Below are 144,179 nucleotides of genomic sequence, written 5' to 3' on the forward strand. Positions count from 1 at the left end.
AAAGGAGAACGAGAAAGAATAAAAATGTTTCTGGAGTCATATTAAATTTCAGCGACCCGGCTAACTGGGATACTTCTAAGGATCATGTGTGGTCAGTTCTTGAAGAACATGGCCTAGAACAAGTAAAAAATGTCAATTTCCTATTAGACAACAACAGAAGAAAGTGTTCTACACTACACTACAAACGGAATCTAGTTAGGAGTGGAAGTGTATCTCCTCAATTAACAGAATATTCAATTTCAAGAGATTCAGCATCCTACTTTTGGTTCAAATGGCTCTGAGCACTATGGGACTTAACTTCTGAGGTCATCAGACCCCTAGAACTTAGAACTACTTAACCCTAACTAACGTAAGGACATCACACACATCCATGCCCGAGGCAGGTTTCGAATCAGCGACCGGAGCGGTCGCGTGGTTCCAGACTGTAGCGCTTAGAACCGCTCGGCCAGCCCGGCCAGCAACTACTTTTATTGTAAGCTTTCTTAAGATGGTAAATTGTCTTAATGTACCGTAACAAAAGGGTCAACGACTGGAGAAATATATCTAAAATAGTATCAACACATGAGAAAAGCAGTAGTCACTTGGGAGTTTACCAGGAATGGAAAGAGCTACATCTTAGATTGAAAGTAAATAAAACCACCGATGAGGAAAATGTGCCTTTAATAAGAGAAGAGGAAAAATACATTTCTGCGTTCAATAATGACTTAAGAAAAACGTTTGGGGTTGGCAACTTTATCGATAGAACAAGAAATAGCAGAAACAATTGATGTAAAGGAGATCGTCTCCGATTTCGCAAAAGCCAAGGCAAGGAAAACGAAGCTCACAACCATATCACTTTTTGTAAGCTATAAACCAGAACTTCTTAAAACACAGGATGAATAAACGATGAAATAGTAACACTGTTTTATAAAAGGATGTGTTGTGTTAGTTTTAATTTGTAAGTATGTTTATATCGTATGTATGTCATGATCACCACTTGAATAAAAAAGGTGCTCTGTGTATTTTACATTAATGATTTGTATTGTTGCGATTTTTTAATGAGACGCCGATAAAGTAGGTAATTCGCCAAGAGCGCTGAGTTTGTTCGGGCTAGCTCTACTTGAAGGAACATTCCCTGTGAGATGATGGGGAACGCCCCAGTAACTTATAACGGGCAATTGTACAAAATATTTGTTTGTAAAGCGCGATATAATCAAACGTCCACACTCAGTCACGACACAAAACACACTGAAGTCTCTGCTCTGTCCAAAGCTCAACCTTCTTTTGCTCGACAACGGTGTATGTTGCTTTCCATATCATCGCTGAGCCACTCCCATCTTAGTGCAAAGCTGTGAATGAGAGACATGCTGCAACGTCGTTTGAGTGGGTGGGTCTATAAAGAGGTGCCTGATCAGCTGTGTCGTGGCTGGCTGCACTGCAAGGCACATCTGGACCGTTTCTCGGAGTTGTGATGTATGTGATGCTGATGTCGTAGAGCTGTAGGGAAGCAGGTGGAATAAGAGGCACCTAGTGGTCCCGCACCTGAATGCCACTGGTATGTCTGTGGGGGAGGGGGTGGGAGGGGAAGAAGATACAAGAGTCATTTCCTCTTGTCATGAGGTGGTTAAGTGAGAGGACTATCGGGCAGGTAATAGTTAGGATGCCATTTTTAGAAAGTGTGATGACATGGAAGTGTAGTCAACGTCACTAGGGAGAGTGTACATGTTAGTGTGGCGGCGGATGCTTGTAACGTCGCATGGAAGCGTGTCACTGTTACAAGCTGTGAGCAGAGATCATTATGGGCAAGCTAGATTATGTCGTTTGAAATGAAATCACTGAGCTCTAGCTGAATAGAGATGCAGTGTGGTGTATTTAGAGTTACCATCTGTGTGTGAGGCAGTAATTAATAGTTGCCATCATCACTCTTGTTTCCACAGTCGATATTCACATTGAGAACATAGCCTGGATTCAAGCAGTTAATCTAGACAGTTATTGGTTTCTCATTAAATGGAATTTTAAACAAGTGCATGTCTCTTTTAAGGACTTTGGAGGGCCCTGTTCTTGGTAGGTGTAGTGCCAGTGGGATTGTGTTCACAATTTTTATGTATGAAATCTCTAGGTGTGAAGTGGGGCAAGAGTGGTGATCTGTGAATATATCAGATGTGGTCCTTCACAAAAGCAGGCATATTTGCCCTGTGTAGGGAGAACAAAAGTCGGTGGAGAGGACAATCGATTTCCCAATAGTATCTTGACAACCTGAAGTTCCTCTTTGAAGGTCGTTGTGACACTGATTAGTACCCAAGGTAGCGCTTCTGCCTACGATATACACTCCTGGAAATGGAAAAAAGAACACATTGACACCGGTGTGTCAGACCCACCATTCTTGCTCCAGACACTGCGAGAGGGCTGTACAAGCAGTGATCACACGCACGGCACAGCGGACACACCAGGAACCGCGGTGTTGGCCGTCGAATGGCGCTAGCTGCGCAGCATTTGTGCACCGCCGCCGTCAGTGTCAGCCAGTTTGCTGTGGCATACGGAGCTCCATCGCAGTCTTTAACACTGGTAGCATGCCGCGACAGCGTGGACGTGAACCGTATGTGCAGTTGACGGACTTTGAGCAAGGGCGTATAGTGGGCATGCGGGAGGCCGGGAGGACATACCGCCGAATTGCTCAACACGTGGGACGTGAGGTCTCGACAGTACATCGATGTTGTCGCCAGTGGTCGGCGGAAGGTGCACGTGCCCGTCGACCTGGGACCGGACCGCAGCGACGCACGGATGCACGCCAAGACCGTAGGATCCTACGCAATGCCGTAGGGGACCGCACCGCCACTTCCCAGCAAATTAGGGACACTGTTGCTCCTGGGGTATCGGCGAGGACCATTCGCAACCGTCTCCATGAAGCTGGGCTACGGTCCCGCACACCGTTAGGCCGTCTTCCGCTCACGCCCCAACATCGTGCAGCCCGCCTCCAGTGGTGTCGCGACAGGCGTGAATGGAGGGACGAATGGAGACGTGTCGTCTTCAGCGATGACAGTCGCTTCTGCCTTGGTGCCAATGATGGTCGTATGCGTGTTTGGCGCCGTGCAGGTGAGCGCCACAATCAGGACTGCATACGACCGAGGCACACAGGGCCAACACCCGGCATCATGGTGTGGGGAGCGATCTCCTACACTGGCCGTACACCTCTGGTGATCGTCGAGGGGACACTGAATAGTGCACGGTACATCCAAACCGTCATCGAACCCATCGTTCTACCATTCCTAGACCGGCAAGGGAACTTGCTGTTCCAACAGGACAATGCACGTCCGCATGTATCCCGTGCCACCCAACGTGCTCTAGAAGGTGTAAGTCAACTACTCTGGGCAGCAAGATCTCCGGATCTGTCCCCCATTGAGCATGTTTGGGACTGGATGAAGCGTCGTCTCACGCGGTCTGCACGTCCAGAACGAACGCTGGTCCAACTGAGGCGCCAGGTGGAAATGGCATGGCAAGCCGTTCCACAGGACTACATCCAGCATCTCTACGATCGTCTCCATGGGAGAATAGCAGCCTGCATTGCTGTGAAAGGTGGATATACACTGTACTAGTGCCGACATTGTGATTGCTCTGTTGCCTGTGTCTATGTGCCTGTGGTTCTGTCAGTGTGGTCATGTGATGTATCTCATCCCAGGAATGTGTCAATAAAGTTTCCCCTTCCTGGGACAATGAATTCACGGTGTTCTTATTTCAATTTCCAGAAGTGTATAAGGGCTGCTTTGAGGGTCTGGTGCCACCATTCGACTAACGGCTTTGAGGTTGATATGTTGTGGTGTGATTACACTTGATACTGCAAAGTTTGCACAGGGAGGTGACGAATGCTGATTCAAACATGTGGCCTTGGACCATGGTAATCGTATCTGGCGTGCCTTATTGTGTAATCCAAATCTCTACAAAGTTGTGTGCAGTGGATTCTGCCATGATGTCTTTGAGTGTAACTGCTTCTACCCACTGACTCTGGGAGAGGACCGACAAGATTGATGTAAACGTGGCAGAAACAAGCTTTAGGGATTTAAAACTGGCGTAACTGAGGTTTTTGCATGTCTGCCGACCTCACTGTATTGGCTAAGGCGCATGCCTGTGATCAGGTGCTGCAGTCCCACTTGATGTTGGGCCACAGGAAGCATTTCATTATAAGATGGACTACGGGTCTGACACCAGGCTGGTCAAGACTACACAGTCCACATGGAGATGATAAAAAATTTCTCATTGCATTGTTATGACATCAATTCTGTTGAGAGAGACATTGCAGGGGATAGGTATATCAGTCCCCAGTATAGTGTGTCATTCAGTATGTAAGCCAGAAGTGTCGTTATGCATCAGTTCTGCACTGCTCGCACCTTTGCTAGTCACAGTAGAGGGAGACAGAATTGACCCATGATAAGTAGACTACAATGACATTGTCTGTTCCACATAGGTGACATACATCCATTGTGTAGTGGGTGATACGGTCCAGGTGTCAGTAGGACAATGATTGACATATTTTGATGAGTGTCATAAGACGTTGACAAGCACTTTGTGGTCTGTAAATACTGTAATGTGGTAGTCTTTAATACCTTCATAGAAGTATTTCACATCTTCATAAACTGCAAGCTGTTCACAGTCAAAAGCTGTTCATTTAGACTGAGAGGGTGTAAGTATTTTGTGCCTCTCCAGCGAGTATTTGTTCCAGCACACTTGCGTCTGTAGCGACAGTTGATCGTATGGAATAGGGTGGTCTAGTATGTGAGCATGCGCAAGGCAACCTTTTGCTACTTCAAATGCGTCCTTGATTTCAGTAGCCCACTCAATCTTACTCCATCCAAGTTTGTTACAACCTGCTTGTGAGTCAGTTCATGGGTGGTTCTAATGCTGGTGCCTGCAGCAGGTGTCCCCAGTAAAATTCAAAATTACAAGAAAGCGATAGGTTTCGCAGTGATCTTGAGAGAATGAGATCTGTCTTACAGTACTGGCTCTATCTGGAATCACTTTGATGATAGCCATGCTAACTATATGACTGAGGAATGTAGTCTCTGCTTTCTGTAATTGGAATTTGACCTCATTAATCAGAATGACACCATTGCTAAGGGCAGTGTTAGTCTGGCATGGTACCAGCAATGTTGTGATGTTGAGGCAGCTGCAGCATGCAGTGTAGCACTGGGTGCTGCAGAAGTGGTGCTGTGTGCAGCCTGCTGTCCGGTAACATATTTGGCATGGTGCAATGACTACTGGCAGTCCTCAGCTCTACCTGGGGTAGTTCAGAATAGGAAGATTCAGCCGAGTAGTAGCACATAGCAGTGGTGCTGTGCCTTTTTAATTTATATGATGCCTATGATGTAGTAACATAAACAAAACATCCTGTTCACTAGAGCCAAACATCACTCTAAAGAATCAGTTTCATGTGATGTTATCGTCAGTTGTGGTTGTGATGGGAGTTTAACAATCCGATGAGATCATAAGACTCATCAGGCATAGGGGTGCGTCGTGAAAGCTGTGATGTCATTTCGTCTCTAACTGTTCATTGTAAATAGCCTGTTTTAGTTGCTGCTCGGGTATCCTGGAGAGCCAATGTAGCAGCACCATTTTGGCAGCATTGTATTTATTGCGAGAAGGTGGTGCCAAATGTCACAACTGATTAAATCTGCTAGATGACAAATGAGGGTTATAAAGCAGGTGTCATCGTCTAAGTGTGGGTTTCATGGAAGACGTTTAAGGCATTTCAATAAGTGAACTAAGTTCTGCTTTTTGATTTTATGTGCACTATGTGTTTCCACTGTAGAATCTTGTTCAAAGTCCAGCAATAAGTCATCTGTTGGCTCCAAAGCCATAGTGTAAAATGCCTTGTGTTAACCAGTAGCAGTTTACACACAGCTGAAGAACATTCATATTTTATCACAGGGCATTGTTCAATACAATGGTCGCACTGGCGGTACACTTCATCTGCATTAATTCCAGGTATGTTATTCCTTGGAGCAATGGCCACAGTCTTACTTCACAGTAAATTATTCTTTCAACAACTCTCATTACATGTATCATAGTTGACACATGGTCAGTGTGAAGGAAGGAATGCCCTAGTAACATAGTCAGAATAGTCATTTGTACAAAAGATTTGTTTGTGAAGCATTATACAGTGATACATCTATATTCAATCATGACATAGACTGGAATGAAGTCTCTGCTCTGTCCATATTAATTAAAAGATGTGGCTAATTACAATCAGAATAACATCTAGTGGAAAAGCATTTTGAGCTAATCGACAGAATCTGAAGTTTTGCTACCATTCATATATTCATAGTGCACAGGTATATGGCCATTGCACTATTGTTTCACTTTCGATAATCCTCATTAATAGTTTGCAGGCAAACTACCTCATACTGCTACAATAGTTTACTATTGAACATCGAGGAGCAACAAAAACCTAACCACAAAGTTCACAGTTTGTGAAGAATAATCAGGTATGTATGTTTTTACACACGGCCTAATTTTTAACACTTATTCCATGGTCCAGTTGAAGCATTGTTGTAGTTCTAAACAACACAGTTTTCTTCTCTGAAACTCGGCAATGGACTTACAGCCTCCTGACCTAAAATCGGACCCTTGTATATCCTCAGAATAGTAGGTACTGAAACTACACATTGTTTGGAGTTAAATTTACAGAAATTACAATTAAAACTTAACTCATTAAATTAACTGAATACATCGAAAATTTCTGCGTTTGTAACAGTTTCTTCTGCTACAAGAGTAAGGCCAAATTATTTATTTAAATTGTGAAATTAACGAATAGGGTTATGTAAACAATACTTTTGACAAAACTGTTAATTACTTTGGAATTATTCAGGGCTGGTTTTGCTAACACGTTTTCGAATAGAGCCAAATAGATACTTTGTTACTAGTATTTCATCTTCCAAATCTTTATAATTAGTTCAAAATTTATATTTGTTTATATGCGAACAATAGAATTTAAATTACGAAACAATCACTCATCTCACCCTATAATGAAAGATACTAACTAGCAATAGTTGAAAAACGTTATAAAATCAATTACATATATAAAACTAAGAACAAAATTAGATCTGGTGTTATATTATTTAAAACTGAGAGCCAACCTTTGTCTTTTATGAAAATGCAGATTATATTCACGTATGTTAATGGTGAATAGTTAAAAATAACAAAACGAATTTAAGGAGGCAGATGCCAAAACAAGAGGGGAATTAAAATTATCTCAGCTTGCTTTGTGACACCAGGTTTGGTAAAAATAGAAGAAAACATTCAACAGAGTCACCATTCTCTGTCACATATCTTAATATGAAAGATAATTGATCAGTATGTCAAATGTCTGCAGCAGAGTCTACTATTATAAAGAAATATTTGGCCTGTTTTATTTCACTTACGATAATTCTCTTTATTCGTTCAGAAATCAGCTCTATTATTTGATCACAGATTGTTGAAGAAAGATAACTTGTATGCCCCTGCCCTGGATTTCCATATCATTCAACGTGCTCTGCGAGAAAAGGATAAAACTCGGCTGTAAGTTTAAGAGACATCATAAATTGACCATTATGTAATGAATGGAATCTTTCAATATGTCCACACAGGGGAAGTCCATGGTTTGTTAGCGTCTTTACTATTGCAAATATCCTTTTCAACACACTGCTCCAGTACATTTTTTCTGTCTCAACATATGACTTGGTTATCTATTCTTCCAAGTTACTTTTTTCTTGTTAAGAGTGATAACTCAGAATTGTTGTGTTCAAGTGAATTCTCATGATGAGATAAAATATTAGAAATAATTTTCCAGTCTGCAATACCACTAGTAGCATTGGCGGCCTTACCTCTGAACAATTTACGGACTGCACAAAAAACAACACCAGTGCTACAGGAGTATCCTAGAAATCACGCAAAGATGATTCACCATTTAAAAGTTTATGGTAAAATACATTTTTGTTAAATATCTGGTTTTATCGCCTATTGATCATATTGAATTTAAAAAAATCACTGTTACAGTTTTGATTAATGACACTTTGCAATAGAATGTCGATTGTTGGTTCATTCTGCAGGATTATCACTAATGAGGTTATTTCTTTTTGTAATGTCTGACTCGACACTTAGTTTTTCGTGAAACTCGAAATCAGGAACAATTTGATTTTCTTCATTTTTAACTTTTGTTTCGTCTGTATTTACTTCTTTTGCAACAGCTGCGGTGCCAGGAATATCATCCGTACTACTTGAAACTCGGAAGTCGAACCAGCAACATTTTTTTCGCAAAATTTATCTTTTCTGTCAAGCGTTGTTATAACCTTTCCTTCTCATTCTCGCCTTTCCTTCAGTAACTTCCGAAATGCTGCTCCACTTAATTTTGCACGTTTGCTTTTTTTCACTGTTATTCATGTTAAGGCACTTGCAAAATTGTCAACCCACAGTCAAAACAAAAGAAAAAAATTGTAAAAGGAAAGAAAGAAAGACTGTATGCAGTTCCAGTCATACTACACCACACATGAGCACAAAGCTTTTTACTTTAAACTTGACACTTGAGCACAAAGATTTTCCCTTTTAACACGGAACGATGAACTGACCAACTCGGATTACTCGACGTAACTGTGCTATGAAAGAATGACAATGTAGAATAATTTAATTTCATTGTCGCTTGTTTCTCTGTTGTCAGTGAACAAAAGAAGCACACCTGCCGGCTGGAATTCGCCTCGTGAAGGAAATGGGACAGTCCCTTTTTTGGTTTCTGTTTACCGCAACACCGGAATTTTAGCTAGGATGCAAATATGTTCTGACACTGTCTTTCTAAATTTAAAAAGCAAATAATTTTTGCAGTTTCTTGCAGTGAGGTGTGCTGGATCGAATCTTATCCCACTTATTCTTATAACATTTTAGCGGTTTCTGAGGACAGAGAAGACACTACAAAGTTAAAGTGGTCTTGTTGGCAGATGATATGGTATGCTGTCATTTGTGTGAACACTGCTGTTATGTGCAAATGCACCTTTTGTTCCATCACAAAAATAACCTTTCCTCGAGTAAAAAAATCTTAGTTAAAAAGTTTAATATAAAATTTGCAGTGCCACATACTATTCGATTACACAGAGTGGCTACAGCGCAATGAGAGTTAAGATGGCGCCGATAGGAAAGTATAGTGGCATTATGCTCTCGTCCAAAAGGCAAAAAATAAGCAGTTCGTCGTGTAAAGAATGTGAAAAACGAGTGATGAAAGGTATTTGGTGCGTCAAGTGCAACTATTGGTTACACGAAAATAAACTTAAAATACATCAGTGAGGATTTTCCGTGGACGTGTCACGCTTGTTTACGTAACGAAACGGCCGATCTAGTAAGTATAGTGGACTCCAAACCTGAAATTATAAAATTACTACAAAATGACATTTAGGCATTAAACACTGAAATACTATGTGTAAATGAAGAAAATGCTAGATTAATACGTGAAAAACAGTCCGGTGTGGGTGAAATACATCAAACAAAACAGCAACATTAATTGAAAACCACATGTGAAAGTGCAACTTCAAGTAGTGTCACCAAAACTACAAAAAAAATAGTCCTAAGATTAAACAAGCCCAATTTCAGTGTAAAACGAATGTTAAATTTTACGGAGATAGTCATGCACGCAATATTTCAGATTATATGTCTAACTCGACCACAGAGAAAGTGCGAATTTCATCTGTTATTAAAGCTGGGGCGAAGTTTGTTGATGTAACAAGCTCTGTAAACAATGACTGCACCGATTTTACAGGAAGTGATGTCGTTGTTATTATAGCAGGTTCAAACGACGTTTATTGCAACGAGGCCAGTTCATTTATTAAAAGGTTGATTGTTATGTTAATGATGATGTCCCATACAAATGTGAACGTGTCAAATATTCCGGCGAGATTTGATTTGCCTGACAGGTCGTGTGTGAACCGAGAAATCCGATCTACAAATAAAAAATTACAGTTCTGCTCCAAGTTAAAAAATGTGAGTCTGTTGGACCTTAACAGTTATCAAAGACTACATCTTAATCGTCTGGGTAAGAATACTCTGGCAACTGACATCAACAGAGCTATTGAGGAAACAAAAAGCAATAATTCAAATCTGCTACCTTATACCTCAGATGTCATACACATGAAAGACGGAAGTGATAATTATATATGCCTGCAGAGCAAGCAAACGGAAATAATTCCTCACTGCAGTGTCAAGACTGTTGATTTTTTAGGATTACAAAGTCCCTCAATGTTCCTAATTTAGAAACTATCAATTTGTGTGATAATATTAACCTTGACAACGATATATCCTCTCATGGTCATACTAATGTATCATTTTTACATTATAATGTCGAGGGCTTGGGGAACAAAATCGATGTATATGAGGCCTTAGTTACAGATCTAGCTCCACATGTAATCGTGGTTACAGAGCATCAAAATGCTAACCATAATATTCAATATTATATGTTACAGGAGTATAATCTTATATCGTTTTCCTGCAGAACAGAACATAAAGGAGAGGGGGGGGGGGGGGGGGTGTTGCTACTTATGTAAGGAAATGTAACCTAATAAGTTATGTAGAAAAAGTATCATGGGTTAATGATTATTGTGTTGAGAAAGATTTTGAAGTGGTGATAATTAAGTTAATGATTGTATCCATCCCACTTATTGTGGTAGGTATATATCGAGCCCCTTCTGGTAATCTCGAGGTTTTCCTGGAAGTTCTGGATAGTGTATTGGGGAAGCTAAGCAAGGATAGCAGTACAGTAAATATTATAATGTTAGGAGACATTAATATAAACACACTAAGCGACAGCCAGGAATGCAAAGGTTTACAGGATGGCATACGATCCTAAGATATTAAATAGCTACTTGGTCATGTGCCCACTAGAATAACTGAGTCAAGCAGCAGTTCCATAGATCAAGTAATGACCAATTATGAAAATGTTGTGTCAGCACAGACTGTAAACGGGCACATATCTGATCATCTAGGACAATTATTAGTGCTTGGTTGTCTTAATAAACTTAAACAAAACAAAAAATATGAGAATAGAAGATTATTTTCTGAATACAACATCACCTTGCTAAAGAAAACTTTGGGTCAAGAATCTTAGGATTCCGTTTATAGAGAAAGGGGAGTTGACAGCAAATGGGAAGTATTTGTAAAAATTTTAACTACTCATATAGATATTACTATTCCGGCAAAGAAGATCAATGTAAATACAAATAAACCTCCAGTAGTCAAAAGTGTAAAACTGGATGAAAAAACGAAAAGACTCAAAGAAGGAATGGAGTATATGTATACGCTACACAGGGAAACCAGTCTTGATTCATATAAAGAGGATTACAAAAAATATAAATATGATTATCGCAAGGAAGTAAGGAGAAGGAAAGTAGAACATATTAGTAAACAGATCAGAAATTCTGACTGTGTCTCAAAGTCGTGCTGGACAGTAGTTAATGATATGAGGAACACTGATTCAAAAACTAAAATTAATAATATAGAGTTAAGTATACATAATGATAATTTTTCTGATCTTTATATAGTTAACAATATATTTAATGATTACTTTATAGATGCTATTGAAAATGATACTTGCATGAAACAGGAGAGGCAGTTTAAATATGATAAGGAAAAGGAATGGGACTCTTGTAGGCTACCTACAGTAACCATCAAGGACGTAACGCAGCTAATTGACAGCCTAAAAAATAAAAGATCAGCTGGATGGGATGAATTTTCTCCTTTTCTACTGAAAAAAATACAAGGGTGAGTTAGCTAGACCATTAGTCTATCTAATAAATTGTGTACTTGAAGAAGTTGTGTTTCCGAAGAAACTGAAACTTGCTATAGTTAAACCTTTATATAAAAAAGGGGAACGAAAACAACCACAGAGCTACAGACCAGTTGCCTTAACCTCAGCATGTGGTAAATTAATTGAAAAAATAATGCTAGAAATCTTAATCCAGCACTATAATATGAGTAACTTAATAGATTTCTAACACAGCTTTAGAAGTGGTCGGAGCAACATATCTGCAGCAGTACAGTTTGTACACTGTCTGATGGAGAAAATAAATGAGGGTTATGAAACGGCAGGAGTGTTTTTAGATCTTTCCAAAGCATTTGACAGAGTCCTTCACGGCGCTCTTTTAAGTAAACTTGCTTGTAATGGTGTCAGTGGGAAACTTTTGCTTTTAATAGAATTTTACCTTAAAGATAGACAACAATAGACAGAGGTTGTGTATAATAATGCAGAGGTACTCGAAAAAAGAACATCAAAGATAAGAAATATAAATTTTGGTGTGCCACAAGGCTCTATTTTGGGCCCTTCTTGTTTATTTGCTATGTGAATGATTTCCCAAAAGTATTAGACACCAGTCATCATATTACTATGTATGCTGATGACACCTCTGGGGTCTGCTGGGCACGTAGTAATGATGACCTAAATTCAGTGGTACAGATTTCTGTTGAAAAAGCCCAAACACATTTTTAAAAACAAAACCTGAGGGTCAGTATTAACAAAACTAAATTAATTTATTTTAAGACAAGTAGCTCCAATAAAAATGCTGTAGTAAATGAGGACATTCAGGAAAATACCTGTTCAGAAAGTAAATTTTGGGGGATATATATAGATGACAGACTTTCGTGGAATCAGCAAATAGCTCATGTCTGTGGTAAAATAACATCTAGTCTGTATTTACTAAGGAGATTAGTTCAATATTTAGATATCGAAGCAATAAAAATAGCGTATTTTGGGTTGGTGTATCCCCATCTATCTTATGGAATTGTATTGTGGGGTGGGTGTAGCCAATACAATATAAGAAGGGTATTTGTATTGGAGAGAAGAGTAATAAGAACTATGGCAAAAGTAAGACCCAGAACGTAATGCAAAAACCTGTTTATTGAGTTTAATATTATGACTATCTACGCAGTATATATGTTTCAATCAATATTATTAGTGAAAAAAGACAAAAAAGTGACAAACAGGAATATGGATATCCATGATTATACAAGACACAAATCAGACTTTCATATGGTGAGCTGACGATTGAATCTAACAACAAATACCCCATTCATTAATGGAACAATATTTTATAATTTTCTGCCAAACAAACTGAAACAGCTTTCAGGAAGAATTTTTAAAAATGAGTTTAAAAAATGGCTTATATTGAAGTGCACATACAGTATGGTGCTGACATGACTTGATATCAGGAATGCTATGTTAAATATACTTAAACGTTCTTTTACTTAATAGCATGTAATCTATATATATATATATATATATATATATATATATATATATATATATATATATATATATATATATATATATATATATATTATCAATAATCTAAATGTAATTATTATAACATTGCCCATGCATGTTAAATACATGTTTCGAGCTGTAAGATAAATAAATAAATAAATGAGACAAACGAAAATTGGTTTCTTCTTCTTTTTCGCCCAAAAAACTAATTACATAAATAAATAAAAAAATTTAAACTGTTGTGAAGTGTAGTTCGTACATTATTAGATATTCTGCTTATGTTTTGTTCGTATAAACATGTGTTTAAAAATGTAAAACGTTCCTGGTATCAACATGTTTTATTAAACAAGTGTTATTAAATCAAAACCCAAATACTGAAGACCACAGAGGTTTCATATTAATTACAGTAATGGAGGGTTGACTTGATACTTCCCTGTAATTTCTACAAGAAATTTAAGTAGAGTCGGGTTTTACATACTGAATATTTATTATATAAACTGCTCATTAGTTATCACAGCTTTTCAGGGGTCCCGGTATTTTCACAGGGAAAATATGGTAGGGTTAAGTAGAAGCCAACAACATTCTAAGAAATAATAATGTTTCATACATTGTATTGTTGATTGCCATCCTGACAGCTTCCTTCAAAATATTTTGAACAATTATGAAGAAGATACAGACAGAAACCAAATGTTAACCATTTAGTCAACAAGTAAACTATATGTATTTCCTAGCTTGTATTGTCTAATTTCGTTCTTAAGGCTAGCAAAATCGGTTATATTAAAATGTGAACAGTTAAAATGAATATAAAGCATAAAATGCTGCCGCCCTTAAGGTGCCGCCCTAGGCCTGTGCCCAGTGTGCCATATGTAAATCCGCCACTGGCTGAACGCCTTAGACACACTGTCCAGTGAGTGCAGCAAGATGGAGGTTCCCTGCTGTTTTGCGGTGGCATTATGTGGGGCCGACGTATGCTGCTGGTGGTCATGGAAGGCGCCATAATGGCTGTACAATATGTGAATGCCAGCCTCCGACCGATAGTACAACCATATCAGCAACATATTGGCAGGAATTCATCTTCATTGATGGCAATTCCCGCTCCCTTTGTGCACGTCTTGTGAATGACTTCCTTCAGGATAACGACATGACTTGATTAGAGTGGCCAGCATGTTCTCCAGACATTAACCTTATTGAAAATGCATGGAATAAACTGAAAAGGGGTGTTTATGGACGATGCGACCCACCCACCACTCTGAGAGGTCTACGCCGAATTGCCGTTGAGGAATGGGACAATCAGGACCACCAGTGCCTTGATGGACTTGTGGTTAGCATTCCATTAGGAATACAGGGTTGCATCAATGCAAGAGGGCGTGCTACTGGGCATAAGAGTTACCAGCGTGTACGGCAATTTGGACCACCACCTCTGAAGGTCTCGCTGTATCATGGTACAGCCGCAATGTGTTGTTTTCATGAGTGATAAAAAGAGCAGAAATCATGTTTATGTTGATCCCTATTCCAATTTCCTGTACTGCTTCCGGACTGTCGGAACCGAGGTTATACAAAACTTATTTTGCTGTGTGTATGTAGTTTACAATTATACTTTTAATTATTTAAGCACAAAGTTAATATATTTAAATTTTGAAAATTAATAATTCAATAATACTACAAGAAAATTTAAACTATAGAATTAGGACTGTCAATTAAGAAAGATATGTTTCACCATAGTTCATCATCTAGTGAATGAAGCCAGCTTATAGCACAGTGAGCAGCATTAACAAAGTCCATGAATGTACCTGGGTGCTTTCTCAGAGGACAGCCTCAGACAACATGCTGAATGGTTAGTTCTTGGATCCCACAATCAAAGACTGGAGAGTTTGAGTCCCTACTTGTGAATCACAGAACTTCCCTTGGCGTGCAAGGGTTTTATCCTATTTGGTCTTGTCCACTCACTTTTCTTCATATTAAATCCTTGTAGGCTGGCAGACGGATCTCTCAACACCTGGATGTTTTATTGTTGCAGCATTCCATCTCTTGCACCAATCTTTTTTAATGTCAGACTTCTTGTTGTTTCTTCCATTATTCCACAGTGGAATGCCTGATATCAAGCATTCTGGAGGAACATCATTTAAGACTCTATGAACTTGAGGGAGAAGTTCGTGTCAGTAACACCAAACAATACTCCCATTTTGCAATAGTTCATTTATTCACCTCTTTACACAAGCAAGGCTTACAAAGAACTAACATGGCGGTTTTGTTCAAAGATAATCTTAGTTTAGTTCAAAGACAATACTCAGACCGATGCTGGTGTCGCCCTCATCGGTGCCACAAACTCCCCCCCCCCCCCCCCCGTAGTACAGAGTACTGGTGAGTGGCCGCAGGGGGGGGGGGGGGGGACGGTGTCACTGGCATCAGCAGGGGTGGTCCGCGGGAGCCAGACCATGGTCAGCTCGACAGCGTCGTCCGGGAGCTGTGTCAGTAGATGACATGAAGGAAGGTTTGGCCACCAAACCTAGAAGTCGTTAAAGTGCGCCAGGCGTCGTACTGGGCGCGCTGGTTGTGCAGCAACAGGGAGGCTAGCGGATTGGGGGTGGTACGGAGCGACGACGACGATGTCTCCGGAGGGCGTGGCGAACACACGAAGCATGTCCACCTCAATGTCGGGCGAGAGGGGAACACATTTCACCAGGTGGCAGGAAATGTCAGAGGTTGTGTCATGAGCACCAGATGAAGGGTAACACACGACAAACAGTGTGTCATCGTGTAGTATTAAGGTTGTCTACGTGGACAAGAAAAAAAATTTCCCGGATTTCCAGGTTAAAAACACAATTTCTTTTGGGTGAAATTACATATAAAGCGGGTGAAAATACATCCGTGTTAAGTAACAGTATGCTGTAAACCTATCAGTCCTTTGAATCGTAAAGGTCTTATACCGGTGGAGGACGTCCCAGCACTTTCGGAAACGAAATCCAGGAAAAACAATGCTTTTGGAAAGTTGTTTGATGCGAGACAATATACACAAAGTTTATTTTCGTATTGCGAAAGTATATACACAAATTACAGCACGGTAGCTTCCGAAACTCTAAAATAGAGATTGCGTTGAGTGATGCATTTTTGTCAGCAAGTCATAGCTCATGTCACGTGATCTCGCTAGCGAATGACGGCAGTTATTCAGAGCACGAGGCCTACAAGAAAGACAGGCCACGGCGCGTACGTTACGAAGTTAGGCCGAGCTCGCTCAAATCAGCAAAGTGCGTTTCTACACTAGTTAACTCGTATGTAGATGTGTATGTACAAACGAGAATTGCATCGTCTATTGGCATCCACTGTTATTAGTCCTACAATGATAGGAATTCCGTAGGCCTACTAACAAGCTCTAATTTGCCAATTAAAATCGTGCCAAAATGATTATCAGTTGCGTAGAAAAGTTGAGGTGTTCTGGCATGAAGAGACTTGTGACATTGCTCAGTAACACATTATGCACATTTTTTTGAAGGTCAATTACACTTTTTGCCGTCGATTGCATAATTGTTTATCTATGAAAGAACAACATTAAATATGAAAACTAACTTGAAGCTCGGTCATTTTTTAGTGTGTGTTACACATTAAGTCATATCAAATACAAATGTGCCGGTACAATTTTAAATAGTGGCTTAACTGACTTATCTTCTGGGCCCGACATTTTTCAAATGGCTGATCCTCAAAGTGTTAAGTTTTGAATGAGAGTTATAGCGCCCTGTGATTTAAGAAATTCACTGCACATACTCACACGTAACATAAATCATCTTGCGTGAAAATTTACTTTGTAACTAACGCATCTCAAGCCACTATTCGTAATATTTTCTGGTGATCTGTTAGAAATGTAAACAATTGTGACACGACGCACGTCGAATGCACATTAGTTGTTATGGACGTACTGCATCATCTTCGACCTAAAGGCTTTGACACTTTTCGATGTCGGCAAACTGGTCTGTGCATTGTGTAAATTACCCATTTCTATACAACTAAACTTTTATTTTGGTGTTATTCTCTGATTTATGTTTCATTGCTGTACTGGACTAAAGTTCTTTGTCAGCATATCAGATCTTACAAGTCAAACCTAGAAAACTTTAACTGAAATCTAAAACAATGAAAAATCCTGGAATTCTAACAAATTCCCAGGTTTTTCCCGGATTTGTCCAGGATGAAAAAATTTCTGGGTTATTCGCGGATGTCCCGGGCAGTACACATCCTGTATTATAGAGATTTTGTGGATTATGTCTGGGGGGGACAGGCACAAACATCTTGGGCGGGGGCATGTTCCAGATTGGGGGGGGGGGGGGGGTGAGAAACCTCAACAGGGCGAGGCAGGCAATGGGGGGGAGGTCGAAGAGACCAGAGAAGGGCCCTGCGGTGAGGGTGTGACCGTAGGCAAGCTCAATGTCGGGAGCATGGGGTCACTCGATGGAGTGCGTAAGTCTGACATGGAGGGAGTGGTTGGAGTGTCGTGAGCCACGACAGTGAGTGGCATGGTCGTGACCTGTAGAGGGTAGAAGAAGGCTCGACATGAGCAGGCTTAAGTCTGTTGATAGAGACTGTGACAGCTTAATCTTTTATCTGTATGTCATAGGTGTTGGCTGAGCACCGGAGAACTCAGTATGGGTTAGTATATGGAGGTTGGAGGGGAGCACGGACAGTGTCATCTCAGAACATGACATATTTGCAACTGTCCAGAGATTTTGGGACGTGAACCTTAGGGCGGGAGTGGCTGGCAGGGGAGGGAAATGGAGGTTGATGAAGTGGCGTCTGATGCGGTCCATGAAGGAAGGTAAGTCAGACTGAGGGAGAGAAGCGGAAGGGCTCCCAAGTTCTACAGGGAGAGCAATGTTCTGGCCGTATATGAACTCGGCTATTGTGGCCTTGTGGTCTTCCTTATAGATCACATGAATGCCGAATAGCACAAGGGGAAAGGCCTCAGTCCATAGAGAATCGTGGCATCAAAGAGCCGCCTTGAAAGTGCGGTGCCAGCTCTCAACTAGCCCATTGCTTTGTGGGCGATATGCTATGGTATGGATGTGCTGGATGCTGCAGATGTTACAAATCTTGTTGAACAGGGCTGACTCAAATTGTCTGCCCTGATCAGTCGTGTTGATAGCTTGCCATCCGAAACGCGATACCCATGACTCGACGAAAGCTCTAGCAACAGTTTCTGGCAGTGGGACAGCCTCGATCCAGCAAGTTGTTCGGTCAATAGACAAGAGGACATAACGAAAGCCGTTAGAGGGGGGAAGAGGGCTGACACTGTCAATATGAATATGCTGGAAATGCCCAGGAGGGATCGAAAAGGCACTGAGGGGGGGTGAAGTGTGCCTGTGTACTTTGCAGCATTTGCACGCGACACAGGAGCCATTGCTGGCAGTCCTTGTTGTAATTTCTCCACACGAAGCACTCCGCAACGTGGTGCGTGGACATGCGAGCACTGGGGTGGGCTAAATTATGCAGTGCGTTAAAAACAGCTTGACGGAGCATGGTTGGGATGAAGGGGTGTAACGTGCCCTTACTGTCGTTGCACCAGATCTCACCAGAAATGCTAGGGAAAGTGGTGCGGATGAAGTGTACTGAAGAGGTAGAGTCTGAAATCAGGTTTTGCGTGTCCTTGTCGGCAAGTTGGAGGTTAGTTAGTTCAGAGAGGTCTAACAGTGAATGAACAGCATCGACTCATGAAAGGAAATCGGCGACTATATTGTCAGCACCCTTTGTGTGTCTGACATCGATGGTGAACTGAGATATTATGTCCATTTATCTGAAGCAGTGAGGAGGCGGGTCAGCTGGCGGGTTTGTAATGGCCGCAGCCAGGGGTTTGTGGTCTGTTAAAACATAGAAAGGACGTCCCTCAACGTCAGACTTAAAATGCTTAATCGCTTCGTAGACCGCAAGCAACTCCCTGTCAAACGTGGAATATTTCCGTTGTGCATTGGTGAGCTTGCACGAGAAGAACTGCAGAGGCGAAGTTTGGCCATTGACTGTCTGGCTAAGGACAGTGCTGATGGCAGTATTGCTTGCATCTGTGGTGATGAAAAGCTGCGCATTGGGATGAGGATGCACAATGGTGCAGGCCTCGGCAAGAAGATTTTTGAGGGCAGTGAAAGAGGCAGTCATAGCAGAGGTCCATGGAACGGGCCGAGATCCAGAAGTCTTGGTGCCTGCCAAGGCGTCTGTCAGTGGAGACAATCTACACAGCCCAAGGTAATAATTAACCATCCTCAGAAAGTGCCAGAGCTCTTTCAATGACGAAGGTATTGTTTGTACTTTCTCAGGGGGTGGTGAAATGCCGTCGGCAGAGACCCGAAAACCAAGAAAAGTGACAGCGGCTTGATGTAGCTGCAATTTGTCCTGGTTGGTCTGAATGCCTGCTGCCATGTGTGAATGTTCACTGTTCATAGTCACTCCATTCAAAATGGTGTGCAAATAAGGTGAATGTCATGGCACAAAGCACTGAGGCGTAGCAGTGGGACAGAGATGGAGGTCAGGCACAGATAACAAGTTATTGTTCCTGTTGCAGGCCAAGGTATCGCAGCAGGAAGGCATTTGCTGATGCTTAACCGAGGCAGGCACGAGCGTGGTCGGATGCTGAGGAGGTTGACCCGTGAACAAAGCAGTTCCGGCCACGTGGCAGGAATCTGCGAAGTACAGCACAGACTGCGGCGTGGCAAATTGTTGTCCTGGCGGTGGTAAGTTGTCCAACGAAGCATTTGCAGAAATCGGCATTGGTCCCACACTGTGCAGAGATCCATAAGAGGTAACTGCACAATTGACGAGGGAGGGCACATGGTGGGAACAAAGGTGTCAGATAGCCGGAGTGATGCACACTCCCAACCTCACTTCTTGTTGCAGGCTCGAAAACGTCGGCGAAATCGGCATAATCGTCAAGTGAGAGGCACCGTGTTGCAGTCCTGGTGGGTGTACATTGCTCGCAACACGATGCATGTTGATCACAAAATCCAGCGTTAGGCATTGGGCCAAAGTCATTGTTTGAATGCTGTGTCGAAGTAATACATGAAAACATAACCGACGTGGAGGCCGCAGACACAGTAAAACGGCGAAAACGAAAGATGTTACAACTCGGGGTCACCAGTGAGGGAGAAGTTCGGGTCGGTTACATCAAACAATACTCCTATTTTGCAATAGTTCATTTATTCACCTCTTTACACAATCAAGGCTTACAAAGAACTAAAATGGCAGTTTTGTTCAAAGAGAATCTTAGTTTAGTTCGAGGACGATATTCAGATCGATGCTGGTGTCGACCTCATCTGCACTACAAACTGGAAGGTTTTTTGAGTGCAGTCAGAGTGATGTAGCTTCCTCCATTCTTGATTGGCTGCTTCATGCTGTCGCAATGCAGGTGATGGAATGTTACTGATGACATGCAACCAAGGGCTTGGTGTGGATTTTAGTGTACCCATAATAATTCTTATTGATTTGTCAGATGGATGCCTAGCTTCCTTGTGCGAGCACTGTGTTGCCGTACTAGGGCACATTATTCAGCTACTGAGTATACTAGTATCAAAGCTGCAGTCCGTAGAGTGGATGCGTTAGCATTCTGCCAGCCAGTTTCTTTATGATGTAGTTTGGGTCTATAGCTTTTGGCTATTGTTTTCCATGTGTCTTTTGTGTGTCAAAGACTGACAGAGTGTGACACCTAGGCACTTAGTCTGGAAATAGTGTCTAATTATCTGTTGGCAGAAGTTCACACTGAGCTGTTGTTTTGCAATTCTGTTGTTCAGATGGAATGTGCAGACTTCTCCTTGGCTGCATTTGGTTGGAGTCACTATGATTTGTACTACATGTTGACACTTTCTAAGTCTGTGGACAATTTATTTTCTCCTTCCTTGGTTGTGCTGGATTGTATGGCTATGGCAAAAAGTTTTGCTAGTAGTGTCTGGCTTGTAGAGGTACTTTCCTGTCTCAAGTATGTCGTTACACAACCCCTTCAGCCAAGTTCTTCCACATTCCCCGATATGTTTTATACATTAAAGGAATATGCCATCCAGTCCTGCTGCTTTCCTCATTTTTTGTGTTTTGATAGCCTCATTTACATCACTTTCATTAAAGGGATGCGATAAAGTGGTGTTATGATGAAAGTAGCTATTGATTTCATTCATTTCATCCTTTATCTTTTCTCTGGTGTTTGAGTCTACAGTGACCTTCTCAGCTCTTGATTTTATATGTAATGTAAGTTCTGATGGTATTATCTTCAGTTGCTGTTTGCAAACACTAGTTGCAATGTTGCAGTGCCAAGTTGCCGTAATAACATCCATATCTTTCTGCTTGAATGATTGAAATTTAAACTGGAAGTCCTGTTCAACCATTTCCACTTTCTCACTGTGTTTAGCTGTTCTAGTATACTTTTACCAGTATCAGGGTTTTCAGTCTTTCGGAATTCAGTGTACATGTTTTCTGTTGCATCACCCCCACAATGGGTGTGATGTTTCCTGAGCCCTTGGGCCATATTATGTTTGGCTGCACTGATGACTCCCACAAATCTCGAAGTTTTCTACTTTTGGAGCTATCCAACAAATGTTGCGGTCAACCTCCTGAGTACACTCATCCCAGATAGCTTCCCTAAAATTCCAACTTGGCTTGTAATGGAATTTATCATACTTGTTCTACGGCAGTGCTGGGTTCATGGGAAGCTTTCCAGGACTTTTCTATTATAACTCACTGGAAGTGTGTTTCCATCAGTTTTTCTTCTCCAGCCCATTCTACCAGTTCCTCCCCATTTTCGTCACTGTTTTTATAACCCCAGACTGTGTGTTTGTTGAAATCGCCGAAATATATACATGGCAGAGGTACAAATGGTAAGCCTGTAGTTGGTCCCGGGATGTTTAGTGGTTTGTAAACTGAAACAACAGTTAAATCATGAAGCTCCAGAGTGATCATGTCAGTGCCACTGATTATTTGGCAACGCTGTCCCTCGATAGCAGGGAGGCATATATGCCAGAGCCATCAGATGGGTGTCAGGATAACTAACTACTGCACTGTATACAAAAGCAGTGCTACACTGCTTACTAATTGCACAGCATTTTCATTGGAATGATGAAACTTTAACCAGTAATGATATTGCTGTACACAAACATCTGGTTATACCCAGTCCTTGTCTAGTGGTGAAATGACAGCATGCAGAGGGCAAACTAGTGACTTTGAGAAGTACTCTAACCCCTTGCTGTGCAGAATGTTTTAGTCATCCACGTTCTTACCTACACATCACTCAATCTCATGTGGGAGACGAGAAACTGTACTGAAATGAGTGTAAATCTGAACGCTTGCAGGAGAGAAACAAAGGAAATGTAAAACCACAAAGTAAGAAAAAATATTTTTATTGCACAGCATTAAATAAAAGATTTGAGAGAGTCTTTGTCGAGCAATTCCTCACAGTTTGTAAAACAAGAAAATTCATTTGCCAGATTGTTTTTATGTTTTGGTTGAAAGTAGCTTTTCCTTACATCCAATAGTCTTGAAGCTAGATTTTCCATAACTGCACCTAAAAAATTTTTTCAAAGATTTCAGGTTTATGAACTTACTATGACAATGTTACTGATACATAGTGTTATTTTTTTACTACTACTGCTAATACTACTACTACTACTAATACTACTACTACTACTACTACTACTACAACTACTATGAGGAGCAATCAAAAAGTTTCTGTTTGAGTGCCTTGCTGCGGCCTATATGCAATGTAGCGCAACACCTTTGTGGGTATATAAGCACTGATAAGTAGGCAAGGGATTAGGGTGGTGGTATTTGTGTCTTTCTGACATGTGTACAGTAAATGCTGAAATGTGAACTAAGGCACTGTTATTACCAAATGCATCCACACAGGACAGTCTGCGGTTATTCTTTTCTGGGCTGCCGATCGACAAACACTGGTAGATGTCCACTGAAGAAAGGAGAATGTGTGTGGGGCAGCACGTCTGCCGAAAACAATCATTGTTGAATGGTGTGCCAAGTTCCATGTCGATCCCACGTTGATCGATCGAGGAAGCCAATGTTATAACACAGAAGTTGTGCAGACTCAAGTGGGAGGCACTTGCCCTATAGTCGTGATCTCTTCCCATACGATTATCACACATTTGGTCTTGAATGGTCAATGATTCCTGTCAGATGAGAATGCACAGCCAGCAGTTACGAACTTCTTCATGCAGCAGGATACGATGTTTTACCAACCATGTATCTTCAACCTGTTGTGCTGGTGGATGATTACTTCAATGCTTAATGTGATTTTGCATGGTTGGAATACAGAATCTGGATTGTATAGCCAACAAACTGAAAGTTTTTCAGCTCTTCTTTATGTTAAAATACAACTTGCATAGAGAATCTGAATCATGAAGATTGTAAAACATATTCATACAGGACAGCAGTCATCATGAACAATATGAAGTTCCTAACAGTCAATGGTCAAATAACACTTTAAGTCTCAAATTAATACAGGCACATTGTAGTACAGAACAATCTGTCTGAAACAAGTTTAGCTTGTGGTATGTTTGGCAAATGGACTGTTTTAGGAAGCAGTAGCAAATGCAGTGTTAAGAAGGTGTGGCATACTGGTTAATTTGTAATAAGGCTTTGTAACTCTGGAAATCATATCCAGAATCATTTTGAAATATGGCATGTGAAGAAAGCTGAAAAATATCTAATTTTGGCTTTCCTGGATTTGTGGTTGTTGTGGAAATTATTCAGTTTGTAATAGCAATAAAGTTTATCCACTGGCACCCATTCCACAGAGACTATTTTTCATATATTTTCCTCAAAACACATGTTCCCACGCACCATGAAGGCGTCTAATATGCAGGCACATCGCAACATGTCCATGTTTCAAGCCTACAAGATCTGTTTTGTAGCAAAAACTGTTGCCAGCCCATCCAATTACAAATTATCTGATTGTCCCTACCAAGATGCTTTGCCAGAGACTTTAAATCACAGGCCCTGAATTTGGCTTAAAACACTGGTTACCTGCTAACCATCTCCCACAGACTTCTGTAACAATTCTAATACCTCCCTCCCTGACTACATAGTACCAAAGAATAAGACCACCTTCATCTTCCTCAACATCTCTCTTATGGCCTTAGGCACCTTCTGTCCTGAATTGTATGATTGCTTCTGTATTTCTTGGGTTGTGTGAATGATTATGTTTACAGTCTTCAAAGCACTTAAGCTATAAAAAGTGTCTAGATAGAAACTATCAGACTTGCAGCATATCCCATATCTATTCAGTGCTTTAGAAGAGTTGGCTATAAGCTAGTTCAGCCTTAATGTTACCACTGTGAACTATTACTTTCATCTCATCTGAGCTAGGATCTTCTATTCCTCCCTGTCTTGGAATACTATCTTCTGTAAGACTTTTATTGTGAAACTGCCCCTGCTGTTTCTTGTTCTGTTATGTAGTTTTTTGTAACTCTTCAGCTTTTAGATCTCTTCTGCCATACGTATTTGAGGATCAATTCAGTAATCTGTTGTTATCCATATTGTACAAATGAGCAAAGGATATCAGCTCTCCTCTTGCTTATTGTTTCTGTTATATTTATTAAATTCTGATTTATTTTGACATTGCTTCTTAATTTTCAGTAAACCCAGTATTTTCCTTACAATTGTTGCCGCAATGTTTCTAGTTCATCCAATTTGCAATTCAGTGTTACACCTTCAGTGGCACACAGGCACTGTGGTCAGTGTTTTATTTTTACATTCTCAGATAACCATTTTTTGTTATAAATGTTCTTTGTAATATCATAAGCTTGTTCCATCTTGTGGATTCGTCCCTCTACAACAGATTTTTCTAAACTAATTTCTGGATTGAAACTTCCTGGCAGGTTTTCTGGATTATTTCTCCCACGAATTTGAACTTCTTTACTTTTTCTATTTGACAAATTTAAAGACTTTTATTTATGTAATACATTTTTTCTATAAGGATTATTAATGCTGTTTTGTTGGCTCCCTCCCCCAAGTGATTGAAAGTGCTTGATTTGCATAATTTTTATGTATTATTTATTTTTGTACCTCCCTCCAATATCTACAACAAGGCATTGCTTTTTCTTCTTTATTGTTCTTACTTTCTCCAAAGAAAAAAATTTCAGAAGCTAGATTTATTTGGCATTTTCTTATTTGTGTGTTTGTTGCTCCTATTACCAGTCCTGTTATTCCTATTCAAAAAGTGGTTTTAATATTTTATTCCTTTCTGTTCCAGACATGGTCAATTGCAGACTAGAATATTTATTTCTGTGGTAATGGAAAGTTCTGGTTGAATTTAAAAAACAGAAAGTAGTAAGGAGAATTTAGCATGATATTGAACCTTTGGATCATTAAAGAGTGTAGTACAATAATTATACCCCAATTTGTTAATCTTTGCAACTGCTTGCAATGATGGACAGTAGTGGATGTGCTGAAGATATTACCTGCAACTTCTGTAATAAGATGCCGAGCTACATTTCTGTTTGTAGTCACCAAAAAGGCCCTGGTTCATCCTAAACTCTTTCCTTGGCAACACTCACTTAAAGTAGTGTTAAGTCATATTGCCTATGTTTCAATAAACAAAATCATTTTGTGTAGGGTACACCACGTTCACTGACAGTCAAATAATATCAAAAGCCCATAGGTATTTGAAATAGATAAAAATTGCACACTCTGCGTCATTCAACAATGGAAAATCCAGGATGGAAAGTAACAATATTATGAAAAGGATAGTTGCCACTCACTGTATAGTGCAGATGCTGAGTCGCAGATAGGCACAGAAAAAAGACTGTTGGAAAATGAGCTTTCAGCCAACAAGGCCTTTATCAGAGACAGAACACACACATACACGACTGAAGTCTCTGGCTGCTCAGACATCTGCATCATTGTCATTAGTTAAGACGAAGCTTGAATATCAAACAGTGGAGCTCAACTAGGTGGCACACTGTATTATTGAACAACAACAGCCCATACAAATACCTAAGTGTAACAATTTGTACACATGTGGAATGTAATGGTAACGAAGGTTCAGCCTTGGGTGAAGTAGGTAGCACACTTCAGTTCACAAATAGGATACTGGGAAAATTCCATCAGTCTACAAAACAGACTGTTACGGAACACTTATGGAACCTGTCATAGATCATTTATCAAGTGTGTGGGACCTATAAGAAATAGGACAAAAAGGAGATTTTGAGGATATACAAAAAAAAGGCACCACAAATGGTTACAGGTTTGTTTGACACATAGGAGAGTGTCATGGTAATGCTGAAAAAACTGAACTGGCAGATGTTTGAAGATAGACACAAACTATCTACACCTACATCAATCAACTTTACAGTGTGTGACAGAGGGTGCCCTGTACCACTACTAGTAATTTCCTTTCCTATTCCATGTGCAAACAGAACAAGAGAAAAACAACTGTCTATATGTCTCCATATAAGCCCTAATTTCCTGTATCTTATCTTTGTGGTCCTCACACACAATGTATGTTGGAGGAAACAGAATAATTCTACACTCAGCCTCAAATTCTGGTCCTCTGAATTTTCCCAATAGTCATCTGCCCTCCAGTGATCCCCATTTGAGTTCCCGAAGCATCTCCATAACACTTGCGTGTTGTTTGAACTTACCAGTAACAAATCTAGCAGCCCACCTCTGAATTGCTTCGATGTCTTCCTTCAATCCAATCAGGTATGGGCCCCAAACACTCAAGCAGTGATCAAGAATAGGTTGCACTAGCATCCTATGTGCAGTCTCCTTTACAGATGAACCCCACCCTCCCAGAATTCTCCCAGTAAACTGACATTGACCATTCACCTTCCCTACAACAACCCTCACACGCTCATTCCATTTCATTTCGCTTTGGAACATTACAGACAGTTATTTAAACAATGTGTCTGTGTCAAGCAGGACACTATTAATGCTGTATCCAAACATTACAGATTTGTTTTTCCTACTCGCCTGCATTAACTTACATTTTCTACATTTACAGCTAGCTGCCATTCATCAAACCAAACAGAAATTTTGTCTAGGTGATTTTGTATCCTCCTACAGTCACTCAAATTTGGCACCTTACCATACACCACAGCGTCATCAGCAAACAACCACAGATTGCTGCCCACCCTGCACGCCAAACCATTTATGTATCTAGAGAATAATGGCAGTCCTACCACACTTCTCTGGAGCACTCCTGATGATACCCTTGTCTCTAATGAACACTTGCTGCCAAGGACAACATGTTGGGTTCTATAACTATCCCAAGAAAGTCTACGTCCGAAGTACCCTCTGCCATGCACTTAGCAGTGTTTTGGTAAAGAGACAGGCAAAAAGAAAATAAACAAAACCCTACTAGTGATGGGAAGATCATGCTGTAACATGTATGGCTAAAGACAACGAAAAGTGCTTTATATCAAGGGAGATCTACACTCTCATAATGTTTCCTGCGGACAATGGTAGGTTCAAATAAGAATTCACAGTGTATACTAAAGCTGTAAACCGTTTCAATGAAACTTTCAGCAACTGATTGGAGAAATTGAAAACTGCTGGTCAAAACTCAGGGAAATGAGTTCATTCATGAGACAATGTCTATCAATGATCATCTAGGGCGCATATTCACTAAAGAAACTGAGTCAAGTTCTCAGAAGACCAGCACTATTTGCAATAAGTTTAGATGGTCGGAGTAAAAACATTATAGAGGTGCTCAAACTCCAATGACAGTTCATACAACTAATGAAATGTACAGCATATGATGCAGAATTGTACATTTAGCAGGTCGAGGGGCATTGGTTGTACTCTACCTCTGACAAGATGGCAGCAGTGTGCAATGCCCATAAAATTCCATCCAAACACAGTACTGATAAAATCTATTTAAATAATTTACAGACACAAACAGATAAAAATTCACTTTTATTCCAGTGCTTGTCTTTCTTGCATTGCATATTTAATACATCTGGTTCTCTTACTCTATACACATCCACTTACTTGCACCCTTCCCGCTCTTGGTAAATTCAATATATCATTAACAGTGTTAGGAAAAGATAGATTGCTACTTACTGTAAAGAAGACACATTAAGTTGCATACAGACACAATTAAAAGACACTTACACAAAGCGTTTGGCCATAGCATTCATCAGCAAAAGATAAATGCTCACCAGTCATACACACAAGCAAGCACAACTCATGCACACATGACCACCAACTCCAGCAGCTTGAGCCAGAATGCTGGGCAGCCCAAGCTCCTGGTGTTTGTGGTGATGTGTGCATGAGATGTGCTTGTTTGTGTGTGTGTGAATGATGTGTGTTCCTCTTTTTAATGTTGAAAGTTGCGTCTGAAAGCTTTATGTAGGCTGTGGCTGAAAGCTTTATGTAAGTGTCTTTTAATTATGCCTGTCTATAACTTAACATGCCTTCTTTATCATAAATAACAACCTATCTTTTCCTACACTTACATCTATACTCTGCAAACCACCATGATTTGCATGGTGGAGGGGTACATCCTATTGTACCAGTTATTAGGGTTTCTTCCCGATTCATGTAAAGAGTGCAGGGAGAATGATTGAATACCTCTGTGTGTGCTGTAATTATTCTAACCTTATTCTCACAATCCCTGTGTGAGCAATACATAGGCGGTCATAGCATGTTTCTAGGAGAATCATTTAAAGCTGGTTCTTGAATATCTGTTAATAAACTTTCTCGGGATAGTTTATGTCTATCTTCAAGAGACTTCCATTTCAGTTCCTTCAGTATCTCTGTGACACTCTCCTATGTATTAAACAAAACTGTGACCATACATGGGTGCCCTTCTTTGCATATGTTCTGGCACATGTCCCACACACTCTGGCAATATTCTATAAATGGTCGCACGAGTTATTTGTAAGCAATCTTCTTTGTAGACTGATTGCACTTCCCCTAGTATTCTACAAATACAGGTAAACCTGCTTTATCCATGATTGAACCTATCTGATTGTTCCATTTCATATCCTCACAAGGTATTATACACAGTTATGCTGTGGTATATGATGGAGGTTCCCTCCCATTATGAACTATTTTACTGGGTTCATATCTATCCAGTGCATGGTCAACTATTCTTTTAAATTTGAACCAGAATTTCTCTACATGCCCCTGCCCTGTGTTGGAAGTTTCAAGTTCATTATCCAGTTTACTGAACATATATATTTTTTTCTGCTTGTTCTGGTTGTCCTTTGGTAATCACTGTAGCCACTACCGTGTCTTGATCATTGATACCAGTTTCAATGTGGACATCCTCAAAGAGGTCAGGTATATTTGTTGCCATTAGGTCCAACATATTTCGATCTTGAGTGGGGTTCCTAACTAACTGTTCTAGATAATTTTCCTACATTGGTGATTTTCCTACTTGGAGTTTCCTTTGTTAATATATCGCTAGTAACATATTACTTCGCAAACATGATTTCTGTTAGGTTCCAAACACCACTCTCCAATCATGTTATCTTTTATAGTTTTGTTTTCAAATGGTGCAACACAAAAACACTCATCACTGAATATTTCTCCATTACATAGGTTTTCTCCTTATTCTTCATATAATAACTCTTAAGCATTCTGATTTGCATGCTTGTTTAGCTTTTTTTTTTTTGTCTGCTATATCCTCTAATAGTAACAAAAATCTGGCAACACCTAACAGTGGAGCCCAGTAATACTGAGCTTTTTAAAGTAACTTTCAGACAAAGCTACTTATTTGCAAATTTATTTAAGAAACAGTTTTTTCCCTCATACTTTGTTATCATCGCCCCAGCCGCATTAAGTCTATCAGCTGTTCACATTTACTGGAACAGCAACCTTTCTCCCAACTCATCAGCCATCTGTGTGCTGATTGGATAAGTGTAACATTGAATCCTTATTCAATGTGGTTCTTTCTAATGTGGTTGCATTCACTTTTAATAGCAGTTGTACAGCGTGAAGCAGTTAAAACCTGCATAATAGTTCTGTATGCATAAGAAAATGGATAATAAGTTACATGGTTCTATAACTGAACTTAAACAACAAAAGACAAATCACTGATGATACATACCAGTGCAAAGAATTATTTTATTCCTTGTCAAAAACTTAACTGTCTCACAAGTTTTAGATAAGCATTCATCTGACAAGAAAGGTGGATCAGCAACAATGACATCAAAATAATGCTGAAATGATTCTGGAATTTGTAATGGAGACTTGTAATCATAAAAAATATAGTCATCCCCATATAATGCAAATCGTTGATCATACTCAAACAGTTTCACTGCAAAAAGAAGAACACACACTTGAACTGACAAAGTAGGTTAGTAGGAAGGCATAAATACTTTTAATTATAAGCAAAATAGAAAAAAGTCACCAAACTAAGGCTATTTGGTGCAGCACTGACAAGAATGCTAACAGACAGTATGCAAAAACTAACTGGTTTTTGTACAACCATAACAAAACGAAAGACTAGAGCAAATATTTGAGAAAAATAAGGCAAAAATTTGAAATGGCGTCTGTAGAACTAACAAAGCTAGACATCCATTAGAAGTTAATCTTTTGTGCATGTACCACTCACCTGGTGGCAATGTGGAGAGACTTTCTTCTACACATTAACTGAAGTCCTGGAAAGGCTCTCAACCACCAAAACTAACATATTAATACTGGAAACGTCAATATTAACAAAGCTGTTAGTGTGAAACTAATAATGATTTCCTGAACATTTTGCACTCTTTAGGCTTGTCGTAAATAGTAAATATGCTACTAGGGTAAAAAAAAAAATAAAATAAAAAAAAAAAATTCAGCATCAGTCTTAGACCATCTACTTAAAATTGTAAAGCATTTGTAAAATATTGTGGTTTATCATCACTGTCAGATTATAAAGATAAAGATGGGCTTGGTAAACCAACAAATTTGCATGCCTACAGAACTATCTTCTCATAATGTAAAATACATACTTCTTCTGGGGCATCCGTGAAGTGTGTATGGAAAATAAGGGTGGTAACATATGAGAATTCCACTGTTAGATGTAGGTGAGGGAATGGGTAGAAGGAAAGAGTACACTGAATGCCTCTATGATGGGGCGGACCTGTCTGATTACATGATTGAAGAAGAAAGAGGAGTCAGCAGGAAAGAGATAGGAGATCTAGTATTAGAAGCAGAATTTTTAGAAAGCTTTGGATGACTTAAGATCAGATAAGGCAAAAGGGATGGATAATATTTAATGGGAATTTCTAAAATAATTGGGGAAGTGGCAACAAAAAGACTATTAATGTTGGAATGTATGAGACCGGCAATACTTCATCAAACATTTGGAAAAACATTATTCACACAATTCTGAAGATAGCATGAGCTGTAAAGTGTGGGAATTATTGCCCAATCAGCTTAACTGCTCATGCATCCAAGTATCTGAAAAGAATAATATACAAAGTGTAGAAAAGAAAATTGAGGACCTGTTAGATGATGATCAGATTCACATTAGGAAAGGCAAAGCCACCAGAGATGCAGTTCTGATGTTGCATTTGATAATGGAAACAAGACTGAAGAAAAATTAAGACACGTTCATTGGATTTATTGACCTGGAAAAGGCAGTCAACAATGTCAAATGGTGCAAGATGTTTGAAGTTCTAAGAAAAGAAAAATATGATAAGCTATAGAGGAAGACAGGTAATACACAAAATGTATAAGAACCAATGGAGAACAATAAGGCTGGATGACCAAGAACAAAGTGATCAGAATAAAAGGGTATAAGAGAGGGATATAGTTTTTGTACCTACTGTTCAATCTGTACATCGAAGATGCAATAATGGAAATAAAAGAAATTCAAGATGAAAGGATATCAATGATAATATTTGCTGATGACATTGCTATCTTCAGTGAAAGTGAAGAAGAATTGCAAGATGTGCTGAATGAAATGAGCAGTCTAATGAGTACAGAATATGGACTGAGACTATACTGAAGGAAGATGAAAGTAATGAGAAATAGCAGAAATGAGAACAGTGAGACACTTAACATCAGGATTGGTGAACACAAAGTATATGAATTATATTCATTATATTCTGCTAACTAGGCAGCACAGTAACACATGAGACTGATAAGGTAAGGAAAGAGGGGTTCTCTGCAGAATCGGCAAGAAAATGAATATATGGGAAACACTGACATGAAGAAGGGACAGGATAACAGGACATCTGTTAAGACATCAGGGAATAACTTCCATGGTACTACAGGGAACTATAGAGGGTAAAGACTATAGAGGAAGACTGAGATAGGAGCACATCCAGTAAATAATTGGGGATGTAGGTACAATAGCTACTCTGAGATGAGAAGGTTGGCGCAGGAGAGGAAAACAATGTACTATGCTAAATTCCCCATATAGTTTAAATTAATTCAGAGGAAACATTTTCAAAAGTAACCATTTCAATAGCAGATATGGAAACTAATGGATAACTATGGGGTATTATAAAGTCCTCCTACACATATAATTTCTCAGTTGTTTACAAAAGCACTGCACTAATCCTCAGATCTTGGATGACTATCATAGGTAAAAAAGATTTACAGGAGGGCACTTGATGCAGAAAAAAAATCATCCAATGACAAAAATAACATGTAATGCATATAATAAAAGCAAAGTAGTACGGGATGTCATAATACATGAAACTGGGAAAGGCAGAAACGTATAAGAACAAACGAATCAAAGATGAGGGCTGAGTAGCAGAAAACCCTCTAAAGTTGGAAAATTTTGTATGTATGTTCCTAAAATATATGTAGCACTAACAATGAATTACACTGCAAGCACAATGATGATGTTGCCTACAGAAGAGCATGAAGTCTTAAAGATACTTCATAAAGTAAAAAATAAAGAGACAGTAGGCATGGAGCATGGTCAAGTCTCTGTTCTGGAGACATGTATAGACAGCATACAAACACCGTTATCAAACACAATAAATGAAACCTTTAGTTCAGGTATGAGGTGTGATCAAAAAGTAAGAGGAATTTTGAATATTTAGTTTATTTCTGACAGTCAAAAAGGTTATAGATGTTTTCGAGTGCTAAGTGAATTTTTACATTCGAAAAAGATGGATTAAAGAATCTGAATCAAATTTTGCTTGAAAAACGGAATGAAGTGCATCACTGCAATTGAAATGTTGACTGTGGCTGTTGGTGAATCTACTAAGAGTAAGACAAGAGTTTACAAGTGTTTGAACGTTTCAAAGCGGGTCAAGAAGATGTTGACTACAGCAAATGGACCCCCAGCACATCAATTACTTATGACAATGTGGAAGAAGTAAGGACAATGGTTTTGGAAAATCATCAAATCGCTGTTGGAGAGGTTGCTGATGATGTTGGTATATTCCTTAGCTCATGCCAAGCTATTTTTCAGATGTTTTGGGCATGAAATGTGTAGCAGCAAAGTTAGTTCTGAAATTGTTGAATTTTGACCATTAACAATGTTGTGTACACCTCATTCATCCCAAGGAGCATTTGACAAGTTTCATCACGTCAAAAGGTACTTCTCACTGTTTTCTTCAATTATAATGGGATAATACATCATGAGTTTCTGTCTTATGGTAAAAAAGGAATGCTATCTGGATGTTACGCACTGTTTGGATCAAGCAATTTGGAGAAAACAACCAGAAATGGGGCAAAACCACTCATGGTAATTACATCGCGATAATGCTCCCATTCACATCTCAAGGCTTGTGTGTTACATTGCCTAAAAACAAAATTGTTGTGGTGCCTCAGCCACCACATTCACCGAACATGGCCCCCAGCAACTTCTTTCTATTCCTGAGGCTGAAGAAAACCATGAAAGAACATCGTTTGGCTATCACTGATACAATAAAAACAGAATTGTGAAAGGAGCTGAACATCATAATGAAATGTGAGTTATAGACATGCTTTCAAGAACGGAAAAAGTGACTGCACAAGTGTATTGTACCTGAAGGGGACTAAGTTGTTGATGATGAATACATATTGTTTAAGAAAAAAAAAATTTCGCAATACTTTTTGATCACACCTCATATTTTTCCAGAGTATCTAAAGCACACATGAGTTGTGGTGTTACTAAAGGAAGGTAATGTAGAAAGTACAGAAAACTGCAGAACAGTTTCACTATTGTCAGTGTTCTCAAAAATAGTTAAATCAGTCATAACAGACTAATCTGTTATGTGACGAAAGACAAAATTTTTAGCAAAGCGCGTTTGGTTTCCTAAGTGGGAAACTTAGAATATCAGACTTTACAGAGTTTGTAGAAGTGGTACTAGAATCTCTTGACAAGGATGACTGTGTTACAGATGCACTCTTGGACTTGTCCACAGTTTTTGACACTGCTAAACATAAAATACTACTAATAAGCTAAAAGCACTAGATGTCAGAGGAATAGCTAACAACTTGGAAAACAGGTTGCTAAATGTTCACATGTCTGCTTATGATAAATTTTTAGTAAAACAAAGAAACACATAAACACACATGTTCCTTATAGTAGTGTACAGGATCCAATAATGGCTTTCCAGACAGTACAAGACACAGAGAAAAAATTCTCTTTGCTAATGACACCAGTGACACAGCCACTGATAAAACATGAGAACTCCTGTTACAGAAAGGAAATGAAACCCTCAAGAATTTTTTGCAAGTGGGCAGTAGCCTACATAATAAATTAACAATGCACATAAAAGAAACAAATAGTATGCATTTCATCATAACAAGGGAAAATAATGTCATCAGCATGTTTCACTCTTAGAGCTGAATCACCAGTTTGTAAGACCCAAAGTCTTGTTGTGATATATTACTCTTTTCTTTTCTTAGCTATAGGATTCTTTTCTGGGAATTGAAGGCATAAAACAAGGACAGAATTTTTAAACTGTAGAAAAGGGTCATAATAATAACAATAATAATCAGAATTTGAAGTTGGGCTGCTTGTAAAGAACTGTTTAAAAACTGAGTATCTTTACTGCACCATGTTATGTATAATTCCCCTTTAAAATGTGTGTGTGTGTGTGTGTGTGTGTGTGTGTGTGTGTGTGTGTGTGTGTGTGTGATGCAGTCTTCATTATACTGAATGTGAGATGCTTCAACCTAAACTGAACTTTATTCAAGTAATATACAAAAAACTTTTTGTGTAAAAAATTTCATATATTGTTCAGTAAGATATAAAATCTTTGTCCATTCAATACTTTACAAGATAGAGAACATTATATGAATATCCACCTCAAGTTTTCATATTAGAATGACATTGCAGAGGTCTTCTTCTGTTTTGCGGCTGATGTCAAGCCTTATTGTTACAATGTGTGGACTTATTCTGTTGCACACCACATTGCTCCAACCACCCCACCTTGAAGACAAGCAGCGGTCCCCTGAACACTTGTCACACACAAAAACAGGTAACAAAAACCTCCTAACAGCTGCATATTCTTAATAATTAAGGTACTCCATGTACCACAAGGTCCTGAGTAAGTGTTTTTCTTTCTGCACTACTACGGGAACCTTCCTAAAATTAATCCTTTCTCTTATCTTACCTCTATTTCAACAGCTCTATTAGTGTCAGCTCCAAACTGATCAACTACTAAGTTGTTGTTATTGCTAATTTCAGACTTCACACTATCTGCTTTCACAAATGTCTTACCAACTGATTTATGGGTCTTCTTGATCATGGGAAATAGTGTTGGACAGGAAATCAAAGCAATTTTTCCACTCTCACCAGCTGCCTTCACTGCTGCTTCTGCCAAGATTCTAGTGGTTTCATCATCATACCAGAACTGACTTAATTGCTGAAAGAGGAGAAGAATAACAATCAAGAAAGATCATTCAGTAAGAGTAAACTACAACTTTAATATTCCAACATTTACACTATCTAAAGATTTCGCTAGCAGTTAATGCAAGACATTAGTCGACAATTCATACATTCTCTGAAGCTCAGCAAAAGAACAGTGCTTTGTCAAAAAGTTTGAAAAGGAAAATGTTGACGAAAAGCAGTTACGACTGTTATTTGTCGACCTAGAGAAAATGGTCAACAATGTAAGGTGGAATAAAATGTCATTAATCCTCAAACACAAGGTAAAAATAAAGTGAAGAATAAGTAATCTACAGCAGCTCAGTGAAAGCAATATGTGAGGCTGATCAAGAAATAAAAGTCTATATGAAGAAGGATGTGAGTCAGAATCATAACTTGTCACCATTGTTGTTAACTATCATGCAAAAGAAAAAGGAGGGAGGGGGGAGGGGGAAGGAGGGAGAGAGTAAGAGAAAGAATGGTGTAAGGAGGAGGAAAGAGCAAGGTAAGTTGATACCAATGGTAAGTTACATAGATGTAGTCATTCTGGCCAAAAGTAAGGAAGGAACAGGAGACCTCTTGAACGATCAGATAATTCAAAGTTTGAAGACATGGAGGAAGGCGTTAAACCTGTCAAAGACATGATTTTTCACAAAAAACATATTTCTGAGTACTGAAAAGCTATTACACTTAATGGTACCTATGGGTCATTTGCTAAAATTATTAAACCAAAGTTAATAAACTCATAAACAAAAAATGTAAAAATAAAGTTGTTGTTGCTTTTATATATTTTAAGAAGGTAATTACTTCAAAGATACATCTTGCATGTAATATTACTACTGATTTTCTTTTTTTTTTTTATACCACATCCACCCACCCTGTTCCTCTCTAATAAAACATACATCCTGATTTTAATTATTTTGGTCATCTTGTTTTTGTCATCTCGCTTCTGATAATGCAACTTTTTATTTTTATGTTATTTAATAGTTTTTATTTAAGTTTCTTTTCTTATTTAATTCTCCTTTTAACTCTCCTTATCTGTAATGAGATTGTAAAATTCTGCACTCTCTTGTCCTGTCACAGAGTTGCCCCAGATATTTTCACCTACAACTACCACAAACATACTCTGCAAGCCTCCACACTGTGCATGCCAGAGGGTACCTTCTACCGCAACAAGTCATTCTCTTCCCTATTCCATTCACAAATGGAGCGAGAGAAAAATGATTGTCTATACGTCTCTATATGAACCCTAGTTTTCCTTACCTTGTCTTCATGGTCCCTACGTAAAATGAACGTTGTTGGCAGTAGAATCATAATGCAGTCAGCCACAAATGCTGGTTCTCAGTAGTCTTTCACAAACAGAACATTAACTTCTCAGACCATCTCTGTAATACTTGCATGTTTTATCGAACCTACCAGTCACAAATCCAGCAGCATGCCCCTGACTTGCTTCAATGTTTTCCTTTAATCTGAAATGGTTTGGATCCTAAACACTTAAGCAGTACTCAAGAATGGCTGCACTATTATATTAACAAGGTCTCCTTTTTCGATGAGCTACAATTTCCTAGATTTCCCCCAATAAACCGAAGTCGACTATTCGCCTTCCCTACTACCACTCTTATGTGCTCATTCTATTTCATATCACTCTGCAACGTTATACCTAGATATTTGATTGACATGACTGTGTCAAGGAGCACAACATTAATATTGTATTCAAACTTTACAGGATTATTTTTCTTCTTCATCTGCATTAACTTACATATTTCTAAATTTAGAGCAAGCTGCCTTTCACCACACTAAACAGGAATTCTCCCCAAGTCATTCTGTATCTTCCTTCAGTCACTCAGTGGTGAGACTTTCCTGCACACTAAAGCGTCATCAGCAAACAGTCACAGATTGTTGCTCAACCTATCCATCAGGTCATTTACGTTTGTAAAGAATGAGGAGTCCTATCACACTTCTGTGGGGCACTGCTGATGACATTCTTGTCTCTTACGAACACTCACCATCTGGGACAATGTAACTTTCTTAAGAAATCTCCATGCCACTCACTCACCTGAGGACCCATTCAAAATGCCCCAGCTTTTGTTAACAGTCTGCAGTGGGGCACTGTGTCAACTGCTTTCTGGAAATCTAGGAATATGTTATCTGTCTGTTGTCCATGGTTTGCAGAATATCATGTGAAAACAGTGCAAGCTGACTTTTGTCAAAAGTGATGCTTTCTAAATCTGTGCTAATTTGGGGACAGAAGCTTTTCTATCTCAAGGACACTTATTACATTCAAACTTAAGACTACACTCAGCAAACTGATGTTAATGATATTAGTCTATATACGACGGCTATTCAGAAAGTAGGTAATGTTTTGGCTTTAAAAATTAAAAAACTAAGTTCATGAAATACATTTGTGACTGACGTACTACTGTTTGAGAAAATCAACCTTGCCTATCCCAAAACACTGTCGCCATCAACTTCCTTGCTGACAAGGTTTGCAGACATTTTCTTGGTTTTTGGGGGGATCTTGTGTGCCCCCACTCCATAGGCTGTAATTTTGTCTCGCAATTGACACGTTTCACCCAAGTCTCATCACTGGTTATGATTTGATCCAGTAATGTTTGTGGTAGGCCTCCAGAAATGTCAGCATTGCCCCATTTGATGTTCTTTATGGGGCTCTGTAAGCATTTTGGGCATCCATCAAGCACAAAATTTGTGGTAGCCTAGCTTTTGAGTGACAATTTCAAACAACAAAGTCCATGAAACTTGTGGAAAAGAAAGTTAAAGCACCGTTATTGTGAAGTGACAGTTTTCACGAATCGTTACATCAACTTAAGTGACAAGATTGTCAGTCACAATGCTCGAGCATCCACTCTGCATCCGCTCTTCATCATGAACGTTGGTTCGGCCATTTTTAAACCAAATGCTCCATTTCCGGATGGAACATTCACTCATTATGTTGTTTTCGTACACTTCACACAGTTCATGATAAATTTCTATAGGTTTTAGGTTTTTTTGCCGACAAAAACCATATCACAGACCGCACCTCACAACTGGTGGGATTTTGGATTGCAGCACACACTTCAAATTCAAATATCGGACAGAGACATTCCCACTGTTATGGACGGATGCCGACTGAGCTGCCAAGCACGCACATACCAAAATATATGCGATCGGCGCACGCCTAGCGGTGCCAGGTGGAAACGTTCCCTACTATCTGAATAGTCCTTGTATTTTGTGGCTCTATTCTTCTATCCTTTTGAAACTGGAGTCACTTGCACTTTTGTTCCAGTTACTTGAAACTTTACACTGGGTGTGACAGAAACGATAGATGCAAGCTAAATAAGTTTCCAATGCTGAAGGGTTTCTCTGTGGAAAACTGAAATGGGATCCCAGCTGGACCTGATGACTTACTTTTTTCAACTCTTTCAGTTGCTGCTCAACACCAGGGATGCCTCTATACAGGAGTCTGTGTGACGGTCAAGCAACGATATGTCTTATAATCCTCCTGCATGAATGAGTTTTTTAAGTGTAATTTTGTATACTGTCACATGCTTAAAGCAGCTTACTGTGTTGTTTACAAGCAATGTCAGGCACCTCTCCACATCCGGGTCAGCCAATACTAATGATATACATTAATTAATTAGTGTTATGTAAATCTCATCAAGGAGGAGAACCTCCCTGGGTGTGGAATGAGTCAAGGTATACATAACAAAAGACAAGCAACCCATAGAAACTTAATCTATATACTGCATTAATGGATAACCAGGGTTTTGATACTACCTGTCACCCTTGACCAATGATATCACTCAAAACCCCAAGATGCAACAAAAACATTGTTTGAAGGTGGCAAATCACACAAATTCTTAATAATAAACACTGAAGCTAACAAGACTACTGTGGGAAAGATCCACAAAATGACATTAATAATAAAGTAAAGAAAATGCAACAATGAAAAACAAGACAAGACAGTAGTTTCAAATCAGCAAAAAGTGGGTATAAAAGCACATGAACTGTAATTCAGGGGTGTACTGACTTGCCAGTATTGCAGACTGCAAATCCATTGCTGTGGCTAGTTAAGGGGTGCAAGAAAATGAAAGAAAATACTTTGTAAATAATGACATCACATCATTTGTTCCGCAAATATTCATTTTATTTACAAAAAGAACTACAACACTATAATTTTACAGAAATATTATCTACACAGTTTAATTTGAAACATGACACATCATTAATTTCACAACTGACTTTGACTCAGGAAAAAAAAGTTGCAAGAGTGAGCAATTAGGTACAGGCCACCATCTGATCAATGGTGGAGCCAGCCACATGTGGCCACAGTCTGTGCATCCCTGCTCTATCATCATCATCATTTAAGACTGATTATGACTTTCAGTGTTCAGTCTGGAGTATAGCCTCCACGAGACTCAGAGGGCCTTAGACACGGGTTCACAGGTAGATGCCGTGTTTCTTGACTTCCGCAAGGCGTTTGACACAGTTCCCCACAGTCGTTTAATGAACAAAGTAAGAGCATACGGACTATCACATCAATTGTGTGATTGGATTGAGGAGTTCCTAGATAACAGAAGGCAGCAAGTCATTCTCAATGGAGAGAAGTCTTCCGAAGTAAGAGTGATTTCAGCTGTGCCGCAGGGGAGTGTCATAGGACCATTGCTATTCACAATATACATAAATGACCTGATGGATGACATCGGAAGTTCACTGAGGCTTTTTGCAGATGATGTTGTGGTGTATCGAGAGGTTGCAACAATGGAATATTGTACTGAAATGCAGGAGGATCTGCACCGAATTGACGCATGGTGCACGGAATGCAATTGAATCTCAATGTAGACAAGTGTAATATGATGTGAATACATAGAAAGATAGGTCCCTTATCATTTAGCTACAAAATAGCAGGTCAGCAACTCCAGTGGAAGACTCTGCAGGAGAGACGCCCAGTAGCTCCGTACGGGCTTTTCTTAAAGTTTCGAGAACATACCTTCACCGAAGAGTCAAGTAGTATATTGCTCCCTCCTACGTATATCTCGTGAAGAGACCATGAGGATAAAATCAGAGAGATTAGAGCCCACACAGAAGCATACCGACAATCCTTCTTTCCACGTACAATACGAGACTGGAATAGAAGGGAGAACCGATAGAGGTACTCAGGGTACCCTCTGCCACACACCGTCAGGTGGCTTGCGGAGTATGGATGTAGATGTAGATAAAATTCCTCCATGATCCCCTATTCAGTGCTAACATTGGTGCCTCTTCTGATGTTAAACCTATTACTTCAAAATCATTCTTAACCAAATACAGGTACCTTCTCCTTGGTCTGCCCCGACTACTCCTACCCTCTACTGCTGAACCCATGAGTCTCTTGGGTAACCTTGCTTCTTCCACGCGTGTAACATGACCCCACCATCTAAGCCTGTTCATCCTGATTGCTACATCTATAGAGTTCATTCCCAGTTTTTCTTTGATTTCCTCATTGTGGACACCCTCTTGCCATTATTCCCATCTGCTAGTACCTGCTATCATCCTAGCTACTTTCATATCCGTAACCTCAACCTTGTTGATAAGGTAACCTGAATCACCCAGCTTTCGCTCCCATACAACAAGGTTGGTCGAAGGATTCAACGGTGCACAGAAAACTTAGTCTTGGCACTGACTTCCTTCTTGTAGAAGAGAGTAGATCGTAGCTGAGCACTCACTGCATTAGCTTTGCTACACCTCGCTTCCAGTTCTTCACTATGTTGCCATCCTGTGAGAATATGCATCCTAAGTACTTGAAACCGTCCACCTGTTCTAACTTTGTTCCTCCTATTTGGCACTCAATCCGTTTATATTTCTTTCCCACTGACATTACTTTCGTTTTGGAGATGCTAATCTTCTTACCACAGCCCTTACATTTCTGATCTAGCTCTGAAATATTACTTTGCAAACTTTCAATCGAATCTGCCATCACAACTAAGTCATCCGCATATGCAAGACTGCTTATTTTGTGTTCACATATCTTGATCTCACACAGCCAGTCTATTGTTTTCAACATATGATCCATAAATAATATGAACAACAGTGGAGACAGGTTGCAGCCTTGTCTTACCGCTGAAACTACTCTGAACCATGAACTCAATTTACCGTCAACTCTAACTGCTGCCTGACTATCCATGACTGATGTGGATAGATTTGACAGTGTCTAGCAAGAAAATTAGGATTGTGTCAGTATATCCCTGCTCTAACAGGTATCAAGAACATTGACTGAGCTATGTAGCTCAACTTGTAGACCAACACTACTACAAAAATACTAAAACAGATTGCATTACAAAATGCCAAAAAGCAAATCAAAAATCAAACAATCTAAAGTCGAGGATGAAATAACAATAATATGAAAACAATGGATTGCTACTCACCACGTACAGAAGACGCTGTGCCACAAATAGGCACCATGAAAAAGATGGAGTAAGATTTCAGCTTTCGGACATGAAAAATGTTCTTCCTAAACAGAAAAAACACAAGCACACACTCATACAAGCACAACTCACATACACATGTCCACTGGTTCCAGGCACTGGAGCCTGAATGCAGATTTCAACTGCATCGGAAAAGGGGAAAAGACTAGTAGGAGCACTTGTGGGATAAAAGGCATCTGTAGTGCTGGAGTGGAAACAGCAAAGGCGATAAGATATGTGGAGGACAGGTACGAGTGAAAGCTGTGCCACTGGAAGGCCTTAGAGTTTAGGGGGATGAAGGACATGTTGTAAGCGAAGTTCCCCCTTGTGGAATTCAGCGAAGTTGGTATTGGTAGGAAGGGTCCAGAAGGCAAAGGCTTTGAAGCAGTCACTGGAGTGAAGCCTACCATGTTGGACAGCACATTCAGCAAATGGGTGGTCCAGCTCTCTCTTGGTCACAGTTTGGCACTGGCCATTCATGCCGGACAGACGACTTGTTAGTCGTCATACTCATACACGAAGTGTCACAATGGTTGCAGCTTAATTTGTAGAGCACGTGGCTGCTTTCACAGGTAGCCCTGCTTTTGATGGGGTAGCAGATGCCTGTGACAGGACTGGAGTAGGTAGCAATGGGAGGATGTATTATGCGAGTGTTGCATCTAGGTCTACCACAGGGATATGAGCCATGAGGCAAGGGGTTGGGAGCAGAGGTGCAGTATGAAGGATAAGGATTTTGTGTAGGTTTGAAGGTCGGTTGGAATACCACTGCAGAGAAGGTTTGAGAGTATAGTGGAGAAGATATTCCTCGTTTCAGGGCAGAGAATGTGCTTCAGTTTCTCCAGTCTTGGGTGGTACTGAGTCACAAGAGGAGTGCTCATTTGTGAACTCCCCTCTAAATCAGTCTCAGTCTCAGTCTCTCTCTCTCTCTCTCCCCCCACTCCCACTGCACTCCTACCTCCTACGTACTACCTGAACTCCATAAACCCAATCCGCCAGGTCAACCATAGTGGTTGGTTACTGTGCCCCTCAGAGAGAATCTTTGTTCTTGTGAACCAACACCTTCAGCCTATTACCCATAAGCTACCCTCCTACCTAAAAGACACCAACCATTTTCTCCATCGAGTTTCCACAGTTCCTGTTCGTTTACCATATTATGCCTGGCTCATCACTGTCAATGCCACCTCCCTCTATATTAACAGCCCCAATGCTCATGTAATTGCTGCTACTGAATACTACCTTTTCCAACACCCAACTGACTCCAAGCATACAGCCTCCTTGCTGGTCACCATGACCACCTATACACTAAGGTACAAATGCTACTCCTTTGAAAGCATCACATACAAACAAATCCAAGGTATGACAATGGGCATCTGCATGGCAATCTATTCATGTGGAATCTAGAGGAATCCTTTGTAACCACCCTAAATGCCAAACCCCTAACACGGTTTAGATTCATTGTTGATATCTTCATGATCTTGACCAAGGGTGAGGATGCCATACCAGCAATCTGAAAGAACCTTATCCCCTAATCATTTAACACGGTTCGCATCAACCCAAATAATCACTTTCCTTGATGTTGACCACCACCTTAAGGAAAGCTACATCATTATCTCCATACACATCAAATCTATCTCCACTTCAATAGCTGTTATCCATCCCACACCAATAAGTCCCTACAACACAGCCAAGACACTCAAGGTCATTCCACTTGTATTGATGTGCAGTCCCACTCCACATATGTCACGAGTCTCACTGAGGCCTTCACAGACTGAAATCACCTCCCATCATGTCCAGAAACATGATCACCCATGCCTTGTCTCTCAAGTAACCAACCCTCCTCCCCACCTCATGCCTTCTCCTTACACTCACTCATGCAAATTCCAGTTGCAGTTGGGCCCCCTGCCCAGAGACAGTGGCCATGTGCTGTGTGAGTTACAATTGTGTGTTTGTTTTCTATTTCAGAATGATTATTTTATCCAAAAGCTTAATTTTTTAGCACTCTCTTTTACTATGCCTGTCTGCGACAAAAGTGAGACTGACACACACAGCAAATAATTGCAAAAATTAACAAGGGTGATATAAACTTTGGTCGACCTGTTCACAGTATCATAAAACGAAAACTCAGTCATATAACTAACATCGAAAACTTAACCTCACCAACAGAAGTAAAAAAAACTCCACACTTATTACTCACAATACAACATAATTACAAACAACCAACAACACAATCACAAAATTCCTACAAAACTGCATAACACCAATTTTGACCTACAAGAAACATATAATTGTACACATAAACACAAATACCATATACACTACAATAAAAAATAAAACTATAAAAACATATTTACCAACAAATGTCAGCTGATACACAAATCTATGTGCTGTCAATACAGTCTCTCGAATGGTAAGCCTACACTTTTCAAACCAGGAAACTCTCCGCATAAAACCCCAACGTTGTTACATAGAAATTCCACATACACTGGTGCCAGGTATGAGATACAGCCGCTATGGCCACTCTCATACCTTCTTCACTATCATAGCACTTCAGACACTCTGCAATTAAACTGAACAACTTTAGAAATTTAATCATCCTCAATATGCTGTCTACCACTGTGACATACAGGCACCTACTCGTGAACTTTATAGTCACTTCCATAACAAACAAAACATAAAATTAAATCTCCAAACATAAACAACACATCACACTAATAATTCCAAATCCAAAAATGAATCTATTGTCCATAACTGCCAACACTAAAACAACTGGCTAAAAGTACCACAAATTCTTCCAATATTACTATTACAAACAGCACACACAGAATCCAATATTACTAACAACACTTACAAACATAAACATCCCATGAATATAGCACACCTTCACATACAACCACCCACCCTCTGCAAACACAGTACATTTAAAATACAAATTATTTAGGAATAACGGAGACACTTCACTGAAAGGCAGAAGTGCAGTATCGTTGACACGCACACAAACAAGAGATACAGAGCTTGGCTAACTTTCAAGATGCACTTCCTTTTACAAGCATATAGGAAAAAAATGCACAAAAACACACACACATTTGCTCGTTCGCTCGCTCACTCACTCACTCATATGCACACGCCAGTCTCCCTACATTGTTCTCAGTCGATGGAGCCTATGTTTCTTACACTGTAATGCATCAAATGATCATCCCGGGACACCTTGTATATGAAAGTGATCAAGCAACTGAAAAACAGACATACTGAAAATATGTGTAATATGAATACCAAGACGGAGAAAAATGTAAACACGAAGAAAGGTGTGTATAAAACGAGATTTTCAGGTGAGCCAGGACAGATCTGGGGATTGAACCTACTGTGCCATCAAGGCTAGGCATTACAACTGAGTCTTCACATGGCAAGTGTTGTTGGAAAATTGTCACTTACGAGGCAGGGTTCAAATATATCACAGGTTAACTGTGGCCTACAACATGATAGGACTTTTTAAAAATAAGTGTGGAACTTAAAATAAGTGTGGAACTTGAAATAAATGTTAAGTGTTAAAGAAAACTAACCCAGTTTTCATCGAGTTTCAGTTCTTCTACTTTGTTTGTTCGCAGAACATCTTGTACTTCTGCTTCCTTCACAGCTTGTTCCGTGTAGAATTCTTGCAGTGCAGCTAATGCATGTGCCGATAATTGCGGCTCGTCTTCACTATCTGACATGGTAACTTAGTTATTACGCGAAGAAAGAAACATCCACTCGTGCTTTGTGTATGGTTTTTAATGCGCGCCCCCTGTTACTGACTGACAGTTTCATGAAATGTTTGCACCTATCCACATTTTTTCACGTGTTACAGCGGGCGAAACAAGTACGAAATCAAAACAAAAGTACTCATCTCTGGACGGATATGTTGTGATACTTCGAAAAGCAAACATCTCTGGCAATGTTTACAGGAGGAGGCTAGTTGTCAGCAAGTTTAAGGAGCATTGTCGTATTCGCCAATTAAAACTTGAAGTACCCAGCTTGGACGTTTTTAGTGCCAATACGAAATTGTTACTGTGATATAATATGACATCACGTTTCAGTGGTGCTTTGCAATTAACAAATCTAGACGACTATATCACACCGTCCCAGGTTTTCAGCCACGATGATAAAAAATTAATAAAACTTGAATTTACGTTGGCAGATTGCGTGTGGTTTCTTCATAAATTTATCTTATTCTTTACAGGAATGCATTAAGCCTGTGGAGATTAAAAAGACAAATACTGGTACCGGCGCAAAAATTAAAATCCAAGACGATGGAGCATATACACAGATCCAGCAGGTACGAATTGATAGGTTTTCATTTTATCCCATTTCACACTAGAGAAAGCACAGGATAAGTCAGCCCACTCTAATGTATTAATGTTTAGTAGACAGCAAGTAAAACATACCACATTATGTAACATTTATAATTAAGTCATTTTCTAGTATTTCCTTAAAAAAAATCTCAAGCGCTTCCAAATTTTTTTTCGGACATTTACAAATGTCATTACTGCATCTTTTGTTCCATCTCTGACTGACTTTGTTATTAGTTATAAAAAGACTGAGTAATGTTATCAGCAGCTTGAGATAGTAATAATGACATTTAGCTATAAATAGCTGTTTTTGTCATTTTCACTGTTTGGGAACCATTTTAGTGCAGGAATCAGAATACGATGTCTTCAAGAAGGCAGATATTAAAGATATTGGACTGCAGTTATTTGTGTAATCCTAATATATTGGCTCTACTATCCTGTTTTTAATTTTTCTGAAAATACTCCGCTGAATCCACAATTAACTATATCCAACAATAGTTCAGTTAGCTTTTTTTTGGATGGATTTAGTATAGGCCTATTAGAGATCGTCTGATGTGGCAGAATGATATTTAGCAACAATATTGACGTACAGTATCTGTTTCAGGGTTATCAAAACCAATATAATTTTGAAATCATTGGTGAATTAAGCCTGATGTTTCAGGGTGGAGCAGAACAACGACTGCAAAAAGTGGAAATCACCCTGGCAGACTGCTTAGCATGCAGTGGATGTATTACGTCGGCAGAGAGTGTTCTAATATCTCAACAGAGCCATGAAGAGCTGGAACGCATATTCACTGAGAAGAGGGAGCAAGTGGCAGCGGTATGGTGGTATACACAGAATTTAATAGTAGATATATTATATGTGATACTATTGTGTTTATGCAAAAAAGAATTGCATTGAAAAAAAATAAGTTGTCTTTATAGTGCAAGACATATTCCTCGTGAATAGGCTGGTTATCTCATGACAGTTTAGAAACTTAAAACATCTAATACAAAAAAGACTTGAAGATGTACATTTTGTGGATAATTATGACACTTGTTGCTGATAAAGAGGGGATATTGTATAAGTGTTTTCGTTATTATGGTGTGGTATTATTTATTAGGCAGTTTGACTACTGCCTCACAGTATATTTGTTCGCTCATGAAGTTTGACGAAGAAGGTTCTGCTGCTAGGTAGTTCACACAGTAAAGGTGTGGGCCATAAATTGCAGGAAGTGTTGGGGAAAAGGGCACCAGCATCGAGAAGCTTAGTGGAGGGTTGGCTCAGGTGGCTGACAGCATATGGGAGTTATGTAGGGATTTTACGGAGGAGGGTCAGGTAGTGATAGTGGATGGGGCAGGAAATAGTCTTGATCAGGACGGAGAGAAAGATGTAGGTGGTGACCTGTGTAAAGATAGCTACTCAAACTGATGGCACTAATGTGCATTTCATGCAACTGTTTCAGCATCATGATCGGCATCATCTTAATGCAGCTGTTAGGTGCGTTAACATGTGGCTGGAGAAGGCACTGATGGCAGAAGTCATGGGTCACATTGCAGTGGTGCCAGTTGAGTCTATCAATAGATAGGGTTTCACTAGGCATGGCCTGCAACTCAACAGGTGTGGGAAGGGGAGTGACAGTGTAGTGGGGAGTGGTGGGATCAGTCATGCAAAAATTCCTTTAGTAGTTAGTGTTAGAGCTGCACCTTTTTTAGATTGAAGTCAGCTGATAGGTATAACTGCTTGAAGGAAGTCCCTCTAATTAAAGGCTTCATGTTTCCAAATAGAGAAGGAATTAGCATATTCATCAAAATATAAGAGGTGTTAAAGATAAAGTTAGTGAACTCTGAAATTATTGGTATATCGGAGCACCACTTAAATAATTTGACAATTCTGGGGCTTCTTTTACCAGGATACTAATTAGCTGGCTGCTTTTCAAGGAGTTCCTTGCAGAGTGGCCATGTATGAAAAAGGAAAAAATCCATTTTAGTACATAGACGTGGCACAGCGCGGCAGTGAAAAGATATGTGAATATTTTGCAGGGGCAGGGGAATTTAATAAACTAAACTTGTAATGTTTGTTGTTTATAAGTCTCCTAACTCTGACTTCAGAGCATTTCTACTCAAGCCAGAGAGCGTTATTGATTCACTTTATAGGAAGTACCAGAAATTATTTATATGTGGTAACTTCAATATTAATTTGTATATGATGGCGCAAGCAAAAGGATGTTGGTAGAACTCCTAAATTCATATGATCTGATGCAGACTGTGTTTTTCCTAACTAGGATGCAGAGTAACAGTAGCACAGCCATAGACAATACTTTTATTCATTAACTTCATTACTAGATGGCTCAAACAAATGTCACATATAATTACCAACTATGTAGGAAAGTTAATCCAGTGGCAATGAATTTTTTAAACCTCATCAAGAAAGAAGAGTGGCAGGAAGTTTATAGTGCTGATAACAAAGTTGGCAAATATAATGCATTCCTTAACACATTTCCCATGCTTTTTGGGACTTGCTTTACATTAGAAAATTCTAAATGGGGTAATGGCAATGGTGGCTGACTAGTGGGATAAGGATATAATGTAGAACAAAGCTGGAATTATACCAAAATGTTAGAAAAGTCACAATCAAGCAACAGTTGCCCATTACAAACATTATTGTATGGTGCTTAAAAATTTAATTATAAAGGTGGTGTGCAAATTGAATAGGTAATTCACTGGATAAAATTAAAACCATATGGTCAGTGGTGATTGAAGTGTCTGGTCAGCAGCACAAGGTTGACAATATGAAGTCAGTTCGTAGTAAAAATATTTCTGCTGCTGATAAATCAGATATGTGTACAGTATTTAACAATCATTTTCTGATCATTGCTGGTGAATTAGATAAAAATTTAGTTTCTACAGGGAGTCATACAACTCTCTTGGAAAATGCCTTTCCAAGGCTGATGTCTGAAATACTCCTCTGTGATATTGACAAGGGGGAGATTGAGTCACTAATTAAATCACTGAAGACTAAGGACTCTCATGGGTGTGATGGAGTGCCTAGCCGAATATTAAAGTACTGTGCCACAGATGTTAGCCCTTTATCTAGCCATATTTGTGATTTTTCCTTTAGGAATGGTCAATTTCCTAAACAATTAAAGTACTCAGTAGTAAAGCTGCTTTATAAAAAGAGAGAAAGGAATAATGTAAACAATTTTAGACCTGTTTCTGTGCCATCATTGTTTGCTAAAGTTATTGAAAAGGCTGTGTATGTAAGTATAATTGATTTTTTTATATCACACAATTTGCTATCAAATGTGCAGTTTGGCTTTAGAAGTCATTTAACAAGTGAAAATGCTATATTCTGTTTTCTCTGTGAGGTAGTGGATGGGTTAAACAAAATGTTTCAAACACTAGGCATATTTTTTTATTTAACTAAGGCATTTGATTGTGTTGATCACAAACTATTGCTCCAGAAGTTGGACCATACGGAATATAGGGAGTAGCTCACAATTGGTTCACCTCTTATTTTAGCAACAGACAGCAAATGCTCATTATTCACATTGTTGAGAATGGCTTTGATGTAGGGTCTGAATGGGGTACGGTCAAATGGGGGGTTGCCCCGGGGATCAGTGTTGGGGCCACTCCTGTTCCTTATTTATATAAATGACAAGTCCTCTAGTATTATGGGCAACTCTAAAATATTTCTGTTTGTTGATGACACTAGCTTGGTTGTACAGGATGTTGTGTGTAACATTGGCTCGGTTTCAAACAATGCAGTTCATGACCTATGTTCATGGCTTGTAGAAAATAAACTAATGCTAAATCACAGCAAGGCTCAGAGTTTTTACAGTTTCTAAGACAAAATTCAACAAAACCTGACTTTTTAATTTCACAGAAAGGGCATATGATTAGTGAAACTAAACAGTTCAAATTTCTAGATGTTCAGGTAGATAGTAAACTGTCGTGGAAAGCCCACTTTCAGGATCTGTTCAAAGACTTAAGGCTGCCATTTTTACTATTCGAACGGTATCTGAGGTAAGTGATCAATCGACATGGAAATTAGTCTACTTTGCTTATTTTCATTCATTTATGTCATATGGTATTATATTTTGGAGTAACTCTTCCGATTCTAATAGGATATTTTTGGCTCAGAAACAGGCGGTTCGGGCAATACATGGTGTAAGTTCATGAACCTCTTGTTGACCCGTGTTCACTAGTCTGGGTATTTTGACATTGGCCTCTCAATATATATATTATTTACTGTCGTTTCTTGTTAACAATATCTGCTTATTCCCAAGAATAAACAGCTTTCACTAAGTTAATACTTGGCAGAAATCCAACCTGCATTTGGAGTAGTCTTCCTTAACTCTTGTGCAGTAAGATGTGCAGTATACTACTGCATCCATTTTCAATAAGCTACCACAAGAATTCAAATATCTTAGCAGTAATCCACACACTTTATAATCGAAACTGAAGTTTCCTCGTTGGTCACTGTTATTCTGTTGAGGAGTTCCTTGAAAAATTAGGCTGATTCTTATGTTATATTGCCAACGGCCTTGCTGCAGTGGTAACACTGGTTCCCATCAGATCACCGAAGTTAAGCACTGTCGGGCTGGGCTAGCACTTGGACCATCCAGTCTGCCGAGCGCTGTTGGCAAGCGGGGTGCACTCAGCCCTAGTGAGGCAAACTGAGGAGCTACTTGATTGAGAAGTAATGGCTCCAGTCTTGGAAATGGACTTACGGCCGGGAGACAGTATGCTGACCACATGCCTTTCCATATCCGCATCCAGTGACGCCTGTGGGCTGAGGATGACACAGCGGCCAGTCTGTACCTTTTGGCCTTCGTGGCCTGTGTGGGAGGAGACAGTTATGTTATATTGTTGACAGAGTTTACTGAAACCTATGGCTTGACTTTTTTCGGGTTCATAAACATTTTACTTTTATCTTTCATTACTTTTATGTTGTAATTTCATGTACGGACACATTCCATGATCTTGGAGATTTGCTCCTCAATTTAATTCTATGGAACTTGACTTATAAATAAATTTCAAAAATCCACTTCAATTCAAAAGGAATAATAATGTGCATAATTCCAATACCAGAAGAAAAAAAAATAACAGTCATTACTCTACATTAACGTTGTATTTAGCATAAAAGGGGGGTGGACTATGCTGCAACCAAAAATATTGATCATCAACATCTGTACTCTGCAGCATTGTCAGCATGTAATCATATTTACAAATTAATTTGTTATTTGAATGTGAAAGGCTCTTTCCACATCTTTTAACATTTGTCACACAAATGATCTATGGAACATGATGAGACTAACTAAATGGCTGTGCACCATTTCTGAAACCATGCACATATGGATGTCCAATAAACAGTGTCATTGAGTCAAATAGTGCCCACAGGTAGCCCAATGTGTCTTAAAAAATTTTATGAATGCGTTTGATGCATTAAAGACTTGTGAAGTTACAATGAATTTGTCACATGCCAATATGCAGCAAGTGGTTTTTAATGGGGAAACTAATACTTCTTGTTACTTGCATGTAACACAAACTGGATTGGAATAGATGTACAAAGTATATAAAAAAAGAATTGTTACACATTCATTGCTCACTGTCACTTTCCAACCTAAATTACTAAATTAAGCCTAAGGATACACTACAGAGCAACGTCATTTTACAAAAGTGGCTCTTTTGTTGTCTTCAACAACTCGGAGCCAGAGTATCTCCTTGCGACCTAATATAGATATTGGGCTACACTAAATTCAGTCCGCCATTGCAACCATGGCTGGAGGAACATAAATAGGTGTAATTGACAGCATGGTATGGTACATCATTCCTCTTGCCAGATTGCCATATTCATTAGAGCTATATTGCTATATTAAAGAACATGTGGTATAAACGTATTACAGACAAAAAATATTGCTGACATCTATACATCTGAAACATAAAACAAAAACTTGCCTGACATAATATACCATCACACACCAAAACATATACGGCTTGCATTGTTTTCTAGTCCTACACAGACAATCCCCCTCCCCTTTTTGTCCTAGTCTCCCTCCTCTGCTTGGAGCTGTATCCTCAACTATCACCCCATCAGATTTTTTAGCCAATGTCGTTATCTTGTGAACCCCTACCCACAGTATGTACTTTTATTTTCTGCTTTTGACAGTCATGTACGGTTCAGAAATGTGCTTGCTGGTAACAAACCATCTCATAGAATGGCTGTAAATGCTGCAAAATATTGTGTGTTTTATCTGGCACTGAGAGATACTTAGGGACTTTCAAAGGAATCCTCGTTTTCATAAAATAGAAGTCTGATAATCTTTATGTTAACATTTCAACTTTGCTGTGTATGTTCCTTTAGTCTCTAGAAATCAATGTCCCTAAAATTTCCATGGAAAACTCCGGTGTCCAATCTTGTGATAATTTAGGGAATATTATTATTGAAATTCATAAGTGATACAGTCGTTCAGTATATCATATATCTACTTTCAAATTCATCAAAGCACATCTGACACTCAGGAAAAGTATTGATTTATGCTTTTATTACATAAATATGCCGTTTGCTCATCAGCATGATAATGAAAATCCGAAATAGAATACCAATATTGTAATGAATGAAGAGAACTACCCAATATATTAGTTGAACTCAATATTATTGCACCTGGGAGTGAGGGTGCTTTGGTTGGCTTATCCTGAGTTTTCATTGTGCTGTTTCATGAGGAGATGCTAAACCACTTGATAGTATATGTACAGCTGTCTTTAAATCATTCACAGTGTGATGTGTTTTCTTTAGTAACCACTGTACTTGTTTACCTTAGCATCACTGCATGTTTCCGATAATGGCTGGGGGGGGAGGGGGGGGGGGGGGGGGGGACCGACATGCAATAATACACAACTGCTGTATCAGTGGACAGAGAAAATATATTTTCTTTTTTCCCTCACATCTAGTAAAGAACATCTGCTTAGATTTTAATTATGCATATTGCCTTTTTAATGTATCTGAACTCTTCATATGTGATAACACTTTAAATTTTAACTATGCAATTTGAGTTTTGGATCTGCTTCTTAATAATAGATTTATTTGGGTGCTACGTCTCAAAGAGTTGAAGATTATGTACCACAAACAACTTGACATTTTTAAGTGTCATAGCAAATGAACTTGGGAAGTTGACAGGTCTGAACTCCTGCAGCTTCACAGGGCTTTTGTTTGGTCATGACTTAACACAGGGTGTATAAAAAAATTATCCCACATTCTTACCAGAGAGAACACTTTACAAGACTAGAAAAAGGCATATAAATATATGTTCAGGCAGTCAACTGACTCACAACATTAACAACGCTAATGCATTGCTCGTAAATAGATGACACGACCTATTTTTGTTTGATTAAATGATTGCCAAACAATCACTAAAAAGTCACAATATTTAAATATTTGGGGGTATATACATAGTGCAATTTAAAATGTAACAACTTTGTAAAACTAACCATAGGAAAGGCAAATAACTGAAATTCACTGAAAGGACTTGTTGTCTATCCTGGGATAAGGTAGCTTACAAAATCATCATTCAACTCATTTTCAAGTATTGGTCCTTACCAGGTGCGACTGTAGCTTAAGTGCCTAAACAAGTCTGTATTTGCAGTGAGAATAATGTCAGATGCAGGGGATATAAATATAGCGTACTTTGCTTTCTTTCATTCTGTTTTGTCATATGGGATCATATTCTGGGGGAAATCATCTAACCGAGAAAAAGTTTTTAGCATGCAAAAGCGTGTAATAAGAATCATTTGTGATGTAAATTCAAGAACATTCTGTAGAAACCTGTTCAAAGTTCTTTGTATTCTAACCACTGCTTCTCAGTATATTTATTCCTTAATGAAATTTGTTGCAAGTAATATATCTCTATTTCCAACTAATAGCTCAATACATATTATTAATACTATAAATAAGAACAATCAACATAAAGACCTAAAATCACGTACCCTGGTCCAAAAAGGGGTTCAATATTTAGGAATACACATTTTCAATAAATTGCCAGCAACCATTAAAAACTTGGTTTCTGATAAAGCACAGTTTAAACAGAGTTTTTTAAAGACTTTTTGATAGGCAATTCTTTCTACTCTATAGATGAATATCTTAACAGAGACTTTAGGCCAGCTTAAGTAAAAATGTCTGTTAGATTTCAGTTTTGACTACACTTGGTCCCAACAGTCAAGATTAGGTATTTTGTGTATGATAAATTTATTAATAGTGCATAACAATGTTTCATTCTGACAGTGTGGTAATTCTGTAAATATTAGCTGTTCCAGTTTACTGTATTGTATTCACCTATTTTGACAATCTCCTGAAAAATGGTCAGGGTAGTAAGTATTATATTCAAATGTTTTATGTTATACTTTCTGACATGTTCCGCGCTCACGAGAATCATCTCATTTTTTGGGTTAGTGGAATGAAAACTAAATTAAATCTAAACTAATCTAGAAGAAACAAAAAAAATCATTTATTTAGTTAGCACACAAGTTTCACAGATGTATTCATTCAGCTTGGATGGGCAGATACTACAAGAGAAGCATAGAACATCACGATGCAGTTTACTATTAAAATCACATGATTATACTTTACTGGTAGTGTCAACCAACATATTGCTTCTTCTCACCGTTATTTCACAAAACGACCGTGAGGGTAAAATTAAAGAGCAGCAGTTGTTCATGCTTTGCAGCTTTTACAACTATAACAGAAAAAAGTGGGGGGATTACAGTAAAGTAGAACCTTAATAATCCATCCCCTACAGGACCGAGACGATGGTCACAAAGCAAAGGAGATGCTTTTAATAGTTTCCACAATGAAACGTTGTCTCAAAATATGGTAAAAACCGAAAGAGATTCTGGCCGTATTAAAGTACACAAGTTGGAAAAAACAGTCAATACCATCACAGTGCGATAGCGATGGAAATGTTATTGATGATGGTACCACTAAAGCTGAGTTACTAAATACAGTTTTCCATAATTCCTTCACAAAAGAAGACGAAGTAAATATTTCAGAATTCAAAACCAGAACAGCTGTTAGCATGACTGACATAAAAGTAGATATCTTAGGTGTTGCAAAACAACTCAGATCACTTAAGAAAGGCAAGTCTTCCAGTCAAGATGGTATACCAGCCAGGTTCCTTTCAGAGTATGCAGACACAATAGTGCCATCTTAGCAATCATATACAACTGCTCACGTGACGAAAGGCCTGTTCCTAAAGACTGGAAAGTAGCACAGGTCACACCAATATTCAAGAAAAGAAGAGTAACCCATTGAATTACAGACCCATTTCACTGACCTCAATTTGCAGTTAGATTTTATAGCATTGTTGTGGCCACATGTAGTAAGCGTTGCTTCACGCAGTGGAGAGTGGCAAAACAGAGGCACACCATCAACCGAGGCATTGCGAATTAGGCAGGCACAGATACCCTTGCGAGAGCAGCAGTCTACCAACAGACTGACACAAGGACACACACAAACCCAGTGCCGAGCGAAGCCTGGAGAGTGCCGAGTAAGAGGAAGTGAGGCCAGCATGCTAAGTTACACTGCAATATACTGCAGGAGTAATAACAAAAAGCTACCACCGAGGGTAAAAAATGTCCTCCTGCCAGATATAAATAGTGGAGCGCTGTCAGCAACAGACAAGCCATTAGGAAGCAGTTCGGGTCTGAGGACGGATGTGGTCAGTGTCCGAATGTTCAATCTTCGTAGGTGATGATTCCGGAAGTCTGTTCCATCTCGCAGGAGTCATCCGTTCGCCGCCAGAAGTCAACTTCAGCTCTGGAGGCCAGCCCGAGTTCAGTTGGCACTATGGCTGACTAACTACAGCGAGAACTTCCCGCAGAACTGGCTGCAGCGCAGTCTTGGTCACAGGTGCCGCCAGGGCTGATACTCGGACTTCATGGCAACTCGGCCCCCCCGGCACTTGGTCCGTCCATGACGGGACTTTGCAGACATCATGACTGATGGCGTCCCAGCCCCCGGTGCAGCAGACAGCGGCAGCTGGCCCCACGGCACATAGTCCGTCCAAGACGGGACCTCGCGGACATCGTGACTCACGGCTTCCCAGCCACCAATGCCTGCTGCACCGGCCGGTGCAGCAGGCATCAGCAGCTGACCTCACAGTGTTGCAGCTCCGTGGGCGTGCCCATACTACGGCACTGAGCGGCGACGAGTTCATCTCAACCACAGGGCATCCTGGCTTCAGCGGAGCACTTGTGACCTGAGGCTCCCGAGTGCGATCAGCGGCAGGCGTTCCACGCATTGTCGGAGAATCTACTTAGCAATAGCCTGGCGGAGGGACCCGCAGGGCTGGGCAGCGACGACGAGGGAGAAATTGTAAAGAAAGTTCAATAAATAATTGTAATACTCCATGCCGTCTCAGTCTTTGGCGCAGCCACTGTGTCTGCAGCTAACAAGTGGTGCAGAAGTCATAATAGCATATACTGTACTTGAACATTATGAATCACCTTGAAGAAAATGACTTATTGATACAGAACCAATAGGGATTCAGAAAATATTGTTCTTGTGCAACACAGCTTGCTCTTTATTGCCATGAAGTAATGAGTGCTGTCGATAAGGGATCTCAGATCGCTTCCATATTCCTAGGTTTCCAGAAGGCTTTTGAGACCGTTCCTCACAAGTGACTATTAATCAAATTAGTGATGTAAATAAAATAGAAAGAAACTTCCACATGGGAAAAATATATTAAAAACAAAGATTCCAAGACTTACCAAGCGGGAAAGTGCCGGTAGACAGGCACAATAAAATAACACACAAACACACACACAAAATTTCTAGCTTTCAAAACCAACATTTGCTTCTTCAGGAAAGAGGGAAGGAGAGGGAAAGACGAAAGGATGTGGGTTTTAAGGGAGAAGATAAGGAGTCATTCCAATCCCGGGAGCGGAAAGACTTACCTTAAGGAGGAAAAACGATAGGTATATACTCGCGCGCGCGTGCACACACACACACACACACACACACACACACACACACACACACACACACACACACACACACACACACACACACACTGCTATATATCTGTATGTCTGCTTGTGTGTGTGTGTGTGTGTGTGTGTGTGTGTGTGTGTGTGTGTGTGTGTGTGTGTGTGTGTGGGCGCGCGCGCGCGCTATCGTTTTTTCCCCCTAAGGTAAGTCTTTCCGCTCCCGGGATTGGAATGACTCCTTACCCTCTCCCTTAAAACCGACATCCTTTCGTCTTTCCCTCTCCTTCCCTCTTTCCTGAAGAAGCAATCGTTGGTTGCGAAAGCTAGAAATTTTGTGTGTGTGTTTGTGTGTTATTTTATTGTGCCTGTCTACCGGCGCTTTCCCGCTTGGTAAGTCTTGGAATCTTTGTTTTTAATATATTAATCAAATTGCATGTATATGGAGTATCATCTGAATTGTGTGACTGGATTCATGATGTCCTCTCAGAGAGGTCACAGTTCGTAGTGATAGATGGTAAAACATCGAGTAGAACAGAAGCGATATCTGGTGTTCCGCAAGGTAGTGTCATAGGCCCTCTGCTGTTCCTGATTTATGTAAATGATCTAGGTGATAATCTGAGCAGTCCCCTTAGATTTTTTGCAGGTGATGCTGTAATTTACCGTCTAGTAAAATCATCAGATGATAAATTACAAATACAAAATGATCTAGAGAGAATTTCTGTATGGTGCGAAAAGTGGAAATTGGCACTAAACAAAGAAAAGTGCGAGGTCATCCACATAGGTACTAAAAGAAATCCGATAAATTTAGAGTACACGATAAATTGCACAAATCTAAGGGCTGCAATTCGACTAAATACATAGGAATTACAATTACGAGCAACATAAATTGGAAAGACCACATAGATAATATTGTGGGGAAGGCGAAACAAAGACTGCCCTTTGTTGGCAAATCACTTAGAAGATTCGACAAACCACTAAAGAGACATCCTACATTACACTTGTCCGTCCTCTGCTGGAATATTGCTGCACGGTATGGGATCCTTACCAGGTAGGATTGATGGAAAAGAAAAAGTGCAAAGAAGGGCAGCTCGTTTCGTGTTATCATGCAATAGGGGTGAGAGTGTCACTGATATGATACGCGAGTTGGGGTGGCAGTCATTGAAACAAAGGCGGTTTTCTTTGTGGTGGGATCAATTTACGAGATTTCAATCACCATCTTTCTCTTTCTAATGGAAAAATATTTTGTTGACACCCACCTACGTAGGGAGAAATGATAATCATAATAAAATAAGAGAAATCAGAGCTCGAACAGAAAGATTTAGGTGTTCCTTTTTCCTACTCGCTGTTCGTGAGTGGAGTAGTAGAGAAGTAGTATGAAAATGGTTCGATGAACCCTCTGCAAGGCACTTAAGTGTGAATTGCAGAGTAACCATGTAGATATAGATGTAGAGGAGGTCAGATTATCAGAGGAACACTTACATTGGCCCATAACATCACGATAGAGTAAGCCCAACTTTAATTTTCAGTTGGAAATAGTGTCTGAAATACTGTTTCCGTGTTAAAATTCTAACAAAATTATAAGAAATTGTGCACACACTCACACACACACACACACACACACACACACACACACACACACACACACACACACACACACACACACACACACAAAAAAAAAATCATACACGAAATTGTAATGTATAAAGCACCAGAGATGCGATCATAGGGCTAAGAGAGAAGTCGGACAATCAGAGGTCAGATTACTGAGGTTCCACTGTAGAACAAAAATCACCCACCACCACACATGCTAAGGTGCCTTGCGGATGTATGTACCTTATAATTGTTGGCAACATAGTAGTGATAGTGTTGTTTGGTAGAGTTTTTATGGAGAAAACTTTTTTATTTGACACTCCCAAATACCATTTCATAGGATCATATTTATGTAATTACACTTCAACATTCATAACCTCATTCTTCGGTCATTGTTTTATTCTAGAATGAAAGGAAATGCTACGAAGCGATTCAAGCCTGTGACAGCAGGACATGCAGGGTGTATGATGATGGGGGCTGGGACAGTAGGCTGCCCCCTAGTCTGACTGAGGGGTGATCTTTGGAAAACAGTTTTACACTTCACTTATCTGAATCATTCTTTCACTATCTAGGAATTCTTCCACCCTACCCTGCGGACTACCCAGCAACATAAGGAAATGTTGTGGAGGGCAGCTCCCATTGTTCTCACAAACAATGGCACTTCCACACACTCATTAAAAATGTTAATATGTGTCTGTGGAATAGCACAGTAAAATTGATTGTGAAAAATGACTTTGTATTCGTTTTATGAAATTTATATATGCATATGCAGCAAGATCGCTGATAATTTTGCTATTGAGCAGCCTAAAATCAACAATAAAGACAATAACAACAGCCTACTGTGCTGTGCATTTCTTCCAAATATGCCTTTGCAAGTTATAAATATATTATCAAGTGTCATATCTATTGATGATGGAACAGATCCTTGTATGACCACCCGGATTTAAGTTTTCCATGATTTCCTCAAATAATTCCAGACAAATACTGGAATGGTTCCAATTTCCTTCCCCATCCTTGAAACAATCCGAGCTTGTGCCCCATCTCTAATGACCTTGATATCAACGGGAAATCAATCTGTAATTGTCCTTCCTTCCTTTTCATACCAACTGAACATGAAGTTAATTTCATCTGAGTAAATTTCTTGAAAATGGTTAATATACTTTTTAATATTTTTTTTCCAGGGATCAGGTCAAGCCAAATTTATTGTTATTTCCCTCTCAGTTCAGCCAGTTTTGTCTTTGGCTGAAGCTTTCCACATAGACCCAGAAGATGCTGCTCGAAAACTTACTGGTAAGTGAAATGATATTAGCTTCAGATATCATCATCATTTTTCTGCTGCAGCAAACTGGATGCTGTTGTAGATACTTCTTCCACTTTACTTGTCCTTGCTTATTTATCTGACACCAGTTGGCACCTCAAATGTTGAGATCTAATAAGATTAGTTCCAGAGGGACAATAATGGTTCAAATTCCTGTCAGTCCATCTACATTTAGGGTTCTCATGATTTCCTTCAATCGTTTAAGGCAATTGCCAGGGTGAGCCCTTTGGAAGGGACACAGATGATTGCCTTCTCCAATCTGAACATGTGCTCTGTCTTTAATGACCTCTCCATCAATTTGGTGTTAAACATTAATCTTCCTTTTTCTCCTCCCCCACCCCACCCCACCCCACCGCGCCTCTTTTCCCCTTTCAGCATGGGATAGTACTAGCGTTTGAGCGCCCACTGTTTATTTAGTTTAAATACATGCTCTCTCACATACAACCACACAGACAACAAAAGGGTGCTTCTCAGACAGTTGTAACATCTCTGTGACATTACATGTGTGAATTATGTGCTGCAGTTGACAATCAGCTCTTTGTGAGTGGTTGTATTTCCTCATTTTTGTTTATTAGTAGGGGGATATTTGGTGTTTGGTATGAAACTGTTCTATATTAATAAACTTAAAATAAATTTAAAAAAAAGAAACAAGGAGTGATGATGATTTTATATCTTTTACTGAACTTCAGAAAGCAGTCGTTCAGAACTTTCACTTATTACATGTGAATTCCGTGAGTGCCACTGATGAATCATTCTAGCAATAATATAGTGGCATACTGGCTTGAAGAAATTGGATACAACCCCATTTCAGTTGCATTGATACACAATTTTTGGTGCAGTGGTTAATGGTTTTGGGGTGACGCAACCATTCTCAAACCACGCACCTTTTTATTAAGTGTAACTAGTCATACAGGTGGTGCCAAAAGGCATGAATAGCTCCATTGTAGCAACAAGTACTCTAACTGATATTAACCTTTGTGTTTACTGTTGCAACTGACTGACACAACATTAAAAAAAGTCAAATTTCCTCAGTACTGAACAGTTGCAGATTGCCCATCCTGTGGCATCATGCCTCGAATCAGCAATGTAATGGCTTTCCAGTTTCAAGCAGAGCCTTTGTGGTAGAGGTAATGATAAAGATATTGCTAATGAGCACACTGAATTTTTGGAGACCAGTCTACAGTTACGTACACCTAATCAGTTATATATTGTCATGTCCCTAATCTGTGGTATAAAGTCCATTTCAGTTGTGTATACCAGTGTTAGTTTCAGAATATTCACAAACATTAGAGTATACTAAAGCATTAGCGTAAGTTGTGTTCACACCTAAATATAAAATAATAAATAAATACACTTTGTTACCTGTATCAGAATGAATCCCCAGATAATGGCATTTTGCATATTTGGGTGGAATCTGGAGTACAAAGGAAATATGTTTACTGTTGTCTGTTGCAGGTTACTTCAAATCACAAGGGGCTGACCTTGTGCTGGATATGAGATTAGCCGAAGACATAGTGTTGATAGAAAGCCAAAAAGAATTTATTGATCGGTATAAAAAGGCAGAGAATGGTACCTCTGAATGCCTCCCTGTTCTGGCATCAACGTGCCCTGGTAAGATTAACATTTTCAGTGGTGTACTGAATAACTCCATACTTCCATTTCCCCCCTTCATGCATGATCCATTCTTTTCCAGCTCTCCCCTTCCCTTTGTTGTATACTGATACCATCTCTTTTTAAAAATTGTTTGGTCCAAAAATACTGTGGCTCTGGAGACACTGCTGTCCTTGGTATATGCCAGTATTTGCCTAATTTCTTTCATTCCAGTCATTACATCTATCTTCAGTAGATATATAAATTGTTGATACCTGTTGCTGTTCTGTCTGTATGATCGGTTATATCTCAGGAACTACAGGATTTTGATACAGTTTTCGCTAATAGATATACTGATTTTCAAGAAAGATTTGTGTACACGATTTATGAAAATTTCATGCAAATTGGCTAAACATTTCATGCAAATTGGCTAAACTTTGATGAAAACAGTGCCATTGCCATCTACGAGTAGCAGCAAATGGTAGAACATCTTGGAATTGTGGTATTTTGCACGGCTTAGTGCTCATCTATCCAGCCGTGATCCACCCCCACTGCTCCCAAATCACCCCCCCCCCCCCCCCCCCCGCGTTAACCTTGAATCTTGCCTCACCATAATTCCCCAAACCCCTCAACATGCAAACTAACCTTACATCCGTAGAAAGAACCGCAGTCCATCATCTAAAAACTGATCCCGACCTTGTAATCCTAACTGCGGACAAAGGCTCCACCACTTGTTTTTAATCGCAAGGATTACATGGCAGATGGACTCTGCCAGCTATCAGATACATCCACCTACGAACCTTGACACAATGACTCCATTCCAGACATCTGGCAGGATCTCCAGTCACTCCTCAAATCCTTAGGCCCATCCCAGAACCTCTCCCTGGAGTCCATCTCCCTGCTCACACCTACCACTCCTCGCACTCCTACCTTCTACATGCTTACTAAAGTCCATAATTCCTACCACCTTACTGAGTGAGGTGGTGCAGTGGTCAGCACACTGGACTCACATTGAGGAGGATGACGGTTCAATCTCACGTCTGGCCATCCTGATTTAGGTTTTCCGCGATTTCCCTAAATCGCCTCAGGCAAATGCCGGGATGGTTCCTTTGAAAGGTCACGGCCTATCCACAGATGGTTGTCACATCTGCAGTGACGAGCAGTCCCTCTCAAAATATACCGAGTGTCTCACTGAAGCCTTCACAGACTGTAATTATCCTCCCAGCCTTGTACAAAAACAAATCTCTCATTCCTCATCTTTCCAGTCTTCCACCAACTCCCAAAACGTCTCACCGTCCAACCTCAGAAGACCATTCATAATTCAGTACTACCCAGTACTGGAGCAACTGAATTACATTCTCCGCCAGGGTTTCGACTACCTCTGATCGTGCCCTGAAATGAAAAATGTCCTGCCCACTATCCTCCCCAACCCTCGCCCATCCACCAAACCTACACAATGTAGTTGTCCATCCCTACACAATCCCTGCTCTGAACCCATTGCCTGTAATAAACCTAGATACAAGACCTGTCCCATACGTCCTCCCACCACCACCACCACCACCACCACCACCTACTCCAATTCAGTCACAAACATCATCTATCCCATCAAAGACAGGGCTACCTGTGAAACCAGTCATGTGATCTAGAAGCTAAACTGCAACCACTTTTCGGCATTCTATGTGGGCATGATGACCAACAAGCTGTCTGTTCGCATGATTGTGTACCGACAAACAGTGGCCAAGAAACAAGCGGACCACCCTGTTGCTGAGCACACCACCCAACACGACATCCTTCATTTTAATAACTGCTTCACAGCCTGTACCATATGGATCCTTACCACGTACACCAGCTTTTCTCCTCCCAGGGGGCTCGCCACTCTTTGGCGGGTTCATGCTTGGCTACCAAGGGGCCCCAGCCTTTGCAGCATATTTTCCCTTCTGTGCTGCATGTCTATCCTCTTGCTATTCTCTTTCCCCTCACATTGGGAACATGTCTGGGATGTTATTGGGAATGTTCTGCATCGTTTGTCACTTTCGTAAGACAGTCTCACCTTTGTTTTTCACTCCCTTTTCTTTGTTTCCCTTCTCCTCTCGTTCCTCCGCTTTGGTGTTTGAGCTTCCTCTTTTCTTCTTCTTCCCTGTGTGCTCCTGAAGGCCGGCCCATGTGTCTGACACATTAACAGGTTACAGGGTAACGCATAATTCCCAGTCCCGGATCGACAGGTAGGGTTTGCACATGTCCCCTGGTACAGGCCAGGTCCAGGGAGGAGCAATTGCCTGAGCTGCAACCTTCCCAAATTTCCAATTGCAGTTGGTTCCTCTGTCAGGTGTTCGGGAGGTGTGATCCGAGGAGTGAACAGTCACCTAAGGCAGGCTGCACCACAGGTCCTCATGGTCTCACATACTGAAAACGGTCAGTCCTTCGCCATGGTAAATCTGTTTTTTATTCAGAAAGATGTTGATGCAATTGCCAGCCCTGAGAAATCCTGCTCTCGTTTATGGAATGATACTTTGCGTTTGGAGAGTACTTCCGATTCTCAAGCACACCAGTTGCTTGCTACCTTGCTCCTCCACAGCTACCCTGTTCGTGTCGAGGTCCATGGAACTTTGAATTCTTCCCATAGTGTAATTTACACCAGGCTGCTCAATGGTCTAACTGAGGCCGGAATCGAATCTTACCCCTGTGATCAGGGTGTCTTTGCCAACCATTGTGTAATGAAAAGGTAGATTCCTCCTTAGTGGCCACCCACACACTTTTTCTCACCTTTGATAGAGCGGTGCTTCCATCAAAGATCAAAGCAGGCTATGAAATTATCACAGTCCGATCGTATATTCCGAACCTGACGCACCGCTGCTAGTGTCATCATTTCAACCACACTAGAACATCTTGTTGACACCCAGCCAAATATGTCACCTGTGGTAGGGATGCGCACGAGAGCGATTGTCCACCTCCTTCTCCCCGCTGTATCAACTGCAATGGCAGCCAGGCTGCTTCCTCTCATGTATCTTGATGAGCGGGCTGTCCAAGAGATATGGTAAAGGAAAAAGTGCCGTACCCAGTAGTTTGCAATTTACTGGCTATTCACAAACCCTGCATTCTCCCATCTGCCACCTATAGTTCCGTTCTTGTTACCCCTCACTCCATGAAGGACATAGCCACGCAGATGTGTGACCTCCATTCAGCTCTGAGGTTGTGAAATTGCCCAGTGTCAAGGTAGCATCAGCACTGCATGTCCAGCTGTGTAACAAGCTGTCAAACTCCTGTCTCAAGGGACGAAGCTACCATCTACACAACTGGTAGGCTGGAAAGGACAGAAGGAGTATTCCCATTAAGACTTCCTCCATCCCTCCAGCCAAACAACAGCCAAGTCTTCGAAGATCCTCTTCGACGGTGTCGTCACATTATACTTCAACCCGGGCGGCCTCCATGTCGCTGGTGCAGGCCACCAACTGTTTTTCAGCACTGGACTCCACAGACCAACCGCACAAGCAAGCTGATGCTTCTGTGGACTCCATGTAGCAGGATCCTCCTGCTTCTGTGCCCTGTAGTAGTGACTCTTCACTGGCTGTCACTCCTGTCACTCGGCAGCCAGCAAGGTGACAGCCCTACATCTTTTCCTCATCATGGCTCTCCTCCAATGGAACATTTGTGGTCTTCAGTCCCACAATGAGGATTTACAGTTGCTTTTAGAATTGCAGTGTTCCCTTGTACTCTGCCCTCGGGAAATGAAATTGTACCCTCACACTGGTTTGAGCTTTCACATTTCGTACCGAATTGTTTTGACCTTCCCCCTGAGGTCAGCATTCCAACTGCGTCTGGGCAGAGGGCACATTTCGCGGGCGTTGGCCTGGAGCCACCGTTATACCCATACCTAAGCCTGGTAAGGACAAAACCTTTCTTCTAGGTACTACCCCATTTCTCTTAGCAGCTGCATTTGCAAAGTGATGGAATGTATGATTCATGCCCGGCTGGTACGGTAGCTCTTAAGTCTCGCAATTTACTTATGAATCCACAGTTTGGATATCGGCCGCAGCGTTCTGCAGTTGACCATCTTTCTACTTTGTTCACCCATGTCATGAATGGTTTTCTGCGGAAATCCCAGAATGTGGCCATGTTTTACGATTTGGAGAAGGCCTAAGACACTTGCTGGTGGAAGACTGGTATCTTCCACACCCTTTACATGTGGGGCTTATATGGCCACCTGCCCTGTTTCCTTCAGGCATTTTTAAAAGACCGAGTTTTCAAGGTGCATGTAGGTTCTGCCTTGTTGGACACCTTTATCCTGGAAAATGGTGTGCCTCAGGGTTCCGTCCTGAGTGTCATCATTAACCCTATAATGGCCTGTGTCCCACTGGGCATCTGGCATCTCCGGCTCCCTTTTTGTTGACAATTTTGCCTTCTATTGCAGTTCTCCACAGACGTGTCTCACTGAGGAGTGTCTTCAGTGATGTCTTGATCGTTACTCCTGGAACATGGACAATGACTTTTGCCTTTCCACTGACAAAACTTTCTGTATGAATTTCTGGTGATGCAATTGGTTTTTCCCACCATCTTTACATATTGGGCCTGTTGCCCTTCCATTCGGGAAACTACAAAATTCCTGGGGCTCATGCATGATAGGAAACTCTATTGGTCCTCGCATGTGTCTTACATGGCAGCTCGCTGTACGCGGTTCCTCAGTGTCCTACATGTCCTCAATAATACTTCCTGGGGTGCCGAACAAACCACCCTCCTCCATTTGTACTAGTCCCTTGTCCATTCAAAACTTGACTATGGGTGCTTTGTTTATGCGTCTCCACGTCCATCCCTCTTACACTGTCTCAAAACTATCCACCATTGTGGCATCCATTTGGCTGCAGGTGCCTTTTACACTAGCCTGATTGAGAGTCTGTATGCTGACGCTGCTGAACTATCACTGTGACTTTCTTCTCAGCAGATACGCATGCTGTTTGTCTGCCATGCTTGGCCATCCATCCTATGCCTCCTCCTGTAATGATTCCTTTGATTGTCAGTATGGGGTGTGTCCCTCTTCTCTATCGCTTTTGGCACTTGCTACATCGGCTTAACTTCACACTACCTGCAACTTTCCCAATGGGTGTGAACCCTTCACCACCTTGGCTTCATGAAGCAGCCCATGATAACCTTGGCCTTCATTCGCCTCCTAAGAACATTTCTCCAGCCTTGGTCTACCGCCTTCAGTTTCACGAACTTCGCATGGACCTTCGCGATGGTACCTTTGTATACACTGGTGGCTCTCAGACTGACCCTGGGGTCAGGATGCCTTTGTCATTGGCACCCGTGTCTTTCAATATCGGCTTCTGGCACACTGTTCAGTATTTACAGCTGAGCTCTTCGCCCTGTATCAGGCCGCGGAGTACATCAGGTGACACAGCCTTTTCAATTGTGTCCTCTGCTCAGACTCACTCAGCACCCTTTAAAGTCTAAATGCGCTGTTCAGCAGCAGGTCCAGGAAAACTGTCACTTTCTCACTCTTGATGTAGCCAGTGTGATGTTTCTGTGGGTTCCTGGTCATGTCGGTCTGCCAGGAAACGAGGCTGCTGATGCTGGTGCAAAGGCTGCAATCCTCATACCTCAGCCAGCGAGTTCCTATATTCCCTCCAATGATCTCTGTGTTGCCATCTGCCAGGACATGGTGTCCCTCTGGCATTACCAATGGTCCTTGCTTCACGGGAGGAAGCTTTGGCTTATTAAGACTCTCAAAGTGACGTGGACGACCTCTCGGCCCTCCCATCGGTAGGCTGTGTATTGGGCACTGCGTTTTTAGTCATCGTCATTTGATAAGTGGCACTACTCCACCACTTTGTACACATTGGGCCCAAGATTTAACTGTTCGGCACTTCCTGATGGACTGCCCATTTTTTAACCATTTATGTTCCCACTTGGGTTTGCCGTCTGAGTTATCGGCCATTGTAGCAAATGACGCGCAGGCTGTCGACCGTGTTTTACTTTTTATCTGCCAAAGCAATATGACAAAGGTCATTTAAGTTTTAGTTTTGAACCCCTGTTTCTGTATGGTGTCTTTTTTTAGCCATTTTTCCACATGCCAATTTTTTGCTGTCTTCTATTCTGTCAGTTGGGACTGACATATAGTCGTTTTTTAACTCCTCTCTGTCTTCGTGTTCTACAGTTTTGACTTGGGCGTGTATGACCCCAGTTGTTTTTTGTGCCCTAAAGCAAAACAAAACCAAACCAGCTTTTCTGACTTGCACAGGTGAGAACTGTCCCTGCAATATATCCTATGTTCTTGTAACCGTTTTGGCCTCAACCTTTGTTAGTGATTGTCCACACCTGTCCAGCACCTTCCCTGTTCACATTCCACTCCAGCACTACACAGCCCTTCATTCTTCCATCTCACCCAGTCTTTTTACTTATTTCCTTTTCTGCTACAACCCCTCTCCCCCCCCCCCCCCCCCAAACTCTCCCCTGCCCTTCATCTAATCTCCCGACTGCACATAGCTGCCCTACCCTCTCTCCACAGTGCCTCTGCACACTCCCCAGCAGCACTTCACTGTCCCCTACCCCTACCCTTCTTTCCTTTGCCCACCCCACCCCAGCCTCCTTATTCCCACCCAGTCACTACTCCCATCATGCACTAGTGCTGGCTGCTTTGCAGTGTGGCTTCAGTTGCCAGAGACTGCAGTCATATGTATGTGTGTGTGTGTGTGTGTGTGTGTGTGTGTGTGTGTGTGTGTGTGTGTGTGTGTGAGAGAGAGAGAGAGAGAGAGAGAGAGAGAGAGAGAGAGAGAGAGAATGTATGAGCTGGCTTTGTGTGTGCGTGTGGTATATTTTTGATGAAGGGCTTGCTGGCAGAAAGCTTATTTGTGACAGTCTTTTTAATTTAAAAAGAAAATTGAATAACTGTGTACTTAATAATTTAGAAGATTTTGTATCAGGTGGTCTTTCTTGGCTTATGTCTACATGGTCCGAAGAAACTTACCATGTCAGGGATACTCTCAGTGCACATTGTGTACATGACTAAGGGCATTTCCAACTTGGCAAATATTAGCGTTTTAACGCTTCCTACAGTGAACACACACATAAAATGAACATTCGAGACAGAGAATGATATATAGAGCTGAGCATATTTAGCTTCATATTTAGCTCACCAAAGATAAGAATACAGTCAGGCATAGACTCTTAACCTTGAACATCCCAGTCAATGTTGTCTCTGCTGAAACTTGTACTGCAAAGTCACCAATGGGTTGATAATGCATTTACTTCACCAATTCTTTTGTCATGTATTTCTCGCAGTCGTTTGTCAGAATCTCCTATTCGTAACTCATCTTCCAGTATTGATGGAGCTGATTCAAGTAATTCCTTACGTAATTTTAAGTTGTGGTACATCAACAATGTAGGAAAAGGTATATTGCTACTTACCATAAAGATGACATGTTAAGTTGCAACTAGGCACAAGTATAAGACACTTACACAAAGCTTTTGGCCGCAGCAAAAGAGAAACTCACACCATTCATACATGCAAGCAAGCACACCTCACACACACACGACTGCCAACTCCAGCAGCTCGGACCAGAAATGAAGTTAAGATGAGATTGTAGATCTTCTCAGTGACTGAATACACCTGGGTGACTCAGCATCTTTGTTGAGACTCAATTCTTGTGTGCTACTTTCATTTGTTGTTGTTGTCTTGTAAATTACTACTTGTTTGAGTACTAACACATTCTGTTTCAACATCTCGCAAACCTGTTTGTTAGTTCATCCTCCTTTTTATTTATGAACGGAATAAAAAGTTGATATGTTTTCTTGTGAATGACCAGAAGTGCTTGATTTCACTCAATCCTTGTGAACCATTTCCTCGTGAAAATAGCTTTTATTGATGTCTTGTGGGAATGTTCAAATATGTTGTATGCTGTAATTTCTTCACAGTATCCTATAAGTATAAATTAGTTGCCTTTCTTGGCCCCATTTGTATCTGCTGTTCTTTGGAATTTGGATTTACGCTGTAATGCCAAATCTCCTAGATGCCAAGGATCTAGCTTCTTTCCTAACCATGCTTCTTCAAGCATCATGTTATGCAGAAACTTCATTAGTAATCTAACGAGGAGATTCCTTTAGCAGTGTATGTTACCAAATGTTCCTTAAAAGTTTTAATGATTTCTGGTGAACGATCATTATTCTTAGGTGATGTAAGAAAACCTTGTAGGCTTTGGTCCACACAGATCTGAATAATAATTCAAGCATTCACTTAGCTTGAGAGGTAGAATACTGGACAGGAAATCTGGCCTGTTTACCTTCTAAACCAGGGATTGTTCATAGCTCCTTTATACGTTATACCTTCGGCCCAGGTGCAGCTCATGGTCTCAATACTGGAGAAGGCTGCAACATTTATTGATCGAAACTAACCTAGACCTCAATCTATGCTACAGATCAATTTGTCACCATAACCAAGACTTCAGGAGGGGGGGGGGGCAATATCACACTCTAGCCAAACTTTTACATACTGTATTTTCTTTCCGTTTCATAATCGAATACGAAATAACATCAAAAGCTAACTCCAATATAAAATCTGTAGGTAGCTTATTTATCACCCAACATCACATTTCCTGACAGTTTACCACAACAAATCATTTTAAAAGATGGGTTTTGGAAAGATCTTTAATGCGGTGTGTGTTAGCTTCATTGCATGCTTATGGTTCTAAACTTCAGACATTTAATGTTTTGTACAATCAAACCGCAGTGTTTATGAAATTGAGTGACAAAACAGTGATGTTTCCATTACGTCACTGAGCTTGTGCGGTGACTGGCTGACATGAAAACTTGTTCAATTGCCATGGAACTGCACACACTGTATTTAATGTATTTGCACTTATGTATTACAAAAATATGCATTTTAAGTGATATAGTGCACACAGCCACTCAGCTGCATTGTGCATTACTGTGTTAAAGTTGTGTTTATACCCTTGCCTGGATTTACACTGTTTGTGTTTTTGTTCTTGATTCGTGTTTACTTTGAAACTGAGCACACCAAGTTCCTTCACTTTCATACTAACCGCATGTTCTAAAATCTTACCTGATAAATTGCACACTGAATTCATATTGTGTTGTTTTTGAACTCGTTTTATGTCGCTGTTATTTGCAAGAAAGTAAAACTCACTCAACTCGTGCATAACTCACAAAAAGAAACTTGCTAATAACGTACGCAACCCTCATTCGGCAAGAAAGGAAATTAAAGTATATCTGGACATATTTCACGCAAAAGGTATATTTCACATGCTTATTCCTCTTATCATTCATGAAACTCTCGCTAGGTGGTGAAACTTATCTTACCGTACGTTAGTGCACTCAGGTGGGACATTTGCAAACTTATTCCAGTGGTGGATAGAATAGCCAGTGACAGTAATAAGAAAAACTGTCTAAAACCCTATCAAAACGATAATACTACATGTTGATTAAAGACACATCGAAGGATAACAGAGATATACAGAGACAGGGATTCAATAGCAAAGTTTCAGAAATTGTGTTCATTCCCTTTTGATGTAAGCAGTGGAATGTGAAAATTGTGTGCGGATTGATAGTACACAATTGGGCTGAAACAGTAGAGCCTTCGGGTCACCCATAAGAGCTGTACTCTGAGGAAACCACGCCTCCAAACCTCTGCTCCATAGAGCTAAGTGGGATTTCAAGGTGCAGCCTTAAGACTAGCTACTATCTGTTCGAAAAATGTCATGACATTGAAAGGTCTCTGTTGGATTCCTTTCACGTTAATTTCTTAAATATGTTGTCATTTATGGCATAAATTTTTCTTCTAAATATACTGTGATGTTTGTGACTATCTGGGAGGAGACTGAGCAGTGAAACGTGTTACTTTTACACATAAACAAGAACGATCTGTCACACTACTACACTTTAAAAAACAGTTTATATGTAATTCATGTCACATAGTCTCATACGGAACCTACATCCGCTTTCTTTTATATACGGTATATGATAAGATGCTGTCATCCCCCTTCCCTTCTGTGTGAGAGGATGAATGAGCAAATGTATTTCTAGTTGCATGCTTGATGGTAGCAGACAAGCCTGTCTGCTAGAGAACAGTAGGACCAATGTCAGAACAGGTAGCTACGCTTTCTAAAAGCAGAGAGGTTTCTATTCTTAGTATGGTCCTGTCTGTCCCTTGTCATGTTGGTATAGGAAGCTGCTCCTCTGGTCACTTCCGTTCGTATCTGTTAAGGACGCTCGGTAGCGGCCCAGGTCAGTCCGTTCGCGGCGAGCGTCTGAAGTGGTAAGATCTCCGACTAAGCGCGTGTCTGCTAAGTCCGTAGGACAATGGATTTATTAAGTTCAGCCTAACTGAAAATTTAATCACCTTTATTTCAGGTTTAGCTCTAAAATATCTAATGTTATCTTAAATTGCAACACAGTGTAATTCGAGTGTGAAGTTCAGAATATCTTCCGGTAGTTGCTTTGTCACTACTTTGTGAGTAAACTGGAACCACATGTTGATCAGTAACACTAACTAAGATCATCAATCTTAAATGCGAATGTGCGTGAGATTATAATGTCTCGTCTTGACAATATTTTTCAATATAGCAATTTTCTTTATGTTCAACCCACGTGGGGTGTACTTTGTGAGACCAGTACCACATGCTTATACAATTGTTTGACCTATCAGGTTAATAGTAAGATGATAGTAACCAGTTCAAGATTTTTCTTTTGTAAATTGCGCTTCGATGTAATTTATTTTAATTATCAAAATTATTGTGGAGTTACACTCTTTATGCAAACCAAGTTGACCACATGAGGCATGTGGTGTAAGCATCAAAGTAGTGCTCAGCTATTCTTTTTGGGAAGATTTCACAGAGTGTTAGTATGAATTTAGTATACCAGTGTGTGGTAATTTCATGACGGACAGGACTGCGCTACGAACATAACTTCTTTGAGTGAAAATTGAATTGGTTGGTTGTGGTTGATTTCCTCTTGGATATGTTTCAACGTTCTTCGTGTGTTATTTTATGAATGCAGTGTTGTATGTAGTCTCCTTATTTTATGTGTTCCATAAGATTACAAACTCACATTTTCACAGTCTTAAATAAGGCACCAGTTTAGTTATGAATCAAGTTAGATATGCTAAAATTTCAACGGAACAATGATCAATGTTAAAATAAATGTCCAAATATTAACTGATTTATTTCTTTTTATTTAAATTGTCCTTTTGTATATATATTACTGGTTATCATAAGATGAGTACTAAAAGATTATAATTAATGTTAGTCTGGTTGGGAATTTGGTAAGCTAGACTGGATACCTGGTGAAACAGTTGCGCAATAATGCAAGATTAACTTCCTCACATAGCTCACTGCTTTTAACCCATTTTTATGGTCTTGAATATCAGCACCACTTTCAGAACAAATTAAAGCAACAACATTACACGTAACAACATTACAACATCACATATCAACAGCCCCAAAATCTTTGACAGGCCCTATTTGAAACCATGTGGGAAATATGTGAAATGCAATCATATAATTTAAATTCTGTAATATGTTACTGAGAAATTTATTTTAATATGTATTTTGGGGTGGCTCCACTAAGAGCCTTTAATTACGAGCCGCACCTGCTTCGGCCAAACTTTTACACCAGTTTTCCATTGCATCAGAATGTAAATGTCCCATTACCATAGATTAAACAGTAGAAAATCCAGGATGGAATGTAACAATATTATGAAAAGTAAAGGTGCTACTAATCATATAGCGGAGGTGCTGAGTCGCAGGTAGACACAACAAAAAAAGTGTCACAAGTAAAACTTTCGACCATTAAGGCCTTCGTCAACAATAGACACCACACACACACACACACACACACACACACACACACACACACACACACACACACACACACACACTCTGCGGTGTGCTTTCAGTTGCTGCTTTTACCACCAGCTTGCTGTAAGTGTTATTTTTGCTCAGAAAGTTGTTTTCCAAAAGGCTGTATTTATTGCAGCTGTAGCATCTTGGTCCTGTGGAAATGTGGCATTTATCATGCCGATGAGCCCTCCTTTTAGTCTAAAGAGCCAAGTCAGCAGGTGATGATTTTGGCAGACATTGTCTTCACTTCTTGCAGTGACCCTATCTTAAATGAATCCCCTGTGACTGTAACATTCAAATTTTCTAAACCAATTAATCATCAGCTTGTACTTGTCAGGTAGCCCAGTGAATACAATAGAAACAAGTTATTCATCTTTTATGCTGAAACTTAAGCCATTCAACTTGTCTGAAGTAGAAATTACCTTTGTTACATAGTGTTCCACAGACAAACAGTTTTCTAGCCGTGTCCTTAAGGTGTTCTCAACAAGCCTCTTCTTCTTGAAAGTCCAGGCCCTGTGTAGACTTCTAGCAGTTTATCCCAGATTTCCTTTCTATTTCCAGTATTCTGGGCATGCATGTAAGTAGGTGAATTAACAAATAAAAGTATCTTTACTTTTGCAATACATGCCTTCATTTCATCTGTAATTTCTCACTTACATATCCTAATACTTGTTCATGTTGCAGATAGTTCTTTATTGTGAAAGACCATGTGTTATAATAATCTCATCCTATCAATTTCTCTATCAAAAGCAATGAGATGGCACTAAGATAAGCCATAATGTTTAGCAGTATTCCTTTTCTTTGTGTCTAGGGGTGGTTTCAGTGTGGTAAGTATTAATTATATATCAGCACATAGATAGCAACATGATTTTACAGTTTGTTCTGGGGAACATCTGCCTGGGAGGTTTGTAGAGAAATGAAGATCCACCTGCGGGGTGAATATGGCTTTTTTCTGGCATGTATTAAGCCATTTTTGAATATTGTGATTTGCCTGAAAATTTTAAGTTAATGAAGTATTGAAATTCAAAGATTTTAATTTTTTATTCGATTTCAGAAATAAATTCATTTGTGTCAAACATATTTTTTCAGTCTTGTGCAATGTTTTAGCTATACAGAAATAATAAACAGAGTCACTTCAGTAGCCCTGAGATAAACTTAACAGAGGAATTTTGAACACTTGGTGAATCTGGAGGTTGTCATTCCACGTTATTAAAAAAGGCACATTATCATCAGAATTGAGATTCCTTCCTTTTCATTAGGAAGGTGCTGATCACCATCAGTAGTAATTCTTCATACAAAATATTCTGATCCAGTTCATTTTCGGAAATTTCTGAGCGTGTGTCATGTTGTATTGTTGGCAGATCATTTTCAACAGGAATTTATGAATCACCAATCAACTTCAGAGTCAGAGTCTTCAGAAAACATCTCCTCTGTCATCTGTATAATTTGCCTGGTTCTGTTACAAATATTTGCCAGTATTTTGCCAGCCATTGCCCTCAAAAAAGCCGCAATTAGGAACCACTACATGCTAGAACTTCCTTGTTGAATGTGATTAATGAAAAGGGTTGTGAAAAGAGTATTTACCTTTCTTCACAAATTAGCAAACAACCAAGAAACAATGGGAAAAATGAATAATGTATAATAAATTAAATTAAAATTGATACTGTATTAAGTACTGTACATGCCTATGTGCTGAAAAATTTGAACAAATAAAACTGTAGTTACAAAGAAAGAGAACCACACTAAAGCAAACTGAAACCACACAATTAAATATAATTTGGTTGTTGTGATTTTATGAACAATCTTATTCACTCCAAATTTCTCTTAAGTAATCTCACTAAAACATAAATTATAATTAGGAAACTAGAAATCTCATGTAAAAGAAATTGAAGAATAATGATGATGTAAATAAAATAGAAAGAAACTTCCACATGGGAAAAGTATATTAAAAACAAAGATTCCAAGACTTACCAAGCGGGAAAGCGCCGGCAGACAGGCACATGAACAAAACACACAAACACACTTCCGCTCCCGGGATTGGAATGACTCCTTACCCTCTCCCTTAAAACCCACATCCTTTCATTTTTCCCTCTCCTTCCCTCTTTCCTGACGAAGCAACTGCCAGTTGCGAAAGCTAATTCTGTGTGTGTGTTTGTGTGTTTTGTTCATGTGCCTGTCTGCCGGCGCTTTCCCGCTTGGTAAGTCTTGGAATCTTTGTTTTTAATATAAATTGAAGAATAAGTAAGATTATCTACCTGTGAGGTACAATAGTGCGAGTTCAGGGGCTGAATAATTGCTGTTACCTGGAACATCTATTTGTGAGGCAGTGTGGGTCTGAAATGAAAGCAACTTGTGTTGGATAAATCAGCTCCATGAGACATATGACCTTCACTGCACTACGGCTAAATATCACAGACTCTCATAGGTGTTTAGAACCATTGGGTGATTTCAGTGCCTCTGGTGGAACAAATGTAAACCACTTCCGCCTCAAGCACACCTCGCTATAAATGTACTTCTCTGAATTGTTTATAAAACCGTATACATGTAACATTCTGTTGTGGTTTTGTTGTGCATGTTCCTGTACCACTAAATTACATTTCAAATTTCTACTCAGGCTTGCTTGTCATAGCTAATTACTCAACCATTGTATTGCCGAATCTTTTGTTCTGCCCATGTAATATCCTTTTTTAATTAGTTTGTAGTAAGTGACACAAACTTTTTCTACAGTAATGCCTTTTCATTCATAAAATAAGCAGTTATTTGCATTACCTAACTGTGTACATTTTGGCAAAAGTGTATGTATTGATTGTCATTTTATTAACTAAGCAACCATAGATGAACAGCAGCTACATAATGTGTACAGTTAAGCATTATTTCTTTTTTACATTAAAATAATAACTTTCCTGCTAATTTTGTTATGTTTCATAGCCTGTGTAAGCATAGTTTTAATAATGCAAGTGAATGGCACTACATAGATATTTACAAATTTAATTTTACAGTAGATATTAATTCTTATTCCTTCAGCCTTTAGAGAAGAGATACTTCATCAATAGCAGGAGTGAAACTTCAGCAAAAGCCCACAGAACCTGGTATCATTGACAACCTGTAAATTGGGAAAGATAATTGCAATTATTACTCTCTCAATCTTTTTAGTAATTTAGCACTTTCTGTAGTATGATTTGAGGAAATCTTTTTTCCTGTAAAATTTTCTTCTTCTTATTCGAAATATCTGGTCTCTCTCTCTCTCTCTCTCTCTCTCTCTCTCACACACACACACACACACACACACACACACATTCATTCTGATTTTGTTAGAACACTTCTTTCTTCCTGATAACTGAATAATTTGAGCTTATTGTGAAATTTGTAACAACAAATAATACACTCCTGGAAATGGAAAAAAGAACACATTGACACCGGTGTGTCAGACCCACCATACTTGCTCCGGACACTGCGAGAGGGCTGTACAAGCAATGATCACACGCACGGCACAGCGGACACACCAGGAACCGCGGTGTTGGCCGTCGAATGGCGCTAGCTGCGCAGCATTTGTGCACCGCCGCCGTCAGTGTCAGCCAGTTTGCCGTGGCATACGGAGCTCCATCGCAGTCTTTAACACTGGTAGCATGCCGCGACAGCGTGGACGTGAACCGTATGTGCAGTTGACGGACTTTGAGCGAAGGCGTATAGTGGGCATGCGGGAGGCCGGGTGGACGTACCGCCGAATTGCTCAACACGTGGGGTGTAAGGTCTCCACAGTACATCGATGTTGTCGCCAGTGGTCGGCGGAAGGTGCACGTGCCCGTCGACCTGGGACCGGACCGCAGCGACGCACGGATGCACGCCAAGACCGTAGGATCCTACGCAGTGCCGTAGGGGACCGCACCGCCACTTCCCAGCAAATTAGGGACATTGTTGCTCCTGGGGTATCGGCGAGGACCATTCGCAACCGTCTCCATGAAGCTGGGTTACGGTCCCGCACACCGTTAGGCCGTCTTCCGCACACGTCCCAACATCGTGCAGCCCCCCTCCAGTGGTGTCGCGACAGGCGTGAATGAAGGGACGAATGGAGACGTGTCGTCTTCAGCGATGAGAGTCGCTTCTGCCTTGGTGCCAATGATGGTCGTATGCGTGTTTGGCGCCGTGCAGGTGAGCGCCACAATCAGGACTGCATACGACCGAGGCACACAGGGCCAACACCCGGCATCATGGTGTGGGGAGCGATCTCCTACACTGGCCGTACACCTCTGGTGATCGTCGAGGGGACACTGAATAGTGCACGGTACATCCAAACCGTCATCGAACCCATCGTTCTACCATTCCTAGACCGGCAAGGGAACTTGCTGTTCCAACAGGACAATGCACGTCCGCATGTATCCCGTGGCACCCAACGTGCTCTAGAAGGTGTAAGTCAACCACCCTGGCCAGCAAGATCTCCGGATCTGTCCCCCATTGAGCATGTTTGGGACTGGATGAAGCATAGTCTCACGCGGTCTGCACGTCCAGCACGAACACTGGTCCAACTGAGGTGCCAGGTGGAAATGGCATGGCAAGCCGTTCCACAGGACTACATCCAGCATCTCTACGATCGTCTCCATGGGAGAATAGCAGCCTGCATTGCTGCGAAAGGTGGATATACACTGTACTAGTGCCGACATTGTGCATGCTCTGTTGCCTGTGTCTATGTGCCTGTGGTTCTGTCAGTGTGATCATGTGATGTATCTGACCCCAGGAATGTGTCAATAAAGTTTCCCCTTCCTGGGACAATGAATTCACAGTGTTCTTATTTCAATTTCCAGGAGTGTATTTTAGCTCTGATATAATTTCATTATATTATACATTTAATTACTGCTAACAAATATATTTCTCTTCTCATAAATGTAGGTTGGGTTTGTTATGCAGAAAAGACGCATGGACCTCTTGTTTTGCCATACATGTCATCTGTAAAATCACCACAGCAAGTCATGGGGTCTTTGGTTAAAGATCATCTCTCTACATTACTCAAGATAAGTCCGTCTTCAATTTATCATGTGACAATCATGCCATGCTATGACAAAAAACTGGAAGCCTCAAGGACTGACTTTTTCAATAAAGAAACTGATGCGCATGATGTGGACTGTGTGATTACTGCAAGTGAGTATTCCACTTCATGCCAGTTTTTGGTATTAATGCACGCTACAAGTTGAAAAGGAAAGCTTCTGAGTAATTGGAAGATAATATTCAGTATTAACTCTTTATTTTGACATTTGAATTGCACACTAAGCTATTGTGATACTAGCAGCTTTTAAGTACAGTATGATGATCGTGGGTCATTCTTGATGAAAAAATAGTTCTCTTTATGAAAACAGGTTGTTACATCAGTGTGGCACCACATAAGACCCTGTCACATAAACTCCTTTGTATATTTCAACCCTCGTTTCTCAAAATGTTGTACCCAATCCCTTTCCCAAAGTTCTCTAAATGGGGAATACTTTGAGACATGTTATGGAAATAATTTCTAGCATAGTACGCAGTATATTTATTTTCTGAAGCAACACTGTCTGCTTGTGAGTGTCTTTTTATTATTTGACTCCTTTTTTGTCAAGGTCTTTGACCCATAAGAGTGTTAGAGTTTAGGGCCACACTGATGTTAACTGTTAGAAACCACAAAGCAACATTGTGAGCACTGAATAATATTTGGTGAAATACGAATAACTGAAACATGGAGTATTAAATTTTCAAGGAGACCATCAGCACATGGGAAGCTTGTATATCTGAGGGACTCAATCTAATATAATTCTAGTAAAAAGGGAATACAAGAACCCTGTGTTAATATTAAGGCAATGAGGAGAGAAAAACCTAAGAGTAACACAGGTGCTAAAATGAGAGAGTAAAAAAAAAGTATGTTATAACAACAGAAGTCCTCCTCAGTAGCTGAGTAGTCAGCATTGCAGACTGTCACGAAAAGGCTTCCGATTCGATTCGCAATTGGGTCGGAGATTTTCTCCACTCGGGGACTAAGTGTTGTATTGACCTCACCATCATTTCATCATTATCGACACATAAGTCGCCAAAGTGGTGTCAAATAAAAAGACTTGCACCAGGTGACCAAACTCTCTGAAAGAGAATGCCTGGCCAAAATACGCCATAACAGCAGAATGGAAACAATAAGTAATATCTCCTGAAGGCCTCAGATGTAAACTGGAAATCATATTAGAGTTGGTGGTGATATATCTGTCTCATTTTAAAATGTTTAATGTACAAGGTGACCCAAAAATCCGCTAACATTTGAAAATTCAATATTTCATAGAATAATGTAGATATTGGGGTAAAAGTTGACACACATGCTTGAAATAAAATGAGGTTTTATTGAAACCAAAAAAGTACACAAAATGACCACAGATGGTATTTCATATGATACAGAAGTTATAATTAAGATAACAATTGTTTTTTAGCAAAGACTATTTCTTTATAACAAATGCTCAACATGTCGGTCATAATTAATCAAGAATGCGTGTAGTCAAGGACCACATGATGTGTACAGCATATCAGTAGGCATGGTGAGAAATTGCCTTCATATATTGTCTTTCAGCATCCATAATGAGGGCGGATGACTGCGGTAGACTTGTGACTTCACATCCAATGATCTCACAGATTGAGGTCTCTAGACATGGGAGGCCAGGCATGATGGGAGTGGCAACTGAGAATGCGATCCTCACCATACGATGTGCACAAGAGATCTTTCACTCGTGTAGCAATATGAGGTGGAGCACCATCCTGCATGAAAGCCGTACCTTCCAGCAAGTGTAAATCAGGCAGGCTAGCGATGATGTGATTCTGTAACATATTGGTCTGCTTTGCACCCATCACACTGACAGGTTGAAATTTAAGGCTTGTGTGTCAAAATTTACCTCTCTACTTACAATATCCTCCCTCCATGAAACATGGACCTTGCCGTTGGTGGGGAGGCTTGCGTGCCTCAACGATACAGGTAGCTGTACCGTAGGTGCAACCACAACAGAGGGGTATCTGTTGACAGGCCAGACAAATGTGTGGTTCCTGAAGAGGGGCAGCAGCCTTTTCATTAGTTGCAGGGGCAGCAGTCTGGATGATTGTCTGATCTGGCCTTGTAACAATAACCAAAACGGCCTTGCTGTGCTGGTACTGCGAACGGCTGAAAGCAAGGGGAAACTACGGCCGTAATTTTTCCCGAGGGCATGCAGCTTTACTGTATGATTAAATGATGATGGCGTCCTCTTGGGTAAAATATTCCAGAGGTAAAATAGTCCCCCATTCGGATCTCCGGGCGGGGACTACTCAAGAGGACGTTGTTATCAGGAGAAAGAAAACTGGCGTTGTACGGATCGGAGCATGGAATGTCAGATCCCTTAATTGGGCAGGTAGATTAGAAAATTTAAAAAGGGAAATTGATAGGTTAAAGTTAGATATAGTGGGTATTAGTGAAGTTCGATGGCAGGAGGAACAAGACTTTTGGTCAGGTGAATACAGGGTTATAAATACAAAATCAAACAGGGGTAATGCAAGAGTAGATTTAATAATGAATAAAAAAATAGGAGTGCGAGTAAGCTACTACAAACAGCATAGTGAACGCATTGTTATGGCCAAGATAGACACGAAGCCCATGCCTACTACAGTAGTACAAGTTAATATGCCAACTAGCTGTGGAGATGACGAAGAAATTGATGAAATGTATGATGAGATAAAAGAAATTATTCAGATAGTGAAAGGAGACGAAAATTTAATAGTCATGGGTGACTGGAATTCGAGAGTAGGAAAAAGGAGAGAAGGTAACATAGTAGGTGAATTTAGAATGGGGATAAGAAATGAAAGAGGAAACCGCCTGGTAGAATTTTGCGCAGAGCATAACTTAATCATAGCTAACATTTGGTTTAAGAATCATGAAAGAAGGTTGTATACATGGAAGAACCCTGGAGATACTGAAAGGCATCAGATAGATTATATAATGGTAAGACAGAGGTTTTGGAACCAGGTTTTAAATTGTAAGATATTTCCAGGGGCAGATGTGGACTCTGACCACAATCTATTGGTTATGAACTGTAGATTAAAACTGAAGAAAATGCAATAAGGCGGGAATGTAAGGAGATGGGACCTGGATAAACTGAAAGAATCAGGGGTTGTACAGAGTTTCAGGGAGAGCATAAGGGAACAATTGACAGGAATGGGGGAAATAAATACAGTAGAAGAAGTATGGATAGCTTTGAGGGATGAAATAGTGAAGGCAGCAGAGGATCAAATAGGTAAAAAGACGAGGGGTTGTAGAAACCCTTGGGTAACAGAAGAAATATTGAATTTAATTGATGAAAGGAGAAAATATAAAAATGCAGTAAATGAAGCAGGCAAAAAGGAATACAAACGTCTCAAAAATGAGATCGACAGGAAGTGCAAAATGGCTAAGCAGGGATGGCTAGAGGACAAATGTAAGGATGTAGAGGCTTATCTCACTGGGTGGTAAGATAGATACTGCCTACAGGAAAATTAGAGAGACCTTTGGAGAAAAGAGAACCACTTGTATGAATATCAAGAGCTCAGATGGAAACCCAGTTCTAGGCAAAGAAGGGAAAGCAGAAAGGTGGAAGGAGTATATATAGGGTCTATACAAGGGCGATGTACTTGAGGACAATATTATGGAAATGGAAGAGGATGTAGATGAAGATGAAATGGGAGATTTGTAGACTGTAGCATTTGTAGACTTAGAGAAAGCTTTTGACAATGTTGACTGGAATACTCTCTTTCAAATTCTGAAGGTGGCAGGGGTAAAATACAGGGAGCGAAAAGCTATTTACAATGTGTACAGATACCAGATGGCAGTTATAAGAGTCAAGGGGCATGAAAGGGAAGCTGTGTTTGGGAAGGGAGTGAGACAGGGTTGTAGTCTCTCCCCAATGTTATTCAATCTCTATATTGAGCAAGCAGTGAAGGAAGCAAAAGAAAAATTCGGAGTAGGTATTAAAATCCATGGAGAAGAAATAAAAACTTTGAGATTCGCCAATGACATTGTAATTCTGTCAGAGACAGCAAAGGACTTGGAAGAGCGGTTGAACGGAATGGACAGTGTCTTGAAAGGAGGGTATAAGATGAACTACAACAAAAGCAAAACAAAGATAATGGAATGTAGTCGAATTAAGTCGGGTGATGCTGAGGGAATGAGATTAGGAAATGAGACACTTAAAGTAGTAGATGAATTTTGCTGTTTGGGGAACAAAATAACTGATGATGGTTGAAGTAGAGAGGATATAAAATGTAGACTGGCAATGGCAAGGAAAATGTTTGTGAAGAAGAAAAATTTGTTAACATCAAGTATAGATTTAAGTGTATGGAAGTTGTTTCTGAAAGTATTTGTATGGAGTGTAGCCATGTATGGAAGTGAAACATGGACGATAAATAGTTTGGACAAGAAGAGATTAGAAGCTTTCGAAATGTGGTGCTACAGAAGAATGCTGAAGATTAGATGGGTAGATCACATAACTAATGAGGAAGTACTGAATAGGATTGGGGAGAAGAGAAATTCATGGCACAACTTGACTAGAAGAAAGGATCGGTTGGTAGGACATGTTCTGAGGCATCAAGGGATCACCAATTTAGTATTGGAGGAGAGCGTGGAGGGTAAACATCATAGAGGGAGACCAAGAGATGAATACACTAAGCAGATTCAGAAGGATGTAGGCTGCAGTAGGTACTGGGAGATGAAGAAGCTTGTACAGGATAGAGTAGCATGGAGAGCTGCATCAAACCAGTCTCAGGACTGAAGGGCACAACAACAACAACAACAACAACAACAACAACAACTTACGTTATTCCATGAAAAGTGTACTTTCAAATGTTAAGGACTCTTACATCGTTCTGTATGAATAAAAATACCAAAATATCTTTATTTTTTTAATGTTGACATATCAGTGTGGTTTTATTTTGTATTACTTTATTGATTATGCTACATTGTGTTTGCAAGCATGCAGTTTTTGCACAGTATGCAATAAACTGGATTGCTCTCCCACACAGTTGAGCTGCAGCAGATGCTCCAGCAAAAAGACTGTGACTTGGCAGATATAGAGTCGTGCCCACTAGACTGGCCGTGGGAAATAGAGAGGCCACCAGGGGCCTTCCTTTGGGGGCATCGTGGCTCTGGCTCAGGAGGTTTAGCAGAACATGTGTTTCTTCATGCTGCGTCAACATTGTTTGGGTTTGATGTACATCCCAATGTGGAGTTCAAGGCTCTGAGGTAAGAATTGTTTGGTATTGTTAACAATGCACAAATACTCAAGTAAACTGCTGATACGTAATAGATACTGTAACAATAGTTTTCTCATAAACAAATTTTAGCCCATTCCAATAATATCCCAAAAGTCTTTGAAATTGAGATTGTCAGATAATTAACAAAGTGCTACTCCTAAAGTTTTTTAATATCCAAATAGAGAATTTGTCACAAGAATCAAATTCATCAGCTACCCACAAACTTCTATTCCACATGTTTTATCCTACCCATTGTTTCCTTCCATTTACATTGGCAAGGGAAATTTGGAGAGTCCTTGAATATTATTTTACTGATGCTAATAATTGAACATGTTGAAGAGGCTATTCTATCAGCCATTGAGGGAACAAGGTGCAACCAGCTGCAGATTGTGGTGCACTTTTAAACAAATGATGTGTGTCATCTGGGCTCTGAGGTCATTCTTGGGTCATTCCAACAACTGGCAGAGAAGGGCAAGAAGACCAGCCATGCATGTTGAGTTTCAATGAAGCTTGCAATTTGCTGCATTATCCCCAGAGCTGATTGTGGCTCTTTGGTTTTGAGTTGAATGGAAGGACTAAACAAGAGAACTCTAGGCTGTAACTTCCTGGACTTGCACCATAGGATTGAAAACTGTAGGATTCCTCTGAATAGGTCAGGTGTGCACTACATATCAGAGCTCCTACTCAGGTAGCTGACTGTGTGTGGGATGCACATAAGGGTTTTCTAGGTTAGGCGACTCTCCATCGAGTCCAGATAACGATAGCTGTAGGAAACCCAGATGTATCAGTGTAAGATCAAAAGAAATACCTCCCACAGGTGAGAGCATTAAATCCTCATGGTAAACTGCCAAATCATTTGCAACAAAGTGCCAGAGTTTGAAGTGCTCATGAAAAGCACTGTAGCTCACATAATACCAGGTACAGAATGCTGGTTGAAACCTGAAATTGATAGCAGTGAGATTTTTGGGGAAAATTTAAGTGTATATGGAAAGGATAGGCGAATAGGAAATGGAGGTGATTTATTTGTCACAGTAGACAAAAAAACTCCAATCTGTTGAGATAGAAATGGAAGCTGCATGTGAGATTGATTAGGCAAGACTCAGTATCAGGGATGGGATCCTTCTGTCGCCCACCATACTCATCTGATGTAACTGAAAACTTCAGAGAAAATTTCAGTTAACTTGTAAGTAAGTTTGCCAATCATACTGTAATCATCAGTGGAGACTTTAAACATCCAACAATCAATTGGGAAAATTACAGTTTTGTCAGTGGTGGGTGTGATAAGACATATTGTGAAACAGCACTAAATGCCTTCTCTGAAAACTACGTAGAACAGACAGTTAGAAACCATTCATGATGGAAATATCTTGATTCTAATGGGAACAAATATACCTGAACTCGTAGATGATGTCCAAATTGAAACTAGTATCAATGACCATGATGCAGTCATGGTGACAGTGATTACCAAAGTACAAAGGACAACTAAAATAAGCAGAAAGATACATATGTTCAGTAAGTAGATAAAAAAAATCAGTAGTGTCATATCTGAAGGAAGAACTCAAAACTTATAGTACAGGGCTGGAGCAAGTAGAGGAAGTCAGGCTCATGTTTAAAAGAATAGTTGACCATGCACTAGCTAAATATGTACCCAGTAGAACAGTTCATAATGGGAGGCAACCTCTACATTATACAGTCACTGTTACGAAACTTCTAAAGAAATCAAAATTACTGCATAATAAGTGTAAAACAATGTGTAGGTCTACAGCTAGAGAGATGCTGAATGAAATGTGTTTGGCTCTCAAGAGAGCAATGCATGATGCCTTCAATGACTGCCATAGCAGAATATTGTCAAGTGATCTTTCGCAGAACCCAAAGAAATTTTGGTTGTCTGCACCGAAGTTAGTGTCCAGTTCCTAACGAATGAGACAGGGACTGAAATTGAGGGTAGCAAAGCAAAAGCTGAAATCTTAAATCCATTTTCAAGTGTTCCTATACAAATGAAAACCTTGATAGTAAACCTTTTCATGATGCGCAACAGCTGTCTTGTAGTATCTGCCACTGGAATTCGTTGAGCATTTCTATAATGCTCTCACACCGACTAAATGTGCCACCCTTTTTGGATCTTCTGTATCCCTTCCATCAGTCATACATGTTAAGGTTTCCCTATTGATGAACAATACTCAAGAATTGATCGAATAAATGCCTTGTGGGCCACTTCTTTAATGGATGAATTACATTTCCTTCAGATTCTGCCTCTGAATCTGTCTTGCGGCTGCTTTACCTAGTATTTGCTTTATGTGATTATTCCTCTTAAGGTCACTGCGAATAGATACCCCTAGATATTTTACGGTTGTTGTTTCCAGCAAATTATCATTGATAGTGTAGTTGTTCTGCTGTGTATGAGCAATATGTCAACTGCCAGTCCCTACACCTTTCATCAATTCTTTTTAGTATCTTCTGCAAATCATTACTGCCCTCTGACTTTGCTGTCGTCTCACAGATAACCACATCACCTGTGAACAGCCGTAAAGAGCTTCCAACACAGCCTACAGATCATTTATAAACCTCTTAAACAGCAACAGTCCTATCACATTTTTCTGGGACATCCCCAAACTTACCTTTATATCTCTCATTTTGTTCCATTAAGAGTAATGCATTGAGTTGTGTCTGGGAGGAAATCTTGAATACAGTCACAAATCTGGCATGATACTCGAGTAACCTTGTGATTTTTTCATGAAGTGGCTGTATGGGACAGTCTCTAATGCCTTCCTAAAGTCGAGAACCAAGGCATCAACCAGAGCAGCAATGTCTTTAGTGCTATGGATCTCTTAGAGGAACAAAGCAAGCTGAGTCTTACAAGATATCAAAATTCGTGTTGGTTTTTATAGAGGAGATTTTCATGCTATAAAAATGAAATTATATATTAGCATAAAACATGTTCCATAATTCTACAACAGACTTATGTTAATGATATAAGCATATAATTATGTACGTCTGTTCCTCGACGCTTCTTGAATAAGGGGATGGCCTGCACTTTTTTCCAGTCACTAGGTGTTCTCAGTTGCTCCAGTGACCTACGAGAAATGCTGTTGGAAGGGGAGCAAGTTCTTTCACACAATCTGTGTAGAATCTTATACATATCTGACCTGGTATCGAAGCCTTTCCACTATAAAGCTGTTGTATTTGTTTTTCCATTCTGCGATTATTTATCTCAATATCTGTCATTTCGAAAATCATACATTGATTGAAAGGAGAGACCGTGTTACGATATTCCACAGTGAAACAATTTCAAGAAACCCAATTCAGTATTTTGGTCTTCTCTCTCATTTTCCATTATGGTCAATGAGCGACGGAGTAGATGAGTTTAAAGAGCTTACTGATTTTACATAAGACCAAAACCTCATATGGTTTTTAGTCAGATCAGTTCACAAAATTTGACTTTCAAAGTCAGTGGATGTTTCTTTTAATGCTCTTCTTATGCTCATTTTTACTTTGTTCAGCTTTTGTTTCTCAGCTAGGTTTTGACTTCTCTTGAATCTATGATGAAGCACTCATCATTTATGTAGCAGTTTTCTTACATGGCTATTAACTCACTGTGAGTCTTTCCCATCCCTGAAGACCTTGCTTGGAACATACGTATCTAAGGCATAGTGAATGATGCATTTGAATTTTTTTTCCATTTGTGCTCCATATCTTCATCACCAACACTGAATTTAACTGATGTTGACTACTTGGATACTCTACAATTTCCACACTCTCTCTGTTCAACTCGTCCTCCCACCTCTGTTCATCTCCTTCTCCCCATTTTCTCTGTCTCTTCATCTCCTCCATCCTCTCGCTCCATCCATCTCATCCTCCCTCTCTTTCTCTCTCTGTCTCCTCCTGTCCTCCTTTCTCTGTTCCCTCCCCCCCTCCCCCATTCTATCACTATCCATCTCCTTCCCCCCTCTCTCTGCCCAGCCATGCCCATCGACACATGTAGCCATCGAAAGGCATGCCAGTACTACTAGCACAACATGCCTGTCATGCAGGGCAACTAACATGTCAGGTTTGCAGAAGTTCGAAATATAGCGCTTGCTTCTATGCGAGATGCTTTTAATAATTTCCACAATAAAACTCTGTCTTGGAATCTGGCAAAAACTCAAAGAGATTCTGGTCATGTATAAAGCACACCAGTGGCAAGACGCAATCAGTACCTTCACTGTGCGATAATAATGGTGAAGACACTGATGACAGTGCCACTAAAGCAGAATTATGAAACACAGTTTTCCGAAACTCTTTCACCAAAGAAGACAAAGTAAATATTCCTAAATTCCAATCAAGAACAACTGTCAAGATGAGAAACGTAGAAGTATATATCCTCGGTGTAGCAAAGCAGCCTAAATCACTTGATAAAGGCAAGGCCTCCAGTCCAGATTGTATACCAGTCAAGTTCCTTTTAGAGTATGCTGATACAATAGCTCCATATTTAGCAATTATATACAACTGCTCGCTCACAGAAAAATCTCTACCTAAAGACTGGAAAATTGCTCAAGTCACACCAGTACCCAAAGAGGGAAGTAAGAGTAATCCGCTGAGTTACAAGCCCTTATCACTAATGTTATTTGCAGTAGGGTTTTAAAACATATACTGTATTCAAACATTATAAGGTACCTCAAAGAAAACAGTTTATTGACACATAGTCAGCACAGATTCAGAAAATATCATTCTTGCGAAACACAACTAGCTCTTTATATCCATGAAATAACAAGTGCTATTGACAGGGGATGTCAAATTGATTCCATATTTTTACACTTCCAGAAGGCTTTTGACACTGTTCCTCACAAGCATCTTCTAACCAAATTGCATGCCTATGGAATATCACCTCCGTTGTATGACTGGATTCATGATTTCTTGTCTGAAAAGTCACAGTTCTTAGTAGACAGAAAGTCATCGAGTAAAACAGAAGTAATATCCAGCATTCCCCAAGGACCTGTTATAGGCCCTCTATTGTTGTTGTTGTTGTTGTTGTTGTTGTTGTCTTCAGTCCTGAGACTGGTTTGATGCAGCTCTCCATGCTATTCGATCCTGTGCAAGCTTCTTCATCTCCCAGTACTTACTACAACCTACATCCTTCTGAATCTGCTTAGTGTATTCATCTCTTGTTCTCCCTCTACGATTTTTACCCTCCACGCTGCCCTCCAATGCTAAATTTGTGATCCCTTGATGCCTCACAACATGTCCTACCAACCGAACCCTTCTTCTCGTCAAGTTGTGCCACAAACTCCTCTTCTCCCCAATTCTATTCAATACTTCCTCATTAGTTATGTGATCTACCCATCTAATCTTCAGCATTCTTCTGTAGCACTCTATTGTTCATGAACTATATTAATGGCATACGAGACAATCTGAGTAGCCCCCTTAAATTATTTGCAGATGATGCTGTCATTTACCATCTTGTAAACTAATCAGGTGACCAAAACAAATTACAAAATTATTTAGATAAGATATATGTATTGTGCGAAAAGTGATAGTTGACTCTGAATGAAGAGGAGTGTGAAGTTATTTACGTGAGTACTAAAAGAAATCATTAAATTTCAATTACGCGATAAGTCACACAAATCTTAAGGCTGTAAATTCAACTAAATACTTAGAGATGATGTAAATAAAATAGAAAGAAACTTCCACATGGGAAAAAATATTAAAAACAAAGATTCCAAGACTTACCAAGCGGGAAAGCGCCGGTAGATAGGCACAATAAATACACCATATGTGTATGTATGGATGTGTGTGTGTGTGTGTGTGTGTGTGTGTGTGTGTGTGTGTGTGTGTGTGTGTGTGTGTGGGCGCGCGCGCACTCGAGTATATACCTATCCTTTTTTCCCTCTAAGGTAAGTCTTTCCACTCCTGGGATTGGAATGACTCCTTACCCTCTCCCATAAAACCCACATCCTTTCATCTTTTCTTTTCCTTCCCTCTTTCCTGACGAAGCAGCCGCCGGTTGCGAAAGCTCGTAATTCTGTGTGTGTGTTTGTGCGTTTTATTTATTGTGCCTATCTACCGGCGCTTTCCCGCTTGGCAAGTCTTGGAATCTTTGTTTTTAATAAATACTTAGAGATTACAATAACAAATAACCTAAATTGGAATGATCACATAGATAATGTTGTGGGTAGATCAAACCAAAGGCTGCGATTCATTGGCAGAAGACTTCGAAGCTGCAATGGGTCTACTAAAGAGACTTCTTACACAATGCTTGTCCGCCCTATTCTGGAGTATTGCTGTGCAGTGTGGTATCCACATCAGGTGGGACTGACGGATGACATCGAAAAAGTTCAAGGAAGGGCAGCTCGTTTTGCATTATCGTTAAATATGGGAGATAGTGCCATAAACATGAGACGTGAATTAGAGTGGCAATCATTAAAACAAAGGCATTTTTCGTTGCGACGGGATCTGCTCATGAAATTTCAATCACCAGTTTTCTCCTCTGATTGCGAAAACATTCTGTTGGCACCCACCTACATAGGAAGAAATGACCATCACGGTAAAATAAGAGAAATCAGGGCTTGGGCAGAAAAATTTAAGTGCTCGTTTTTCCCGCGCGACATTCGAGAGTGGAATGGTAGAGAGATAGCTTGAAGGTTGTTCAGGAAACCCTCTGCCAGGCGCTTAATTTTGAATAGCAGAGTAACCACACATATGTAGATGTGGTACCCTTAGTGATATACAAAGAAATGCAGTGTTCTGTGATCCTACTCTCAGCCTGTATGTTACAGGATTGTTAGATATTGGGACAAGTTATTAGTAGGAATACCAATTTTTTATTTTATTTTTTTTTTTTTTTTTTTTTTTTTTTTTTTTTTTTTTTTTTTTTTTTTTTTTTTTTGCGCTAACTTGTGCACGACAGTAATTTGCTGCCTTGTTTACTATAGGGTACAATGTGCGATTTGTCTTTCATAAAAGTCACATGCCTTTAATGATAGGTATTCACGAATACTGCAAAAACAGTTTACATTAGCTGTATCTCTTTGGTTATCTACATTTTGAGACATTCCTCATACCTGAGGGTTATTCTCTGTTATATGTTATCTGTGAGGCATGTATGAATGTGGTAATTAGTGCTTATTATTTACAACTTGGAAAATTATAATTTTAATTCATCCGGTTCTATACCAGATATAGAATGACAGTATAAGTTAAATGTATTAAAAATAAGCTGAAACTTGAAGACTTTTCTGCAAACCTCTCAGTTATTTTTTTCCATTTCTTTGTCATCTCTGCCAAATTCCCTGTTTTTAATATTAAATTAACTTTCTTTTTCAGAAATCCAGATTTTCAGGAGGTTACCTTAGAAAAGGACAGTAAAGTGGTTCTGCGTTTTGCAATTACTAATGGTTTTCGCAACATTCAGAACTTAGTCCAGAAAATGAAGCGAGGGAAGTCACATTACCATTATGTGGAAGTAATGGCTTGTCCATCAGGTAGATATAATTACGCTTTTGCACAAAGTATCATGTCTGAACTGTAAATAACTGTACATGTATGTTGTTTTAGTATGTTCCTATTCCCAGCTCTTCATTTCATCATGTGCAGTTTGTGCCATTTTCATTTTATTGAACTTCAGTGTTGATATTAAAAAGTAGAGAATGGTAGACTAACAAAGGAATGAGTAAAGATAACCACTAGGAGGATGCCGAGTAGAGGATAGGCACAATACAAGAACTGTAACATAGTACCTCAATGTAAAATTAGCTTTCTACTTCAGAGTGCACATGTATACACTATTGATCAAAAGTATCTGGAGGCCTGTTAGTGAACATTAATATAGGATCTGTCCACCCTACACATATAAGACTTTTTGAACTCTGCTCGGGTCACTCTCAATGGGATATCTGAATGTCTGTGGAGGAATAGCAGGCCATTCTTCATCAAGAACCAAAATCAAAGAATGTATTTATGTCGGATACTGGGATCTACAGTGAAGTTGACTTAACTCATGCCAAAGGTGTTCCATTGAGTTCAGGTGGGTCTGTATGCAGGCCAATCTGTTTCAGGAATATTATTGTCCACAAACCATTGTCTCACAGATGTTCCTTTATAGCAGGGTGTACTGTCATACTGATACAATTAATCATAATCTCCAAAGTGTTCCTCTACTGTATGCACTACACAGTGCTGTAAATTACACTCACATCCTTCCATATTTAGCATTTTCTTAAATAAGGAGAGCACACTCTAAACATGAAAAACATCGTCATACCATAACATGACCTCCTCAGTTCTTCACATTTAGCACTACACATGATGACAGGTAATCATCTCCAGCCATTCGCCAAATCCAAGCCCTTTTATTAGATCGCCACAGGGTGTAGCATGATTCGTCACTTCAAGTCACTCATTTCCAGTCATCCACTATCCAGTGCTGTCATTCTTTACACCATCTTTAGCATCACTTAGCATTGACTACAGAATTGTGTGGCTAATGAGGAGCTTTTCAAACGGTGTACCCCATTCTTTTTAACTCTGTACGTATAGTCATTGTGCTAGCTGGACTGCTGGTAGAACTTTGGAACCCGTGAGTGATTTCTTCCACTGAATTCATGTGACTTTTTACAACCACCCTCCACACTGCTTAATGGCCCCTATGAATCAGTACATGAGGCCTGCCTGGTCATGGTTTAGCTGGGGTTGTTCCTTCGCATTTTCACTTCACAGTCATGTCACCAACAGTTGATGTGGACAATTTTAAAAGGATTGAAATGTCCCTGACGAATTTGTTACTCTGGTGACACCTGGTGACTTGTCCACATATAAAGTCACTGAGCTCTCCTGAAAGACCTGTTCTGCTGTTACTGCTTCTCTACTGGCAACACAATACTTCCCACCTCCTTTTATACTGGTGGTTCAACCTCCTGTTACATCTGGTGGTCAATTCTACATTACATAGGGGTGTCTGGATATTTCTGATTAGATAGTGTATACCATTTTTACTCAAATCTAAGCCGCACTTTTTTCGGTTTTTGTAATCCAAAAAACCACCTGCAGCATAGAATCTAGTGCAAAGTAAGCGGAAGTTCTGAAAAATGTTGGTAGGTGCCACCATAACTAACTTCTACCTTCGAATATATGTAATGCTACACAGGCATGCTTTGCAGGCCCGAAGATAAATACTGGCATCAAAACCTCTGCGTCAGTAAATAAATTAAAAGAAAAGATAGAATAATGTAAACATTATGCCCTGTATTCTTTTGTCTTTGCTGCTCTCTCATTTAAATCCCGTATGCCTAATAAACTACGGAACTAGAGTGAGACAACAGCAAACACAGAAGAATATATATATCATGTAATGTTTATATTCGTATTATTCTTATGCTGAATAGTGATAGTCAGAAATGAAGCACGGCAACTGACTAGATTTTTAAATCTAAGATGACTCTAATTTCTGTGCAGGATGTAATGTATTAAAGAGGCGTATGCAAAGATTTTCAAACGGAGAAAATTTTTCGCTAAACTCTCGTTCAGAACATCTTCTATCATACGCAGTCTATTATTTGGTTGTTGTTGATCATTATCAAAGAAAGCAGCAATGTAAGTAACAACAAATAACAGTCTCTTGCCATTGTTTCGCTTATGAGGCAGTTCCTCTCTCTCTCTCTCTCTCTCTCTCTCTCTCTCTCTCTCTCTCTCTCTCTCTCTCTCTCTCTCTCTCTCTCTCCTCTTTTTTATTTAAATTGTAAGCCATGGTAGCGCGCACAAAAGCAAGCCATGCCGCGAGCAGCAACAATCCGTAAGCACTCATTATCAGAATGCGACAAACAATGGATGACACAGTACAATAATGCATTTTCAGCTTAGAGTGACATAAACACCTATAACAAAGAGAACAGCACTTATCAGATCAAAGCAAAATAAGCAATCGATTCAAACCAGACAAAGCACTTGGTAAAGCTTAATTGTTAAGCTTACGACTCAAACCAAACTACTGTAGCTATATTTTCATCCATTTGACCTAAATTGTGTCTCATGTTACAATGGACCAACTTTGTTTCGATTTGGTGGTGTGGACTATAACTTTTCTCTCCCCTTGAATTTCGAGTCTCAAATTTCAGGTGCGGCTTAGATTCGGGAAAATTTTTTTCCTTGATTTTGAGTCTCATTTTTCAGGTGCGGCTTAGATTTGAGTAAATACGGTATATACTCTCAGCGACATTCTGCTAGAACACTGTAGTTGTTGGTGGTTGGAAGGTGGACAGAGTGGGAGGGGTCGGGGGAGTGGGCTGTGTGCACCTGTGATATAATGGAGAATGCAGGTTGGTGAACTGAAATGTTCCCGTTTTAGTTTGTGTCTATTCACCAATACCTCCTTTATATGGTGAATGGTTATATTGACTCCACGTTTTTAATTTCAATGTGACTGCACACATTTCTGTAGGTAGGGGAATCAATGTTCTCAATTAAGGCAACAAGGTAATACCTGGGATTTATCTACGTTATGTCACAGTCTATATGGACACTATATTTTTGAGTCTTGTATAGTGGCTGTGTAAATCGTAGTTAATCTGAAATTTGTTTTTAGAATTAACTACAGATAAACTAATGGAGTAAATGTATGTGGAAAAGAGTGTAACTACCCGTGAGGAAGCCTTTGTGATGTGAATTATTCTCTACTTCCCGCAAAATTTTAATCGTTTTCCCTTGCTGAATAAATACTTTTTTGACTTTACATGCATTACATACAAGTTTACACCTTTCAAGAATGCGAAGTGGAAGTATGTGATTCCACTTATAAGTCGGCTCAGTGAGAGGTAATTGTTTATGAACAATATGAGAGACTGAATTTTTGATTAGATTATCAACGTGCTGATTGCGTTTAGCTTGTGACCTGACTACACACCAATGAATATTACACACAGTGACCCATTTAATGTATGCCAAACAGTGTCTATTTTTGCTATCAGCAAAACTAAATAATGGAAAGTCCTGGATGAAATAACAACAATACCGAACGGATTGATTTCTTCTCACTACATAGAGGAGGCATTAGGTCGTAGACAGGTGCAATGAATAATACTGCTAAAATATTAAGCTTTCGGATGGCCACTGTCTCTGAGCGATGGAGGCCGACTGCATCTGACTTGAGCAGCAATATGTTAAGATGCGTGTTGGGGATAAGGAGACGGCATCAAATGGTGAGGGGGAGAGACAGCAGGGTAGTGATGGGGGAAGATGCTGTGCTGTCTGTGGGGGCGTTTAGGGATGTGGTGGGGACAAAATGGGGCTGCTAGGTGCAGTGTCGGGAGGCTGTGATGGGAAAGGAGATAAGACTAGTAGGAGCGTGAGTGGGACAGAAAGCGTGTGTAGTGCGGGAGTGGGAGCAGGGAAGGGGGGTAGGTGGTTGTAAGACAGGGACTAGTCAATGTTTGAGGCCAGGGTGGTTGTGGGAATGAAGGGTATGTTGCAGGCAGAGTTCCCTCCTGCGCAGTTCAGAAAACATGTTGTTGGTAGTAATAATCTAGGTGGTGCAGACTGTGAAGCACAGTTATTAAAATGAAGCACATCATGTTGAGCAGCACTCTCAGCAACTTGTGGTCCTGCTGTCTCTTGACCACAATTTGGCAGTGGCCATTCCAGCAGACAAAGAGTTTGTTAGTTGCCATGCCTATGCAGGAAGTGACATTGTGGTTGCAGATTAAATTGTAGATCACATGGCTGCTTTCACAGATAGCCCTGCCTTTGATGGGGTAGGAGAAGCCTATCACAGAACTGGAGTAGGTGCTAATGGGAGGCTGTATGGAGTATATTTTGCATCTGATTCCATTGTAGGGATAAGAGCCTTTAGGCAAGGGGTTGGGAGCAGAGGTGAGGTGGGATGGATAAGGATATTGCACAGAATTGGTGTGTGATGGAATACCACTGCGGAAATAGTGTGGAGGATATTCTTCATTTCAGGGCACAATGAGAGGTAGACAGAAAAAGGCACAGAATGTGATCCAGTTGCTCCCATGTTGGATGGTACAGAGTCACAAGGAGAGTGCTCCTTTGTGGCTGGACATTGGGAAGTGTTGGGGGAGACTGGAGAGACAAGACACAGGAGATATGTTTCCAAAGAAAGTTAGGATGGTAGTTTCACTCTGTGATGGGCTCAGTGAGCCTCTTGCCATGCAAGGAGAGGGACTGCTTCTCACAGCAGATGTGACAACCATGGGTGGCTAGGCGATGTGGAAGGTACTTCTTGGGATGGAATGATTGGCAGCTGTCGAGGTGGAGGTGTTGGTAGTAGTTGATGTAGACGGAGGTACTGAAGTAACCATTCTTGAAGTTGAGGTAGGCTTATTGGGTTGAGGAGGACCAGGTGAATCGAATAGAAGGGAGAACCGATAGAGGTACTCAGGGTACCCTCCGCCACACACCGTCAGGTGGCTTGCGGAGTATGGATGTAGATGTAGATGTAGATGTAGAATGTGGGAGAAAGTGTCGAGGTTCTGAGCAATGTGCGTAGGGCATTTTCACCTGTGTTCCAGATCACAAAGATGTTATCACTGAATCTGAACCAGGTGAGAGTTTGGAATTCTAGGTGGGTGGTTTGGCATCAATAAATTTGTTTAACTTATTGGAAATTGTGTATTGAGTTTCTGTGAGATTAAGATTAAACTATTTGCTAAGCACTCATTGTAGACCTATTTGACCATTTCTGGTATGGTTGTGTTTGGGTTAATACACTTATGCCATCAGCAAACATTACAGTTACTGAAGAATCCTTAACATTATTTCCAGTTACGGGCAGGAGTGGTCCCAACACAAAAACTTGTGAATTCATAAATTTTATATTTTCCAATTATGTGTGTAGTTTTACTGCTGTAATGCAATTTGTCAGAATGACACTACGCTTTCCATTATGAAAGGAGAACTCTGTACATGCAAGAGGAGAGCCATTAATGCCATAACATTTTAATTTACTGACTACAATTTTATGATCCCCACAATTGAAGGACTTTGTAAACTTATGGACCATATTAGTGAGATAATTTTTCTTATTTAAGAATTATTTATTATTTAGTGAGGTCAGATATAGTATTCTTTGTTGAAAACCTTTAAAAAGTATGCTTTGAGTCTTTGACTGATCACAAAGATATCTCAACTTTGTGGTTGGAGGAGGGAGGCCACTATTAAATCAGGGCAAAACTAGAATACTTAAATACCATCTTAGCTGGAATAATTTGCACTTTCTAGAGTGGTATAATAATTTTTTGCATCATTTTGAAACTAAATATAGTTAGGAAACTTCTGGCAGCATATAAATAATTTAGGAGTAAATGAGACCACTCACTAAATAGCAGAAGCATTTAGTCATCAACAAAAAAGAGAATGAAAACTTTACTAGCTTTTGAAAGAAATCTTCCTGCGACAAGCTGGAGTATAAAAATAGATATGACATGAAACTGAAAAATCTTAGGAAATTCAAAAATTAGTTAAAAATAAATAATTGAAGGAGTTAAGGTAGGTGCATAGCGTTGAGGTGCTGAGTCTTCAGTGTGAGATAAAGAATGTTGCTGAATTTTCAGATGAATCCTTCTTCAGAGGTAACAGAATACACATACATAGACCTGCACAATGACCTTGTCCCAGGTGGCTACATTGTGCAGGCACTGCAGCTCATCGGATGGAGAGGGCAAGGTTAAGAAAGGAGGAGGGTGAGGTGAGGTAAGGTTTGAGAAGGACAGCTGACTTCTGGGAGGGAGAGGCAGCAGGTGCATATGATAGGAATGCGACACCACTGGGCCCATTCTGGCCTTAGGCAGGGGAGTTGTGTATAGGGAGTGGCTTGGACAATGGAGATTGGGGAGAAGGATGTGAGTGTAGAGTGGGTATGAAGTGATGGTGAAGAAAGGGGAGAGGGCAGATGACATTGCCTTCACAGATAGTTATTACCCCCAATCCTACTCCGAAAACAAATTTACATTGCCATATCCACTCATGCCTCTAACCCACAGACCACCCCCATAAACAAGCTGTAAAGTGAACATCCCTCTCCTCCTTATAATTTAGTACCACTTGTGACTGGCACAACTTAACCATATTATTAGTTCCTCCAAGTTTGGATGATGCTGATTCCAGAACTATCGTTCAATTCACTTAATTAGAACTTCATTAATTCCACACAACTGGTTTTGGATATCAAGCTCTAGACCATTATCAAGTGTACGAGGTCTGTTCAAAAAGTTCCGGAACTTTGACCACAAAATTTTTCTCCGTTTATCATTTACTTATTGTGCTTGGTCTCCTTCGAAATACTCTCTTCCACAATTGATACACTGCTCCCATTGCCATTTCCACTTCTGGAAACAGTCTTGGTATGCCTCTTGCGAGATTACATGAAGCGACATTTTCATTTGTCTCTCTATCGTTGCGAATCTTCATCCTTTCAAAGGGGTTTTCAACTTTGGAAGTAACAAAAAGTCCGCAGAGGCCGGGTCTGGAGAGTATGGAGGATGAGGCAGCACAGTGATTTCGTTTTTTGTGCAATAGTCATACACCAACAGGGATGAATGTGTGGGTGCATTACCGTGATGCAAGAACCATGTATTGTCTCACCACATTTCAGGTCATTTCCGTCTCACATTTTCTCGCAGGTGTTGCAACATGTCCCGACAGTACCATCGATTAACAGTTTGTCCCTGAAGTACGAATTCATGGTGAACTGATCCTTCAAAGTCAAAGAAAACTATCAGCATGGCTTTGACATTTGATGTGATCTGATGAGCATTTTTGGTCGTGGAGAACCCTTCTTGACCCACTATAAAGACTGAAACTTGGTCTCAACATCATAACCATATACCCACGTCTCATCATCAGTTGTTGTTGTTGTTGTTGTTGTTGTTGTTGTTGTGGTCTTCAGTCCTGAGACTGGTTTGATGCAGCTCTCCATGCTACTCTATCCTGTGCAAGCTTCTTCATCTCCCAGAACCCACTGCAACACACATCCTTCTGAATCTGCATAGTGTAGTCATCTCTTGTTCTCCCTCTACGATTTTTACCCTCCACGCTACCCTCCAATACTAAATTGGTGATCCCTTGATGCCTCAGAACATGTCCTACCAACCGATCCCTTCTTCTGGTCAAGTTGTGCCACAAACTTCTCTTCTCCCCAATCCTATTCAGTACTTCCTCATTAGTTATGTGATCTACCCATCTAATCTTCAGCATTCTTCTGTAGCACCACATTTCAAAAGCTTCTATTCTCTTCTTGTCCAAACTATTTATCGTCCATGTTTCACTTCCATACATGGCTACACTCCATACAAATACTTTCAGAAATGACTTCCCGACACTTAAATCTATACTTGATGTTAACAAATTTTTCTTCTTCAGAAACACTTTTCTTGCCATTGCCAGTCTACATTTTATATCCTCTCTACTTCGACCATCATCGGTTATTTTGCTCCCCAAATAGCAAAATTCATCTACTGCTTTAAGTGTCTTATTTCCTAATCTAATTCCCTCAGCATCACCCGACTTAATTCAACTACATTCCATTATCCTCGTTTTGCTCTTGTTGATGTTCATCTTATATCCTCCTTTCAAGACAATATCCATTCCGTTCAACTGCTCTTTCAAGTCCTTTGCTGTCTCTGACAGAATTACAATGCCGTTGGCAAACCTCAAAGTTGATATTTCTTCTCCATGGATTTTAATACCTATTCCAAACTTTTCTTTTGTTTCCTTTACTGCTTGCTCAATATACAGATTGAATAACATCGGAGATGTCTCACTCCCTTCCCAACCACTGCTTCCCTTTTCATGCCCTTACAACTACCATCTGGTTACTGTACAAATTGTAAATAGCCTTTCGCTCCCTATATTTTACCCCTGCCACCTTCAGAATTTGAAAGGGAGTATTCCAGTCAACATTGTCAAAAGCTTTCTCTAAGTCTACAAGTGCTAGAAACGTAGGTTTGCCTTTCCTCAATCTAGCTTCTAAGATAAGTCGTAGGGTCAGTATTGCCTCACGTGTTCTAACATTTCTACAGAATCCAAACTTATCTTCCCCGAGGTCGGCTTCTACTAGTTTTTCCATTCGTCTGTAAAGAATTCGCGTTAGTATTTTGCAGCTGTGACTTATTAAATTGATAGTTCGGTAATTTTCACATCTGTCAACACCTGATTTCTTTGGGATTGGAATTATTATATTCTTCTTGAAGTCTGAGGGTATTTCGCGTGTCTCGTACATCTTGCTCACCAGATGGTAGAGTTTTGTCAGGACTGGCTCTCCCAAGGCCGTCAGTAGTTCCAATGGAATGTTGTCTACTCCGGGGGCCTTGTTATCATCAGTTATGATTCTCTTAAGGAACATTTTGTTCTCATCTGCACAATCCAAAAGCTCTTCACAGATTGCGAGGTGAATGTCTTTCTGGTCTTGACTCATGAGCCGTGAGACAAACTTTGCAGCAACACAATGCATTCCTAAATGTTGTGTCAGGAATTCATGACATGATTCAACTGAAATGTTACATTCTTCTCCAAAGTTTCAGACAACTAGTCTTCGATTGGCACACACAATTTCATTGAGATTCCTGACATGATTGTCATCTGTAGATGTTAAAGGGCATCCTGAGCAAGGGTCATCTTTAACTCCTATCCAGTCATTTTTAAACTGTGTGAACCATTCATAACACTGAATACGACTTAAGCACTCATTGCCATAGTCTTCCTACATCATTTGATGTGTCTCTGTAAAGGTTTTCTTGAGTTTCATGCAAAATTTAATGCAGATACGTAGTCTCCCTAACTCTGCCATCTTGTAATTCGTAAACTGAGCGACACAACATTCTACTCAATACAGCTCTAAACAATAACTAACAGACATACAACAATGAAATGTGTGGTAGCTACGCATTAAACACCGGTGTGCACAGGGACTTCAAGCGCATTTTGCTCTAACACACCATTGGTGCGAAATTATGAATGTTCGGGAATGTTTTGAACAGACTTCATTTATTATGCTGCAGAGAAGCAAAAGGCTGAAGCCAGTTGTGTAGACATAGTAAAGTTTTGGTGACTTTTATCTAATTATCCGGATCCTTTATCAGGCCTTTTACTTCTTATCATTGTGACTGGAGAAGAAGTACATCCTGCTTATAATCCTTCTCAGCCCTCTGAAAATAATATTCTGCCACAGATCAATTTACAAAATACTCTAGTTCATATCTATGCCACACCTTTTCCCAACCTGTTTTACATGAATCATACTGCTGTGGAAGACATAAGTACAAAGCCTGTCCAAAACACCAACCGAGCACATCATACGGCAGTCTTTTCACAGGAATATCCTGCCCTATCAGAGGCAGGCCAACCTGTGAAAGCAGCTGTATCTAATTATTGTAAAAATTGGGGTTAATTTCTGTAAATCGAACAAAACTGATCATCTTAATGATGTAAAACACAGTGCTTGAACCTATTCACAATTAAGTAATCATTATTTCTGAATACAGATTGCCTGATGTCATTGTTTCACAGTTCTAAAAAATATGTAAATGCCATGAATACATACAGTTAAAAGCAAGCAAAATTATGTGGTGACTTACACATTAATTTCTCCAATCTACCACTACATTCACTCGATATAAGCAACCTGATGGCTACATTTAATATGGAAAGATATTGTGTGTAATCCCACTAGAATAGCTGCTAGTTTCAGTAGCACTATTGATGCAGTTTTTATATTATTATTATTATTATTATTATTATTATTATTATTATTATTATTATTTACCAATAAGCCCATTAGGACTACACAGAGCACTTGGAGGTGGGTATTTGCTTTTCTTTGTACCCATATTTATTTTGTTCTCTTTCTGTGAGCTTCCTTTCTGTGCTCATACAATATTGTCCCAGTCATCTTCTCTGGTTTTTCCTCTTGGTTAGCTTGCCATTTGCTAATTTTGGACCTGAAGATTTCGCAGTTTTGGGCATCTTCTGGAGTAATTTGTAATAATTTCAGATCAGTTTTGATCTTGCCAACCAATTTCATCATGTCCGTTTTGGCATTCCTCCTGTTATCAAATAACTGACCATTTGTTTTTCAAGTTTGTCTGGGTTCATTCTTTTAATGTGTCCATAGAATCTTAAAGTGCATTTTCTAATGTCACTGTGGATGTTTGTGTATTGTTTGATTTCCTGATTGCTTCTGAGTTGGTATTGTTCATTCACAAGTGTTGGGCCTAGAATTTTTCTTACAATTTTGCGTTCCTTTTTCTCAACATTTTCATTGTAAGTTTTCAATAAAGACATTCTGGTTTAATTACTGTGCTGTAGTTGTTCCAATTAGGAACACAAGGAAACACATAGCCATTAAATAAATGTGGTTTAATGGTTCACAGATCAACAACAACAACAACGACAAGTGTGGTCACAAGTCTCAAATTGGTGTTTCACAACTGAGGGCCCAGGGAGCCAAGGTGTGATGACCTTAAAGAGGCACTGTCTCCATCTGGGGTTGCTGAAATCATGCTGCACATGCACTGCAGTCTTGTCTTGTTTTTAATGAATCTCCAAGGTCTGAAGTGTAATTTCATTCTTGTCAAGTAAAGGTCTGAGTCTGTCTTTTTGACTTGAACATTCATAACTTCTTTGTGGCTTGAATAAGAGACTACTGTATGGTCAGTTTCAATTCACCGATGAGTGAGTTAGGTGATCTCTGTTCCACTTTTTTTGAAGCATGTTGCAATTATTTTCAGATAGAATATATTGCAGAGTTCAGTTAATCTTCATCTGTTTGTTTGGTCCATTAAGTACTGGGAATTTTCAGTTGTTTTCCTGTAGTTTCATTCTTTGCCTACACATGGCGAATGGGAGTGACAGTAACTTCATCGTGCAACCACTGTAGATACAGTCAGAATTTATCTCTGAGTGAGAAGGGAACATTTCTGGTTTTGAAGTTCTTGAGTGTCACTGATGGGAGAAGAGGCACACTGGAGGAGGGTTGCATGAACACAGAACTAAAATGGAAAAGAGCTACATATTGCATGGCCAGGCATCCAATTCCAGCGTCATCATGCACCTAAATACTTAGGAGTCACTCTCGATAGAACACTGACATTCATAACTCACTGCAAAAACACCAAAATGAAAATCTCCGCTTGAAACAACCTATTTCGCAAACTAGCGAGAACACAGTGGGGATCACATTCACAAATTATTCACTGTTCTGCAATGGCACTGTGCTTTTCTACTGCTGAATATGCTTCTCCAGTCTGGTACAGGTCATCTCATGCCAGACAAGTAGACATTGCTCTCAACGAAACCTGCAGGTTGATCACAGGTTGCTTAAGACCTACCCCAACTGATAAGCTCTACTGCCTGTCTGGAATAGCGCCACTACAGGTACGCAGAACAGTGGCTGCCAACAAGGAGAGACTGAAAGTGGAACAGGACAGTGCCCATCCACTGCATGGACATAATCCACCACAGCAACAGCTGAGATCGCTAAAGAGCTTCCTGAGAACATCCAAGAAGCTCACCATTTCACCAGAGAAGGCAAGGCTGGAAGAAGTCGACGACGCACCTGCAGATGCCAGGAGCTGAAGAACTACCACCTGGACACAACGAGAGCTGGCTGGTGTGGAAATATATATATATAAAGATGAAAGGATGTGGGTTTTAAGGGAGAGGGTAAGGAGCCATTCCAATCCCGGGAGCGGAAAGACTTACCTTAGAGGGGAAAAAAGGATAGATATATACTCGTGCACACACACATATCCATCCATACATATACAGACACAAGCAGACATATTTAAAGGTCTTTTCAAATTTTAGTTCTGTGTTCATGCAACCCTCCTCCAGTGTGCCTCTTGATGGCTGTGAGCGATAGAGAGTCCTCTGAGTGGGAAAGGTCAGATTGGATGTAGGACACATCTGGTAACAGGTCCATCCTGTCGTCCACCGCTGCATCCAAGCGAGCCATATGCACACTTCAGCCTACTGGCCAAATTTCCTGCAAGAGGTGTACTTAGCACACTCTTAGTGGATTTGATGGCTGTGGTGACTAATAAAACACAGGCTGCAACAAGGAAAATGTTGAGGGTAGCATCTGGCCACTGAGTCTTTGCCTGCACCATGTGAATTTGACCTCGATGGATGGCATGACTGGGGCTGAGGTCGACATGCTGGTTGTCTCCGGCAGGGTGGCTGATGATCTTAAAGGCTTCAAAAGCTTGAATAATAGGGACCTGTTCCTCAGGAATGATTCTTCAATTTAAGGAGATCCATGGGTGGTCCTTCATCAGGACCATATACAAGAATCATATCCCAGACCAAGAAAGCCACATATGATTTCTTACACTGAGGATTACTACGCTGGAAACAGCCACAAGATAAACCATGGAGGCAGGTAATCCATTCAGGTAAGGCTGTTCATTAAGTTTATAGCAGCTGAAAAACTTGCAGTGAGCTGCCACCACGTGCAGCTGGGAATGAAAGTATTTCTACAAACTGGACCTCAACTCATCGCAGGGGAGAATGTGGGGATTTGTCTTCCGGGTTACGTTATTGCAGGAGGTAGTAAATGTATGGGTCCATGTATGCCAGAACGAAGGCGTGCTGCCAGATATTATTTGTGAAGCTGTGGGCTAAGAAGTGCCATTCCATGTGTGCAACACTGTTCACCCACGGCTCAATCTTCTTGTCAAACTGCTGGAACGGCAGGGGAACCTTCCAGAAGCCCTTCACGATGGAGTTGGAAATGGGAGAGGCAGTTGGAGATTTGCAGAGGCGATATGAGTATGGTTGGCAGCCTCTCAGGCAGGAATCTGTGGGTGTACTGCATGTGCTGGGGCAGTAACAGCGCGTAGGAGAGACATTGTCTGGTTCCGTCACGCTGGAAGCAAGGTGACAATAATTATACTTGAAAGTGGAACTGCCGGAGCATAGCCCAGGCGTCGACCTAAATAATGCTCGGTTCCCAGGATACTGCATGTACTATTTTCGGTTGTGTGGTCCACGGAGGAGAAAATGTCTGCAAGACCAGTGACCTCTGGTGGTGCTTAGGTTGCTACCTGGTGACTGGACAGAGCACGGCCTGAACAGCTGCCCCCTGTGAGTTCTGTGCCTGCATAACCCCTCTGTGGTGTAGGTTGCTGGCTGAGCATCCACAAGGCCTCGATACAGCACCATGTGTTGCCAGTGCTGGTATCAAAGTTTGAACACCTACATTTGGCACCTCTGTGTCATTCTTTTATTAGCTTACCACAGCTTCAGTCCTCCTCCTTGTCTGATTTCCCATCCACCCTAATAGAAACGTCTCTCTCCATACTGGTGCTTGAGTGACTTTTCGCCCTTTCTGACACATCCTTTACACTTTGCATCTCCTCCTTCCTAGTTGCCTCCCCTGAAAAATCAGTTATCAGCTATTTGTATCTGTTTTCATATTAAATACAGAAATTTTTATTTGTTACTACTTATTAGTAATAAAACAATATTTGTTCATATCCCTGGTTCTGGTCAAGCTCCAGTGGTTTTGTCAAAGCTCATAACTGTATGTCTAGATATTTCATGGATCAGTACTGAATGGAACACACACGCACACACACACACACACACACACACACACACACACACACACACACACACACACACAAGCTTTGTTCTTTGTGTGCCTGTTGATGACTCGGTGCTTTCACAATTTGGTGAGTTGTCTCCTTTATTCCCAGAATGTTTACATTCTACCAGAACTTTCATGACCATATAAAGGTATATTTCTGCCTTCCAACGTTAACTGGTTTTATGCATGTTAGCGTTTAATTAACCCCCACCCCTCTGCTATTTAATGTCTCTCCCCTTTCCACTCACTTGTAGTGTTTATTTGAAATTGCTTTAATATTTCATCATTACTGTTAATTTACCATTTAAAAGGTTGTTTGAACGGCGGAGCCCAGGTGCGCCCTGCTGACGGACAGAGTGTACGAGACCTGACCTCACGTTTGGAGGCTGCCTACCACAGTCTGCCTTGGCAACTTCCTAATGAGAATACTGCTGCTCTGTCACTGTATGAGTCCTGGCTTGGTGGAAAAGGAAGCAGTAGATGTCAGTCGCTGCTGCACACTACTTTCCATCCTGTTGAAAAGACTATTACCCCACTTAATATTAAATGGTGACTGTTCCTTACAATAGTTTATACCTTTTATGTAAAAATGTTTGTATTTATTTGTAAATACAGAGTACTGTAACTTTTTCCCATTTTATTTATTATAAGATCCTGTTGACTCTGATCGTAGTTCTTAAACCACCTAAATCCTTTTAGCGAAATCTATGTTGATTGCGACATGCAACTTGAAACTATTTGAAGCAGCTCTCATGATAGAGTTTGTTCCAGCACTATGCATATGATGATGGGGGAACATTATAAGCTAATTTCATTACATTACAAAATCCAAGCATTATTAGTGATCAGAATTTCAGGAAGCATTGTTTTAATATACAGTTGAGGAAATAAGAAGTAAGTGAACCCTTTCCTAGAAGGACTACACAATACAATGAAAAACCATAATAGTTACTCCAACATAAGAGAGGACATGCGAGAGTTCATCATTTGAGGCAGTAATATCAGATTTAGCGAAGGCAAATTCTTGTACATGTCATCAGATGACCAAAACGAATTGTGAAATGATTTGGATAAGATATCTGTATGATGCGAAAAGTGACATTTGACCCTGACTAAAGAAAAGTGAGGAGTTATTCATATGAGTACTAAAAGAAATCTGTTGAATTTCGATTATGCAATGAGTCACATAGATGTGAAGTCTGTAAATTCAACTACATACGTAGTATGTGCATCTACAACCACAACGGAGGAGTATCTGTTGAAACACCAGACAGACATGCAGTTCCTGAAGAGGAGCAACAGCCTTTTCAGTAGTTGCAGGGGCAACAGTCTGGATGATTGACTGATTTGGCCTTGTAACACTAGCCAAAATGGCCTTGCTGTGCTGGTACTGTAAAAGGCTAAAAGCAAGGGGAAACTACAGTCACAATTTTTCCCAAGGGCATGCAGCTTTACTGTATGGTTAAATGATGATGGTGTCCTCTTGGGTAAAGTATTCCGGAGGTAAAATAGTCCCCCATTTGGATCTCCGGGCGGGGACTACTCAGGAGGACATCGTTATCAGGAGAAAGGAAACTGGTGTTCTACGGATCAGAGTGTGGAATGTCAGATTCCTTAATCGAGCAGGTAGGTTAGAAAATTTAAAAAGGGAAATGGATAGGTTAAAGTTGGATATAGTGGGAGTTAGTGAAGTTCGGTGGCAGGAGGAACAAGACTTCCGGTCAGGTGAATACAGAGTTATAAATACAAAATCAAATAGGGGTAATTCAGGAGTAGGTTTAATAATGAATAAAAAAATAGGAGTGCAGGTAAGCTACTACAAACAGCATAGTGAATGCATTATTGTGACCAAGATAGACATGAAGCCCACGGATACCGTAGTAGTACAAGTTTATATGCCAATTAGCTCCACAGATGAGGAAGAGATTGATCAAATGTATGATGAGATATAAGAAATTATCCAGGTAGTAAAGGGAGATGAAATTTAATAGTCATGGGTGACTACAATTTGATAGTAGAAAAGGGAAGAGAAGGAAACATAGTAGGTGAATTTGGAATGGGGGTAAGAAATGAAAGAGGAAGATGCCTGGTAGAATTTTGCACAGAACATGAATTAATCACAGCTAACACTTGGTTCAAGAATCATGAAAGAAGGTTGTATACATGGAAGAGGCTTGGAGATACTGGAAGGTTTCAGATAGCTTACATAATGGTAAGACAGGGATTTAGGAACCAAGTTTTAAATTGTAAGACATTTCCAGAGGCAGATGTGGACTCTGAACACAATATAGTGCTTATGAACTGCAGATTAAAACTGAAGAAGCTGCAAAAAGGTGGGAATTTCAGGAGATGGAAAAACTGACAGAACCAGAGGTTGTAGAGAGTTTCAGGGAGAGAAGGCAGCAGGGGATCAAGTAGGTAAACAGATGAGGGCTAGTAGAAATCCTTGGGTAACAGAAGAAATATTGAATTTAATTGATGAAAGGAGAAAATATAAAAATGCAGTAAATGAAGCAGGCAAAAAGGGATACAAATGTCTCAAAAATGAGATTGACAGGAAGTGCAAAATGGCTAAGCAGGGATGACTAGAGGACAAATGTAATGATGTAGGGGCATATCTCAGTAGGGGGTAAGATAGATACTGCCTACAGGAAAATTAAAGAGACATTTGGAGAAAAGAGATCCACTTGTATGAATATCAAGAGCTCAGATGGAAAGAAGTGAAATCAGAAGAGGCTTGGAGGCAGGTGTAGACTCTGATCACTGCTATACAAGGTCGATGTACTTGAGGAGAATATTATGGAAATGGAAAAGGATGTAGATGAAGACGAAATGGGAGATATGATACTGTGTGAAGAGTTTGACAGTGCACTGAAAGACCTAAGCCGAAACAAGGCCCCGGGAGTAGACAACATTCTATTAGAACTACTGACAGTCTTGGGAGAGTCAGCCCTGACAAAACTCTATCATCGGGTGGGCAAAATGTATGAGACAGATGAAATACTCTCAGAGATCAAGAAGAATATAATAATTCCAATCTCAAAGAAAGTAGGTGTTGACAGATGTGAAAATTATGGAACTATCAGTTTAATAAGCCACAACTGCAAAATACTAACACGAATCCTTAGAGACAAATGGAAAAACTGGTAGAAGCCGACTTAAGGGAAGATCAGTTTGGATTCTGTAGAAATGTTGGAACACGTGAGGCAATACTGACCCTACGGCTTATCTTAGAAGATAGATTAAGGAAAGGCAAACCTACATTTCTAGCATTTGTAGACTTAGAGAAAGCTTTTGACAATGTTAACTGAAATACTCTCTTTCAAATTCTGAAGGTGGCAGGGGTAAAATACAGGGAGCAAAAGGCTATTTAAAATTTGTACAGTAACCAGATGGCAGTTGTAAGAGTCAAGGGGCATGAAAGGGAAGCAGTGGTTGGGAAGGGAGTGAGACAGGGTTGTAGCTTATCCCCGATGTTGTTCAATCTGTATATTGAGCCAGCAGTAAAGGAAACAAAAGAAAAATTTTGAGTAGGAATTAAAGTTCATGGAGAAGAAATAAAAACTTTGAGGTTCACCGATGGCATAGTAATTTGGTCAGAGACAGCAAAGAACTTGGAAGAGCAGTTGAGCGGAATGGACAGTGTCTTGAAAGGAGGATATAAGATGAACATCAACAAAAGCAAAACGAGGATAATGGAATGTAGTCGAATTAAGTTGGGTGATGCTGAGGGAATTAGATTAGGAAATGAGACACTTAAAGTAGTAGATGAATTTTGCTATTTGGGGAGCAAAATAACTGATGATGGTTGAAGTAGAGAGGACATAAAATGTAGACTGGCAATGGCAAGGAAAGTGTTTGTGAAGAAGAGAAATTTGTTAACATCAAGTATAGATTTAAGTGTATGGAAGTTGTTTCTGAAAGTATTTGTATGGAGTGTAGCCATGTATGGAAGAGAAACATGGACGATAAATAGTTTGGACAAGAAGAGAATAGAAGCTTTAGAAATGTGGTGCTACAGAAGAATACTGAAGATTAGATGGGTAGATCACATAACTAATGAGGAGGTATTGAATAGAATTGAGGAGAAGAGAAATTCATGGCACAACTTGACTAGAAGAAAGGATCGGTTGGTAGGACATGTTCTGAGGCATCAAGGGATCACCAATTTAGTATTGGAGGACAGTGTGGAGGGTAAACATCATAGAGGGAGACCAAGAGATGAATACACTAAGTAGATTCAGAAGGATGTAGGTTGCAGTAGGTACTGGGTGATGAAGAAGCTTGCACAGGATAGAGTAGCATGGAGAGCTGCATCAAACCAGTCTCTGGATTGAAGACGACAACAACATCAACATAGGGATTACAATTACAAGTAACCTAAATTGGAACGAACACAAAGATAATGTTTTGGGCAGAGCAAACTAAAGACTGCGATTCATTGCCAGAACACTTAGAAGGTGCAACAGGTCTACTAAAGAGACTGCTTACACCACGCTTGTCTGCCATATTCTGGAGTATTGCTGTGCGGTGTGAGACCCGCATCAGGTGGGACTGAGGGATGACTTCGAAAAAGTACAAAGAAGGGCAGCTCATTTTGTATTATTGCGAAATAAGGGAGATAGTGCCACAGACATGATACATGAATTGGAATGGCGTTCATTAAAACAAAGGTGTTTTTCATTGCGACGGAATCTTCTCATGAAATTGCAATCACCAGTTTTCTCCTCTGGCTGCAAAAGCATTCTGTTGGCACCCAATTACATAAGGAGAAATGATCATCATGATAAAATAAGAGTAATCAGGTCCCACACAGAAAAATGTAAGTGCTCGTTTTTCCTGCACCCCGCTAGAGAGTGGAACAGTAAAGAGAGACAGCTTGAATGTGATTCATTGAACCGTCTGCCAGGCACTTTATTGTGAATAGCAGAGTAATTATGTAGATGAATTTTCTTTACTGATTAGCAGCAACAACTTAATGCTGTGTTATTGCCTTGAAAATCTGTAGTTTGACTTGGCCATATTCAACAGTAGGACATAACTACTTTTCATTGGCATGTATTAAAGTAGATCTAAGTGTAGACTGTGATCCTCCAGGATGCAGAACATGTCAGGAAACCAGAAATCACAATAAATATTTGCATATAAAAACAAATATGCTTATATGCCTTTCAAAGATCTCAAGTGAAATTATACTCTTAGGCAAGGAATAAGTTTAAAAAAAAAGTTTAATGTATTTTCATTTAAAAAGTAACAACAAACTTGTCACAAATCATGCAAATGTTCAGTACATTGAAGTGCATATGATAATTCTTGGGCTACTGTAGCCATGCATCATCAAATAGCAAAACCATGTTACAACACTTATTTTTGATCCAAAATGCCAATAAATTACACATAAAAGAGATTTATTTACAATTATTGCATTACTGGACTGCAACTTATACACTGCTCCTAATGCTGTTTCCACTTCCAGAAGCAGTCTCGGCACGTGTCTTGCTGGATCATGCGAATTTTCTTTTATCTCATCTATCATTGCAAAACTTTGTCCTTTCAATGGGGTTTTCAATTTTGGAAATAAAAAATAGTCTGCAGGGGCCAGGTCTGGAGAGTACGGAGGATGAGGCAGCACAGTGATTTCGTTGTTTGCCCAATAGCCAAGCGCCAACAAGAATGAATGTGCAGTTGCGTTATCGTGAAGCAAGATCCATGAATTACTTCACCACATTTTAGGCTGTTTGCTTCTTACATTTTCTCGCAGGTGTCACAACATGTCCAAATAGTACCATTGATTACGATTTTGTTCCTGTGGCATGAATTCATGATGAACTAATTCTTCAAAGTCAAGCAAAACTACCAGAATGGCTTTGACATTTGACCTGACACGATGAGCTTTGTTTGGTCATGAAGAACCTTTTGCGACCCATTGTGAAGATTGAACCTTGGTCTCAACATCATAACCATAGACCCACGTCTCATCACCAGTTATGATTCTCTTAAACATCTCATTCTCATTTGCACGATCCAAATGCTCTTAACAGATTGCAAGGTAATGACATGATCCAACTAAAATGTTGTATTCTTCTGCAATCTCTTGGACCGTCAATCTTCAATTGGCATTCACAGTTTCATTAACGTTCCTGATGTAATGGTCATCGGTAGACGTTGAAGGGCATACTGAATGAGTGTCATCTTTAACTTCCGTCCAACCATTTTTAAACCATGTGAACCATTCGTTATGCTAAGTATGGCTCAAGCACTCATCACTGTAGGCTTTCTGCATCATTTGCTGTGTCTCTGTAAAGGTTTTCTTGAGTTTCACACAAAATTTGATGCAGATGTGTTGCTCCTCTAACTCACCACCTTGAAATTTACAAACTCTGCAACACAATGTTCTACTCAATACAGCACTGAACAATAACAAACAGACATACAACAGTGTAACTTCTGGCAGTATTCATTAAACACAGGCATGTGCTGGGATGCCAACCATATTTCTCTCCAACACATCATTGGCACAAAGTTACGAATGTTCCAGAATTTTTTGAAGAGACATATTGGGAACCAGTAGCTCTAAACAGGCCTTTGCTGGACTCCAAACGTAATTCCAGTTACACATTTTTGGACTTTGAAAGCTTAAGTTTGGCTTGACGAATTACCCCCAAAAATAACCAATAAACTCTTGTGACATTATGGAATGAAAGTAAGCTTTTTTTGTTTTTATATCACCTATGTCTGACCACATTCGCGTGGCAAATAGAGATTTGTTTAGGCTCTTCAGTAGTTCTCTGGTATGCTCCTCTCACTTGAATATATTATTAAGCTGTAATCCCAAGAATTTTATACTTTCAACTTCTTCTATCTGCTCGTTTCATATTTTAGGCATTATTGGCAGGAAACCCCTCAAAAGTTTAAGCTGCATATAGGGTATTTTTTCAGAGTTCGGTGACGAATAATTTGCAAGGGATTATTTAATAATGTGCATGAACATCTCATTAACTGATCTTTCTAATGGCTATACTTGATTCGCTATGTGTTGCAATGTTACTATCACCTGCAAACAAAACAAATTTGGTACCTGGTAATTGTACTGATAAAAGATCATTGATAAACACAAGAAAAATTAAGGGCCATAAGATGGAACATTGTGGGACGCCACATGTAATTAGTTGCATGGTTCCTGATAGATCAATCTGTGCTAGCGTAAGCACACCAGGTGGCAAAGAGGTTGTGAGAAGATTGATAGTAAGTACTGGAGCATGCGAGCCTATTAGGAGCAAGGCCAAAGACAAACTCAGAAGACACATACTGCCAATGCCCTCTCAGCAGCAGACAGTATTTAGATCACCACCAAGGGCCGGAGGATGCATCCAGTCATCCAGTGAGTCACCAAGTCAAGTCACCAGTCGCAGCCCAGTGGAAGTCTCTGCTGCATTAAGAGTCTTGGTCTCAGGCAGCTCATAGTGACCAGTCTAGTATGCCTAGCAGGACTTGTACTTCACCAGAAGTGAGGCTAACATGGACTATTAGGGAAGAGCTTGTACCATAACAATTATCTTAAATTAAGTAGCTTTCTGTTCTGATAAATAAACAACCCTATTAATACCTGCATGCAGTTGTGTTATAGAAAGGGGATACCAGTCACGAAACAGTGTCCTCATAAAGCATTTGTTTTGATGTCTGTATTACTATTTTTAATATTTTGCAGCACATCTTGTAATTAGTTACAGCATCAGCATCACAGCTGTTTCTGATTGACAGATACAGTTTCCATTTTGTTTTACGAAATAGCATCACCTCTTGGGTAATCCATCTCCTGTTTATAAACTTTGATCTAATCTAGGCTAGTTATGGGGGAAAACAGTATTCAATTAAAACTGTTGTATTTTTAATTCATGCCATGAGCACTGCACACATCACTCCAGTTCACTTCTTTGAGGAGTGTCCGGAAATAATTAGTTTTTGTCTTACTGTCTGCATACTCTATTGAACTCAGATTTAGTAGATTTTATATACTGTTCAGTATTAACATCTAAAAAAAAGGAACTGTGTGTCATGTTTGAGAGGCTATTGACTATTGCTTTTGTAATGTAATTTTGTCCATTAGATCTTTCTATAAACATATAATTAGTGGCTGTTTGTGAGCAATTAGCTACCCTAGCTGTGAAGCTTACAGCACAAATTAAGTTGAATAATAGTGTTACTGATGGTAATTAATTCTTATTGGTAGATTTTTTAGGTAAATGTACATTACAATCACCAGCAACCAGTATTTCTTTGTTTCTTCCTGCTGAGTAGGCCAGTAGAGCTTCAGAAGAGATAAAAATTATCTGCAAGTGCTCAGTATACCTTTATAATTATGAACAATTAATTACGAAAACCTGCTTCTGTTGCACATATTTCTGTGAGGTGCACTAAACAGAATTTATGAATGTCTGTGTTCTTAAATTAAGACAATTCCTGATGAGTGTGGCAATTCCTCCTTTCTCTATTTCTGGTCTAAAAAAGTGAGATGCTAACTTAAATCCTTAACATTTAACATGTCTATCCCAGTAGCCACATGATGTTCAAAGAGGCAGATTATGTCAACTGGGTTTGTCAATGCAGATAATTAGTCCATTAAATTTAGTATTTGGTCCTCAAATATTTTGTTGTAATAAACATTGCCAGCATTTCACACTGACAGATAAAATTGGGAGAAAGTAAAATTTCTGCTGATTGCTGAAAATTTTTGACCAACAGCAGCTGTGCTGATGCAGTATTCCAGAATTAGGTTGCTTAATTTCTTTCTCAAAATGAACGTCTGCTTCAGTCCTGATCACTCTTAAAACTTTACTTCTTTCTGTCACTTTTGACAGTGTCTCCCCCCCCCCCCCCCCTCCCCTCTTAAATTTTCTGCTAATAGCCCAACCAATTTACCTTCCCCTTTCCTGTTGAGGTGAAGGTCATGCCTGGTATGATACCATCTACTGACAGAATCAACAGGAAAAACACTGATATGCGATCATGCACCTGATCTAACCAGCATTTCCAACTCCAAATTGACTCTTCTGACAGTTCAAATTACGCTGGCAATGGCATCTCAGAAAGACTGTTTATGAAACCGGAATTTCCCTATAGATGGTGCTAGCCATCAGTGTAGGGCCCATGAGACTGCGTCTACAGCACTATCTGCTTTCTGTAATGGCTGACGACGAATGTCAACATCCAGTAACCCACGTTCCATAATTTGGTACTAGTTTCAAACCCGTAAATGTGTTGAGTTTTGTGCCTACAAACTACGATTTGCGGACGGCTTTGTTTTTCTGTTATCATTTGAAGAAAACTGCTGCAGAATCACATTCAGTGCTTATCAAAACTTTCAGTGAACATGCTCTTGGGAAAACAAAAATGTTTCAAGTTGTTGAAAAAAAGTGGTGATGTTGACATGAGAAACTACGTGTGTGGGAGACCACTGGAAATGTTCGAAGACAACGAATTGCACACCTTATTGGATAAAGGTGGTTCTTAAACTGAACAGGAACTTGTGGAACAATTGAATGTGATAGAGAAAGCCATTTCTCTTTGGTGCCAAGCTATGGGAAAGGTGCAGAAAGTGGGAAAAAGGGTTTCACATGAACTGAGTGAAAGACAGCAAGCAAATCGAAAGACCACTTGTGAAATGCTGCTTGCCAGGTACAAAAGAAAGTCATTTCTCCATTGAGTAGTGACAACTGACGAAAAGTGGTTATATTTTGAGAATCCTAAGCATAGTAAATAATGGGTGAATCCAGGCAAACCATCGACATCCACTGCAAGACCAAATCGCTTTGGAAAGAAGACAATGCTCTGTGTTTGGTGGGATCAGAAAGGTGTCATCTATTATAAGCTGCTAAAACCTGGCGAAACCATTAACACCGATCGCTACCAACAGCAAACGATCTATTGAAATTGAGCATTATGTGGAAAATGACCAGAATGTGGAAAAAGGCAACACAGAGTCATATTTCTCCATAACGCGCCATCACACACAGCAAAACGGGTCAGGGAAACAATCGAGACGTTCAGTTGGGAAATACTAGGGCTTGCAGTTTATTCTCCAGACTTGGCTTCATCTGATTATCATCTATTTGCATGAGTGGGAGATGCTCTTGCTGAACAATGCTTCAGTTCATATGAAAATGTACGAAAATGGCTCACTGATTGGTTCGTTTAAAAAGAAGAACTGTATTTTTGGCACGGCATTCATAGCCTGCCAAAGAGGTGGAAGAAATGTATAAGTAGCAATGGAGATTGTTTTGAATAAAATATTATTTATCAGTTTCAAACATCAGAAGTGTAATTATTACAACCAAATTCTGGTTTCATACTGTTCATCTACACCTGGTTGTAGCTTTCGTTACTAAATAACTTGACCAAGTGTCTGATATGAACACTTGACTCTTGTGCTTTGTAAGTGTTAGTTTTTTAATTTTGAAATGTAAAATGTCAGTTTAAAGTAATAACAGTATAGATTAATATTACTTCATTTTATTACGTCTTTAGCACATAATACACTTGCCTAGCAACACATAAACCCATCCACCCTGACATTAACAGCTAAGCTCATTTCATACTCACACTGAAATAACTATTGCTACATTATGTTTCTTCGTTAGTTAATGGTAATCCCTAATCACAAAAGCTCTTTGTATCTGTTCATATAGCTATAAATTCCAATAACAAAGTTACTAATTAACAACTGCAGAGCCATTTCATCCACAACGTTCATTAAATAATTCCTTGCTCCTTTCTGCAAATAAACCAAATTACACAAACATACTTTTATCCTATGAACCAAAGTAATACTTTCAACACTTGATTATACCATCCATCTTTTCGTGTTATGTGGCTTCATCCAGCTGCTCGGTATGTAACCCAAACACTGACTTTCTCTGCACAAATACTCAGCATTTGATCAGTAGCACTGGGCCATTGTTGATGTTAAGCAGCAAGACATTGCCCTCAACAGATAAAAAGTGTGCTCAGCTTCAAAAATTCCAGAAGCCAGCATTAAGTAAGGAGTACAATATCACTATATCATAACACCACAGACAGCAGTACTACTTTCACCCACCAGTAGGATTTGTTTTTTCAAAAAACTACAGCAGTAGTTTTTTTGGAAATTCAAAAGTAAATTTTAAACAAGCAACAAAATCCCAAAAAAACAAAAACTCGCACACTAACAAGCAACCCAGTGATGGCTGCCTCCTGAGTCATCTTACCATAATACTATAAAAATATCAGGCAAACCTCACACACACTCAGCCCTAGACCAAAATTTACAATCTGTTTTTGTTTATATAAGTGACCTGTAGACAAAGAATATATCAGATGGTTATAAATAAAATACAGGTACTCATGGAAGTCCAGTGTGGGCTGAAAGTACTGTGAAACTTGGTAGATATGCTAATGCATTAATCTGGAACTGATTTAAACTGGAAAACAAATTTAGTTCCAGTTTTGGCCACCAGGTGCAAATCTGTTGCTGCCCACTGTATGGAGCTGTGACGTCCATGCTGTTATTTGACAGGCGCAACATGAGTGAATAGTCTGGCTTTTGAGAAGTGAGACAGAAGTGAAACAGTTTTATGTGAACGGTAGGAATGACAGTGCTACATTGAGAGAGTATCACCAACTGAAAGTCTGAGGAGAAGCCCAATATCATTAAATGGTTTAAAGAAGATGATGATAATATTTGAAAACACAAGTGCACCTGGAAGAGGAATGCATCCTCTCCCAGTGGTAGTTATTGACGAGGTGACCATGCAGCATGTATTTCGAGTAGTCCTAGTGCTCCTGCAGTGTGACAAGAATTGTCCAACCCATGGTTAATGGTATGGAAAGTTTAAACAATGTAAAATCCAGGATGGTATAATGACAATGTTATGAAAAATAGATTGCTACTCACTGTATAGAGGAGATGCTGAGTCGCAGACAGACAGACCAAAAAGACTGCTAAATATGTGAGCTTTCTGCCAAAAGGCCTTTCTCTAAAGTAGACAACACACAAATTAATGCAAGCACGATTCACACACTCATGGCCATACTGTGAAATAAATCTCCCACTGCAAGCTGTTTGCTTCCCATACTTTGAGAGGTGTCCAGTAAGGGATCTAAAATGCATACTTCAAGAACTTTAGGCACTTATTCAGTAGAAGAGATGTGTTTCACAGTAGCGAAGATTAACAAGGGCTCATAGCTCTTAAGGTATGCATTTTAGAACCCATGTTTACTAACCTTTTTGCTTTGAATGATGATTTCTGTCATATACCTGAATATTGCCCATTCCTCATGGGACACCCTGTATAACTTTAGCTCAGTAAGTCAAAGCAATCAAGAGAACATATACATTTATTAAACTGATAGCTAGTTTGTTACCAGTCGGTAGCCTAAGATGGTAAACCATTCCAAAACTGTACATCAGTGTATCATTACTCAAGTGAATTCAAATAAATTACTGTGGTTGTGTTGGTGCAGAAGCTAGAAAAAAAAGTATATAATACTTCCAATCAAAAGGTTTTACTGCAGATTTCGATATTTGTAAGCACAGAGACCAAAAAAAAAAATCGAAAATTCTTATTTCTAAACAACGTATGATCATTATGTATAGCAGAATAATAGTTGAAGAACATTGATTAACATAACATACAGAAATAGATGAAGAATTATTTTTTTGTTAGTAATGTAAGACAGTCAGAAAATGTGGTATTTACAGTTGAAAAACATCAAGAAATACAATTAATATGAGTTGAAGGTCATATTACTAAAACAAGACATACACACATGCTTATTTGGCATTTTACTTTACCACACGGCAATTTAAGCAACTTGAGCATTCACTGCCAGGTGACTGTATAAGCTCATTTAGACATTTTTCTACTGCTGAGAACACTGGAAGAGTGCGACAGGCATCAATTGTTGTGTAGTGGGCATTTTCTTGCTGGCATATGTCATCCTTGATAGTATCATTGTTGAGCCTTTCGCCATCTCCTTCCTCTTCTTTTTTGTTGTATAGTATCCACAAGCATTTTCTACATGTTCTCTACCAAAAATTATCCTTGTTCACACATTTTCCTGTTCCAGGGTATTTGAATGAATTTTCCACATCCTTATTGGACCCTTGTAAACATGATGACATTTTTTAAATTTCTTCTTTGACTGAATGTGGGTTCTGACAGAGATGAGATCTCTCATTCAATATGCAATTTGGTGTACTAAATTATACTGCGCCTTCCTATCGTCCATCCTTTTCAGTAGGATTTGCTCCACCATACTGATCTCATGTACCCATGCTTCTCCCTTAATGAGGCAGGTAGGCTAGAAAATTTAAAAACGAAAACAGATACATTAAAGTTAGATACAGAGGAAGCTAGTGAGCTTCAGTGGCAGGAGGAATAGGACTTCTGGTCAGCTGAGTGCAGGGTTATAAATATAAAATCAAATAGAGGTAATGCAAGAGTAGTCTAAATAATGAATACAAAAATAACAACGCAGATAAGCTACTACGAACAACATTGTGGATGCATTTTTGTAGCCAAGACAGACACAAAGCTCACACCCCGCACAGTAGTACAAGTTTATATGCCAACTAGCTCCACAGATGATGAAGAGATTGAAGAAATATATGATGAGATAAAAAAAGTAATTCAGATGGTTAAGGGAGACAAAAATTTAATAGTCATGGGGGACTGGAATTCGATAGTAAGAAAAGGCATAGAAGGTAAAATAGTAGGTGAATATGGCCTAGGGGAAAGGAATGAAAGAGGAAGCGACCTGGTATAATTTTGCACAGAACATAAATTAATCACAGCTAACACTTGGTTTAAGGATCGTAAAAGAAGGTTGTATATGTGGAAGAAGTCTGAAGACACTGGAAGGTTTTAGATTGATATTTTGGAATCATATTTTGAATTGTAGGACATTTCCAGGGCCAGATGTGGACTCTGATCACAATTTTACTGGTTATGGACTGTAGATTGAAACTGAAAAAATGCAGGAATTTATGGAAATGGGACCTGGATAAACTGAAAGAACCAAAGGCTGTAGAGAGTTTCATAGTGGGCATTAGGGAGCAACTGACAAGAACAGGAGAAAGAATACAGTAGAAGAAGAATGGGTAGCACTGAAAGAGGAAATAGGAAGGTAGCAGAGGATCAAGTAAGTAAAAGATGAGGGCTAGTAGAAATCCTTGGGTAATCGATGAGATACTGAATTTAATTTATGAAAGGAAAAAATAAAAATTATGCAGTAAATGAAGCAGGCAATAGGGACTATAAAAGTCTTAAAAATAAGATTGACAAGAAGTGCAAAATGGTTACATAGAACTAGCTAGAGGACAGATGTAAGGGTTCAGAAACATACATCACTAGTGGTGAGATAAATGGTGCCTACAGGAAAATTAATGAGACATCTGGAGAAAATAAAACCACCTGTACGAATATCAAGAGCTCAGATGGAAAACCAGCCCTAAGAAAAGAGGGGGAAAGCAGAAAGGTGGAAGGAGTATATAGAGGGTCTGTACAATGGAGATGTACCAGAGGCCAATTTTATGGAAGTGGAAGAGGACATAGATGAATACTGCATGAATAATTTGCCAGAGAACTGAAAACATAAGTTGAAACAAGGTCCCAGGAGTAGAAAACATTCTGGTAGAAATACTGATAGCTGTAGAGAGCCAGCCAAGACAAAAGTCTTTCATCTGGTGAGCAAGATGTATGAGACAGGTGAAATACCCTCAGACTTCAAGAAGAATATAATTATTCCAATTTTAAAGAAAGCACGTATTGATTGGTGTGAAAATTACCAAACTATCAGTCTAATAAGTCATGGTTGAAAATACTAACATGAATTCTTTACAGAAGAATGAAAAAACCGGTAGAAGCCAACTTCAGGGAAGATCAGTTTGGATTCTGGAGAAATACAGGAACATGTGAAGCAATGCTGACCTGGTAACTCCTTATAGGAGATAGGTTAAGGAAAGGCAAACCTACTTTTATAGCACTTGTAGACTTAGAGAAAGTTTCTGACAATGTTGACTCAAATACTCTCTTTCAAATTCTAAAGGTGGCAGGGGTAAAATACAAGGAGTGAAAGACTATCTACAATTTGTACAGAAACCAGATGGTAGTTATAATAGTCACAGGGCATGAAAGACAAACAGTGTTTCAGAAGGGAGTGAGACAAGGTTGTAGCCTATCCCTTGTGTTATTTAATATGTACATTGAACAAGCAGTAAAGGAATCCAAAGAAAAATTTGTAGTAGTAATTAAAGTCCATAGAGAAGAAATAAAAACCTTGAGATTTGTCAGTGAGCCAGTGACATTGTAATTCTTTCAGAGACAGCAAAGGACTTGGAAGAGCAGTTGAACGGAATGGACAGTGTCTTGAAGGGAGGATATAAGATGAACATCAACAAAAGCAAAACGAGTATAATGGGATCTTGTCAAATTAAGTTGGGTGATGCTGAGAGAATTAGTGTAGGAAATGAGACACTTAAAGTAGTAGATGAATTTTGCTATTTGGGGAGCAAAATAACTGATGATGGTTGAAGTAGAGAGGATATAAAATGTAGACTGGTAATGGCAAGGAAAGCATTTGTGAAGAAGAGAAATTTGTTAACATCAAGTGTCAGGAAGTCATTTCTGAAATTATTTGTATGTAGTGTAGCCATGTATGGAAGTGAAACATGGAAGATAAATAGTTTGGACAAGTAGAGAATAGAAGCTTTTCAAATGTGGTGCTACAGAAGAATGCTGAAGATTAGATGGGGAGAAGAGAAATTTGTGGCACAACTTGACTTAAAGAAGGGGTCGGTTGGTAGGACATATTCTGAGGCATCAAGGGATCACCAATTTAGTATTGGATGGCAGCGTGGAGGGTAAAAATCATAGAGGGAGACCAAGAGATGAGTACAATAAGCAAATTCAGAAGGATGTAGATTGCAGTAGTTACTCAGAGATGAAGAGGGATAGAGTAGCATGGAGAGCTGCATCAGACCAGTCTTCGGACTGAAGACCACAACAGCATCAGTATGTATCATTTAGAACTGTGCAGCACATTACCAATCACACCTTCAAAGCTACCCTTCAACTGACCCTATTTTCCATAACAATTGTAGCAGAACATGTGATGCATATGATTTATCTCTTTCAAGCCTGACACCTCAGTAGTCTGTTTACATTTCACAGCATGCGGTTGCAGCTGTAGCGGTTATAAAGCTAAGTACTGACAAAGTTATTTTTTCACTGTTACATAGTAATTAATCATTTTCAGTGGTGTTTCGTGCTGTTTGTGGTGAAATAATGATATAATAAACTTTTGGAAACGTTCACTCACTGTGTTTTTTAGAGTTTTCTGTATGGGCACTGATGACCACGCTGTTTAGTGCCCTTAAACCTCAAACACACACACACACACACACACACACACCAGTTTTCTGTGCATTGAAGTCGTTTAGTAAATTATGTGCTTTAGTTTTCAGCTGGCGTTTCTTATTGTTTCTAATGAAATATTTCAGTAAAATTTTCATTCAGTGTTTTAACTTTGTTGAGTGTTCCAGCAGCTGCTTGAATTTTTGATTTTAGCTAAGAATTCCGTGAAATATTTTTGGTATTGGTATTAGCTGTGGTGTAGTAGTATTAATACAAGTAGTTGCTTTCGTAGTAGACAGAGAATTTCAAGACCACTATCATTATTTCTATAAATAGTCCTACTGGTATAACTGAACTTAGATAATGTGTATAGTTTTTTTACCATGAGTGAGAAATGTGGGCTCTGTTGTAGGTTTGTGAGTAGTGGGTTACGGTGTGGCTTTTGTTCAAAGTATTTTCATTGGTGGGGAATACAGTGGGAAAGTCATTGGGCATTCTAGCAAGATCCTCCGCTCGGAATGCAGAATCTGCAGTAGAAATAAGTTGATAGAGGAGCAGGAGCATAAGATCTGTGCCTGCATAAGATCTGTGCCCTTCAGGCGCAGTAACACATGCAAAGGAGGAACTAGACAGGTTGAGGAGGGTGAAGGTTAATGGGGAATCGGAACTGGCAGTTGGCAAGAAGTTAACTAGGAGGAGGAGGTATTCAGACAGTTATACTTTGATTATATGCAATAGATTTGACCAGCTGTCAGAGTTGAGTGAAGAGGAGCCTCTTGTAGCTGTAGATGTAGGGAACATGCAGCAGTCCTCAACAGTTAGGAGGCCTAGGTCAGTTGCAAAGTCTAATAGAAAGAAGAAGGTTCTGCTGATAGGTATTCGCACAGTAGAGGTGTGGGCCAGCAGTTGCAGGAAGCGTTGGGGAGTGAGTACCATGTCACCAGCGTTGTGAAGTTTAGTGCAAGGTTGACCCAGGTGGCTGACACCATAGGGGAGTAATGTAGGAATTTTACAAAGGCAGATCAATAGTGATAGTGGGTGGAGCAGGGAACAGTCTTGATAGGGACAGGCAACATAATGTAGGTGGTGACCTGGTAAAAATAGCTACTCAAACTGGTGGCACTAGTGTGCATTTCATGCAACTGTTTCAGTGTCAGGATCGGCATCATCTTAATGCAGCTGTTAGGTGCGTTAACATGCTGGAGAAGGTGCTGCTGGCAGAGGGCAAGGGTCACATTTCAGAAGTGCCAGTTGAATCTATCAGTAGATCCAGTTTCACTAGGCATGATCTGCACCTCAATAGGTATGGGAAGTGGAGGCTGGCAAAGCTTACAGGTGACAGTGGGTAGTGATGGGATCACTCATGGAAAAATTCTTATTGTAGTTGGTGTTAGAGCTGCACCTTTTTTAGACTGAAGTCAGTTGACAGGTATAACTGCTTAAAGGAGGTCCCTCTGACTAAGGGCTCAGCTTAAGAGGATGTCACATTTCCAAATAGAGAAGGAATTAGCATATTTCATCAAAATATAAGAGGTATTAGAGATAAAGGTAGTCAACCGCTTATACATGTTGACTCTGAAATTATTGGTATATCGGAGTACGACTTAAATAATTTGACAATTCAGAGGCTTCCTTTACCAGGATACAGATTAGCTGGCTGTTTTTCAAGGAGGTCCTTGCGAGTTGCAGGAGCAGCTATGTACATAAAGAGCAATATTCCATTTGAGTTCATAAACATATCACAGCACTGCAGTGAACAGATATTTGAATGTTGTGCAGGAGCAGTTGAATTTAGTGAAACTGAACTTATAATTGTTGTTTATAGGTCACCCTTGAGCATTTCTGCTCAACCTAGAGAGAGTTTTTGATTTACTTCATAGGAAGTACCAGAAATTGGTTATATATCATGTATTCAATATCAATTTTGTATATGATGGTGCAAGCAAAAGGACGTTGGTAGAGCTCCTAAATTCATATGATCTGATGCAGACTGTGTGTTTCCTAACTAGGGTGCAGGGGAACAGTAGCACAGCCATAGACAATATTTTCATCCAGATAGGCATTTTGTTAGTAAAAGGGTGATGGCCTTTCAGACCATGGTTCACAAATTTTAACACTAAAAGGCTTTTGTACTCAAACAAATGTCACACATAATTACAAACTATGTAGAAAAGTTAATCTAACAGCAACCGAGAGTTTTTTAAATGTTGTCAAGGAACAAGAGTGGCAAAATGTTTGTAGAGCCAATAACACAGATGATAAATATAATGCTATCCTTAACACATTTCTCATGCTCTTTAAGAGTTGCTTTCAATTAGAACATTCTAAATGGGGTACTAGCAGTCAAAAGGCAACCTGGGTGGCTGATTAGTGGGGTAAGGATGTCATGTAGAACAAAGTGGGAATAATATCGAAATGTTTATTTATTTATTTATTTATCATTAGCCAACATAAGTTGAAATAGACAATTGCATACTTAAAAGTAGATCTCATTTGATAGTTTACTTGTTTAGCTTTACTACATAGTTCAATTTTCTTAATACTATACTATACTATATACATTCAAATTCCATAATACTATCACACACTTATCAACTAACAATTTGTGAATGTGCTTCTGGAAGGTATCACATGGTCAGTCTCTCACTGGTGGTGGTAGTTTGTTATATAATTTTATCCCTATTTGTATAAAGCTACTTTGGATCTTACAGACTCTTGTAAAATCTACATCTATGTTATTTCTGTATCTAGTTCCATGGAAATGGATGTCTGTTCTGCAAGGTAGTGTATGTATTTGATTTTTTGTAGAGAGAAGACATGTTTTAATGTAAAGGGAAGCTACAGTCAAGATGCTGAGGTCTTTATAATGCTTTCTACATGATTTTTGGTTTATAATGCCTGTAATTGCTCTTATGACTTTCGTCTGCCACATGAACACTGTCTGAGCACCATGAGAGATGCCCCATAGTTTTATTGCATACTGGAGGTGACACTGAAAGAAGTAGTCACAATGAAGCTACAGCAGCCCATTACAAACAGTACCATAAGGTTCTTAAAATGTTATTAGGAAGGCAAAGAGTATGTGGTATGCAAATAGAATAGCTAATTCAGAGGATAAAATTAAAACCATATGGTCAGTTGTGAAGGAAGTGTCTGGTCGATGATATAAAGTCAGTTCGTAGTAAAAATATTTCTGTTACTGATAAATCAGATATATGAACAGTATTTAACAATTATTTTCTGAGCGTTGCTGGTGAATTAAATAAAAATTTAGTTTCTACAGGGAATCATATAACTCTCTTGGAAAATGCCTTTAAAGATGGATGTCTGAAATACTCCTCTGTGATACTGACAAGGGGGAGACTGAGTCAATAATTAAATCACTGAAGACTAAAGACTCTCATGAGTGTGCTGGAGTGTCTAGCAGAATATTAAAGTTCTGTGCTGCACATGTTGGGCCTGTATTCAGCCATATTTCTAATTTTTCCTTTTGGAATGGCCAGTTTCCTGAATTATTACAGTACTAAATAGTAAAGTTACTTTATAAAAAGGGAGAAAGGAATAATGTAGATAATTTTAGACCTATTTCTGTGCCATCATTGTTTGCTAAAGTTATTGAAAAGGTTGAGTATGTAAGGATAATTGATCATCTTCTGTCAAATGATTTGCTATCAGATATACAATTTGGTTTTAATAGTCGTTTAACAACTGAAAATGATATATTCTCTTTTCTCTGTGTGGTATTGGATGGGTTAAACAAAAGGTTTCAAAAGCTAAGCGTATTATTTGATTTAACTAAATCATATGACTGTGTTGATCACAAAATATTGTTCCAGAAGTTGGACCATTACAGAATATAGGGAGTAGCTCAGAGTTGGTCCACCTCTTACTTTAGCAACAGACAGCAAAAGATCATTCACAGTGTTGAAAATGGCTGTGGTGTGGGGTCTGATTGGAGTACCCTCGAGTGGGGGAGGGGGGGAGGGGTGTCCCAGGGATCAGTGTTGGCACCACTCATTTTCCTTATTTATATAAATGATATGCCCTCTAGTATTACGGGTAACTCTAAAATACTTCTGTTTGCTGATGACACCAGCTTGGTAGTAAAGGATGTTGTGTTCAACATTGGCTCGGTTTCAAACAATGCAGTTCATGACCTAAGTTTATGGCTTGTAGGAAATAAATTAACGCTAAATCACAGTAAGACTCAGTTTTTACAGTTTCTAACACACAATTCAACAAAAACTGACATTTTAATTTCACAAAATGGGAATATGATTAGTGAAACTGAACAGTTCAAATTTCTAGGTGTTAGATAGATAGTAAACTGTCATGCAAAGCCCACGTTCAGGACCTTGTTCAAAGACTTAATGCTGCCACTTTTACTATTCAAAAGGTATCTGAAATAATGAGTGATCATTCAACATGAAAATTAGTCTACTTTGCTTACTTTCATTCACTCATGTCATATGGTATAATATTTTGGGGTAACTCTTCCCATTCTAAAAGAATATTTTTGGCTATGAAATGGGTGGTTCGGGCATTAAGTGGTGTAAGTTCACGAACCTCTTGTCAACCCCTATTCACGAGTCTGGGTATTTTGACATTGGCCTCTCAATATATATACTCCTCACTGTCATTTCTTGTTAACAAAACTGGCTTATTCCCAAGAATAAGCAGCTTTCACTCAGTTATTACTCGGCAGAAATCAAACCTTCCTTAACTGTTGTGCAGAAAGATGTGCAATATACTGCTGCATCCATTTTCAATAAGCTACCACTAGAATTCAAAAATCTTAGCTGTAATCCACGCACTTTCATATCAAAATTGAAGAGTTTCCTCATGGGTCACTCCTTCTATCCTGCGAGGAGTTCCTTGAAAAATCAAACTGATTCTTGTTGTATTTTGATAGTGTTTACTTAAACTTAGGGTTTGACTTATTTCAGGTTCATAAACATTTTATTTTTATCTGTTATTACCTTTGCATTGTAATTTCATGTACTGACACATTCCATTCCCTTGGAGATTTGCTTCTCAATTAGATTCCTTGGTACTTGGTGTGTAAATAAAAAAATAAAAATAAAAATCCTAACACACCCCGCTGGGTTTGAGGTGAGCTTGTAGTGCGAAATGAACAGCTGGTGCAACATCATCCCTTTTCAAAGTCTGTGTCCATTTCTTAAATACAAACTGGCTCCCATTATCACTAATAATTCATTTCTATTTACAAACCTAGATGAAGTAGTCTATTCCCGTCTTTTCAGCTACATTACTGCCCGTGGAACTTTTTTTAGTGAATGCAATAATTACAACTATTTCTGTATCTCATGCTGACCTTATGCAACGGCCTAGTAAATCAGCTGCCACTGTCTGTTTAAGCCCTTTTGGCAACACAGGGTACATAAAACCCTTGTGTTTCATGATAAGAGTCTTACTTTTCTGGCATACTTCACACTTGGCCATGTTGAAAATTAAAAATCAATCTTGTCTCAATTTTCTAAGCACTTCTTCAGTCCAAAGTGCCCACAGCTAAATGGTGTGTGCATATGTTTTTCAACATACTACAAAATATCCCTTCATGAGCCACACTCTGTCATGAGTACTAGTTTCCAGCATTGGTAGTTTTGCTCCAAGTGCTTTTAAACCCAATGGTATGTGTGTGAGTTCATTGGGAACTAAATTTTGTTTTCCTGGCACATATTGCATTTCAAAATCAAATTCTTGCAGGTCTAAAGTCCACCTTACAAACCTCCCATGTCATAGTTTACTTGTTAACAAAAACAATTAGGTGCAGTGGTCACTAACTACAAGTTTTAGCCCGATATTAATGGAATTTTGTGAATCCAACTATTATAGCCTGTGCTTCCTTCTCTGTTACTGCACCCTTCTGCTCATAACTCATCAACATTCTCCTCCCGAAAGCTATTGTCTTGATGTTATTCTGCTCCTCTCCTCCTTCAATTTGATACAGATCTACTTCCACACCATGCATCACAGGCCAAATAAAAAGTTTTGTGAAGATCTGGGTTTGACAATATTGGTGCACTGACCAATGCTTTGTTATTAAACTAAAATGTGCACTCTCAATTTTCTGTCCATGTCCACAAACTGTTCTTCATAAGTAGGTTGTGCAAAAACTCATCATGTAACACCAGTTTGTCTATAAAACAACAATAGAAGCCACACAGGCCATAAAAACTCCTAAGTTTCTTCTTGCAACTAGGCTTCGGAAAGTTATGTATTGTCTCAAATTTTTCCTCATTGGTCTTTATGCCTTCTGGCATAATTACGTGTCCAATAAATTTTGTTTTCCACCTACCAAAATCCAATTTCTTCAAGTTCAACTTAGCTCCCAAAGCTTCAAATTTGTGAAAAACTTCCTTGAACATTGCAAAATGTTCATTCCATGTACAGCTTCTAATCAGAATGTCATCTGCATACAAGGTGATTTTTTTCAATAGACCTTTGACAAGAACTCTAAAAAATTTCTGAATAAATGCTGATTGTGTCCACATTTACTCCAAAGGGCAGCATTCAATACTGATAGCACCATCTTTTGTAAAGGAATGTGGTGTACTGACTGCATTCTGGGTGTAACCTGATGATACCTGGAAATCAAGTCCAAACTCGTTAATACTTTTAATACCATTTTGTTTGTATCACATACATCCTCCTTGTTGCATTTACTTCCATTTGACCTATGTCATTTGCTCCAGCACAGGTCTCAGCCAGAGCTAATGTGAATTTCCCATGGCATTATTACTGGGCATACTTTTACTTCTCTTGCTGCCATGCTTTGTACTTTCTCAAATGAAAGCATGCCGCTTCATCTGTGCATATTACATTTCACAGCAGACTATAAGCATATGGTCATACTCTGCAGAACCCCCAGTCATTTCATCTTCCTCCTTGTTTGCAGTTATAATTAGGTGAGCTATATATCTTCAAGGAACATTTGTGGTGATAATTTACCTTCTTTCAATTCTCCTCTGCTTTTTTCTATTGAATCTCTTTGTTTTTCCTCTCTTTTGATTTGTTCAAATATCTGTCACACCTGCTCTACAGTTTCAATTATGGTGTAGATCAAGCGGCTACAAACTTTGCATGGCAGCCATTGCACCACTCAATGAACAATTTGATGTTTTTCATACCAAACTTTCAAATACTGATTTCTCTCTCATTCCTTTTCCAAAAATTCAGAATACATTCTGTCATCTCTCTCGTTGTATGAGCAGTTGCAAATCAAATTTAGAGTCTCATCTTTTTACTTGTAGATCATTATTTTCCAGGAATATGGTCTCAAACTCCACATATGATAAACTTTCTTTTTCTGTCTTCCCCAATTGTAAGCCCCATTGCTCATCTGGTTGATGATGAAAGCAATTTTGGTCAGGTCATTCCACAATTCTGGCAGTAGACCATGGAAATCACACATGAATGCAATGAGCTGAAGTTTTGGACTAATGTTACAGAGTTTACAACTATTTACAAATTCTTGCTTGCAGATCTCCTTTCTCTCTGATTTTGGTATGACCTGCAACATATCTCACTTCATTCTTTAGCTTTTCATTGATAATCTGCTCAACACAGTTGTCAATGTCCTGTTGTACCTCCTTTACTGTCATGCCCACTTTTTTTTTCATGTCTCCTAATGGTATATACGCATCTTCTTGCTTTTTTAATGCACTTCCATCTCTTCTAATATTTTGGTGTGCTATTCTGTGTCTTTTCCAACCATACTTAAAGGTGTATTTGGTGTTTTTTTCTCCCTCATTAATCACTTTCCACATGGCCTTTTGTTGTGCTACCTGTTCCCATTAGCACTTCTTGATTACCTTCTTCTGCTTCTCTTGAAAAACTGCAATTAATTTCTCTCAGCTTTCTTTAAACAGTGTTAATTCTTCCTTAAATTCATTTTTTTTTTTTTTTTTGTTTTCTCCTGGCTTTCCTGAAATTCTCCATTAAGTTCTTCTTTCAATTCCTTCTTTAATCCCATAACATACTGATTTTCTTTAGTGTTCCAAAAATATTTTTTATTAATGAAAGACCTCCTATAATGAATGACATTACATACCGACATATGAAGATAGCTTTTAGAGCCCAAAATAATGAGTTACAAATGTTTGAGGATCACCAATAATAAAATTCTGAGCATAATCACACAATGGACTTTGACTAAAATATACCAAAACTTGAAGTACTTTTTTTAGTTTCTGTGTCACTATGAAGTCTAACCATGTAATTCACAACACTTCCCTGTGAACATAAATCTTGTGGAGCTAGCTGAAGTACAGTGGCGAGCACTTGTCACTCAGCTGACGAACTGCCATCACTTTCAGTCTCTAATGAAGTAACATAGTATTCTTCTTCACTTTCTGAGCCACTAAATTCAGGTTCAAACTTTGGATCACTATAACCATCCCTTTTTGGAAGCATTTCCTAAACAATAATACATGAGAGAGGCTAAAATCACACATTTTGTTGTTGAGTGTCCAAGCTATCACCTCAACCAAAACATGACAGCCAAGCTACAAATTTAGGGCCATATGCTCTCTAGCAACCAAACAATTATTTATCAGTGCTGAAATGGACATAAGCAGGCTTTTATTTTTTTAAAAGTCTTTTCTTAAGTTACCTGAGCATACTCAGGTTTTTAAGCTTCTGTCAAAATAATAAAAACGAGATAATTTGAGGTATTATGGTAAGGGGTTAATTCATTTGTGATTTCTTTTTTACTTTCCTTTAATTCTGTTATTTCCTTCACAGATTCTGCACAATTTTCTCTTGAGTCTAATTTTTTTCTCTTGATTCTCTAATTTTTTACAACTTTGGTTTGGCTTTCCCTAAACGCATTTGCAGTTTTCTCTTGGTTTTCCTTTATTGTGTTAAGTAGTGCCATCATATCCAGCTGTCTGCCACTTGGAGGTGGCTCATGCAAAGTGAGGTCCCGTTTATTTCTTCCCGTTTTTGTATCTATGGGGCTGAAGTTTTATTCACACTTAACTGTGCCATTAGTTCCACATCTGCTGATTCTTCTTTAGTCACACCTTAAAAACTGGAGCATTTGAATGCTGCACTGCCTTATTCTCCCACTGTATTGAGCTGAGCTCCCACAACTCTTTCTACTGGTATTTTCTCTTTTACTGACAACATTTTTACTCTTAAAAGTACAAAACACAAGCCTAACTAACTTCCTCCTTACAATAATTATCACATGCCACATAACCCAAATGTTTTGCCTGCAGCAGCACTTTTTAACTATACACAGTTGTCATTCTTGCAACACTTACATTTATTACTGTGATTGTTGGTTTCTGTGCCATTGTGTGATGCTGCAAACAGCATCCTTTGTGTCATTGAGATTGTCATCTAGGACCACTGCAATCCAAGATGCTGCAGATTTACACATCATACACAATTTCGTTTGAAATTTCACTTTATTACCTACTCTGAAGGTGATTCAGGAGTCAGTTGTTCATAGTTATTTCTCATTATTTAATACCACATCTCTGTTCTTCACAGAAAAAAGCATATGTCTGTGCACAGACAGAAAATGTAGAGAAATTTAGAAAACTGTCCATTGTCATGAGATTTGTTAATGTACATTTGTGGCTATCAGATACAGACTTGGTAGCGTTACTGAGAGAACATGCTTCATTACTAGGTAACTTGACCATGTTCCTAATACAAACATATATCTGTAATAGATTGCAAATTATGTTTTCTTAATTATGAAATGGAAAATGTCACTTTGAAAGAAAAACAGAGTGGATTAGTAGTACTTCATTTTATTGTCCCTTTAGAACGTAACGCACATCTCTAACAACGCCTAACCTCATCTACTTTTTTTATTAACAGTTAATCTTAATTCACATTCATACTGAAGTAATCTTTGCTACATTGTGTGCTCTACATTAGCTCAGTATTCACTGAGATAGAAGTCTTTTCATATCTGTTCAAATAGTAATATATTCCAGTCATGAAATAACTAATCAACAACTACATGCCATTTCTTCCACAACTTTCGTTAAATATTTGTGTGAGTCTTTCTGCAGATAAACGAAATCACTCAAACATGCTTTTATCCTGTGATCTCACATAACACTTTCAACACTTAATTATACTCTATAGAAAATTCTTCATATTATTTATGCGCAACGCGGCTCCACATGACCACTTAGTAGATAAGATTAACAATGACCCTCTGCACACATACTCAGTGTGTGACCAGTTGTGCTGGGCTATTGTTGATGTTAAAAAGCAAGACAATGCCCGCACCAGAGAAAAACGCACTCAGCTTCAAAAATTCCAGACGTGACCAATAAGTAAGGAGTACATGTCACAACACAACAGATAGTACTACTCTTTAAAGTCATCACATGTTTTCCATTTATCTACAGTATGCAGTGATGCAGTAATATTATTTTCAGCTCATGTAACTGATAATAAGTCTATTAAGCAACAAAATGACAGCAACAACACACTTAAAGAAGCCATAAACAGCATCAAAATGAAACTTATTATACAGGAAAATATTTGCCTATGATATGCAGTACACTATGCCCAACATAATGTAAGTACAGAAAACAACTTCAGGCTACGGAAAATGTAAATTTCTTGCTTAACAGTAGTAGTAGTCCAATTAGCTCCAAAGCATTGGTGACTGGATAAAGAGACATTGTTGTGGTCATCATTCCAAGACTGACTTGCCGCAGCTCTCCACAATACTCTACCCTGTGCATGCTGCTTCATCTTCTAATAACTGCTGCAACCCACATCAGTTTGAACTTCCGTATTGTACTCATCTCTAGGTTTCCCTCTGCAAATGAGGCATAACATACCAGCAGAAAAAATGCTTCTTTCGGAGCACAAAAAAGTCACTTATGCTCCTGTATTGCTTTGGATTAACAGACCAACTGCCTAATCCTAGCTTCCTCAGCACCTTTAAAAATTTTCCCAACAATTTTGACATTTGAACATATTGGTGCTCTTTTTATCACGCAACTCACCTCTCACCCCCACGAGCTCCCCTGAGAGTAACTCTCTCACCTCCACTGGTCAATCAACGTAAGTCACTCACACCTATCTACGCCCACCTGCCCATTATCACTCATTCATTCAGCCCAACTCATTATCATGATCTCTTTATTTTCTGCAAGTGTCATTGTCACCTGTCTCCAGCCACAGTCTCCTTTGTTTTGTCATATAACTACAGTCTCCTCTCAGTGTCACTGCCTCCCTCTTGCTCCCTCTTACGGCTACTATCTCACTCCTGCTTACCATTGCTGCTGTCTCTTCTCACTGTCACTATCGCTGTCTTCCTCATTGTCATTGTCATAGACTGTCTCTCATTATCACTTACTCTCACCCACCTCCACTTTCCCCTTCTCTTTATTCCTCGCCCCACTGGCACTGTCTTCTTCCCTCTTTTACCAACACTGTTCTGTCTCTGTCAACTATGTTCCACTGATATCATCTCCCTCTCTTTTTCTCAAGATCCTGGAAGGAAAGTTTTGAGGAGGTCTTATAGCGGGGTGGTAATCATGGGAGAAGGTTGTCAGAATTGGTACAGAACTCTTTCAAAAGTGATTACTAGGCAATGTATTTTGAACCAGTTTATGGACTCAGTGATGTCGCTTGAGATTTAGATGCTTTGGCAAAGGACTTTGGTAAATAAGATCATGTAATGATAATTCAACAAATTGTACCATAACCTTAGGTACTCAATTGAGGATGACATCAGCAGTAGTGTAAAGCAACATTCAAACATGGAAGCATCTGTTGAATCCTCACATGGCCACATTATACATGGCATCGTTTTTATCTGAATGCTTCTGATAATAGGTTACTTTCTTGGCTAACTATCAGAAGCATCTACTTTGATCAAAGCAGTATTCATCACAGTTCAGTGATTTCCAGTGTGTTTCCTACATCTTTTTATGGGTAAATCCATCTGACAGAAAGAGCTGCAGAATAAGTATAGTTTAAGCTGAAATAGCTATTACAGCATAAAGTCAAGCACCAGCATGCCAGTCAGGAACCAAAGAGGAGAGATGTCCGTGAGAAGAGACCAGCCAATCGCACACTGACCAGACCTTCCTCCAGGATGACAACGTGACACCTGCGACTCCTATGTAAAGAGGACATAAATGCAGCAACCAACTGGTGATGGCCCAATTCAGGAGCAGCTTCAAGATTAGCAACTTCGTAGCAGCATCAACACTAGTCACTTCACTTATACTCTCTGTGTACCACAGACTTGGGATTATCTATACTGAAGAAGATTGATTATTTTGTGTGTCACCCTTTGCTTGTGACCTATTTGTGTAACTGCCAAAGTTAAGTACTGTATTTGTTCAGTTGTAATAAAACTCATTAATATGACTTGTTTGATTGTTTGTATTGATGACAAGGCTGGACAAAACAATAGGTACTAGTAAAACATAAAACTGCAACTCGAATAATGTCATGGATTTTAACACTTATCTTCTGTCTTCCATCAAAATATCAGAAGGCTCATTAATAAATATGATGAACTTCTAATGTCCATCCTGGAAAAATAAAAGTTGGGTTGAATGACAGGAAACGTGATATGCTTATCAGACATCTCATGGAAATCACTGAAATTGAACAGATACATCTTGGTAGCTATAAGCTAACATCATATTTCTGTAGCAACAGTAAGAAGAAATTGGAGTTGCTATATATGCAAAAAAATGGAGTTACACTCCAGCCCTGTTAAGTCAATGCATATTGTGTTGAACAGCTGATTCAATGCTGTGTCAAAATAGTGGATCCGTAAATATGCAAGTCTGAGGTACACACAGTTTACAGGCCATCAGTGGGAAATGTCTTAAACATTATAAAGCAGTTATAGTTACAGTAAGGTAGCAAGGATATGCAACCTTGGCCTGTGCATACTGTACAGTTTAAGAAGGATTTTTGAAAATTAGGAGGGTCATGGTGGTGTAAAAGGATTTCAGGGACAGATAAAGTCAGTTCAGGGCTTGGTTTGAAAAGTCATAACCTTGTCAGATTAATATCTTGAGTTATTCAATGCTGAGGTGGTACTTTGTGATGAAAGAGAAATTTCTTATAAGACGTTTGGAAGTAGATGTCGAGGGATATGAAAATACAGTTAAGATGTATGTGTAGTTGAGGTATTTGGTAGAAGACAGAGGTAAATGGATCAGGAGATATAAGGAGTTCTAAAGGCGTACTTGTGAGAAACCTTAGAGTTTTGGGATTTTTTGCAGCTGGGTGGAAGAAAATGAGATCAGGAAGAGTAGTTTTGCTGTGTTATAGCAAAACAGAGAAGAGAGTGTCATGGGGAAGATACATGAGTTGGGATGGCAATAATTAAAACAAAGCCATTTTTTGTTGTGATGAGAGATTTGCATAAAATTGCAGTGACTATCTTCCTCATTTGAATGCAAAAATATTTTGTTGACACCCACCTGGACAGGAAAAAAGAGAGAGAGAGAGAGAGAGAGAGAAATCAAAGCTTACATGTAAAGATTTAAGTGTCTGTTTTTCCCACACACTGTCCGTGAATGTAACGGGAGAGAAATAGTCTAAAGATGGTTCAATGAACCCTTGTCACTTCCCGGCACAGGTCCAAACTACCAATATAGAGTTTGTGTGGCCTGCATAATGCAGTCAGAATATTGGCAACAATATTATTTCTTTGTGCTTTCCCCTAATTAACCTTCACAATGGAGTCAAGAAGGCGTAGGATCTCTTTGGTCATTTAGGATCAGTGTTGGGGAACAGAGAAGGATCTTTGACAGGGATAGTTATCTGCCACAATAGTAAGATGATATGAATTCTTTAAATAAGGTTATTTACTATTAGAAATATTTATATATGTTGGTGTCTGGCCAACATTCTTTAACACATATACATCAGACACATTTGATGCAAAATTTTGCTGTCAAGACCCCTTTCACTAAGATTTTTTTCCACCTGACTTGCTGTCCTAATCACTATTAAATACACCACTTGGGTTGCCTAGCTCAGAGACAAGTGTAATCGTTGCCATTTGTTGTGCTGTCTACTGAATTAGTGGCCATTTGGTCTAATTATTATAACATTGGCCCCAGGGCCCACTTCACAGGAACTGAGTACTATTCAGCTACTTGTTCCTTCTAGCAAATGAAATCAAGTTCACTGCCTTTTTTAGGGAGAGACAGTCACTCTTCAATACTGTTCAATGAAACATATATCAGATACATTTGCTACTTATCTATCAGTTGTAGTTGCACCACCTGGAGTAAAATGCTGTCTTCTCATGGATGAAGTGCTATTGCTCTACCAGTAGTTGCTGTCATCAAAGTTGCTGGCTCATTCTTAAACTATTTTTTTTATTTATTTCTTGTCCTCTGAATCAATACTGTACATAGCATGCACATGGTGATGCACAAACATGCATTTGATGTTGGACATTGTGACAATTTGCTGGCATGAAGTAATATGCCAAAAGTTTACACAAACATGAGCTTACTTACACATTTTCTGAGAAGTTATGGACACAAAAATTACATGCTCAGTTACACATTTGTATTTTAGTGCTATATGCCTCTAACACATTTACAGAACTGTACCTAGTTGGATATTCTTTCTGCACTTAATTTGCTTAGTAGCAGATGATATAGATGCAAGATATTTGCACATACTTGCCTTAATGTTTTACTCTTTACAAAATTCTTTGCTGCGATTTGTTTCATGTTTCTTTCCAGCCATGTGGAGCAGAAATTCACTTGCACTGTAGAAACAATGATCAAGTAGGAATGATTTTAATTTTTTATTAAATACAGTGAGGGACTTACTGTTTTTTATTTCTGATGGCAGGTCATTGTATATTTTAATGCCTTTGTTGAAGGGAGAGTTTTTAAAGGCACTGTGTCTCTCTATTACTCCAACACTCTGCTAATCACTTAATACTGTCTGTTGCTGTCATTTTATATGCTTATTAAGGGCCTTTTCCAATCAGATCTGGGTGCACATGACACTCTTCATTATCCTTCTGGCATTCTGGAACATTGATGCAGTTTCTTCAGTTTTAATCTACAGGTCATAACCAATAGATTGTGATCAGAGTCCACATCTGCCCCTGGAAATGTCTTACAATTTAAAACCTGGTTCCTAAATCTTTGTCTTACCATTATATAATCTATCTGAAACCTGTCAGTATCTCCAGGCTTTTCCATGTATACAATCTTCTTTTATGATTCTTGAACCAAGTGTTAGCTATGATACATCATGCCCATTATTGGGTATATGTCCGCCCCTGGTAGCTGAGTGGTCAGCGTGACAAACTGTCAATACTAAGGGCCCGGGTTCGATTCCCAGCTGGGTCGGAGATTTTCTCCGCTCAGGGACTGGGTGTTGTGTTGTCCTAATCATCATCATCATTTCATCCCCATCGACATGCAGGTCACCGAAGTGGCGTCAAATCGAAAGACCTGCACCAGGTAAACGGTCTACCCGATGGGAGGCCCTAGCCACATGACATTTCATTTCAATGGGTATATTTGATCATAATTTCTTCTTTATTTAAACTAATATGTCCTCTTATTTCTATTAAAAAATTTATCTCATTATTGAATTCTTTGCAATTGGCTATGATTACTTCATTTTCTGCTTCAGAGTCTATTACCCTAACATTAGGCTATTTAATGGTGGTATAGTGTAATGACTAAATGTAGGCACATTAGTGCGAGCCTTAGCAGTGTATTGCAACAGCACTGACAGATAATTTAACAAAGGCAATACAATGTTGTAAGGCAGGTTAGTTTGCTGAAACAGCAAAATCAGCAGTACTGCACAAGCTAGTGCAGCAAGTGACAAGGTAGGTTCCCTGACTGACAGTAGCAATAGTGTTTTAGGATATGACAGTGATAATGCCACATATGCACAACAAGTGCACTGTTACCGACTAAAAGTACTGTTCATTTTTGTAATGAAATTATTCAGAGGCTTGCAGCCCAACCAGGACAATGGGGCTGTGGTGGATGAGGATGCCATGTGAACCTTCCAGTTGAAGTCACAGCAGTGAAGACACAGCAGTGCAACAGCCCTACACAATAATTGCTTCCCCAGTCATGGCACAGGTGGTCACACCAGATCATCTGCAGCATCATGATTGACTCCTGCCCAGGGGCACCAGGTCACTATCCACACACACCATCCATGATCTGCCATCACGGGACAGTTGTCTTCGCATCTCCCACCACGACGCAGTGAGGTGACACCAGGGGCCATGGCAGACACAGTAACATCGACTTAACACAGCTGCTGGTGTGGGGACTGCTCAGTCACTTTACATAGGAGGCCTCTGATGCAATGGAGTACCTCATCAGCATCACCGGGCATAGGGGGAGCCAGCCCAGCAGAATTCAGTGGCCAGCTGGCCACTGACCTGGTGTATCATGCAGCACGCGCACAGATATGTCAATAAAATAACTCGTAGCATTTGCAGTTGCCTTTCTCTGGTGCCTCCTGGAATCTCACTCGCCTCAACCATCTGCTGGTTCATAGCTGCCCCACTATGCACCAGGTGGAGCTATAGAGGTGAAACGTGACTGCTGAGTGTACCACCTGCTTAGTTTTCCATTCTTTTCCTAAAGTTCTTCTGGTTTCTCTCCACAATATTTCACTGTATGTCCATATCTATTACGTATATAACATCTGCCTTATTCCCTCTCCCTCACATTTTTTCACGAATTATTATCTTGTTATACTTCACATTTGTATGCCCCGCCTCATCACAATAGTAACAGAAATCTTGAAATTTCCTGTCTTCTTCTGCCCTGGTGGATGTTTGCATCCATCTCGTTTTGGCATTCTTTCAGTTCTTACTTCAGTGACTGAATATGTGCCCCAATGAAACAAGTACATCCCAGTATGTAGACCTATTATATCGTGCCTTTTAATCATGCCCTTTCCATCACCCTTGTTAGAGCAACCTTGAGTTATTTGAATAGCTCATCTGTCCTATTTTCTCAAGAGAATATTGACTCTCATGAATGTTGGCCAGTTTGAAATATTCTACCTGTGTAAAAGTCAATTGTCCTTTTATCGGAATAGTTTTCTTCTAAGATACTTCATACATTAGGCCAGCTACTTATATTATCTCTGAATATCAACTTGGTTCTTGCATCTCCCATAATCTTTGACTTTACGTATCAAAATAATAATTCTTTGTCCTTGCTATTAACTACCTCAAATGAGGCACATATATTCTCAACAAATTCCATCACTTCCCTTTTGATATCCTCAAATGTTCTTCAAACTAATACTAGCTCTTCATTAGCACTTATCACTGCTGCAGAATGTCATTTTACACTTTCACAAGGAACCTTATACCAAATTTGATGAACTACCTCACCTGTTCAGGTGTCTCGACATGGAGCAGCTCATGCAATCTGCTGGGTTCCTCCGGTCATCAGTTTCTTGCGTGCTGCTATTAGTACAGGCCTCAATCTGCTGGGCTTTTCTCTATTCTGTTTCTTGAGTGCTGCTACTCACACGCACTTCTTCTTGCAATAATACCCAGCAATACAACTGATAGATCCCCCCACCTGTTTTTCCACACATCTCACATACCTGTCAGCAAAATTTTATTTCATGTCCCACCATAGGTCCAAGCTATCAACATAGAGTTTGTGTGGCTTGTGTGATGGCAGTAGCCAGGGGGTTAGTTAGTTACATAATCCATGGATCATTTTGCATGATAGATTGTAATGATGTGGGATGAGTCATGTTACATTCACATCGCAAATTAATTTGTACGTACCGTTACATTCTGAACATTTCAAAGTTAGGTTGGTTTTTTTTAATTTATTTACAAAAATAAAAAGAAAGATGTACAGATGTGAGTTAGTAATTCCTACCCACCACCTTTTACACATTACAGTAATAGAAATTCTACAGAATAGAAGGAGTTGTCAAGGAGAAACTTTCTGAGTGTGCTATGAAATTTTACTTCGCTGTCTGTCGTACATTTTATATCACTGGGTAAGGATTGAAAATTTTTGTTGCAGTATTGTGCACCCCTTCCTGTGCTAAAGACAACTTTAATGTGAAGTAATGAAGGTCATTTTTCCTTCTGGTATTGTATTTATGTGCTTCATTGTTCCTTTTGAACTGTAGCGGATTATTTACAACAAACTTCATGAGGGAACAAATATACTGTGAAGCCGTAGTCAGAATGACCAACTCCTTAAATATGTGTCTGCAAGATAATCACAGGTGAGCACCACATGTTATTCTCACAGCACATTTTTGTGCAATGAAGATGTTCTTTATTAAAGATGAGATACCCCAGAACATTATTGCACACGACATTATTGAATGAAAATATGCAAAGTATGTCAAGTTACTGATTTGTCTCTCCCCAAGATTTGCAATGATTCTAAGTGTACTTGTGGCTGAACTAAGCTGTCTGAGGAGTGCCAAAATGCGTTTCTTTTTCTCCAATTTAAATTCTCATCAGTATGCACCCCTAATAACTTCTACATTTCCAAGCTCTTTATTATTTCCTTACCGTGTGTTACACTTATCATTGGTGTAGTACTTCTTGATGTGCAGAACTGAATATGTTTTTTATATATATTGAGGGTGAGACCATTTGCAGAAAACCAGTCAATGATACTTTTAAGAACTTTGTGTACCATTTCCTCTGTTTCTGTACATATGCTTGGGTTAATTTCAAAACTACTGTGATTTGCAAAAAGTACTAATTCTGCTTGGTGTATACTAATGAGAAGATTGTTTACATATATGAGGAACAGCATTGGAGCTAAGATTTAACCTCGAGGAACCTCATACGTGATTTCTCTCCAGTCAGAATTATATTCCTGGACTATATTGCTTGAGTTACTGATTACAACTTCTGCATCCCATATATCTAGGAGAATATTGTGATCCACACAGTCAAATTCTGTGGAGAGGTTGCAGAAAATATCAGCTAGCACTACAAGGGTAGATCAAATATAAACATGATTTTATTTCAGAATGAGATTTTCACTCTGCAGCGGAGTGTGCGCTGATATGACTTCTGTAAAGTTTGGAAGGTAGGAGACGGATACTGGCAGAAGTAAAGCTGTGTGTACCGGTCGTGAGTCGTGCTTCGGTAGCTCAGTTGGTAGAGCATTTGCCCGCGAAAGGCAAAGGTCCCGAGTTCGAGTCTCGGTCGGGCACACAGTTTTAATCTGCCCGGAAGTTTCATATCAGCGCACACTCCGCTGCAGAGTGAAAATCTCATTCTGGAAACATCCCCCAGGCTGTGGCTAAGCCATGTCTCCACAGTATCCTTTCTTTCAGGAGTGCTAGTTCTGCATGTTTCGCAGAAGAGCTTCTGTAAAGTTTGGAAGGTAGGAGACGGATACTGGCAGAAGTAAAGCTGTGTGTACTGGTCGTGAGTCGTGCTTCGGTAGCTCAGTTGGTAGAGCACTTGCCTGCGAAAGGCAAAGGTCCCGAGTTCGAGTCTCGGTCGGGCACACAGTTTTAATCTGCCAGGAAGTTTCATATCAGCGCACACTCCACTGCAGAGTGAAAATCTCATTCTGGAAACATCCCCCAGGCTGTGGCTAAGCCATGTCTCCACAGTATCCTTTCTTTTAGGAGTGCTAGTTCTGCATGTTTCGCAGAAGAGCTTCTGTAAAGTTTGGAAGGTAGGAGACGGATACTGGCAGAAGTAAAGCTGTGTGTACCGGTCGTGAGTCGTGCTTCGGTAGCTCAGTTGGTAGAGCACTTGCCCGCGAAAGGCAAAGGTCCCGAGTTCGAGTCTCGGTCGGGCACACAGTTTTAATCTGCCAGGAAGTTTCATATCAGCACAAACTCCGCTGCAGAGTGAAAATCTCATTCTGGAAACATCCCCAAGGCTGTGGCTAAGCCATGTCTCCACAGTATCCTTTCTTTTAGGAGTGCTAGTTCTGCATGTTTCGCAGAAGTGCTTCTGTAAAGTTAGGAAGGTAGGAGACGGATACTGGCAGAAGTAAAGCTGTGTGTACCGGTCGTGAGTCGTGCTTCGGTAGCTCAGTTGGTAGAGCACTTGCCCGCGAAAGGCAAAGGTCTCGAGTTCGAGTCTCGGTCGGGTACACAGTTTTAATCTGCCAGGAAGTTTCATATCAGCGCACACTCCGCTGCAGAGTGAAAATCTCATTCTGGAAACATCCCCCAGGCTGTGGCTAAGCCATGTCTCCACAGTATCCTTTCTTTCAGGAGTGCTAGTTCTGCATGTTTCACAGAAGAGCTTCTGTAAAGTTTGGAAGGTAGGAGACGGATACTGGCAGAAGTAAAGCTGTGTGTACCGGTCGTGAGTCGTGCTTCGGTAGCTCAGTTGGTAGAGCACTTGCCCGCGAAAGGCAAAGGTCTCGAGTTCAAGTCTCGGTCGGGCACACAGTTTTAATCTGCCAGGAAATTTCATATCAGCGCACACTCCGCTGCAGAGTGAAAATCTCATTCTGGAAACATCCCCCAGGCTGTGGCTAAGCCATGTCTCCACAGTATCCTTTCTTTCAGGAGTGCTAGTTCTGCATGTTTCGCAGAAGAGCTTCTGTAAAGTTTGGAAGGTAGGAGACGGATACTGGCAGAAGTAAAGCTGTGTGTACTGGTCGTGAGTCGTGCTTCGGTAGCTCAGTTGGTAGAGCACTTGCCCGCGAAAGGCAAAGGTCCCGAGTTCGAGTCTCGGTCGGGCACACAGTTTTAATCTGCCAGGAAGTTTCATATCAGCGCACACTCCACTGCAGAGTGAAAATCTCATTCTGGAAACATCCCCCAGGCTGTGGCTAAGCCATGTCTCCACAGTATCCTTTCTTTTAGGAGTGCTAGTTCTGCATGTTTCGCAGAAGAGCTTCTGTAAAGTTTGGAAGGTAGGAGATGGATACTGGCAGAAGTTAAGCTGTGTGTACCGGTCGTGAGTCGTGCTTCGGTAGCTCAGTTGGTAGAGCACTTGCCCGCGAAAGGCAAAGGTCCCGAGTTCGAGTCTCGGTCGGGCACACAGTTTTAATCTGCCAGGAAGTTTCATATCAGCGCACACTCCGCTGCAGAGTGAAAATCTCATTCTGGAAACATCCCCAAGGCTGTGGCTAAGCCATGCCTCCACAGTATCCTTTCTTTCAGGAGTGCTAGTTCTCCATGTTTCGCAGAAGTGCTTCTGTAAAGTTAGGAAGGTAGGAGACGGATACTGGCAGAAGTAAAGCTGTGTGTACCGGTCGTGAGTTGTGCTTCGGTAGCTCAGTTGGTAGAGCACTTGCCCGCGAAAGGCAAAGGTCCCGAGTTCGAGTCTCGGTCGGGCACACAGTTTTAATCTGCCAGGAAGTTTCATATCAGCGCACACTCCGCTGCAGAGTGAAAATCTCATTCTGGAAACATCCCCTAGGCTGTGGTTAAGCCATGTCTCCACAGTATCCTTTCTTTCAGGAGTGCTAGTTCTGCATATTTTGCAGAAGTGCTTCTGTAAAGTTTGGAAGGTAGGAGACGGATACTGGCAGAAGTAAAGCTGTGTGTACCGGTCGTGAGTCGTGCTTCGGTAGCTCAGTTGGTAGAGCACTTGCCTGCGAAATGCAAAGGTCCCGAGTTCGAGTCTCGGTCGGGCACACAGTTTTAATCTGCCAGGAAGTTTCATATCAGCGCACACTCAGCTGCAGAGTGAAAATCTCATTCTGGAAACATCCCCCAGGCTGTGGCTAAGCCATGTCTCCACAGTATCCTTTCTTTCAGGAGTGCTAGTTCTGCATGTTTTGCAGAAGTGCTTCTGTAAAGTTTGGAAGGTAGGAGAGAGATAATGGCAGAAGTAAAGCTGTGTGTACCGGTCGTGAGTCGTGCTTCGGTAGCTCAGTTGGTAGAGCACTTGCCCGCGAAAGGCAAAGGTCTCGAGTTCGAGTCTCGGTCGGGCACACAGTTTTAATCTGCCAGGAAGTTTCATATCAGCGCACACTCCG

General features: G+C 39.8%; 2 protein-coding genes and 2 non-coding genes across 4 annotated transcripts; 3 read left to right on the top strand and 1 right to left on the bottom strand.

Moving 5' to 3' along the window:
* Positions 1-22,579: 22,579 nt before the first annotated feature.
* Positions 22,580-46,104, bottom strand: LOC126282248 (EEF1A lysine methyltransferase 1). The gene is made up of 4 exons (XM_049981848.1): positions 45,955-46,104; positions 35,811-35,955; positions 30,261-30,470; positions 22,580-22,754 (listed from the first exon to the last, which is right to left on the bottom strand). The coding sequence occupies exons 1-4, from the start codon at positions 46,102-46,104 to the stop codon at positions 22,603-22,605; spliced, it is 657 nt and encodes a 218-aa protein (XP_049837805.1). The 3' UTR covers positions 22,580-22,602.
* Positions 46,105-46,362: 258 nt separating this feature from the next.
* On the top strand, positions 46,363-106,471 carry LOC126282244 (probable cytosolic Fe-S cluster assembly factor CPIJ010948). Its single transcript, XM_049981835.1, has 9 exons — positions 46,363-46,516; positions 46,611-46,706; positions 47,381-47,539; positions 60,453-60,561; positions 62,045-62,200; positions 78,907-79,155; positions 84,040-84,259; positions 91,570-91,727; positions 106,153-106,471. Exons 1-9 carry the CDS (start codon positions 46,451-46,453, stop codon positions 106,392-106,394), a joined length of 1,455 nt encoding a protein of 484 aa, XP_049837792.1. The 5' UTR covers positions 46,363-46,450; the 3' UTR covers positions 106,395-106,471.
* A 34,889-nt stretch (positions 106,472-141,360) lies between these two features.
* Positions 141,361-141,435, top strand: Trnas-cga (transfer RNA serine (anticodon CGA)). The gene has a single exon. It is a non-coding gene; the product is annotated as a tRNA-Ser (tRNA).
* A 2,325-nt stretch (positions 141,436-143,760) lies between these two features.
* Trnar-gcg (transfer RNA arginine (anticodon GCG)) lies at positions 143,761-143,835 on the top strand. The gene has a single exon. It is a non-coding gene; the product is annotated as a tRNA-Arg (tRNA).
* The last annotated feature ends 344 nt before the right edge of the window (positions 143,836-144,179 follow it).

Source organism: Schistocerca gregaria, chromosome 1, assembly GCF_023897955.1.
Source record: "Schistocerca gregaria isolate iqSchGreg1 chromosome 1, iqSchGreg1.2, whole genome shotgun sequence".
Taxonomy (NCBI): Eukaryota; Metazoa; Arthropoda; class Insecta; order Orthoptera; family Acrididae; genus Schistocerca; species Schistocerca gregaria.

Bases quoted from the DNA above. Each gene is read 5' to 3' on its own strand.
- LOC126282248 (XM_049981848.1), bottom strand. From the start codon at position 46,104: ATGTCAGATAGTGAAGACGAGCCGCAATTATCGGCACATGCATTAGCT. The intron at 35,956-45,954 runs GTTAGTTTTCTT...CTCCTCTTTCAG, and splicing joins TGAAACTCGATGAAAACTGG to CAATTAAGTCAGTTCTGGTA. The intron at 30,471-35,810 runs GTAAGACATTTG...TTCTTTTTGCAG, and splicing joins GAAGACCCATAAATCAGTTG to TGAAACTGTTTGAGTATGAT.
- LOC126282244 (XM_049981835.1), top strand. From the start codon at position 46,451: ATGACATCACGTTTCAGTGGTGCTTTGCAATTAACAAATCTAGACGAC. The intron at 46,517-46,610 runs GTTTTCAGCCAC...TATTCTTTACAG, and splicing joins ACTATATCACACCGTCCCAG to GAATGCATTAAGCCTGTGGA. The intron at 46,707-47,380 runs GTACGAATTGAT...CTGATGTTTCAG, and splicing joins CATATACACAGATCCAGCAG to GGTGGAGCAGAACAACGACT.